The sequence below is a fragment of the Pipistrellus hanaki genome (genome assembly GCF_964339955.1).
Source record: "Pipistrellus hanaki genome assembly, chromosome: 14".
Taxonomy (NCBI): domain Eukaryota; kingdom Metazoa; phylum Chordata; class Mammalia; order Chiroptera; family Vespertilionidae; genus Pipistrellus; species Pipistrellus hanaki.
In genome coordinates this window covers 22,283,417-22,417,233 of record NC_140516.1, presented here as the reverse complement: position 1 = coordinate 22,417,233, position 133,817 = coordinate 22,283,417, and the positions used below count along the sequence as shown (strand labels likewise).

The 133,817-nt window shown below is 36.0% G+C and overlaps 1 protein-coding gene across 1 annotated transcript; it reads right to left on the bottom strand.

Moving 5' to 3' along the window:
- Positions 1-16,908: 16,908 nt before the first annotated feature.
- On the bottom strand, positions 16,909-86,190 carry RTKN2 (rhotekin 2). Its single transcript, XM_084903962.1, has 14 exons — positions 85,864-86,190; positions 79,206-79,402; positions 69,088-69,146; positions 63,632-63,685; positions 62,172-62,289; positions 59,598-59,792; positions 51,666-51,725; positions 49,455-49,549; positions 39,805-39,911; positions 38,760-38,891; positions 29,515-29,677; positions 24,617-24,724; positions 19,627-23,444; positions 16,909-19,425 (listed from the first exon to the last, which is right to left on the bottom strand). The coding sequence occupies exons 1-13, from the start codon at positions 85,921-85,923 to the stop codon at positions 22,909-22,911; spliced, it is 1,884 nt and encodes a 627-aa protein (XP_084760088.1). The 5' UTR covers positions 85,924-86,190; the 3' UTR covers positions 16,909-19,425; positions 19,627-22,908.
- Positions 86,191-133,817: the final 47,627 nt, after the last annotated feature.

Here is a 133,817-nt window from a genome sequence, read left to right as displayed (position 1 = left end):
AATAACAAGTGCTAGTGAGGATGTAGAGAAAGGGAACCCTTGTGCATTGTTGGTGGTATTGTAAATCAGTGCAGCCTCTATGGAAAACCATATGGAGAATCCTAAAAAAATTAAAAATAGAGCTGCCATACAACACAGCAATTCCACTTTGGGGTATTTATCTGAAGAAAAATACACTAATTTGAAAAGATATATGCATTCCCATGTTCATTGCAGCAATATTTACAAAAGCTAACATATAGAAGCAACCTACATGTCCATCAATAGATGAACGGGTAAAAAACTGTGTCATATAAAAATATATATATATATATATATATCGATATATATATATATACATATATATATATATATATATATATATATATATATATAATGAATATTACTCAGCAATAAAAAAGAATAACATCTTTCTATTTGAGATAACATGAATGGACCTACAGGGTATTATGCTAAGTGAAATAAGTCAGACAAAGACAAATACCATATGATTTCACTTATACGTGGAATCTGAAAAAACAAGCAAAACAGAAACAGACCCTAGATACAGAGAGCAAGCAGATGGTTGCCAAAGGAACGTGGCTGGGGGCATGGGTGGAAATAAAATAAATGTTAAATTTTAAATAGTCCTGTGTTTTATGAAATGCATTCTAAGCGACACAGTGTGTGTATATGTGTGTGTGTTTTCTCATTCATTCATTCACTCATTTTTCTGAGAAGAATTCCTTTTAGTATGCTTTTTAAGCAGGCTAGTCACTATTCTCAGTTTAGATTTTAGAACTGGCCGAAGAATCAATCTTGACTCGTTGCTAGGAAACTCTGTCTTTGGAGCAGAAGTTAAGAATCAATTTCCCTGTGCTTTAAAGAACATATATTTAAGTAAATGACTTCCTCAGAAATATTGATTCATTTCAAAAGCATGTCAGTAATATGGAAAGCAAGATGGTTTTTATGTGGAAGCTGCATCTTGACAGCGAAGCAGACATGCACATGAGAAACACTTATTTACGCATGAAATCCACATCTTGTTCACAGAGAAAATAGACCTTAATGTAGCAGTAGAACTATTTATGTAATGAACTCTCATGGGCTATTGCATAAATAATGATTCCTGAACCGTAGGAATGTTTTTATGCGCAAAGTGCCTTTGTGAACTTTCGTAAGAATTTGGTTTGGTGATTACATCAAAAGCTGCGTTTATATTAGCAAATGAAACTTTGTGAAGACATGAAGACATTTTTTAATGGGAGCATCATAATTAGAAGCACATTTTCTCGCAAGATGTGTTTTGAAAAGGCTCGGGCCTGCTCAGGGCCCCAGTGTCTTCTTGCCAAGGATTCTCTTGGTCAGCAACTGGTTTCACAAGCGTTCTCGGACCTCAGCGAACCCTGCTCCAGGGAGGGGTGCCAGCCAGGCGGGGAGATGTTTCTGCAAGAACTTTTGGCTGCCGCAACCGCCTAAAGCAAATGTTTGTTTGCTGCAGTATGCGAATCAAATGCTTTTGTGTGAAAACACTTGCTCGAGAAACAAATGTTTGTTTTGGTAATCGACATTTGGACTGTTGGAACATTACCACTTACGATATTGGTTTGAAAAATATACATTTAATTTGGAAAGCACCCGTTAAGATCAAGTATGTGACACAGATCTAGGCTGTAAGGAAATGAGGTTGAAATTGGACCCAAATTTTTCACTTCCCCTTGTCAGATCTGAGTAGAAAAATGGTGCCTTGTTTTACATGTTGTTGTATGTTACTGAGCAACCGCATGAAAGAAAAAAGTGATTTACTTCCTTCTAGAGGCGTATGACATAAATTATCAAAGATAGCAACAAGAGTGTGTTTATCTAGTATTAATATTTAAATGCCATTTTCTGATTGAAGGTACCACATGCTCTGTATTAATCTTTTAGACTTTGTACAAATTGATGTCTCCTAAATGGAAGATTTCTCCTCCTAGGTCACTTTTGATTATCCGTGCTAACTGGCGGGAGGAGAGGTACGACACTCCCAAACAGCAGGTGATGCAGAAATAAGCTTGGCTTCAGAGAGCATTAAATTTTTTAGCAGTAGAAAGAAACTAATTACATTTTAAGGGAGAGAGATGTTCAGAAACAAGCTTGAGAGATAGGAGGGTTATTTTCTGTGTGTTGGTTTTTTTTTGTTGTTATTGTTTTTAAGAGAGTTGTTTTTATTTTAAATATATTATATGACACATGATCATCAATAGTCCACAAATAGAAAATCAAACTATAGTCTACTGAGGTTGAGGCTGAAATTTTTTAAATGAAATATTTTATTTCTTTCCTGTACATTTTAAAGCATAGTTTTAGTTCTGATGAAAGCCAGGCATATATGTAAATGCATTTGATTTTCCCCCCCACCACTATGAGTTTTTCTCTTGTGGAAGTAAACTGTAATATTCAGGATCATCTGAAAATTTATGAGCTGAAACCTATAATCAACTCACTATGTACTTAATAATAAAACAAAGTTATAACCCAACTTTTTTTTTTTGTTTCTGGCCTTAGTCCTATTTGATCATTAGCTGAAAAAAAAAAAATTTTGAAGTAAAAAAGGAAGCCAGTCTCAGTTCAGAATAGCCAAATGGAAGGATTATTCATTAGATTGTTGAGAAACAGTACTCTGTGTCTTGAATCCACCCATGGCTGTTTCCAGTTGTAAATTTCATTCCACTGTTGAGAAAGATAAGTGATATAATTCATGTATTTTTGAAGTACTTTGAGCTCCCCAGGACTTAATAATTCAAAGTATTACAGTAAATTCCCATTTATTCTGAATCCAAACTACCAGAAAGCTGAAATAATGAGAATTTTTTTGTGCAATTTATAAAATGGTAATGTCCCTGGAGCATTAAAATATTCTAAATTTTTTGAATAGTCACAGAAAGATTAAGTTTTATTCAGCTTAATTTTGTGGTAAGAATGTTTGATAGAGTTCTAATTCTCTGAAGATAGTAATTAATCCATGTGTAGCCTATGGTAATTTCTCTTTTTAACTTCAATATAGAAATAGTATCTTTGCACTTCCAGGAAATTTTGGCTTTGTATTTCTAGCCTAAACATACCGTAAAATGTACGGCACATTAGAAACTTTACAGTTTAATAACAGATCATGTGTCCTACTTTATTAGAGATAAATGACTCATGTGCTTTCAAATTGGAAACACCCACCCTAGCTAGGTAAGGAGGAAGATATTATCTATTACTATGATACTGGGCTCTTTCATAGGACCCAAGCCTGTGCTTAGGCATAAACTGGATCCAAGAATTGGAGGTGTGTGGGAAACCCTGGGAATTTGCTTTCTCTCTCTCTCGCCTCTACTTCACTTTGTATATCTGCTTCTTCCTCTTCTCAGTCTGAAAACCAGGTGGAAAGTGGGCCCGATAGGGTAACTGACAGCATGTATATGGGATCAGGCATTGGAGAAATACAAACCCTCTTCTGGTCTCACTTGAATTGTAACAGGAGAATTGGAGAGGCCTGCTGAAGTCAGGTATCCACTCCGTCTCCCTGCCTCCCAGCCCTCCCATCAGTGTATCTAATGCCCTGATGGGGAGGAGGGGACAGATACAGCCTAGGCACATATTCAAAGCCAGAGCTAGAGGAAGGAGCACTTACTAGAAAGGTGGGTTCAGTGTGAGTGAGAAGACCTACACCCACATTTCCAAAACGTTTTGGCCTCAGATTCACATTGTAGTCTTAAAATTTTTTTTTGAGAACCTCAAAGAGTGTTTATGTGCATTGTAGCTATTAATATTTACCATGTTAGAAATTAAAACTGAGAAATTTAAAAATATTTAATGTTTCATTCATTTAAAAAAAATGCAAACCCATTATATGTTAACATTGATAACATTTTTATTAAAAATAACTATATTTTCCAAAATAAAAAGACATTAGTGAGAAAAGTAGCACTGTTTTACATTTTTGGAAACTTCTATAATGTCTCTCTGGCTCCATAATAAACAGCATAACAAACAGCCTAGTTTTCATTTCTGCTTTTGCATTTAAACTGTTAAGTTATTTTAGGTGAAGTATATATAAAAGCTGGCCTCACGCAAAAATGAATTTAGGAAATGGAGGAATATTTTAGTTACCTTTTCATATACTCATAGATATTTTTTGATAATATACCAAAACCTGACAAGAGATAGTTGCAGTCCAGAATCTGAAGTCAGAGCAATGAACATTTTGTTCTCTGTTACAAAAGTATTCATCAGTTTATCACGCACTTTTACCCAGGTGCCATGGTCATTTGGAAAATGTTGGTTGACTGAGTTATGCACATTTTCTAAACATCGATGCATTTCATTATTCAATATACATAAAATCACATTTTCTCATATCACTGCCAACCTCATCAGGAAAGTTTTTTAAGTATTGGGAAGCTTGTCACATTTATGATGTTTTCCAAAATCTAATTTTTACTTGAAAGCTTAAATTTTAGCTTTGGCAACAAATACTGTCAACTACATGACTTGTAATGACAGGCTGATTTCATTCATTCTTGAGAAAATGTCTGCCAAATAACCAAGTCTAAATAACCATCATTTGTCTAAGTAACCAGTTGTTCTTTTAAGTAAAAATGTTTAAACAAAAACAACCACAAAAAACAAACCCAGAGGCTAGTTGAGCTCACAACTCAAGCAACCACAAGTACTTTTTCTGGAGACAACCATCATGGTTTGATTTTCAGTGCTTTTTTTTTTTTTTTTTTTTTAACTATTGTATTTATTTATTATTTATTACTTATTGGGGTGACATTAGTCAATGTGATATAGGTTTCAGGTGTGGGTTTCTATGTTATAAGATGTGTATATTGCACTGTGTGCCCACCACTCAAAGTGCTTTATACATACTTTTTATTTCATCAGACAGAATATTAGAAACACATGTAATCAAGGGTCAATATTTAGTGAAATTAATTATTTTTAACTGATCCACGAGGACATGAAACAAAACTTGTTTTCCTTCTACATGACAGTTAAGAATACTATAGTGACTATAAGTATAGCCTCATGTTTCTGCTAAGATGACAGCAGTTATATTCATTATTCCTTATATACCATTAGTGAAAATGTCACCATAGTGAAGGCAAATTATCTTTTTAGAGTTATTGTGAAAACAGTTTTACTGTATCATATTGCTGAAAAGGCCCAGAGATATCATAGCCCCCCTCCACCATCACTGCCAGGGATTTATGGACCACACTTAAATACCCACTGTTATACACCCACCTGCTAAGCATGCATTCACAATAGCTGAAATCACTGAGCAAGCAAATTTTATTCTTTTGGTGTAATTATCTCTTGGTAACAACAACAGGGAGGCTGGGGGAAAGTCAGTGGGTAAAAAAAGGAGACATATATACTACTATTTGTAATACTTTAAACAATAATATAAAGTTTAAAAGGAAGGAGTAAAAAAAATATATCCATATTCCATAGCAAAATATCACATTTTAAAAATTATAAAATTATAACTTTTCAGTAAACAGCCCTAGGGAGAATTTTAAAACTCAGTCTGGCAAAGTTGATAAAGAATATTCAAAAAAATGAGTGCTGTGGTTTCTGTTTGATGGCTCAGTTTGCAGGAACTGAGAGGGCCACGTGCAGTCATGTGGTATGCAATTTTCCATGTCACATAACATTAAAAATGCAAGGAAAGTCTTTTATTTTTATTTTATTTTTAAATTTCTTTATTGATTATGTTATCACACAATTGTCCTCATCCCCCCATTCCCATTCCAAACCCCCACCCATGTATACCCATTCCCTGCTGTCTTATATGGTTGGGCTTAGGTATATGCATTCAAATAACTCCTTTGGTTGATCTCTCCCCTTTGCCCCCACCTTCCCCTATCTTCCCTCTGAGGTTTGACAGTCTGATTGCTGCTTTTCAGTCTCCAGATCTGTTTCTGTTCATCAATTTATATTGTTCATTAGTCCCACTAAATGTGTTAGATCATGTGATACCAGGAATTCCCTTATAAGGACCAAAATTGAGACAAGCCATAATGGTTATGCTGAGAGGCAAATGAATCAGTCTGTAGTGGGTTCCTTTCAGGGCCAACAGTTCTTTTGAGTCCCCATTTCAATGTCAAACAGTTCCTTATGTGTACATGTCAGCCATGGTATTTAAGATCTGGTTGGTGGACAAATGGTGTTGATGCAGGTCCAACTGTCTCTGGTTTGGTCCTGGGCATCCTTCAGCGACACACAGCTGCTGACAGCTAGTATGGCAAGGCGTTGTCAGCATCTTCCATCTCTGGACTGTTTCTCTTCTGTCTTCATGGCTGGGGCACTCCTGTCAATTCCTCTCTGTTGCAGGAATCCACATGGTCTCAGAGTTGTTTTCTGAAAATATACAAACATATTCTCGACCAAAAGTTAATAAAGGGATATTTTCTATAAATTTGACTTGGGAGCCCTTTTCATCTTTTTTTTTTTTTTTTTCACAAATGATTTTCTTCTGGCTTGTTTTGGCACCATGTATGTTTTTCATGGGTATCTAGCATTTCAAATGAAAGTTAAATTTCTAAAGTACAAATTTTCTAGATGTAATTTACTTGCAGGATATTTTTCACTACATGATATTTTTCCACTATCACCCCCTTTTTTAATTTAAATATTAGGAGGCTTTTGGAAATTTTTTAATGTAGTCTTGATAGCTTTTACATTTTAATTATTTGCTCTAAAATATGACTGCTTTAGGTTCATTACATGTTATGCAATTGTACCATGAGATAAACTGACAATAAGAATTTTGTTAACACTTTAGGAACAGCTTTTTGTACAGTACAATCAATTTTTCTAGAATATTTGCTTATTTCAATTAGCCAATTTAATTATCTCTGAGAAATTGACTACTATTCAACTGTCAAAATCGACATTCTATCAACAATCTTATTTTACCCTATGTGTACTAGTGGAAAGGATTATTTGCTTTCTTGAGTTGGCACTGAGCATTCCTGGTACCAGGCTGGGTTTGGCTATCAAAAACCCACTTCCCCACACCATGGGTACAAGACATCTCAAACAAGTCTTATTGCATTAAGAGGGCAGCTGCTGTCATCTAAGTCTCTGTCTGTTACCTGGGTGCATGGGAAGCAAATCAGCCATGGGGGCAGGAGACATCCCTCATAAGGGGTGAAGTTTCAGGCCCCTGCCAAGTTGCGAGGGCAGTAAGGGTCTGTGCCCCACCTCTGTTGACACCCAAGTCCTCTCCTGCTGGCCCCTCTGTGACCGTGCCTGTCTTAGGTTGTTCCTTCCCTGAGGAATCTTACCCATCTCTGGCTAACCACCCATCCTCTGGGGCCAAGCAGAGTGATGTGAGGTTCAGTTCTGTCTCCTTGGTAACCTATGCCCCCGTGGCCTCCACCCCCAGTGCCTGCTTTGGGATCCCCTCACCTACTGGCGAAACCTGGGCACTGATCTTGTATTTTGGGAAACCCAGGTTTCTTCTCCAGAGAGGGCCCAGCTCACCCCACTAGGTGAGATACAGATCCATGGTACCAGCCACCATAGTGCTTCAACCTCAGCATGAACTGAAAGCTCAGGCAACAGCTGTGGGCAACTGGACCACAAGAAGAGGGTCACACTTGGCCCAAAGGGCAGGAGGGGCCAATATAGAATGCTCAGGTGCCTTCCCAGGGGGCCTTCTACACAGTGGAAGGGATTAAATCCTTTCATGTCATTTTTAAATTACTACCAGACATTCAAAAAACTGGTAAGTTTGTTTGAGATAATTGTACATTATGCTGTTGTAATTCTAAAATATCTAGAGATGTGCTACCTTTGTCTCCAAGCACCAAAAAGATGATTTTTTATTGATACCCAAGGATGCGAGGTACTATTATAAGTAATGGAGATAATCCAAATCTGGGAGAAATTATAATGATATTATATAATAATATTATGTAAGGATATTCTTTGCTCTAGGTCATGGCAATTCCATTTCAAACTGGCTGTCAATTTCTTTTTTGTGTAGACAAGGTCTCTATTGCATTTTCTGTACCTCTCCCAGGAGGAAGTAGTGATGGTCCTTTCCTCTGGTGACAATGCAAGCCAGAAACCTCTCTAACTTTACACACAAAGGAGCAGTGTTTTGATTTTGTGTTATATAGAAGGGAAGCTGGGTGGTGACCCCTGTGTAATTATACTTCCTTGCCCCACCCATGGTCCTCCTGGATGACCAAGGTGTTTGGTATCATCAGTGACTACATTAGGCAGAGGGATCAGCCCACGTAAGGGCTCTCACCCCTGAAGAATCAGGAACATAAGTCCAGAAATACTTCCCCAATAGCCCCAGGTTATATTACTGTACAGCTGATGACTGCTAGCATGGCAGGAAAGACATTCTTAGGTGTTCTTTGGATTCCGGTTACCTCTTTCTTCTTTCTTTCTTTCTTTCTTTCTTTCTTTCTTTCTTTCTTTCTTTCTTTCTTTCTTTCTTTCTTTCTTTCTTTCTTTCTTTCTTTCTTTCTTTCTTTCTTTCTTTCTTTCTTTCTTTCTTTCTTTCTTTCTTTCTTTCCTTCCTTCCTTCCTTCCTTCCTTCCTTCCTTCCTTCCTTCCTTCCTTCCTTCCTTCCTTCTTTCTTTCTTTCTTTCTTTCTTTCTTTCTTTCTTTCTTTCTTTCTTTTCTTCATTCTTAGGTGTTCTTTGGATTCCGGTTACCTCTTTCTTCTTTCTTTCTTTCTTTCTTTCTTTCTTTCTTTCTTTCTTTCTTTCTTTCTTTCTTTCTTTCTTCCTTCCTTCCTTCCTTCCTTCCTTCCTTCCTTCCTTCCTTCCTTCCTTCCTTCCTTCCTTCCTTCCCTTCTTCTTCTTCTTCTTCTTCTTCTTCTTCTTCTTCTTCTTCTTCTTCTTCTCCTTCTCCTTCTCCTTCTCCTTCTCCTTCTCCTTCTCCTTCTCCTTCTCCTTCTCCTTCTCCTTCTCCTTCTCCTTCTCCTTCTCCTTCTCCTTCTCCTTCTCCTTCTCCTTCTCCTTCTCCTTCTCCTTCTCCTTCTCCTTCTCCTTCTCCTCCTTCTCCTTCTCCTTCTCCTTCTCCTTCTCCTTCTCCTTCTCCTTCTCCTTCTCCTTCTCCTTCTCCTTCTTCTTCTTTTACATATGTGTTCTTATCCCCCCCATTACTCCTTACCCCTATTACCCCTCACCCCCCTGTTATCTGTGTCCATTGATTAGGCTCATATGTATGCACACAAGTCCCTTGGTTGATTTCTCCTTCTTATTCCCCCATAGCCCCTCTTTCCCTGAAGTTCAAGGTTCTGATTGACGTTACTCAGTCTCTGGGTCTGTTCTTGTTCATCAGTCTATGCCATTCATTATATTCCACAAATGAGTGAGATCATGTGATGTTTATATTTCTCTGCCTGGCTTATTTCACTTAGCATAATGCTCTCTATCTCCATCCATGTTGTTGCAAATGGTAGGAACTCCTTTTTTACCGCAGCATAGTATTCCATGGTGTAGATGTACCATAGTTTTTTAATCCATTCATCTGCTGATGGGCTTTTAGGCTGTTTCCAAATCTTAGCTATGGTGAATTGTGATGTTATGAACTTAGGGGTTCACATATCCTTTCTGATTCATGTTTCTAGTTTCTTAGGATATATTCCTAGAAGTGGGAATTTTGCGGTCAAATGGGAATTCCATTTTTAGTTTTTAAGGAAACTCCATACTGTTCTCCACAGTGGCTGCACCAGTCTGCATTCCCACCAGCAGTGTAAAATGTCCTTTTTCTCTGCATCCTTGCCAACACTTGTCATTTGCTGATTTGTTGATTATAGCCATTCTGACAGTTGCAAGATGGCACCACATTGTTGTTTTGATTTGCATCTCTCTGATGATTAGTGACTTTGAGCAGGTTTTTATATGTCTCTTGGCCATCCTTCTGTCTTCTTTTGAAAAGTGTCTATTTAGATCAGTTGCCCATCTTTTGATTAGGTTGTTTATCTTCTTTTTGTTAAGTTGTACGAGTTTTCTGTAAATGTTGACGATTAAACCCTTATCATTGATATCGTTGGCAAATACATTCTCCCATGCAATGGGCTTTCTTGTTGTTTTATTGATGGTTTCCTTTGCTGTGAAAAAGCTTTTGATTTTGATGTAGTCCCTTTTGTTTATTTTCTCTTTAGCTTCCATTGCCCTAGGAGCAGTATCAGTGAAGAGGTTCTTTCGGCCTATGTCAGATATTTCCTATCTGTGATTTTATTTGGGTCCTCTTTCTTTGCTTCTTGGTAAACTTGGCTAGAGGTTCATCAATCTTGTTTATCCTTTCAAGGAACCAGCTCTTGGTTTTGTTGATCTTTTGTATTGCTTTTTGGTCTCTATGTCATTCATTTCTGCTCTGATCATACCCTCACTCACTTCCTCTTTCCTGCTAGTCGCCATCTTTTCCTCTCTCCAAGGAAAGTCTTAATGCTTAAGCTACCACAAAAGGTTGGTGAGTTAAAATAATAACAATAAAAACTATAACACAAAAATAAATTTCAAAGGAGGCAGTTACCACGTGCAGTATTGATTTGAGATCACCACTGTGAATATACTAAGACTCAGAGATTCAGGACTAAAGGAAAAGTGATTTAACCCAGGCTCAACAATTTTCTGACTGTGTAACCTTAAGCAGATGTCGCTGAACCTCTTGGGCCTGTTTTCACATGTGTAAAATGGAAGCAATAGCCCATACCCTAGTGTTTTTGTTGTAGTACCTGAGCTAATGTATTTAAAGTGCTGAACAGTACCTGGCACATGGCAGATATTAAAAAATGTTATTTGTATAAAATTTTTAAGAGGTAGGCAGCAGTGAGATAATAGAGAAACCCCATTGCTTATCTAACAAGATAGTATTTCTTATACACTCTAAAAGAACCATTAAAGCGACAAGAGTTATTGCTAATAGGCTAACAAAGGTAATAAAATGCAATAATAATAATTCTCAGTTAATCTAAAAGAAGGCAAAAAATAAGGATGAGGGGACAATAAACTGATGATGGAATAAATAGAAAACAAATAGCAAGATAATAGTCTTAAACGTTATCATATCGATAATCACATTAAATGTATATAATCTGAATAAACAGCCCAATGAAAAAACAGAGATTGTCAGGTTGGGATAAAAAAACAAGACTTTAATTATATAATGCTTACAAGAAACTTGCTTTAAATATAAGGACTAAATAGGGTTAATGTAAAATGATATAAAAGGCTGAAAAGCTATGTACCCAGCTAACATTAATAAAAGAAAGCTACAGTGGCTATATTAATATCAGATGAAGCTGATTTCAGAGGAAAGATAGAATCAGTAAGAAGGTCATTTCACAAAGATAAAGGGATCGGTTCATCAGAAAGACATGGAAATTCTACTTTTATGAAACTAATAACAGATTTTCAAAACACATAAGTAAACACTGATAAAACTGCAAGGAGAAATAAATAAATCCACAATCACATTAGGGATTTCAATATCTCCCTCTCAAAGACTGATTAAACATGTAGATTAAAAATTGGTACAGATACCAAAGACTTGAACAGCACAACCAATCAACAGACCTTAATTGACATTTATAGAACAATCTACTCAATGACAGCAGAATAGACATTCTTTCCAAGTGAACACACATGGAACGCTTATCAAGAGAGATGTTCTGAGCCATAAAACAAATCTCAACACATTTAAAAGAACTCGAGCCATAAAGTATGTGCTCTGACACAGTGACATTGAATTAGAAATCAATACCAGAAAGATCTGTAGAAAAACCTCCAAATATTTAGAGATTAAGTAACACTCTTCTTAATAACTATGATCCAAGAAGGAATAAAAAGGGAAATTTAAAAGTAGTTTGTGCTGAATGAAATGGAAACAGCTGCTGCTGACACCACACTCAGAGGGGAAAGCATGCACTACGTGCCTGTAGCAGGAAAGAAGAGCAGTCTCAAAATAATGACGTAAGTTTCCACCATAAGAAACTAGAATGTAGAGCAAATAAACCCAAAATAAGCAGAAGGAAAATAATAGTGAATTTAGTGGAAGTCAGTGATCTTGAAGACAAAGAAGCAATAAAGAAAATCACTAAAATAAAAGCTAATTTTTTTGAGATCAATAAAATTAATAAGTTTTGAGCCAGACTGATCAGGAAAAACTAAGGAAGAAACAAATGATCACTATCAGGAATGAGAGAGGTGACACCACCACAGAGTCTACAGACATTAAAAAAGATAATAAAGGAACATTACAAATAATATGTCAAAAATTTTAAAAATACATGAAATTAATAAATTCTTTGTAAGATACAAACCAGGAAAGCTCTCTCAAGAAGAAATAGAGCACCTGAATAGACCTATATCTATTAAAGGAAATAAATGTTGGGAAGAAATTCACCAAAAAACTTACATGCATATATGCATAACCATGGAGACAGATAGTAGTCTGGGTTGGGGCAAGTGTGGGGTAGAGGGGATTAAAGGTGGGAAAAGGGGGGAGGGGATAAAGATTTAAAAAAAACCCCACAATAAACAAACGAATAAATATTTCAGAGAAATTGTTAAAAAAGAAAAATCCAGGCCCAGATGGCTTTTTTTGGTCAATTTACAAAACAATTAAGGAAGATATAATACAAATTTTATACAAGTTCTTCCAGAAAGTTGTAGGGGATGAAATACTTCCAACTCACTCTTTGAAGCCACAAATTAATCTATAGATAAAATGTAATTCCACTCAAACTACCAAAGGGAATTTTATAGAAATTGACAAGTCTATTCTAAACTCCGTATAGAAATGCAAAGGCTCTCAAATAGCCAAAACAACTTTGAAAAGGAATAAAGTTGTAGGACTAATATGTCTTCAAGACTTAGTATAAAGCTGGAATAATCATGACAGTGTAGCATTGGTGTAAAGACAGAAAAACAGATCAATGGGACAAAATATAGAATGTCTAAGTTAAAAACTGACTTACTGATTATCTACAATGTACAAAGGCAATTCAGTGAAGAGTGAGTAGCATTTCAATCAATGCTGTTGAAATAATTGGGTATTCACATAGAAAAAATAAATTTTTATTGATGTATCACACCATATATTGTACAAACATAAACTATAAAATGGATCACAGACCAAATGTAAAACCTAAAAACTAAAACTTTTAGAACAAAAGGCTTAGATATGGCACCAAAAATATCCATGAAGTAAAAAAAATTGATAAATTCAACTGCTTTAACATTAAGATCACTGTTCAGAGGATGAATAGACAAGCCACAGCTATCCATATCTATCTATATATCTATCTATTGATATATACAGTATCTCTCATATATGTATATATGAGAGATACTGTATATAGATAGATAGATATAGATATAATCTTTTTTTATATCATAATAGAGGCCCAGTGCAGGAAATTCATGTACAGGGAAGGGGGGGTGTCCCTCAGCCCGGCCTATACCCTCTCCAATCCAGGATCCCTCTTGCAATCCAGAACCACTGTCTCCTAACCACTCACCTGCCTGCCTGCCTGAACTACTTATCTGCTCTCCCCTCCTGGCCTGATCCTCCTAACTTCCTATCTGCTCTCCCTTCCTCTCCATACCCTTCAGACCTCCAGCACAGGCGTACTGAGAGCTCTCTGCCACAGCCCCACCCCCATCCTGATTGGTCAATATGTGATGGTGTCCCTGACCTGACAATTTGCATATTTCTTATTATTAGTATAGATATAAAAAAATATATATGGGAATTCTTCTTTATTCTTTATTCAATCATTTTTTATGGCTTCATGAATAGTCATACTTTGTGTTATAATCCAACACTACTTCATTTTGTTGATCAAGTTGTTCCAGCGTTGGCTATTTGAAAGTACTTCTTTACTTTTCTGTTGCAACAAGATGTTCCAGACTCATCTTGTGCTGTCTCTATCCCAGAAATAGAATCAGCCATTTCTACAAAGAGTTTTGGTTCCTTATAGTGGAGAATAGTACTGAGAATCAAGATCTGAGCACTGGGTACACTTGTTGCTACTGGCATGTCATTATGTCCATGTCATTATATATTCTCAGTGGACAGAGCTAGGATATAAAGGATGTGGTAATAGTCCTGTATTACTTTCATTACTAAAAATATTACATAAAATGTGTGTGGTTAGGTAAATGAATCAAATCACCACAAATAAGTCTTATGAGGAAACGCCACATGGGACCAGGGTATTGACAATATTCTTTCAAGCTCTGACACTGATTTCTACAACTGGAAATTAACGCTCATTCTTACCCTCACTTCCTCCCGAGGCTTCTGTGAAATTTGGAGTGTGTAAACAGCCTCTCTAATTCACTTGCCTCATCTTGAAAACAGTACCAAGAGCTCTCAATGCTTACCTACCTCACAGGAAACTTGAGGTTGGATGAGATAAGGTGTTCAAATACTTTGAGCTACCACAAAGACAGGTGCTTATGTAGGCAGGATATTATGAGTCCTGGAATATCAAAAGATAGTAAAAAGCTGTCTCTGCCTTTTGATCACATAGGAATTTTGATACTCTTGAACTATTACTCTTCCCTGGTCTGCTGTAGAATGAGAGTTTCTCCCCTAGCAATATTCATTTGAGCATTTTTTTTTCATGCCTTCTGTCAAACAAGGTTTCCCTAGCCTTTGATTTTTATCAAGATTTACTTGACTTTATTCTTCAAAGCATTTAATTCAAAGTTCACTCTATCAGTGGGTGGATTAGTTAAGTAACTGAAATAACAGTGTTAAATGCCATAACAGTTTGTTATAATATTTCTCTTCACAAGAGATATGCTTACCAAAGTCATGTACTAACGAACAATGAAGTGACTGTCTAAGTAGCAGACATCTTTAAAAGAAAATTCTTGGTAAATCTGAGTGGAAATAATACGCGACAGCACTCCGAAACGTTCATTCAATGCCTCTGAAGTACTCTTGTAAGGCCATGATTATGTGCTGGGTACAGGATTAGGTGCTAGGAATTTGGAAGAGAAAACACATGTCTTTTCCCTCATGAAGCTTATATTCTGCCAGACAAATGCCACATTGTATTTTAAATTCTGTACAACTGTTCTTATGAAGAGGAGTTTGGAGGTTACTGACAGTATCCACTGTGGGAGATTGGGTAGTTGATTGCTGTTATTTTGAAAAAAATTCACCTTTTGTTCCCCCAAGGTTGGGGAGAAAACTACAAAGTCACCACCAATCAGAGTCACAAAGGGCAGTCAGTGGAAAAAGTTGCAGGTTTCAGGAAAGATGAGCTGCCTCAGTATGTAAGAAGACCTTTCTGAGAACTTGAAGTTATAAGAAATCAGACTGAAAGTTCTAAAAACAAACAACCTAAAAATAGAAAAAAACACCCAAGCAAAAATTATATCAAACAGAGGCTGGCCATTCATGGCTCTCATGACTTGGGGAAGTGGCTTTGGCCTCTGGAAGAAGGTGGGAATAGAATGCCTTTGAGGTTCCTTCCTCCCCGAAGGACCATAAAGTAAATACAGCAATTTCGAAGTAAGATGTTCTTTAAAGAAAGATTTCTCAGCAACCAAATACACCCACGATGCTAATATTCTATTTATATTTTAAAATGACTTAACAATGATCTCAAGCCAGAGATGAGTAGAGAAAACAAACAGGCCTTGTTCACTACTGAAGAGAGAATAAAAATATAGCTCTTATCAGATATTTGTCTCGACTGAAACTCATTAGAAAACTTCCCTGGTCATATGTCTGTCAAATTTAATAGGTAAACTGCTAATTGGTCAATGATCAGTCCGGCCCGCACCCCCCCCCCCCCCAACTCCACCCATCACCATTCCCAACTCCCTGGAAATCTTGTTAAAAATTTCCCTTTGCTTTTGCCTTCCTGCTCTAATTAATTTGCCACCCACATTTCTGATTTCAGAGCCAACTTCAGACAACTCTTGTTTCATCTCATGATAACTTGCCACTCCTCTCATCTATAATTTATCATAAATAAGACCTCTTTGATTGGCAGCCTCTGAGTTGACTGGCACATAGGCACTGAGTCCCAAGGTAATGAGTATGTAATTGCATCAGTTCCTCCGGAGGTGAATAAAAAAATGCCTCTGACAAAGACATTGTCTGTATTTGTGGTGAGACATCAAAGGAGGAGTTCTTAACTTGGTCCCTTAAGAAGAGTCCAAGTAAATCTATGGCAGAATCCATGATACAGTTACACGTGACCACCAGCTCATCTTGCAGCCACCTAAGTTGGGTTGTCTCTTAACAATGTTTCTTGTGCTTAAAACCATCTCAGGGGTTGGTGACAGTAAGGGCTTTCCTTAGTTGCTAACACTTTTGGACAAACTGTTTTCTTGGAGCTTTAATGATAGCTTTATATCTAGTCTCTTATTAAATCCTTGCAATGACCCTCTTAAGAAGGTCCTATTATTACCATTTTACAGGGTCTGGGACTTAGCAGAGTTAGTGAGGGTGACACCGCTGGGACTGGAACCCACAGAGGTGTGGCTGCAGGGATGGATAAAGACAGAAAGATGTGACTGGAGGGGACTCGGCCATCACAGGTTTGCCTTTCTCTACTCCAAGCACTACACTGCCTTAGGGGATCACTTTCACCTATTCTTAACATATAAGCATTTATTTTCTACTTTTACATTAGGAAAATGTTTTATAATTCAGCTAAAGTTTCTACTTAATGCATTCGGATACTGTGAAGTTCCAAAAAAAGTTCCTCTATATCTGTCAGGTTTTGCTAAAGAAGGACCAGCAAGTGAGCAATTTACTTGAAACAGGATGATGAGGGAGACACCTCTCGATTTGAAGGGGACAAACATGGAGAATTTGCAACGATGGGGCAGAGAGAGCACACTGTCTTTTCATGCTTTCTGCTGAACTGGAATGGGTGTTGGCATACTTGGAGATGTGGCGATTAGCCTGTGAGAGGAGATGTGTGGTGTAAGGAGACATGTTCTTTGCTTGAGTCATAGTCCCAGGGATCAGTGGAGAGCTAATTAGTGGGGAATTAAGCCTTTGGGAGACTCCAGACTTGGGTGCCTTATATAATTAAAAAATAATACCAATCTATAGAATGTAAATCCTACACATACTGGAATTAATGTGTTTTCTTTTTTCTCATTGAAAAATAAGGTCTCTCTCTCTCTCTCTCTTTCTAGTGCATGTGTGTGTATATGTTTGTTGTTAGACTAAGCTTTGTTTAGTTTTATCAACCAAGTAATCCAGTACTGAGCAGTCAAAAGGTAAGGTTGTAGAATACCAATTAATTGCAAAAAAGTAAAAAGAGTTAGCTAGCCCTGGCCAGTGTGGCTAAGTTGGTTGGAGCATCATCCCATACACTGAAAGGTTGAGGGTTCAATTCCCAGTCAGGACACATACCCAGGTTGTGGGTTTGATCCATGGTCGAGGTGCTAATGGGAGGCAACCAATCATTTTTCTCTCCCACATCAATGTTTCTTTCTCTCCCTTACTCTCTCCCTCTAAAAGAAAAAAAAAAAAAAAAAAAAAAAAAAAAAGACATCTCAAACTGAATGTCTAACAGTACTTCACTAGGATTGAAACAATGTCTTAGACCAGTGCCTTGCAAACTGTTCTGGGAAACCCCTAACATCCTAGGAGAGAAGGTTCTGGGACTATTAGGAAGTGGGATGACAAGGAAGCAGGAAGGGGAGGGAGGCCCAGTGTTCCTCACTCCTGCCCCACTACAGAGTATTTCCACTTTGATCTGTTTTATGTATTCAAAGACCTACGTAAGATTTTGTTTGGAAATGGGGTTCTGCTGCTGAAACAAAATGAAAGCTTCGTATTGTATAATGATCATTTCAATGCAGGTTACTGATCAGAAACTGACGCTGGAAATAAACCCCATGAATCAATGCAACAAATCTCTAATCTTTGTGAGAACAGAGGTTAGCCTTCACCCTATCTTTACGTGCCCAGGCAGTTGGCAGAGTCCTTCCTCCTATAGGAAGTAAGTAATGTGTTGGCTAAATGCATGTTTTCCCCTACAAACTGCGAGTTATCGACTGCTTCCCAGGAAGCTCACGGCAGAAAATTAAACAACAGATTATTTTCACTGGTGTTGATAAGACTTCTGGTACATTTAGTTCAACACCCGGTTCTCTACTCCAAGCATTTTATTTTAGTAATTGATTTGGATTGAAATCAATCTACAGTGGAATCATATCTACAGATTTTTCTTGAATTTAATTTCTTGGAATGCGTTGCTGCGTGATATAGCAAAAGTGTTGAAGTATTCCAGGCATGCTATTCTAATCTCCCAGAGAAACTCTGAGTGACTGATTTGGGGATTATGGCAATTTGCTCTCATAATTGACTGTTTTAAGAAACACTTTGGGTATCACAAATTACAAAAGAAAAAAAAATTTCATTGCTTCCTTTCCAGTCTTCAGTATTTCAAAAATATATATAAAATCCACGATATAATACTTTATAATTCAGAAGCTTGACCCACATTTAATTAAAAAAATAAGAAATACAGTGTAACTTATACAAGTATGTCACAGAAAATAACACACCTTACCATAATAAAAAAAAAAAAATCTTGTCCTTTAAAAACTCAAACATCTTTTCTAATAACTAAGACTATGTACAATCCAATATAAACCATTTTCATACAACTATATTATTAACAATGAAGCAGTTACACATAAACATGTAAACATTTAAAAACTGAACTGTCTTTGAAATGTAAGTCAGCTCCATCTGCATTATAGTTTAAGATGAATAGAACACTGAAGAAAACTACTGGGATATAAATGATGATCAGTTTAATGACTGTTCAATAATTCACTCTTTAAAAAGCAATGAGTTTTGATAAATTCTGACCCTCAGGAACAGACATTTTTCCTGACAACGCCCTTCTCCTTTTTTCATGGTATAGCACTCTATATGGTAAGGTTGTTCCTCATTCATGGCAACATAGGTGGTTATAGTCAAATGGCATTTGACATAAATTGTTCCAAACTACCTTATAGTTTCATTTTGTATTGAATTAACTTCTTGATAGGCGGCTGAGGTGCTGAAATAAGCCTAAAGAAATATCTCAGTATTTAACCTATCATACATGAAATAAGGAGCCTTTCATTCTTAATAAATAGTACCAGGTAATCCCTGGCCAGTTTGGCTCAGTGGACAGAGTGTTGGCCCTTGGAATGAAGGGTCCACTTTCCATTCTGGTCACATTACCTAGGTTGCAGGCTGGTCAGGGCGCCTGCGGGAGGCAACCACTCAATGGCTCTCTTTCACAATGATGTTTCTCTGTCCCTCCCCTTCCTTCTACTCTTAAAAAAAAAAAAAAATAGTACCAGGTAAAATACATTTTGTAGGACCTAAAGGGTAAAGATAAAGCATCTATATATGTATAATAGAGAAATATGCTAATTACCTGGGACACTATGCACATGTGTCAAACACAAGGCCCGCGGGCCAAATCCAGCCCGCCAGGCCTTGCAATGTGGCCCGCACCGCGCTGTCATCACTGCACTCCGCTGTCAGTTTATGACATTGTCAGTTTATGACTGTTCAGTAAACCATTCGGCCCGCGATTTAGGCTGGATTTTAGATTTTGGCCCCTTCTCTGATTGAGTTCGACACCCCTACGTAATGGGTCGACCAGACAGGAGATTGCACCTGCATCGGGGTGGAGTGGTAGGGGCCTCCGAGCCTGTGCTGGGGGAGGGCCTGGCCAGCAGTGGCCGTGGCTGCTGTGGGGCCCGGGGAGTGAGACAGGGCCGGACCCGCGACTTGAGGGTGGGCAGCACTGCGCGATTTCGAATCCCACACTGGGCTAGTTTATAATAAATGGATTATTTTTTTATGTATATGTACACACCCATTTAAAAGAAGTCAGGGGGCACTGGAGACAGCTGAGGAAGATTTAATAAAACCCACTAAGAGTTGGCATGCCTGACATTTTGAAAAACTGTTTACCTAAGGAGGTGTGTGTTTGTAATAAAATGTTTTCTTTGTCCTTTGCATAAAAGTTCTCACTTTGCATCAATTAAAAATACTATCTTAATGGTGGTGTAATTTATATCCCAGAGCTTGAGATGTAAATGTAATTTTCTATTATCTTTAGATCATCAGAATTATATCGTAAAGTACCTATTTTGTTGCTCCAATTATTTTTATCAAGTATGACAGCTAACCTTTGTTTCAAGTTTGTAGCCTTCATATGCCAAGAAACAGATTAAAAAGACAAGTGAAAAGCCATCTCATAAAAAGCCGAAATGTCTTTTATTATATGGCTTATTTTTCTCTGTCATAAGCTTTCAGTTTAGAAAATGGAGAAACAAATACTTCTTTTTTTAAATCCTTACCCGAGGATATGTTTCCATTGATTTTTAAAAGAGTAGAAGAGAGAGAGACAGAAATATTGAAACACATCAATTGGTTGCAACCTGACCAGGGCCCAGGCTGGGAGGAGCCTGCAAGGAAAGCATGTGTCCTTGACCAGAATCAAACCCAGGACCCTTTGGTCAGCAAGGCGAAGCTCTCTCCACTGAGCCACATCAGTGAGGGCACAAATACTTCTTTTGATGAACTACTTAGCAAAGTGTTTAACTCAGTATTTTTAGAGCTGTTTTTTTGTTTTGTTTTGTTTTTGCTGTGAGAGGAAGGGAGGGAGGAGAGAAGAGACCCAACTTTGTATTACACCTTTGGGAAGAACTGAACTAACATTTAATGAGAACAATGTCAAAGGAAGTGCAGCTGACGACTTCAGCCCAATTTCAACAGCTTTGTGACATACAGTGAAATGGGCCCCTAGAAGCAGCTGAGTGATTTTGGCGGGGGAGGTAGGCCTTGGTCAAGTTTCACTAAATGTTCTAGGAAGAAGGGCTTCAGCCTTGCTTCAAAGTGACCCACTGAGGGAACAATTGTTTCCTGTACAACTTAAACCCTTCCTGACATAATATGCATGAGGAGAAATGACAAGAATATAATCTGTAAGTTTAAACACTGGTTTGTTATAAAGAAGGCTTTTTAGATAGCAGTTTCAGGAACAATTTTGCCTTACAGCATCTTTTAGCTCAATAATTTAGTGGCAATAAGTCACAAATGCTATTAAAAACAGCAGTGAGGTTTAAAAAAAATAAAAATTAAAATAATGAAATCCTTTCGATTTTTAATATGCTAACGTTTCCCCGAAAATAAGACAGTGTCTTTATATTAATTTTTGCTCCCAAAGTTGCGCTAGGTCTTATTTTCAGGGGATGTCTTATCTTTCCATGCGCTAGGTCTTATTTTCGGAGGATGTCTTATTTTCGGGGAAACACGGTATTTACTAAACTGGCAATCATAACAGAAATTTACAAGAGCCTACTAATTAGAAAAAATAATCTTATCTTCTTCTTAAGTGTTTATAGGTGTGATTGTCTCTAAAGTCCAGACAAGCATATTGGGTTTCCTTCTCATCAAATACTAGGTCTATGCTGATGTCCACAGTCACAAGAGACCTTTTGTGTCATTGCTTCCTCGAGTTCCAATTCTTACTAGAATCCTGAGCAAACACAAAAGCAACCTGGCAGTTATATCATTCTATATAAATGAAAGGCTCCATTTAATGTTATTTTTGTCAAGTGTTCATTTTACTTTGTAATAATGTAGTGCTGATCCAAATAGAGTTCTTATGGGCTTTAACACGATCTCTAGGGATTATACGTAGGGCAGTAATTTTACAATGACATTTAGGGTTCACTGTGATGGGAGATTTTTAGTGCTGTTGCTGACACCTATGGAAACTGTTTTATTTGGAAATTCTGATTAGATTATTTCTGCTCTTGTTTACAAGAAGTATTAATATAAAAATGGATTTTTTTTTGTTCCTATAAGGTACTCTTGTTTATTCCTCACTTGATTTCATAATTCTGTTTGGGTCACTATGATTGGTTGCTATGGAGATTACCTCCTATGGAAATGATTCCAATGTCATTATTGTAAGAATACGACTTTTAATGAATAATATCAATAGCAGATATCAACCCTTACTAGAAGAAAATCTAACACTTTTAAAAGGGGGATTAATTCTGAAAGTTATTATCATGGTCCACATTTCTGATATTTTTTAATTGACCACCTGCTTTTAAAAGTATTAAATTTATTTTAAGATGTTAATCAGCTTCTCCCCTAAATTCCTATGTCACAATGAAAATTAGCACCATGCATAGAAAAATGGAAGTAAAAAATATTTCATCTACCTTTTCTCTAAACTAATAAATGTGCTTCACTATGAGAGTTAATGTCTCCAGGATTTCAGGGCTCATCAAGGAGCACATTACAAATTCCCTTTAAAGATGAAGAATTTAATATCCCAAAATTTATCCCAGGAATTTAAAAGGTCAGTGAGTTAACTAGTGAGTTAAACAATAGAGGAGAGCCAGTGAACCATTAGATGAGAATTCCAGAATGCTAAGAAGAAATTTTCTTGGGTGGATTCTATAATTTGTGGTTTGAATAAAACTTTTGAAAAATTCCATTAGTATTAAAATTCTCACAATGAGAATATGGTTCATATTTAACCATTTTAAATTACTAGACAATCTCTCCCCAAAGAAAATTTAATGCTTTCTTCTGCCTAGTTTTTGTTCACTGCCTGGTATTAATTTAGGAATAAATTAACCCTTCCAACAATTAGGATATTGTCTAGAGAGTGCCACTTGCATTCTGCTGGGGAAAATCACTTATATTCTCAATATCAGAATAAAAGAGAAGTGCATTTCTTCATTATAAAACATTTTATACCTAATAGCTTATTCATTATTGATTTAAACCACCATCTTAATTTCCTACATAATTTCATATTACTCCATCTACAGCGTTTCTAAATCAAACCTCACAGTTACACATTTTGTTAATGTTTTATACATTAAGGATTTTCTATACTTGAGCCTGCAACCAGGATCTAGGGTCCAAAATGTCTTTGATAGATTTCTGCCTTGGAGTTGGCACTGGCTTTGCTTCAAAACTGGTTTTAGTGTCTGTGTTTTCACCATCAGTTAAGCTATTTTTCCAGGCAGGAAGAAGTTTTCGAGGAGCAGCCTTTGGTTTCTGTAAGTGATGCATTAGGGTTGATAATTTGGTATCCAAAGAAGAGGTCTGAGGTGCACTGGTTTCCCCCTCGTTTTCCTTAACCAATTGATCTGTAGTGCTCTGTGTTTTTAGGCTGAAAGGAGCTTTATCAGGAGGAGGAGGGGGAGCCCGTCTCTTTTTCCTTTTTCCATCAGGTAACTGCTTGCTTTCAGGAGATAGAATCTTTTTCTGGATGACCACCTGATGGTTACCATCAAAGAGTGCGGCCCAAGGAGGCGGTGAGGGCTCTTCATGCTGACCAATAAGGAACTCTCCATTTGTCTCTTCAATTTTTTTTTGTATTATGTCGGTTAAACTTTCAAGTTCTATAGGTGAGTCAATGCCTGTAACAATTTTAAGGAAAAAAAATACATTGGAAAAATTCAAAACCGACATTTTAACTGAGTAACTTATTTTCCAAACCAATATGCTATCTATAATAGCCATCAAAAACAGATTAGGATAGAAAGTGGTTTTTAAAAAATCATTTACTTGTAAAAATAACTTATCAACAGAACCAAATGGGAGATCACGCACTATGCACTGCACACTCACGTACACACATATGTATGTATATGCATATATAAATACATACAAAGTAAATGAGTAATATCCAGCTTACAAAGGAATAGAGTTATATCAGAATTTTTTTTTCAATTGCTTTCCTGGATTTAAAATCTATTCTGACTTCTAGGTAATAGTGGATACCATTTTTATAAAAGCCTGATATGTAAACTGGGACAAATACAATGGAGTCTTTTCTTTAGACCAGCAGGTCTCTTAATAGAGTAAAAATCTAATAGAGTAAAAATCCAATCCGCAAAACCCAGAGAAACAGAATGAAGCCTTGAAACCATTTTGGTGATAAGAATGGTGGGTGGAATTTTCCCTGGATAAAAAAACAAAGAACAGAGATAAATGTGTAAACTTAATGTATCATTTTTAATCTAACATTTTCAAGTACATGTGAGTGCAGGGACATTGGGGACAAAAAAGACTAGAATTTAATCTTGTACTTGTTCACCAAGGCAATCCTACAAAGATAATACCCTTCAAAGTATGAGAAAATGAAATATTATTGAGTCTAAAAATTTTAAATTTTCCAAAGCATTAAACATCACCATTTTTTTTTGCCTGATACAAAATTAATATTCCCTTTATTAATTCTTATTTATCAACACTATTTTAACATTTAATACAAAAAATTACTGAACATTATATTTTACAATCTGCAACTTCACATTTTCAGAATTTTTATAAGCTACTCAGCTAACATTTATTTTAGTGCACCTTCATCCCATTTTGAAACCTTAACATTTCTGTTTAAGCATTCAAACTACAAAAAATGTGTATTCATTTATTAAACATGAGTTCCTTAGTCTATAATGAGTCTTTTTCATTCATTTTCATTGTGCCTGAAAATTTTAGCATTTTAATGTCAATAGAATAAGCTGCTTGAATATGGACAATGTTGTTTTTGTTAGCCTGCAGCTTAGAAAAGACAGTCCCCACTTACTCATATCATGGTAGACTGAGGTCGCGTCTTTTGTCAAGAACAAAGGTGGTTTCCGTGGTGACATAATCTCAATTTTCATAAGTTCTTCACAACAATGCTTCCACTGGCCTAAGAAAGACAGAAAAGGCAGGCTAATTTAAAGTATAAATGTGAAGTAGTATAGTTCATTTTTAATAGCAACACATTTTTTGCTTTGAAAATAAAGCATTACCTTAAGAAAGCCACAAAAATATATTATTACCCATAATTTTAAAGTCCAAGTCTAGGCATAAAAGTTACCTATTTTATAAATAAACTTCTATGCACAGATGTTAAGCTAAGATCTCTAGGCTATTAAGTACTGTACTACTTCATGAAATGGTTAATAACTAAAATTTCTATTTCTGGCAAAAGTTTGTACAAATTATTTTCTTTTAAATATTAAACAGAAATGTCCTAAATTAAGGCAGTTGAAAGATAAAAAATCAAATGAAATACAGTTCTAGGAGGAAGTAGGAAAAAAGTAAGTAATAGTGGTTAACAAAAATGATTTCAACTCTGAGAATTCTAATTAAATAAAAATTGGTGGTTTTACAATTACCTCTTCAAGGCGATTGTGTTTTTTAAAAAATCATGCAACTCTAGAAAAATAATGAATTTTAAGTAAAAGGTATATAAAAGCTATTACTATAAAAAACAGAACACTCAAAATTCTAACAGGAAGGACACTTTAAATAAAGCCATTAGGCATTCAGAATAAAAAATAAAACCTACACACCTCTTGAATAAGTTATTTCAAATTAAGTTAAACTTTAAAAGTCGAGACAACATTAATATTTCTTTTATTGTGTTTTACTATTTTCATCTTAAAATTCTCAGATTTATTTCTTCTAAGTGGATATAAAAAACCTTAAGCTTTATATATTTATTGTGCACCTGCAAGTTGGATAACAACTGTGTAAGAAACTGACTATATATTCGTATTATATAAGTTTATAAAGTTATTGAGGTTCACCATTCTTAAATTCTTACATCAATAGAAAAGTAAATGTAATACACATGTGCCTTTTTAGACTGATTTATGATCTGTATTTCTTTTCATTTTAATATATTCTCAATCTCCATATTCAATACCCATCTGAGTTATTTTCCATGGCTTAAAAATTAAAGACATTTCATGTTTAGTCAAATTAGCTATTCATTTCTGTTGTTTTAAGTGTGTCATAGCAATATGGTAATATATGCATAAATTTTAAATCCATCACCTTAAATAGTTAAGCAACATGAAAACCTTTCAGTATGTTTTATTATAATGCTAAATACAGACTATCATAAAAATTTCAAAATAACTCACATAGCAACTCATAAAGGGAATACAATCTTGAGTTTGAGGCTTCAAAGGTAGCCCTGCAGAATTTAAATCTAGTAGGATCTGAGATCTGATAACTTATTCCTCCCCTCCACTTCCTTTTTTAGATAAATATATAAAAGGCAGCTTTTCCTTCTTGAGGGCAGGAAAAAGGCCATATCTAATGGAAAAATAATGAAACACTTTAAACTAGCAAACATTTCTCTGTCAAATCTTACAAAAATTATAAAGTGCAGTATTTTCTCTATATTGGTAGATGAAAGCTTTTGATGGTTAAACTGGTAGCAGAATACTAATCATGCTGAAAATTGGAATATAAAGCCACATTATCCCACATGTTGCTGAAATCTGAGGTACAAAAAGATGGTATGTTCACTGGTCAAGACTTTACAACTGAAACATTTTACAAGTGAATAAATTAGTATGCAGTTATACATGCTGCCAATATGCTAACACAAAAATAAAGACCCAGTATAAAATGATGTTTCCCACACTATTTATTGTTATAATATTCCCACTCAATATAATCTGTTATGTTAAGCTGCTTATGTAACTCAATATTCATATTAAATATTTTAAAATTTATTTTTGACCTACCATTACCAGCTCTACCCTTTTTGATCATCCAAGACAAGTAGCATTCCTCTTTTACATGTTTGTTAGCTTTCAAATATTAATAGCTATGAATAGTACCAGGTGGGTGCTGGAAATATCTTTGTAAAGTATATATGATTGTCTGACTACTGTTCTGTATGCCTGAAACTAATACAAAATAATGTAAACTATAATTTAAAAAATGATTAAAATAATTATATGGGAAAAAATTTAAAATTAACTATTCCATCCCCTTTGCCTCCCAACCTCCACTCAACAGTGTTTTGCAGGCTAAGCACAACTAGTTCCATTAAATATGTTTTCTTATGATTTCTAATATATTACTCTTCTAATTTTCTACTCTTAAATGGAGTCAAATTATTGAAAATGGCTCTAAATGTTAAATTACTCTTTATTTTGCCCTGAATTTCTATTCTCTACTTTGTTCTACACACATTTTTTCTCCTATAATCACAAGAGGCTATACTTATCACTTGGGAGGTAAAAATTTTAAAGTTCAAGTCAATCTTTAGGATAGCATAAACACTTCCATCTTTGCTTCCTATCTCTATACACAATGAATTCTAAAGTACAAATGTAATATAGTTTATACTTTAAAAATCAGATAGATTGGTAGATTTTACCCCTTCCCCCAAACATTAAGTACTAAATAAATAGCCAGACCTGAGAACCTTGCTTGTCATCACTTTCTTGTTACTTTCAGAGTACAGAAACGCCAGGAGATTCTTATCCCTCTAATTTTTAGCATGATAAATTATTTTATACTATCTGGAGAATGAAAACATGAGATCTAGTAGAAGTTGATATCCAAACTATATAATATCCTGGAATTTTTACTTTCTTTTATATTTTCTCCCTGTTTTTATGTATATAAAAATCATAAAATACCAAAATTTTCTAAAAATAATAGTGTTTTATAAGACAGATTCTCTAAATTATAGCATTTAGGGAAGCAGTTAAAATTTTAGCTGTGATTAGCAAACAAAAGGAAGTTGTTGTTCTTTAGGCAACACACCTATGATAGCTGAAGTTTTAAAAGAAAGAAGTGTAGTGCACACTGATAAGCATGGAACAAATATTTAAACATCTACTGAATGCTGAGGGATAGTACTTAAAGAAAAAAAGTCCCAAAGAATCCAAGAAGGCCATGGAGAAGTCTTTTCTCTGATTCCCTGTGGCAAACTAGAAACCTCTTCAGACTCAATTTTCTCATCTTGAGAGCAGAGGGAAATAATTTCTACATCACTGCGATGTTAAGAGGAATAAATGAAGCCATATGCTATGTGGAAGGTAATCAAATTTAGGTCCCCCTTTGCCTCCTTCCTCATCATTACTGTAGTACTTGACCAGGCCATGGATCAGAGTAGGCTTATGAAACTTAATCTAAGGACTGCAGATATTAACTCTTTTATAGAGTTCCCCCAAAGAGCCAGGTAAGAAATCCTAAAACCTCTCTAAGTATGATTTCTAGGAAGTAACTACTATTGTTTGCAAATGGCTCTACTTTATAATTTTATAGGAGAGCATTCTAAAGATGTAAAATACTGGTTGAATCTAACTGTAGGCTTAATTTGATTAGAAATAGCCATTATCAGTAGTCTACATTTTCAATATCCAATTTCAGTATTTTCCCGCTGATAAAATTCCTCTTGAAATTGCGACAATTAGAGCCTCACATATTTTATATAGTGGAACTCTATTACATTACTATCACATTGTTTTATAATCCATGCCATTGAACTGTATTATTGAAACTGAAAAACAATATCTATGATTTAAAAAAATCTCTTTTGGATGATGTCCAAGATGATATAAGAAATCTGGAGTTAACAGGAGGTTACAGGAAAATGAGACTCCTAAACATTTCAATATTTTAGGATCATCACTATCTTAGAGAAGCTTTTTATTCCTCAGATGGCTTCTTATCAACATGAATGGATCTTGAGAATATCATGATAAGTGAAGTCAGTCAGAAAAAGGTAAGAACCATATTGATTTCACTCATATGTAGGATTGAAATTGAAAGCAAAAAATGCACCCTGGATCGGGGGGGAGAGGGAGGCTCAGATGGTTGAGTTTATCTCATACATCAAATTATAGAGGGTTCAATTCCAGTCAGGGCACTCATATATCCAGGTTGTGCATTGTCTCTGATCAGGGTGTGTAGAGGAGGCAACCCATCGATGTTTCTCTCTCTCTCTCTCTCTCTCTCTCTCTCTCTCTCCTAGAATAAATAAAAAAAAAGCATATTTAAAATATTTTTAAAAAATGAACAAACAAGAAAGACAACTCAGACACAGATATCAATATGTTGGTTAACAGTGGAAAAAGAAGTGGGTAGAAAAGGGTAAATGGAGTCAAATATATGGTGATGGAAGAAGATTTGACTTCGGGTTGGGCACACAAAGCAATATACAGATGATGTATCAGAATTGTACACTTGAAAACTATACAACTGTATTCATCAATAAAAACAAAATGTATTTGTATTGAAGTATTTCTTCAATGAAAATCATCTAGTTCCCACTTTCTAAAATACGAAATTGTCTTAACGTGGAAAAAGAAAGTCAGAATGTCTTCAATGCATACTGTGACTTCATTCTTGTAAGAAACTATTTAAAATCATCATTTGTATTTATCAAGTTGAGTTTTGAATAATAATTAAAATATTATAGATTTCCTTAAAAAAAGTAAAAGGTAGTGATTCTAGATTCAAAAATACACTGTTTCTATACTATAGTCAGTCAGGCACTGGGGAAAGGTTAAGAGAAAAAAGCATCATTGTTGGAGATATACTATCATATTATTCAAGAACAAAAAATTTCTTGATGCAAACTATAAGGTTATAATATGTATAATTCCAATATTTATATTGCTGTCTGTATCCTTTCAGGATACATGAATATACTACCAGAAAATCCAAACATCTACTTACTGAGATCAAAGAAATGCTGCCAGAAGGCTTCCATCCACTTCTGAAGATCTTCTTTATTGTCAGCTGCAAAAATATGAGCTACAGCCTGTCCAGCAACAGGGTTGATGACAGAGAAATTATAAATTCTTTTATTGGTATTCTCCATTCCCCGAATTCTGGTCTCCTAAACATTAAGAAAAAAATTGATGTTTTACAAGAGTATTGTTGTGATCATCAAATGTTTTATTGCTTAACTACTGTATTCACATCAAATGCAATTATGTTATTGCCAATCATTTAAAATATGTAAATTTGAGAATTTCCAATATTAAAATTCAAATAGAGAATTTATAAAAATACTTTATATGAGAAATGCTGAGTTATGTTTCAAAGTATGCTACATATAGCACTTATATTAAATTACATGAGATTAAAACAAAACCTATTTTGCCCTTTCAGTTTAAGTAGGAGTTTGATATCTTTCATATATATCTTAAAATCTGAAATAAGTACAGTATGTCATAATGGTAAGGTGAATTATATTAACTATATTTTCAACAGCAATAAAATAGAATCAGTAAAGTATGTTTCCTATTCGAATATTCATGCGTAATATGGAGTGTTATCAGTCAAAGCAATAAAACCATAACTTAGTGTTTACTGTAGCCAAACAGTTAGGTTTTCCCCATTAACATTTATTTCATATGTAACATTCATTTACGAACCTCATAGCCAAAGATCCATAAAGTAATATCATTCTCATCATGTAAAAATTATTTTCAAATGTTAAATGCAAGACTCTAGTACAAAGGTAATAGTTTCATTCATTTGATAGTCTAAACTGTTTTTCTGAGTATTACTATGTATGACATTGTGGTGATGTTTATTGTGTTTACATATAGAAGTTTATTCCCAAGTCATACATGGCACTGCCATGCCACGTGACAAGCTTGCAACTACCTGCAGTTTCCAAGGAACCTTAGTGGGAAACATCTGAAACAGAACTATTATACAGAGATAGGGATTTGGCTGCCTGAGCATATCCATTAGAAATATATGTGAGACACATAAGCAAGATTTTCTTCTAATCATCCTACCTAATAATAGAGTAATATGCAAATTAATCATCACTCTGCTACATCCACCAGCCATGCCCACCAGCCAATCGGAACGAGTATGCAACAAAGATGGCAGTTAATTTGCATATGCGGAGGGAGGGAGGAGTGAAGACTGAAGACAGCATAGAAGGAAGAGGGAGGGAAAGTGGAAAATCAATAAAATATATTTCAAGTTACTTCATTTTTAAACCTCACTAACCCCCCTGCCGGCCTGGATGCTCGACACAGCCTGTTCGGTAATCCATTCGGTTGTTTCAGATGCAATGGTCGCTTAGCCTTTCATATATATAGATATGTACATTTTTAAATAATACCAAAGTATCTTTTCAAATGAAAATAGCTAAGTAGCAAACCTGATTAAATCACATATATCCTTCTTAGAGAATATAACAATAATATATAAATACTATATACACTTCATTAACCCTGATAACAATAAATACTATTTTTTTAAACACGAGAGGATTTTAAAAGATGCTAATGAACACAAATTAGATAATCTGAATTAAGTTCTATATTTTATCACCCAAATTAATTTAACTAATGGGAAATGTTTAAATAAAAAAGCTGCATGGCAAAGAAAAAGTGATTTTAAAAAGTTTCTGATGTCAGAAAGTTCATGCAAGCTATTTTTCAGTGTGGGCAAAGTATAATATTATTCAGGACTTCACTTCTCAAACAAAGAATAGATTAGAAAGCAGAAAGTGACTTTTAGAACTGTTATCATTACATGCTCACACAATGTAGAGGTAATGGAAGTAGCTCCTGTTAGCAGGTATAAAAGGAAAGGAGTTAGGTACTTTTGCCTCCACTATTTCTGCTAAATGACTGAAAGATATTTAATGAATAGGAGAATGAGAAAGAAAAAGAACAATTCAGATAAAAGTTTTACATCGATAGACTCAGATCCCAGAGATGGTGTCTAATTCAATTCCTTAACTTATAGATGAGGAAACTTATGCTCTGCCCAAGGTCAGAATTTCTTGTCCTGCTTTTGATAATCCCAAACTTTCTAGTTGATTTAGGAGTCTTTATTTGTATTGATTTGAGGATAGACTTGAGATTATTCTCTGTGAAATTTTAATCCTCGATGGCTCGTCTTTTGTTAACCAGCACATATTGAACTACAACTTTCCAAGGCCAACCCAAGTCAATAAAAATATAGTTTGAGAAACCAATTTTGTAACAAAATATAATTAACTCTGAAGTCAAAGGAAATTTTCTTCTAGGTTGTTCAAAATTTTGAATTATAAATATGCTGCATGCTTCATATCTATGGTGATGGAAAAGTATTAGATCAGGACAGATTTATGAATTTTGACTACATGACTTTAAAAAAAAAAATCTACTATGTACCCAGATTGTGGTCTATAAATACCTTTTCCTTCTAAAAAGAATCACAGCTCTTTAGAGAAATGGCCGATTCCCCAGCCTGGGTCAGGGAATGTACAGAATGACCCTGGAATATCTTGTCCTACCAGAAATCAAAGATTACTAGGGTTTTATCAAATGGACCAACTTGATGAGGCTCACAGTAGCCAAAGATGGGACACCTTGTATAGCAATAACAATAACAATAACAATGTTGCTAAAATAAAGATTTAGTCCTTATATATATTCTAATAACAAAGCATATGTTCACAACATATGACAAGGGATGTTTGAAATATGTAAAGTATAACCATAAATTAAATCAAGCATTATGTATAATTAGTACTAGTGTGATATAATTACTTTCAATTTATGTCAATGAAATCAGACATAAACTCCTACTAAAAGAAAAGGTGATTGGAAAAATCATTTTTTGCTATATTTATAAAGGTCAGTATTAATAGTTGATAGGGTTCAGACATTAAGAGGACTAAAATACTTCAAAAAAAAATCCCATGTGCTTTATAATAATTTTGCTTGCTAGGATCTATGATAAAAATAATGGTTAAAAGCAAACTCAAGACAATTTAACAAAGTTCTATTGCCCCAAGTAGTGTTATTGACTTGTTTAGTAGAGATTTTATTTATTAAAATGAAGTGATGCATAATATTTCAAATCAAGAAAAGACTATTGATCTCAAAGGCCCATACTTCTTTTCCATTTCACTCCCCACCCTATTGGCAATGGGTAAAACTTTGGTTAATAAAATGCTTTCTACAATGCATAGGAGATTCAGTGGCTCCAGTTAAGTACCCCTTATTGAGAATGTCTTACTTAACAACATTCAAAGGAAGTTTTTTGAAGTTGAAGCAATCACTTTGAAGTAAATCATCCTTTCAAATTTGGATTGAAAAGAAGAGGGGAATAGCTTTTAGGCTTTTCTTTCCTTAATGTGACTATTTCCACAGATGGCTCCCTATGAAAATTAATGAACTGACTTAGCCTTACAGGAAATGCCATTTAAAAGGACAAGAATTATAGTTAAAGAACAAATCCTGTGATCAAAATAACAGGACTATTATTAATATACCTTAGCAACTGCAAAATGTATGTTTTTCACGTAATTTTAAAGTAGCATTAGGCAAAATTATTATTTTCTAAATCATGAGAGAAGACAATCAAAAGAAAGGAACTCTGATTTGCATTTAATATTTAACATTATTAAGCACAAAAAGATCTTAGAGACTCAGCATTGGAAATATACTAAAAACTAAAAAAAAACAAAACATTATCCTTAAAAGTTTTATTTGGTGTTTACCTGACCTACATATCAGAAAAATGTCATGCTGACATTTATCAAAGTTTCTGTTTTAATAGCATGTATCCCTTAAACATTTCCAAAGTAAACAAAAACAAAACATGGACCTTATGTTTGAAAATCAAGTAATTTAAAACACCACGTAGATAAAAAGCTGTAAGTTTATTGTAATCTTGGGGACATTCCTTTGTTATTTCTGGAGGGATAACATCACTCCAACACATATTGAAAATATAATACCAATATGCAATACCCATTATTTACTCTGAAAACTGGCAATTTAAACATTAAACATTTATCCTGTCTTTTCAGGAGGGATTGTAATTCATTCCTACTTGATGAGAAAAAGTCCTCAAAAAGAATACAAAGAATGCCAGTTATTAATGTATAAGAAGCACAGTATAAGAAAAGCATATGCAATCTGCAAGGTCACGATTCATTCAGGCAAGGGCAATCACAAAGTATCACTTTTACACTACTAACTGTAAAGAGGAAAGCTTACCTATATTCTGGGGGGCTAGTGGTCACCACCTTAACCCAGCATTGTCAATAAGCAGACCACCTGAAATCATGTATCTCTGAAAAGGATGCTCTATAAAGTATCTCTCATATCCAGGAAATATTCTTGTAAAAAAAAAAATTTAAAGAATCTAATCAAGCCTCTGGACCTAATTTACGACTGAGGGACAGCCAAGCAACCGAGCAAGCAGGTGGGGCAGTTAGGGGTGACCAGGCTGGCAGGGGAAGGGAGGAGTAAGGGGCAACCAGGTCAGCAGGTGGGACAGTTAAGGGTGATCAGGTCGTCGCACAGAGGAGTGAGGGATGATCAGGCTGGTGGGCAGTTAGGGGTGACCAGGCTGGCAGGGGAAGGGAGGAGTAAGGGGCAACCAGGCCAGCAGGTGGGGCAGTTAGGGGTGATCAGGTCGTCACACAGAGGAGTGAGGGATGATCAGGCTGGTGGGCAGTTAGGGGTGACCAGGCAGGCAGGCAGGAAGGTGAGCGATTAGGAGCCTTTCTAATGGGAAAATTTTATTTTATGTGTATGTCCCCAGGATCGGGCCTAACTGGCAGTAGGACATCCCCTGAGGTGTCCTGGATTAGAGAGGGTGCAGGCTGGGCTGAGGGGACACACCCCCATGCACGAATTTCATACACTGGGCCTCTAGTATTTAAATAATCCTAGATTGAAAGTAAAAGCTAAACAAATACTTTGGGGACAATGGGAAAAATTGATCATAAACTGGATATTAGATGATAAAAGAAAATTATTGTTAATTTGCCTAGCTGTGATAATGGTATTATATATTTCAAATAGGTCAGAAAAAAATAGTTAAGAGGCTTTATAAATTTTCAGCCAGAAGATGAATAAGGTCTAAGGATCTATAAAACATGGTGACTATTGTTAACACTATTGTATTGCTGATAACACTACTGAATAATCAAAATTTACTGAATAGAACTGTGCACCAAAAAAATATTAACAAAAACTGTAATGCAATGGTTGTAGCAATGATTACACTACAACTGTATATTTGCCAAAATTATCAAAAGGTACTTTTTTGAGTCGAGTAAGACACATATAGTTTATTTCTGTATTTTTCACAATCACTTTCTTTCAATATTCTTTTTTAAATTTATTGTTTAAGGCATTAAAATAGTATTTTTTTAAATTGGTGAATTTTATTTTATATGTATTCTATCACCATAAAGCTGATTAAAAATTAGATAAATGTAAAGCAGTTAGCCCCCTTAAAAAAAAAAAAAAAAGGATAAAGCAAATATGACAAAATGTTAACTACTGAATCTAGGTGATATACACATGTCCACAAAGGTATTTTCAACTTTTCTGTAAATTTGAATAATTCTATAAGTTAAGAAAAAAAAAATCTAAATTATTTTAAATAGGAGATATAATTATATAACAGTTGTGTTTTCATAAGTTAACAAATAAATGTCTTGACCCAGTTAATATTTGACACATGTAAACAAGGAGACCAGTGGGACTTACTGTTAAGAGTGGAGTTTTCAGGTGTATAGAAGAGTTCAAAGAAAACCTGAGGTAGAAGTAGGAAGTGAAGAAAGAAAGTTTCTATAGAGAAAAGGCAGGAATTCACGCTGGGAAAAAATTAGGATGACAATGTTGCAAAGCTAGAGAATGGAAGGCTTTCCCATCTGTATAATCTTTGAGATTAGCAAGTACTAGTAAATGATATTAACCTTCCCAACCTTAATCTTACATCAGAGTTTAATATTCCATTCTCTTTTGTACTTTAGACAAAAGTCACAAACAATAAGAGATATCTGTCATCAGTTCTCAGGGTCAAAGATAACCTGTGCTGTTCCCAAGTCTAAAACGAGTTTATACAAATTACTAAATTCATCATTTTCCTGTGAATTTGTAATGGTCAATTGCAGAGCCACCACTGGGATTTCTAAGTATGCTGATTTCAGTCATCTTAATAATAGAAATAGAAATCCTATTAGTTGCTAGGTTATCAGACCTATTATTATATTATCACAATTGAAAAAGGTAAATTCAAGTCAAGCCATGTAAACATTGTTAAGCACTTTTCAGGAATTAGACTGTTGCCATCAGACAAGAAAATAAAGATATACTATCTACAACAATAGAGGAATTCCCGATAACTGTCCTAAATCAGTTCATCTAGAAGTAGATTGAAGTTTCAGGATCAGAACCTCATTGCAGAGCTACTTTTTACTATAAAAACTGACTCAGAGTGAGTATGGAGATAAGAATAAGTCAAGTTTTGGCTTCCAAATCTAGTCCAGAAATCTATGAGGAAAAGGAAACACAGCCCACAAATATTTGTGTTTTAGTTGTTGTTAATCCTCACCTGAGAATATTTCCTCCACTGATTTCAGAGCGAGTGGATGGGAGGGGGAGAGAGCAAGAGAAAGATCAATGTGAGAAGACAGACCAATTGGTTGCCTTCTGATTGCTTCCCAAACATGCCCCTACTAGGGCTGGGGATTGAGCCTGATTATTTTTTCTACACATTACAAAGAGAGTGAGCTATATAATCTTTCTTATTGGCCTGACAAGTTCTATCTCCTCTGAGTATATTTCTTCACTTGAAAATAGAAACAATATACCGATACAACAGGGCTGACTTCAGCCTTCTCTGACTATCTTAAAGAACTGTGATAAAGTAAAAGGAATTCAATGAAGACTATTTTCAAATGAAACAGATGACTTTAAATGTATTTGTTTAAATTACATTTTAATTTGGTTTATTATTATCCATATTCTACTGTACAACTGATAAGAAAAAATTCATAGATTTCGATTTTTACTACCTAGCTGGCTAAACAGGTTAGACAAAAATATCTAAAATATATAAGCTAGCCTTGGCCAGTATGGATCAGTAGGTTGAGCACTGTCCCATGAACTCAGAATTCCAGTCAGGACACACACTCAAATTGTGGTCTCAATCCCTAGTAGTAGGTGTGTAGAAGGCAGTCAATGAATGTTTCTATCATCAGTGTTTCATTCTCTCTCTTCCTCTCCCTTCTCTCTCTAAAATCAATAAAAACATATTTTAAATAATGTAACTTAAACCTAGGGAAATAATTAGTCAAATAATTAGTCAAATGCAAATTTGGGGACTGGCCTGGATTTTTCAAAAATGTCAATGTAATGGAAGACAAAAAGAAAAAAGAAAAAGGCAGCAAGGGCACAATTTAGATGAAAAGGAAACAAACAAAAGACATGGTGACCACATGCAATTTGTGATCCTTGATGGGGTCTGGGATAAAACAATAAATAAAAATTAGAACATTTTGAAGATGATTGGGGCAATTTTCTCTATATATTAGATAATAGTATTTTATCAACAATAATTGTCTTGAGTGTGCTAATAATATTATTGTTATTAAGGAAATGTCCTTGTTTTTAGGAGAAACATGCTGAAATATCATAGGGGAAAAAATGTTATGCTTTTTGCTACTTACATTGAAATGGTTCAGAAAAAAATTTAAACTATTTAGAGAGAGAGCAAATGTGGCAAAATGTTAACAATAGATAAAGAATCTAAGTGCAGGGTACACAGGTGTTCATTATTCTTTCAACTTTTCTGAATATTTGGAATTTTCAGAAGACTAATAAGGTGAAGAAAAGTAAATGCTGCTTAAAGAAAACAAAATAAAAGGTTGGCAAGTAATTAAAAAATTATATCAATTTTCTAATAATAAAATTGTACTTTCATAAACTTAATTTTCTAAACCAAAATAAACTCACTATGTTGTTATATTGAGGTATATTATTTAATAGCATCACCAAAATTTCCAATACACAAAACAGATATATTAGGTGGACTTAATTATATAATAAAAGATCTCACTGAAGGATTTTCTTTAAGTAAAAAGCAGTGTAAGTTCTAAAAGTAGGATAGAAATAAGACCTTATGTTATTATTGGAAAAGATCATAGAAATTAATTCAAGTCCTTATAAATTAACAAACTAGTATTTTTATGTTTTTCAGGACATATCACTTAAATTTTCCTCCAAAAGAAAATTTAAAAACAAGTGAAATATGTAGAGTTAACAGCTGGGAAGGCTCATATTTTATCATATATTTCAATTCAACCACTCCAAAGGCAAATTAAAACAACTCGGAAGAATTAAGTTGTCTTTAGAAAGAAAAGCTGACATTCTGCTCTAGAAATGCCATTATAATATTTTCTAGTAGGAATGCTAAAAAGGGGGGCAAGGAGGGACCTCCAATAAACACTAAACTAAGATGATAAGAGGAAGATAAATTTAAGATCCTGGGATAAAGCAAGTAAGTTTGGCTTACTGTGGAAAGTTTTCCTATAGATGTATGGATAAAAATTTCGTTAGTAAATTTTAATCATCTTTGTATCAAACCCGTGTGTGAGTGTGTGACTGTGAGTGTGTGTGTGTGTGTGTGTGTGTGTTTGTATTTGATAGCTTCTCTAGGTGGTGAGTATTATTTCTTTAATGCAGTGTAAGCACTCATGTATTCTAAATGAACTGTCAGGCTTTCATGTTCTGAGAGAAGGCTGGACAATTGCCCGTCAATCCCACTCCAAAATGTCTTTTTATGGATTCATTTAAATATTAACTAGAGAGAGTATCACTGTAACAGGAGCTAACAATTTATGTTTATATAATCTCTTAAGTAAATTCATGGAAAATTTTAAAATCCTGTTAATGTGGAATTATATTCTCTGCTTTAAAACCTATTTACTGGTATATATTTCCAATAACTAAGTTTTCTTAGGAAATATACAGCAATTCCTTTACCAAATTAGCCCTATAATGGAAAGAAAACTAAGATTAATTCCCTTTATAAACTAACCTATTTTTAGCAGTACTTCCCTTTTCTTTATAAGATGGCAACAATATAAACTGTATGGAAATGGACAAACTTCATTAAATGTTATATTTTTATTTTCAAAATAGCATTTTATTTACCTTATTTATGGGCACTACCAAAGCTGGTTCCATTTTAGCTTCAATTTCTTCTGGAGTGTAAAAACAATAGAGTTTACCTCCTCTCAAAACACAATACAACCTTCTCCAACTAATCAGTCCTTCTAACGTTTGCTGGGGGGAAAAATCAAGAAAGAATCAACATTAAAACATAATTCATCATCTTAACCCTCAATTCAACAAAATACTTAAATTATCAAAGTTAAATTAGTTTTTAAAAAATTTTAATGTGATAGTTACCCATTAATTTACTATATAATGAGTTAATGAGAATTAAAGAGTAACTTAACATAAGAGAATAAAGGTCTGGAATTCTCAAAAGCATTCAATAAGCAAAATGGAGGTAATAATTACCACATAACATTTACACACATAAAAATCATAAATCAATGAAGTTTTTAAAAAGCTTGTCTATTAAAAATGAGTACTAAGAATTCCACAGCAATTCACTGACTCAGAAAAGTTATAAAAATAACTTGGTATTCAAAATATAATTTTCCCTTACTGTTCTTAAGAGCACTGGAAAATGTTGACGACCCTGTAAGAATGCAAATTTTCTTTCCTCTTAATGGAATCTTTTAGAAAACGCTATTGATTCATTGGAGCCCATAATTAATTATTTACTGAATATAAATAACTATGGTTATAAATAAATCAGGAGTAGATGGCACAGAGGCCGCTTTGGAAGCTCAGAGGCCTACACTGTGCCAAAAGCTGCCTGCCAGCAAGGCCTTACGAGAAAGGTGCTGAGCAGTCCTCATCAGCTTCCACAAGGAGGCCTCTGTTGCTGATTATTCCGTTACTGCAATTCACGAAGCAGAGGAACCTGGAGAGGTAGCTCCTAAGCCATCCAAATGGCATTAGACCCTCCCTTCTCATCCCCAGGTCCCCCCCTCCCACCAATTCCCCAGACTATGTCTAATGAGAAAACTGTTTTTAAAAGACTCTAAAAAAATACTTCTCAATATTAGGATTAAGATCTAAACTGGAGCTATAATTACTGTAGAATAGTTAAAGATCCGCTAACCTGCTGATTAAGAAATCCTGCAAATGCATCCTCAGCCATACAAGCTGGCTGGGCAACTAATCGGCAGCACATGTTGCCAAATAAGGGCAGCCAAAATGAAGATTCCTCTATTTAAAAAAGGAGAAAAAGTCAAGTTACAATTTTCTTTCTACAATTTTTTTGGCTTTACATTAAGAACATACGTAAAGGTTCATCCTTCTCAAATACAAGAACCATCTTTAATGACAAAATCAAATAGGAGATGATATTGAGCTAATAGTTTATAGCATGCTATCATCTGGAATAGACTTGGAACTGTTAGTCTCTTGATCTCTTGTTTGATCTTAAAGTAATCAGCAGAGATAGTTCAGGGCATATAAGTAAACTCATTTAATATAAAAAAAATCTAATAAAGTAATTCTTGTATGTCAAATTCTGTTTTTTCTGACTTTCATTATAGTAATTACCAAATCGACCCTCTGAATAAAACATTTCAGAGCACAACTTTAATATAATCCTATATAATAAAAGGGCAATATGCAAATTGACACAATTGTGGAACAACAGGTTGCTATGAAGCACACTGACCAGTAGGGGGCAGATACTCAACACAGGAGCTGCCCCCTGATGTTCAGTGCGCTCCCATAGGGGGAGTATTGCTCAGCCACAGCTGGGCTGATGGCTGGCAAGCACAGCTGCGGTGACAGGAGCCTCTCCCCCCTCCTTGGCAGTGCTAAGGATGTACACTGACAGCTTAAGCCCGCTCCCTTCAAGGAACTTCTGAACTGCTAAAGGGAGCAGGCTGGACTGAGGGATTGCTAAAGGGCACAGGCTGGGCTGAGGGACACTCCCCCCCCCCCAGTGCACAAATGTCATGCACCAGACCTCTAGTAATTTAATAAACCGTTTTGCCTTTTCTCTCCTTCCTCTTACAGTTCAGCTTGGAGCCATTAGATGGAGTTCGCCAAGTGGGGCATCTGTGCTGGGGTGGGGGGTGAAGCTGTGGTGTGCCACAGCTGGGTGCCAGAGGACAGGGAGGCTGAGTGAGAGAGCTGTCTGGCACAGGTCTGAATGGACTGAGGACAGATCATATGGAACAAAGCCTAGCGGTCAAAGGAGATCTCTGCTCAGGGGATGCCCTGGTGTAGGGAGTCAGGCTTGAGTAGAGTGAGCAGGGTATCAGAATCTGAGTAGAGTAAGACAAGTGTGTACATTAGAGGGATGGCCCAGCTATGGGAGTCAGAGTCTGAAGAAGCAATCCACACATTCAGTGACCAGAAAAGCATGTCAGAACCCAGTAAGAAGGGCATCCGAGCAGAGGGATAGCTGGCCCTGGGTGTCAGAGTACAGGTGCTGAAAAGGGTGTCCACATGGGATGAGGGCAAGAGCAACCAGGCATGGGGAGTTAAAGCCTGAACGGGAAAGAGTGTTCCTGGGCAAAGGGCTGCCCACAAGGAGAAAAAGAAGTAAAAAAGATGAGAAAATGGTTGCTTTCAGGGAGACTGATGAAAGAAGAAAAAACTTTAAAGATAATAGAAAACAGGTTTCTCACCGTGAGAGAAAGGACTTAAAATATGTGGAATAAACTCTGTAATGTTGGATTAGAATTGGATATACTGATGTGAAATGGTTTTCAACACAGAGATTAAGAAATACATGTCAAAATATGTGCATGTATGTAGCTCTGTCCAATGAGGAAAGCTAGGAAAAGCAACACTCTAATTGTGGTGAATATACCGAGAACCCAGATCATGTCTTCTAACTATTATATCCATTAAAAAGAATCAGCATTCCTTGGAGAAATGGCTGATTCCAGGTCTGGGGCTTGGAAAGTACAGGATACGTCTGAAATATCTTATGCCACAAAGCAAGGGAGTTTTTTTTATGAAGACCTGTCAAAAAACACAGAAGCCATCTTTAATGTGCTCCTGTTGGCCAAACTGGAGACAATTTGAACCTGAAAATAAACAATAATATTGACAGATTATGATGCATTGAACAAAACAGAGAAACCTGAGTCTATCTTGCTATAAACACATCAATGAATAAATTGAAAGTCCAATAATAAAATACAATGTTACAATGTACCCCCCTTCTCACACACAAAATATGTATTTATTACAAAAGGGGGAACAAAAAAAAGTAACTTTACAATAGAAAAGCTTGGTAGACACCACCTTAATTAAGCAATTAAAGTGAACATCATCAGTAATTGGATGAATAAAAATTATATGCCACCTAATGGATGCATTGAACACATTATCAGTTCAGTGATATTTCTTTGTTATTTTAAAAATATATTTTATTGATTTTTTACAGAGAGGAAGAGAGAGGGATAAAGAGTTAGAAACATCAATGAGAGAGAATCATCGATCAACTGCCTCTTTCACACCCCCTACTGGGGATGTGCCTGCAACCAAGGTACATGCCCTTGACCGGAATCGAACCTGGGACCTTTCAGTCTGCAGGCTGACGCTCTATCCACTGAGCCAAACAGGTTTCGGCCTGATATTTCTGTATATCCAGAATCTTATCCCAAGAAAACATCTGACAAATACTAACTGAAGGACCATCGACAAATCACTATGATGTGTAAAAGTGTTAAGGTTATAAAAGCCAAGGAAAGACTAAAGAACTGGTCCGGACTGAAAGAAACAAAGGAAGCATGATAATTAAAGGCAGTTTGTGATTCTGTACTGGATCCTCCTTTTGTCACAAGGAACATTACTGGAACAATCAGCAACACCTGGAGTCTGAGAATTAAATGGTAGTAATGTATTATTAATTTCCTGATTTGGGCGGAGCAGTGATATAGCCGGATGTCCTCTTAGTGGGAAATACATATTAAATATATTTGGGGGTGATGGAGCATCATGTAAGCATCCTGTTCTCATATACTCGGGGAGCGGGAGAGGGGGCGCGTAAAAAGATCTTGACATTCAATTTGTAAATTTCCTATAAGTTTTGCAAATGATTAAAAAAAGTTCTTTCAAAAAACATTAAGATATTCCTTTAGTGTGTGTACAGGTAGGTATAAAACCTTCAAATCTTTATGGAAGGAGAGCATTGCATGATTTATTCTGTTTATCAGGGTATAAATAAAAATCCAGTACATGGTGCTTTCACCACACAAAAATGATTTTAAAAGTTTTCACTGACCCCTATTGGTAGTATCTATAAAATAGCTAGCCATTGGCTTTTACTATTATGGCCCCAAAAGTCTTACTAACTCTGGAAAAAAATATTTTAAAAAATATATATATTTTATTGATTTTTTTACAGAGAGGAAGGGAGAGAGATAGAGAACTAGAAACACCTCTTGCACACGCCCTACTGGGGATGCGCCCGCAACCAACGTACATGCCCCTGACTGGAATGGAACCTGGGACCTGGGACCTTTCAGTCCGCAGACCAACGCTCTACCACTGAGCCAAATCGGTTTCGGCTGGAAAAAAATATTTTTATAAAAATACAATTAATATATAGATGCAATGTAGCCAAAGTTTCATACATCAGTTAAATGAAAAAGACAAGCCTAAAATGATGAGTACAAAGTAAAACAAAAGTTTTTTTATTTTTATTAATTTACCTACTCACCATTCTATTATAGAATAGCACACAACAAATTATCTGAGACTATTCAAATCTTTTTTATTAATACCTCATTAAAGATGCTATCTTTCAGAAATAAAGGGTTTGACCTGGGAGGAATAAATGCATAAATACAATACAGGAAATGGTCCCCAAATACAGACATAACTAAGTAAATGAGAATCTTCTTTCCTAAAATAAGCAGGAAATGAAATAAAAATTCTATAAAAGTATGTATCTGAGTAACACATCTGAAATTAACTTTGTGATTTATGAGTTTAAAGTTTAAAAGGAAATTTGTTTATATAAATATTCCAAGATTCATTAATAATTAAAGTTCTAAATATCTGTAAGCTATTTGTTTTTAAATTAGAATCCACTTCCTAAAAAAGTAGAATCATAAATGATGATTAGGTTTTCAGACTAGTTCATAAAGTTTGTTCAATCATTAATGTACTGGACCCTAAATACCACATGTAACAATGTGTTTTTCTGATAGAATAAATTCAGATTTCATCGGCCACCAAGAAAAATAATTTCTTCCTGACAGCAGTCCTTAAATAGATGTGGAATCGTTGCAACATACCCTGCAATCAGTTTTCTTTTTGGCTCAGGAGCACTGTGGAATAAAATGTAGTCACAGCTTCTTTCTACATCAGACAAGAAATATGGCATCTCAATAGTCATTTAATCTATCTCAGTATCAATTTCTCATTAAAGAAATACTACCAATCTTAAGTAGGAAGGTGGTGAAAATCAAATAAGATAATGTGTAAATGACATCTACCACTGTGTCTCGCACATAACAGATGCTTCTCATAATTTCATATCTAGGGTATTCTCACTCCCAAAACCATATCCTTTCCATTTCTCAATGCTGTCTCTCAGTCCTTAAGCAACCATTTAATCAAAATACTTAATTCTTGTTTTCTAGCCAAGGGAGGCATTAGGACACAATATAATGAAACAGGAAGTAAGAGCAGTTTGACTTTTCATTACTAAAAGATTTTATCTAATTCATCTGTACTTTCAAATGGGGAACAAAATGGAGTTTAAAAAGGACAGCAACAACAAAAACAATACACAGGCAAGAGAAAGAATCCAGATAACATCTTGGTTCTATGTGAGTCAATCACAATGTGGTTTCACTGTTTCACAAAAAGTATAAAAATTTCTTGATGACAAATATAAACCTCAAGGTATCATTTTGGCTTTTCCCTTCAGTAGCAAGAATAAAGTTGAGTTATAAATTTCAAAAATCTTGTATTTCCTTTGATTTTATAGTTTTGGTAGATGTTAACATAACCTTAGGAAAACCCCACTACATTAACATATTTATATTCATTTTAAAAAGGTGGCTTTTCCCCCCATTTAATTATAAGATATAATTTCAACGTCTTAATTTAAACACAGGTCTAGAAATATACCTATTACCGGTATATAAACTGCTAGGCATAGAGGTTTTTGCTTTTCAAATTATTTTCCAACAGAACTCACAAGTTCCAAAGTCAGTGTTTTGGGGTGTTAGTGCTTTAAGCATAGGTCTTCTCCCAGTCTTTAATATGCTAATCTGTATTGTGTTTCTCTAAGAGCTATAACCACACAGTCCCCATGCTTATTTGCACAGGAGCATTTTATATAGAATCTAGTAGTAGTACCTCTTAGAACACTGAAGACAACTGGGGAATTATTGCTAAAAGTGGTGCCTCATTTATGGATTTTATTTCTTTCCACAACTTTTCAGGTAATTTGGTTGAAAGAATGGGGCCTTTCAACATCAAGTCCATTATTCACATATCAATACTATTTTGAGTCTTTAGTTGCTTAGCAGGAATCATGCCAGATCAGAAAGCATGGCAGAAAGAGCACAGCTTGTCCAGGATTATTTAAAGTCTAGTTCAACCACTTGCTAGCTGTATGATCTAGTATGTTACGGTCTCTAAACTGTACTTTACTAATTTGTAAACTGTAAACGATAACAAAATGAGGAACTTGTGAGGGTCACAGAACTAGCCAGTGGTAGAAATAGAATATGAATTTAAGGCTGACAGCCACACTATTAACCACTTTATTGCAATGTTTCCTTATAACAACAGCTCACAGTGACTAAGAATAAAAGTTGCTTCAAAAGTGCTTGTTTGCATATTTATTTGTTTACTGTGGTAAGAACATACAACAGAAGATCTACCCTCTTAGATTTTTAAGTGTACAATGCAGTCCTGTTCACAGTAGGCACTTGTATAGCAGGTTTCTAGAACATATTCATCTTGTGGAACTGAAACTTCATATCCCTTGACTAGCAAAGCCCCATCCCTCCTCCCCCAGCCTCTAGTAATGCCATACTATCACCGCTGCTTCTGAGTTTGACTGACTGAGATACCACATTCAGTGCAGTCACATGGTATTTGTCATTCTATTTCAGTTAGTACTAGAGGCCCGGTGCACGAAATTCATGCACGGGTAGGATCCCTAAGCCTGGCCAGTGATCAGGGCTGATCCAGCTGGGGGCTGGGGCCTCCCTTCCCTGGCCGCCAGCCAGGGCCTTCCTCTGTTCTGGCTGCCCCCTGGTGGTAAGCACACATCATAGCAAGCAATCAAACTCAGTCTCCTGTTAGAACTCCAGAGGGTACGCTTTGCATATTAGGCATATATATATATATATATATATATATATATATATATTTATATATATTTATATATGTATGTCCTCAAGGTTCACTCATGTTGTCACATACTGTAGAATCCCCTTCTTTTTGAAGGCTGAATAGTATACTATAGAGCAGTGTCTGGTACAACAAATTTCATTTGTCAAATTTTCTAATTAAACTGATAATTCTAATACTATTGCAGACTTCAGGTTTTGAGTGACAAAAGGCTAGACCAGTGGTTGGCAAATTCATTAGTCAGCAGAGCCAAATATCAACAGTACAATGATTGAAATTTCGTTTAAGAACCAAATTTTTTAAACTTAAACTATATAGGTAGGTACATTGTTATTAACTTAATTAGGGTACTCCTAAGCTGGCTTTTGCTAAAAATTCAAGGGCCAAAGAGCCCTATGTGGCTTTCAAGCCGCAGTTTGCCGACCACTGGGCTAGATGGTTCAGACCAATCCTCCTATAGGAAACTATTAAAAATGCTGAATTACCTATAGTTTAAAAATGTTTTCCCATAAGAAATTACTAGAACAAATTGAATAAATAAGAACCAGTGAGGTAAGTGAGCACAGAAGCTGTTCGTCCTAATAGCATTTGAAAATCCCAGCAAATCTGAATTTATGATTTAATGATTGTGCATGATAAGGAAAGCAAAACAGAAATCTGTTTCCTGATTTCTGAACAACTGAAGCAGTTTAATGCGAGATTTTTCTCATACTAAGTTAATATCCCAAAGGAATCACCAACAGAATACTAGTGAGCCAGAAGCAAACCAACTTTACTGCCCAAAATCCCCATTGCCTGGAGGTGGGGATGGGAGAGCACAGAGAAACTCAGACATGGTCTTTCCAAAAGCAGCATATATAAGATTCTATACTATGTCACAGTGAAACTTAGAAAAACCAAAGACTAAGAGAAAATTACCTTCAGAGAAGTGACACACTGACAAATGATTTTCAATAGCTAATAAAAGAAACCATAAAATAGTGGAATTATGTCTGTAACAGCAAAAACAAACAAAACAAAAAAAACCCTTCATGTAAAAACAAAGAAATATGACACAAGCAGACATACTAAAAGAAATTCAAATTGTCCTTCAAGCAAAAGGAAAATTATCCCAGATGTAAGGTTTATAAGTAGTCCACAGAAACATGTAGTAGGTAAACCTAAATAAACATTAATGCATAAAACATCTTGTGAAATTTAAAAATCAAACAGAATTAAAATATATAAAACAATAGCACACAAGTAAGAGAAATAGAGTTTAACTGTTCTAAAGTCCTTGCATTGTCCAAGCAAAAAGTAAAACTATCTTTTAATTTTATACTTCATAAGTATTATTAATCGTATTTCTAGAAGTAATTTCTAAAAGATGAGAAAAAGAATTATACCTTTAAATAGACAAGAAAAAACTGAAATAATGAAACTATTGGTCCTTTAAAGGGCAAGACAGAACAGAAAAAACAGAGGCTATGATGGCAGATTTAAACCCAAATATTTAATACTAGAGGCCTGACGCTCAGATTTGTGCACTGAGGAGGGGGAGGTCCTCACCCCAGCCTACACCCTCTGCAGTCAGGGACCCCTGGGGGACAAGGAGTGGGCCTAAGCCAGTAGTCAGATATCCCACGTGCAGTCTGGGGCTCCTGCAATCCAGGACCCCTCGCTCCTTACTGCCCATCTGCAACAGAGGCAAGAGAGGCTCCCGCCACCACTGCCGTGCTCACCAGCTGTGAGCCCGGCTTTTGGCTGAGTGGCACTCCCCTTGTGGGAGCACACTGAACACCAGGGGCAGCTCCTGCATTAAGTGCCTACTCCCTTGTGGTCAATGCATGTCATAGCAGCCATTCCACTATTCTGTCTATTAGCAATTAGCCTTTTATTATATAGAACTAGTGGTCCGGTGCACGAAATTCATGCACAGGGGGTGGGGGTGGGGGGATGTCCCTCAGCCCGGCCTGCACTCTCTCCAATCTGGGATCCTTCTTGCAATCTGGGACTGCTGGCTCCAAACCACTCACCTGATTGCCTGCCTGATGGCCCCTAACCACTCTGCCTGCTGGCCTGCTCACCCCAACTGTTCCCCCCACCGGCCTGAATGCCCCTAACTGCCCCCCTTGCCCACCTGCTTGCCCCCATCTGGTCTCCCCTGCCAGCCTGTTCACCCCTAATTACTCCCCACACCAACCTGATCACCCCCAACTGCCTTCCCCTCCTAGCCTGATTGCCCCTAACCGCCTCAGCCCCACCACCATGGCTTTGTTCAGAAGGTCTCCCGGTTTAATTAGCATATTACCATTTTACTATTATAGATAATGTGGATTATAGACTATTTAGTATTAAAAACAAAATGAATAAATGCTCCAGTAAAAAAATACCCATAAATATTGTCAAATTGAAGAAAAATTAAAATCTAATGTATAATCCTGCTAGAAGAAGCATTCTAAAACATAAATAGGTATAGTTTGAGGTAAGAGTGAAAGAAAATACACAATTAAAAATGTGTGAATCAAATATCAAACGCTCAAATTATATAAAGCAAAAATAGACATAACTAAGAGATCTAGAAAAATCCACAATCATAGATTTTATTATACCTCTCACAATCCTATCTAATAAAAGGATAATATGCAAATTAACCACCACTCCATCACAAAGATGGTGGTGTCCATAGCCACAAGATGGCAGCATGCCATCCTCTCAGCCCCGCTGGAGTCCCCCAGTCCTGGGATGGGGGAGGGGCAGTCACTGAGAGCAGGCAGCATTATCAGCTGAGCGAAATGCTTGCTTTATGAGGCAAGTGTTCCGTGCCCCGCTGTGGATGGGCCTCTGGGCTGCGGAGAGCCTCTGGGCAGTGTGCGTGGAGCGGCCAGGCCCCGCAGAGAGCTACTGGCACACAGATTCATGCGTAGGGCAACTAGTAGTATATGATATGTAAACTATAATAATTATTTCTATGTATTGCTACATATTTCTTTTGAAAAAACTATAACTACCAATATCATCCAGAGAGAAAAGGGTTAAGATTAATTTAGCCCCATCTTTCCTTATATCCACTGCTATCAACAGAAGGGTTGGCTTCCTCAATTTTAAATTTAAAAATAAGATAGGTCTCTTATTGCCAACTAGAAGGTGATGAAGTCATCAATTTCAAGTCAAAGACAAGGATTCAGAATATACAAAATCATTCTGTTCTGACTCACAAACAAAATCTCTCGCAAATAGCATGGAGAGAGGAAAATAAACTGTTCACTTATGAGGAAAAGGGATGGACATATTTGGAAAAACCACAGAATCCCTCAGGCCTACATTATTTAAACCAATATGCACTCCAGGAGACCATCTTAAAATTAGAAGTTATTACTGTCACCACATATATATCAACATAACATATGTAATAAGTAAAATATAGACTGTACTTACCATTTCCATTAATAGACAGATTATGGGTCTTGAAATTGTTATCAGCACTTTCCAAGGTCAGTGTAGTATGAGCTAGCAAATTATACTTTGCACCACTAAAAGTGAGGAAGAAGACATGTTTTAAGTACTCTAGTATAATTTCTACTGCATAAAATATTTCGATATTCAACAACAACAACAAATAAACCTTACTAAAAAATGGGCTAAGGATTTGAATAGATATCTTTCTAAAAAGAGATATACAAATGGCCAATAAAGACATGAAAAGATGCTCAAGATCACTAGTGATTAGGAAAATGCAAACCAAAACTGCAATAACACTTTAAAGCCATTGGGATAGCTATTGTTAAAAAAAAAAAATAACAACAAAGAAAAACAGAAAATAACAAATGTTGGCCAAGAATGTAGACAGTGGTGATGGTAATATAAAATGGTATAACCACTATGGAAGACAGTATCATGGTTCCTCAAGAGATTAGACATAGAATTACCAAATAATCCAACAATTCTACTTGTGGTATATACCCCAAAGAACTGAAAGTAGGGACTCAAACAGATATATGTAAACCCTCAAAAAAGCAACCAAATTGTGAAAGAAGCCCAAGTGTCCTTTTAAGGGTGAAAGGATAAACAAATGTATATACATGCAATAGAAAATTATTCAGCCTTAAAAAGGAAGACAATTCTAACACAGACTAGAACATAGATGAACTGCAAAGACATTACGTTAAGTGAAATAAATCAGTCACAAAGGACAAATACTGTATGATTCCACTTATATGAGGTAGCTAGAAAAGTCAAATTCAGAGGCAGAAAGTAGATTTCCAGAGGCTGAATGGAAGGGAAAGCAGGTTACATTGTTTAATGGTATAGTTTTAGCTTAGGAAAATAAAGAAGTTCTGGAGATGAATGGTGGTGATGGTTGCACAATATTGTGTATATACTTAATGCTATTGATTTATATACTAAAAAATAGTTAAAATTGTAAATTTTATGTCATGTATTTTTACCAAAGTAAAAAAAATTAGATGTTATGAATTACAGTTTAAAGCTAACATAAATCCTCTTTATCTCTTTATGCTATTTTATCATAAGAAAACCAGAAAATTACTTAGTTTAGTTTACAAATGTTTTTTTTAGAAGGACCTCCATTCATTCAATAATATTAACTGAACACCGAATGTTTGCTAAGTGTTATGTAAGGTGACGGGCATTAATGATGAGACTCAATATTATATTCTAATGCAGAAGAGAGGGGGGGGGGAAGTAGAGGGATAAATCAAATGTTGGCATTTGAAAGCTATACTGCAACTCTTTTTTGTTTTTTTAAAGAAACAAAGGCTATAAGAATACTGAGGACCTATGCTAGATAGGAGAATTGAGATAAGATTCTCTGAAGAGCTAATAGTTATGAATAAAAGGAGGGAGACAAGCAAAGAATGCAGAAAAGCGTTCTAAGCAGAGAGAACAGCGTGTGCAAAGAGAGGCTGAAACAACACAACAGTGGCTGAAGCATAGCGAGCAGGTGGCAAACATGGTACAACACAGGGTTGGAACTACAGGCAGGGATTAGCTCACCTAAAGCTGTAATGGGAAGTCATTGGAGAAGGTAAATAAGAAGGGTAGTGACGGAATCTGATTCATATTTATTTCATGGGGAAGGAATAAATCTCCTTCTTCTGGTTTATCAACTTTAAAGATTTGGAATTTTTATCTATAGTATTAGAAAATGGGGGATTTCATTACTAATCCCATTTTTTCCCCATTATGCTACCTTTGTTAAAGTAGTGCTATTGCCAAAAGCACCTAAAATTTTTTATGATAAATTTCATATCCTGACTCTGTGATGATAAAAAATTTGTTTCAAATAATTGTATTTTCTGTGCTAGCAATTTAAATTTAAGACTTTTCATGACTTTTTAATTTTCCAAAATAAAACACTGAAAACATTAAGGAGCATGTTGTAAGAAAGAAAAAGAGGATAGGCAGATGAACAGACAGAAATACAGATGAACTTTGGAGAAAAAGAGAGAAGTCTGAAGAAAATTTTTAGTAATTGTGCCAGGTGATATGTTTCATAAACCTTATTTGTCTCTTACTAAATCTTTAATAAAATCTCTATTGCAAAGAAAAATTTGTATATATGTAGTAAGAATGCAACGCATGCACTTTGTTAGTAAATAATGCTATACCCCACAGAATGTTACTCACTTTGAGAACACCTCGTTTTTTGTTTTTCCAGTTATATTGAGAAATAACTGACATACATCGCTGTATAAAGAATACGGCATGATAAGTTAGTTTATCTTGATCTTAATATGCAAACATCATAGACCAGAGATATCTGTTTCCTGTCTCCAAATTTTTTTACAAAACAATGCATGAGTAAAGTTCAAGTTACATTCTGAATATAACTGGTAGAATGTCAGACTCATATGCATAATTTTGGAAAAGTTCATTAAGTATCAACAAATCTCCACTGATGCTAGAGCTAAGAGACACCAGACTTATACTCAGTGTGGCCATTCTCTCCTGATTTTACCCTGAGCAAATATCTACAGTGCCTTTCATAATTAGCTCTTATTTTTTCCTAGTGTTAGACAACGAGTCCCCCAATCCCCCTAGTCTCATTCTAAAAAAAAAAGGTTAAGGAAATATTAAAACTGTGGATAAAACAATCAAAGCAATGAGAATGGCAATTACAATGAAAAAGCAAATATTACTACACACAAACTGCCTATTAACAATCATATTAGCTGTTTGGTGATCAGGGTGTATGTAATATTTTAATATTTCAGAATGATAATGCCATTGACATATAAATATTATGAAACTACATTATCATCTTTCCCACTTAAAACAATGGGAAATAGACTCCACATTAGCTCTTGAGTACAGAATATACTATTTTCAGGAAGGAGGTTATTGACAATAAGTGGACAACTGCTGCAAGAGAGAGATGCCAAGTGTGTGTAAGAGGCTAGTGTGCCGAGTATAGCGAGGAAGAGGGGGAAGGAGACGTCCAAAGGTGAGTGGGAGGCAGACACTGTACACAAGTGCCTTGTAGGGCATGATGAGAACACTGGATTTTATTCTGAGTGAAATGGGAAGCAAATGGTAGGTTTTGAGCTATGATCTGACTCGTTTATTTGATCCCTCTGGCTGCTGTATGGAGAAAGGCCAAGAGAGTGAAAATAGAGATGTCAACTAGAAAGCTCCTGCAATTGACCAGTCGAGAGCTGATTGCAGGCCTGGAGTACGGTGATAGCAGTAGGATGGTGAGAAATGGTAAGATTCTTGATATATTCTTAAAGTTCATGCAATGTGGACATCTAGTAAATGCAAAGGAAAGTAAATAGTCAAGGACAACTCCAAGGCTTTTAACCTGAATAACAAGAAAAATGGAAATGAGGCTAAGAGAATAGACATGGGAAGTACAAATTTAGTTTTGCACAAGTTAAGTTTGAGATTTTTTTTTTTTTTTTTTTTTTTTTTTTTTTTTTTTTTTTTTTTTTTTAAGATACCTAGATGATATAAAGGGTAGGCAGCTGGATATATGACTCTGAAGTTAGGAAAAGGAAGCATATTGAAGAATTAAATTGCGAAGTTACCAGTATATAGATAAAATTTAATGAAAATAAGTTAAATATTTAAGTCCAAGGGTATTTTTTTAAGTTAGTCCATCATTTTTTCAAGTAAATAATTATTCTCAATTTTACCAGTTTTCACAAAATGATTGGTTAAAATGATATATATTTATTTGCACATTGAAAAAGAATGTACTAAATATATCTGAAGGAGCATAAAGTAAGTTAATTCAGCTATTAGAGGCACTGGGAAAATCTAGCTCAAGGAATTTCAATGAGCTAAATTCCACAAATAAAATGAATAAATGAAATCACATGAGGGAGCAAGCTAAAAATTACCAAAAATGTTCACTGTCTTCTTTTAGATCAAATAATACTTTCTGATGATATTTCAAGTTACTTCATATTTAAACCATGACTAATCACAATGGTAATGCTTCCAAAACCAACAATGATCTCACTTTTAAAACATTCTTGTCAGGATAACATTTTCTTACTAAAACATTATACTCATTCATTTTAGCCAATCCTAATATTGAGTTCCCAAAAGTTTAATCAGCTATATTTTTAAATCAAATAGGCCAATTGTTATAAGATTGAAAGGGTATCCAAAAATGTTATTAAAAAACCACTACTTTAAATGGTAGTCTGAAAAAAAAATGCACTTTTTTCAGGAAGAACAACTATATTTGATCACATGCCATATTTCCAGAGAAGATACATATTGCTCAAACTTGATCTTTTGTGCTCATTTTGGCTGAAAATTAAAAGCTATATTAGGAACGTTTGCAGTGGTCTTGAACTAGACCACTGTTGGTATGGCTCATTGATTAGAGTGTTAGCCCACGCACCAAAGGGTCTTAGATTTGATTCCTGATCAAGGGCACATACCTGTGTTGCAGGTGTGCACCCTGCCCCCTGGTCGATGTGTCCCTCTTTCCCCCTCCCTCCATCCCTTTGACACTCTCTCTGAAAAGCAATGGAAAAAAATATCCTCTGATGAGGATTAACAAAAAAATAAAAATAAAATGAAATTGATCTCCTATGCATTCTAATTACTAATGAGATTCTCAACTTCTTATGGTGCTGAAGTGGTCAGTTGAGGAAATATCAGTGGGTGTAGTCCTGGGCCATGAGTTTAACCTCCTGTACTCTGGACTCACATCAGAAGTGAAATAGGATGCTGGAATAAGGAGAATATGATTTGGTAAAATGTTGTAAAAGATTTTATTCTATCTTTTGACCAACTTTAATGGTGTAAGTAAACAAATGATTTGCAAGTTTCATGGGAAATGTTTCATAAAGACAATTATTGTTTGAATTCAGGTATAAACCAAGTAGAATGACAAATCTAAGTAGAAGGAACACTTCTAAACAAATGACAACCCCGACTAAAAAGCACTTAATACCAAATAATTTTATTCTCAAAAATTCCTCTACGCTTAGAAGAGGAATATAGCTTAAATACAAGTTCTAACATTACTGAGATTATCTTCTATGAAATTATAAACAATGATTTTAAAATGTCTATATTTTTTATTTCTATGTCAAGTTTCTAACTGAAATGCTTTAGGATGAGTTTGAAAAAATAGTTCAGAAAAAAAACACTGTTCTTAGAACAGTAAAAAATAGTAACAATAATGGGAAGAGCTACGTTTATTAAATGCTTACTAAGTACCAAGTTCATGAATTATCTTTTGGGATCTCATAATGATCCTATGGAATTAGATATAATTACATTACTATCTTTATTCCCATTTACTGAGGGATTACAGATGGTTAAATTAAAGCACCTTTCAGCAAATACCTGACACAATCTTAACCTAGGAAGCATTTCAAATGGCCTTAATTCTAAAGAAAGAAAATTTAAGGGCAACTTCCTTCCTTTTTAATAATATTTTTAATAGGAAAGACTTACATCTTCTAGGACTATTTTTGTGTAGATGGGACCTAGTTATGGATCACGAAATAAATTTAATAATTCATAAACAGCATTTAAAAAAAAAACTAAAACTAACTAGAATTAAAAAGTCTGATCATTATAATATAAATAGCAAGGACTAAGTATTGCTTCATGAAATCTGCTTATGTAGCTGTGTGCTGTCATAAGGTAAAAGGTATTTCTTACCATGGGTCTCAAACAAAATTGATTGAAAGCCACAATGCTATATAGAGTCCCAAGGCATTTTTCATAGGAAATATAGCTGACATGAAAAGTTATTTAATTATATTTTTATGATTGATATTTACAGGATCTATACTTAAAATATTTGGGTTGTTTTGTAATTATAGTAAAATTATTGTCATGCTGAAGAGCCAACTCTACTGAAACATGCAAAGAAATTCTAGGAATGTAGCCCGGTCAACGGTTTTCCCAAGAAACATAAACATAAAGTGATTTGTGAAGCAACAAACACAATGTTTAAAGAAAGTATCTGAAAGAAACCAGGGCTCCTTGAAGAAATGGTAATTCCAGGTCTGGGCAGAAAAATACAACATGAACATGGAACATCTTGTGTCATAAAGCAAAGAAGCTATTAGAGATTAGGTTGTGTCAAAACGACATAGGAATCAGCTTAAAAGCTTCCCATAAATCACATATGGGACAATTTGGCTTAAAAGAGAGTGATACTGACACACAAATATATGAAAATTCAAAAGTTCAAAGTGATCATCTCCATATCAACTTATTATTCTAAAATTAGTTAAATAAAAGAAACAAGTATTTTTCCTGCCTTCGTCACTTATATCAAGAAGTTCACGAAGGTAAGTTCTTCAAGGTTAAAAAAAAAAAGTAGGACAAATGTAGAAAGTCACCAAATTATAATTCCCTAGTGAAATAATGAGTGATCAGTAATGGCTGCTAAAACCATTAGATAAAAGATTGATAAGGAACTTTATAATACATAAATCAGGCTGGCAACATCTGAACCCACTGATCAATTTTAACATGACTAAAAGTGGGACAGGCTTCCTAATGGGAGATAGGAGGAAGTACATATAATCAATATGAAGTAGTATTGCCCTAAAAGAGAATCTGAACCTAATCAGTTCTCTATATCTACTACCTACAAGTTGTAGGAAACGCAGGGGGATAGAAAAAATGTTTTGTTTTGTTTTTAAATCCACAAATGTGTAATTAACTAAATTTAAAATATGGGAAATTCTATAAGATCTGGTTTCTTCAATAAATAATAGCAAGAAAAAATAGGTGGGAAATCGTTAAAGATTAAAAGAAACTTAAAAGACACAGCATTATAGACTTCGTTAGGATTCTGATTTGCACAAACAAATCATAAAAGGACTTTTACAAAATTATGGTAATTTGAATACAGACTAGATATCAGATAACATTGAGGACTTATTTTTTATTTTGTTAAGTGTGATAATGGTAATGAGGCTTTGTGATAAGGATAATGTTTTGTAAAATCTTAAGAATAAAGAATAACATAAAAATATAATTGGCAGACTGATATGTAACAAATGCTTTGATATTTAGCCCCTTTTCAAGAAAAACATTTCAGCCCTGGCTGCTGGTGTGGCTCAGTTGGTTGGGGCACCAAAAGGTTGCTGGCTCCATACCTGATAGGGGCCATGCAGGGGCAGCCCATGATGTTTCTCTCTCATCTTCCTTTATTTTCTTCTAAAAATCAACTAAATATGCATATATTCTATCTAATAATCCTAACTAATAAAAGAGTAATATGCAAATTGACCATCACTTCAACACACAAGATGGCTGCCCCCGTGTGGACACAAGATGGCTGCCTCAAGATGGCCGGCAGGAGAAGGCAGTTGGGAGGGACCAGGCCAGCAAAGGAGCGCAGTTGGGGGCAATCAGACCTGCAGAGGAGGGCAGTTAGGGGCAACCAGGCATGCAGGGGAGGACAGTTTGGAGGTACCCAGGCCTGCAGGGGAAGTCAGTTAGGGGGAACTAGGCTTGCAGGGGAGAGAAGTTGGGGGTGACCAGGCCAGCAGAGGAGGGCAGTTAGGGGCAATCAGGCTCGCTGGGAGCAGTTAGTCATCGATCAGGCTGGCAGGTAAACAATTGGGAGTCAGAAGTCCTGGATTGTGAGAAGGATATCCCATATTAGAGAGGGTACAGGCTGGGTTGAGGGACACACACACAAACCCCCGTGCATGAATTTCGTGCACCAGACCTCTAGTGTAATATATAAAACTCTACTATGCAAATAGACTGAACGGTGGAATAAACAAACAACTGGTTACTACAACGTTCGATGATCACCAGGGGGTGCGTGCAAACATGGCAGGCAGCTGACAGCAGAGCACGGAACATGGTGGGTACCAGCCACGGCAAGATGGTGGAGCAAGTGGGGGCACCCAATCACTGTCATTGGGGTGAGTCTCTGGGAGTTACTAAAAATTCTTTGCTACCACATGCCGTGGTCCCGCCAGGTGCTTGCACCTGTTGGCACCAGCCCTGTTCACATTCACTGCTGGCACCCAGCACCAGCCATGATCACTTGGCGCTGGCAGCGAGTGAAGGCAGCAGCTACTGGACCAAATTACCCCTCAGGGGTTCTCCATTTACCCCTGCTCCTAAGGAGCGATTAGGGCCAGCAGTTACTGCTCGCACCCACTGCTGGTGCCTGGCACTGGTCCCAATCACTCAGCACCATCAGCAGGTGCGAGTGGATGCTGCCGGCCCTGATAACTCCTGAGGGCTTCTTTAACTTCCCCTGCTCCTGAGGGACAATCAGGGCAGCAGCTACTGCTCAGACCTGCTAACAGTGCCGGCCCAGCTTTGTACCTGCTGCTGGCACTGGTTCCAATCACTCCACACTGTCAGCTGGTACAAGTGGGGTCGGCGCTGTCAGCACATGGGAGTGATGGTAGGGGGAGCAGGGCTGCAAGCAGACAGGTGATCAGGGACATGGCGGAAGGCTCTGCAGCAGGAGGGGCCAGATGGGGGTGCAGAGGATGGGCCAAAACCCTCCTCTGTGCCCACCACAGCCTTGCGGCCCACAGTTCCTTTTAAGGTGCATGAATTTGTGCACTGGGCCCCTAGTGTGTGTGTGTGTGTGTGTGTGTGTGTGTGTCTGTGTGTGTATATATATATATATATATATAATGTTTGTTGTTAATCTTCACCTGAGGATATTTTTCCATTGATTTTTAGAGAGAGTGGAAGGGGAGAGACACAGGGAGAGAAATGTTGATGTGAGAGAGACACACCGATTGGTTGTCTCCCACATGCCTGACCAGGACCTGGGATGGAGCCTGCAACTGAGGTACATATATCCTTGTCCAGAACTGAATCTGGGGCCCTTCAGTCTGTGAGCTGATGCTCTATCCACTGAGCAAAACTGGCTAGGACAATAAAAATATATATATTTTTAAAGAAAACATTTTATCTTTCTGGTAGATATGAAAATTCCAAATCACTAAAAATACACTGTCACCCAAATTCCTACTTTCAAAGTAAGATATTAAGGCTATCTCAGCTAGGTTTATGTCAGACAGCTAAATTTTGTTCTGCTTCAGGATGTTTTTCCCATTTAAAATGGGAACATACACTCCACATACTTTAAAATGTCACTAAATATAAATACTAGAGGCTCGGTGCATGAAATTCATGCATAGGACCAGGGGTGTGTATCCCTCAGCCCAGCCTGCCTCCTCTCCAATCTGGGACCCCTCTCACAATCCAGAACTACTGGGTCCCAACTGCTCGCCTGCATGCCTTTCTGATTGCTCCCTAACTGCTTCTGCCTGCCAGCCTGATCACCAACTAACCACTCACATGCCAGCCTGATTGATGTCTAACTGCTCTCCTGCCAGCCCGTTTGCCCCCAACTTTCCTCCTCTGCCTGCCTGGTCATCCTTAACTGCCCTCCCCTGCAGGGTTGATCGCCTCCAACTGCCCTTCCTTGCAGGCATGGTCACTCTCAACTACCCTCCCTTGTAGGCCTGGTCCCTCACAACTGCCCTCCCTTCTGGCATCTTGTGTCCATATAGGGGCAGGATCTTTGACCACATGGGGACAGCTATTGTGTGTTGGAGTGATGGTCAATCTGCTTATTACTCTTTTATTATATAGGATAGAGGCCTGGTGTATGGATGGGGCCAGCTGGTTTGCCCTGAAGGGTGTCCCTGATCAGGGTGGGGGTTCCCTTGAGGCATGGGGAGGCCTGAGCGAGAGGCCTTTGGTGGTTTGCAGGCCTGCCACAGCCCCCAGCAACCCAAGTGGATGCCCTGGTATCTGGAATTTATTTACCTTCTACAATTGAAACTTTGTAGCCTGGAGTGTAGCCAAGCCTCTGCTCACTCTGAAGCTGGCAGCCATTTCTGTTTGGATTTGTTTACCTTCTATAATTGAAACTTTGTAGCCTTGAATGGAGTCTTAAATTGGCAAGGGCAGGGGGAAAGCTTGGCTTTCTCCGTTGCCTGGGAAACCCAAGCCTCCCTCCTGCTCTCTGTGGCTGTAGCCATCTTGGTTGAGTTTATTTGCATACTTACGCTGATTGGCTGGTGGGTGTGGCTGGTGGGCGTGGCTTGTGGGTGTAGTATAAATATTGTATTAGAAACTTACGAAATAGCAGAACCAAAGGACAAACATGTTTCATGATCTTCTTGAAGCACTGAATGGATTTTCTTCCCTGTAGCTTTACTTATAGATGTCTTCAGTTTCTTAGCCAGTTTTTTGGGTGTGTTAGCTATGGAAGATTCTTCTGTACAGCAACTATATAATTCCACCTTTATCTGAAAGTCTGGCCTTGCTTCATTACTAAAAACAATAGTATTCATGTTAGGAATTTAACTCAGAAAATAAAATTATAATACCCTTTGATATTTTCATACATTTAAAATCAGCATATAGGTTTATGTTCATATATGTTAATGATTCAGAATCTCCCAGTGTATATTTAGTATCTAAATGACCTGAAAGAGTCACTGAAACTTCTAGAGCTACCAGCTTCTAAAGTAGGTCAACCTTAATTCAATTTAACTGGTATGTCCAGGCATATTACTTAAAGAAAAAGAATAAAATGTTCCGGTCATTTTGTTGCTAATGCTACTTTTTCTTATCATTCCTATAATACAGCTATATTTAAGGTATTTACATTATACATGTGATTTCTGAAATGACTATTCCCCCAGAAGAAAAAATGTTTGAAAACAAAAAAGGAGAAACAAAGGTTTCTTCTGCTAAAACCTTTAACTTTCACTTCTTTTTTCATAGTTCAGTCCATTCACCACATGTCGCTACCTCCCCGCTGAAACCCATTCTGCTTTGTGCCTAATAACTCTAAAATAACATTTCAATATTTTATTATATAGGGGGAAAACAAACAAAAAATGATGTAAAGAGATATACTCAAGGCATTAATTCCTTGAGGACAAGTGCTGTCTTAATTTCTGTATTTTTAATCTAACATAAAAGGTACTCAAATATTTATTATACCAATATGCAGAAATTTTGCAATTTTAGCAAACACTAAGATTGGCTTTGCCCTTTGTCAAACACAATCAACTACCTTTCTCATAAAAGACTGAGGTGGTACTAACAATAAAATATGCTTAAAACTGCAAAAGAGGTCCATCAAATATATGTTGCCTGTAGATGATACATCAATCTCAGAGATTTTAAAAATGCAACCTTTTTAAGATTTAAATGTCCAATTCAAAGTTTGCATATATCCTAGGAATAATTTCCAGATATCTTCAAAGTTTATTATTTGGCAACTGTTAAACATACAGTATTCCTGGTAATGACTAACAAATGTCAATATTTAGAGGAAAACCAGAGATTCATAAATATTGAACACTTATTAAAAACAACCATAACAAAAAGCACATTTTTAAACAACATTTAGAACATTTGACTGCTATTATTTTTAGAACAATTTAAAATATTTATAGAATTTTTTAAAAAGAATAAATCATATGTTGTCTTTCCAAGTAACTCAGATTATTCTTTCCCAGAAAAAAAATGATTTTTGTCTTTGTGATAAAACAAACAATAGCAAAGTGATGTGAAGAAAACAGCCTGTAACAGGATGGCCTTGACAAAAAAATGCAATAGTTGATAATGGAAATAAATGTATTGAGGTAACTAAGAAAAATTATTTTTTTAGTCTCAATTATATAAGCATTTGGTGATATTTTAGAGATCCTAAATAAATTGTTTGGCTCAATAAAGCTTATAAAAAAGCCTGTGCTGCTGCTAACAACTCTGAACAATGCATTTTATTCTCTGTGCTACACAATTATGGGACACTGGACAGAAGCCACAAAACATGGTTTGCAATAGTTCTTTTTTTTTTTTTTTTTATGATATGTGAGTGGCAAAACTTGTACTCTCAAATCTCAACTGTATACCTCGATAGCTGAATGTGGCAAAAACTATGTATACTGATTTTATTTTAAGAGTTAAGAAGCTACTAATATTTACATATTAAGATAGTGTCTTTGAAACCCTGAATTACAAATCACATGCTGATTTAGGCCCACAGAACCTTAGGAAAGGGCCAGCAAAGACTTATGTTAGTTAAAAATGGTATCTATGGCTACCTAAGGAGTTCTTTCTGGTGCTGTATTATGATCACAATAAAATGAGCCTGTAAAAGAGCAGAAGCAATAAAAACAGCCCTGAGGATCACCCATTTTTTACTGTTTTGGAGTACATGAAAGAAGTCCACCATAAGAAAAAGAACATCTCAAATTTTACTAAAGTGCTTTTCCTCTGGCACATATTTCAGGAACATCTCATAAAGAAAGTTGTAATACTAGTTTAGTATTTTTGTAACTAAATCTCCTATATGAGACATAAGAACCTGTTTTATGCCCAAATTCACTTTATATAAAGAATTGTTATGAGATTCCCTTGTATTCATAGTTTAGTTGTTAATTAAACTACAAGTATTTATAAAAATTAATAATATCAATGTCAAAATATTTCTAATAATATTACATGATTTCCATTTTACTTTAAATTGGAAAATTCCAAATGGGCTTCTTTTGAATAAAGTAATTTTTAAAAGAAATGTAAATGCTTAGAGATCTAATGCTAAAAAATAACCCAAACACTCAATAATTATACCCTCCTTTTAAAAAAAGGAGAATTTTAGATTACTTTTATTTTCTAAAGATAAAAAATACTTACAATATGGTTACATTTTCAAAACAAATATCTGTGATAGTTTTGTCGACAATTATCATGTCAGTATCAAAAACTTCAGCTCCCAGTTTGAATAAACAAAAAATGGCATAGTGCTGTGATTCTAGACAGAAAAAACAAAACCATTTAAAGCCATGATATGTGACAAATCATGCCTACATTATGCTAAAATCTACTTGAAAACAAAAAGTATTAGCTTAAGTATTTGTTAATAGATTCTTATTTCTGTAAATTGTAATCCCTAACTTTTTTTATAGCGACTGTTCTGTCAATATATATTAATATTTTATTCAATTAACTAAACTATGGAATATAAAAAAAGTTAAAAAATAAGCCTCTTGACAGCCTAAAACAATCACCAAACTCATAAATTTTATCCCTAGAAAACTGTTTAAGCTTTAATTAATAGCAACTTTATTATTACATATATTATTATTACCTTTGTCATTTTGGTTTCCAAGTTTATTTAAGAAAAAATGTTTTCTATTATAAAAGGTTAAGAGCAGGCACGTTAATAACAGCAAAACATTTTCCACCAAACAGCAAGGGAGGAAACCACAAAAACAATAAAAAGTAGACATGTGGACACAAAAAACATTGCTGCTGGGCCTTTTAATTTGGTGATGTGTTTAAAAAGTATTAGGAGATTAAAGGGCTAAGTCCTCATTATTAAGAAAATATGGCTCTTCAGAAAAACTTATTTTCTGTAGTAATCAGAAAGATGTACTTAATCCCCACATGTATTCTTTTGGAAAGTAAATTACATCTCCTAATTGAATAACAAAATACTAACCTGATTTTGGATTCTTCATATAAAACTAATTATGCTCAATATGATTCAGTTTTTAAAATATGAGAAACAAAGAAAGCTATCACAATAGACAAGAAAGATAAAGGATTATCATATCTTTTTTGCTTTGCCTCTAACAGCTAGAAATCATTTGAGGTTAATTTCCATGACCTCAGCATCACATGAATTTGTGAAGACTATATAAAGCTGTAAAATGCTGAAGGGGAAAAAAAGAAAATCAGATCAAGCTAAAAATCTTTCTCTCTTACATCCTGTTAAATAATCTGAAGAAACAAAACAAGGCAGAAAATATGTCCTAGCTTCTGGTGAAATACAAGAAACGTTGCCTTTACCTTCACTCCTTAAACATTTTCTTTTGTTCCACATTTCCCTTCACTTACAGCTCATTACATACTGTCCTTGCACAGGCTCCTATCAACAACTAAAATCACATTAGATATGCATTATTTTAATTAGTATCAAGTAATTACAGCATATTTATACTAAAAATAAAAAAAACACAGTTCAGCAACATTTTGCTTATTCTGTCAAATATCATCAATTTATTTCAGTGTGGAAGCAGTCTTTTCTCTCAATAACAAATTTTTCTATACACTGAAAATAATTTTTAATTACAAATTTAAGTTATACATACGTTCTTTATTGCTGAAGTGATCAGAGTCTTTCCACATTAGTGGTATTCGAATATCTATAAAGAGGGGGGAAATGACAGATAATGATTTTAGTAAATTTCTTTGAGTAAAATGAACCTGTGAATTCCATAATGGATTGTGACCATTGAAGCCATTAAAATTTGTAATTTAAATATTCTAACACAGGTAATATTTTCTTTAAGAAACAGCTTAAATTAGATATAGAAAATGTTATATTTATGTAATTTACTAAAAACTGTAGCTCAAATATATTAATTAAGTGAAGTCTTTAATAAGCTTATGCTGTAACATCTTCATTTTGAGATTTATGGTTTTTTTTTTTTTAAGTAAGCAAATTATAGTTTACTAATTGTAAATTCACCCTAGTGTTGAATTACTACTGGGGGTAGCAGCGAAAGTAGTGAGATACACCTCAAAATGTATAGCGTAGTAGAGGTAGAAAAGACTTCAGAACTTCTACCCACTATGCAAATTTTAAAGGAAAATTAAGTGACTTGTCTAAGGTCATTGGTTTTTGGGGGTAGGCCCAGCTCTTGACAAACAAATCCAAACTCTCCATTAAGATTTAACTTGTCTAACAAAAGAATTTGCAGATCTTTGTATATTCATGTTACAAACTGCAGCATTTCTCTCAAAAAATAAAACTAAAGAGAGGAATGCATTACTTCTTTCAGTCCAAGAAAAAAAGTCTTGTGTTCTAAAAGTGATACATTCTCTCATTTACACATTCTTCAAACTCTAAAGTAATTGTGATACTGGTCTTTATTCCAGAAGTTAATCTAAAACTGTAATGTAGTCAAATTTTTTCCTTCCTACTTCCCTCCATTCTTCCCTGTATTTTCAATACTAGATTAATAGTACCGGTAGTAGTATTTTTTTCTGACATTCCTATGCTCTTACATATTTTCAAAATTAGAGGATTAGGTTCTACCAAATAGATTAAGATGTGTGAACTACAGTGTTCCATAGCACAGTTGAGATCTCAATGGTAAAGTATAGCTAGTTTTAATTACTCAGAGTACAAAAATTATATAAATACCTCAAGTCTTTGTGGAAAACTTGTTTAAGATACTTTCTAATACATTTAAGACGTTTATGTGCATATTTTAATAATTAATTATGCCACTTTCAAATAATTAAAATCTTTATGAAATAAGCTGTTTGACTTTATGAAATAAGCTGTGCTTCACTTTTAGATTCCATTATCTTTTGCTTAGATTTTTATTTGCTTAGAATTTAGTTTTTAAGGTTCTTAATGCCTATTTCTAATTTTCTTTCTATAAAAGTTTTATATAACTCCTTCATCTGTAATCTACCTAACCAGGCAGGTATATATGAGTGCCCTTCCCACTGCTGCCCTAGCAGTTTTTATAAAAATACTAGAGGCCCAGTGCACGAATTCATGCACTGGTGGGGTTCCTCAGCCTAGCCTGCAGGATTGGGCCAAAACCGGCTCTTCAACATCCCGAGGGTCCTGGATTGTGAGAGGGTGCAAGCCAGGTCAAGGGACCCCATCAGTGCATGATTGGGGCCAGAGTGAGATGCAGGAGATTGGCCAGCTGGGGAGGACTGCAGGAGGGCTCCAGGGTTTATCCGGCCAGTCTTGCCCAGTCCCCATTGGCCAGACCCCAGGAGCGATCTAACCTACTGGTCAGAGCGTCTGCCCCCTGGTGGTCAGTACACATCATAGCGAGTGGTTGAGTGGCCTTAGCATATCATTAGCATATTACGCCTTGATTGATTGAATGGCTGACCAGACAACCAGACATTTAGCATATTAGGCTTTTATTATATAGGATTACTAATTGAGCTCTCTTTAACCACTTTACATGCAGCTCATCGAATAGTAATTTTTTATATGTTTACCAATTTAATAGTCAAGTGACAGGATTTAATTGCTTAGATTTATATTTTCTTGATTAACAAGAAAATGTTAATAAATTTTATTGGCCAGCTCAGTGAATCTGTTTGTAACTGAGCTGGCCAATTTATAGTATTTTAAACTTTTTTAACATTACTTATAATATGTACTTTTAAAAGTTAATTAATAAATCTATGTGAGAATTTAAGTATGTGAGGTAAAAATATAAAAATAATTATTCTTATAAAAATAATTGTTGCACCTCCATTTATATCTAATAGTATTATTTTCTTTACTGATTTAATGCTGCTATCTTTATCATATATGTCATTCTAAGTGTCTGTTCCTTGACTACATACTTTATGGATCTACTTGAATAATTTATTAGTGACAAATCTTCTATCAGTACCATACTATTATAATCACTGAACCTTTATAATCTACTTTGCTGTTACAAACACATCTTCCAGCAACATCTTACTCTTACTTGCTAATTCCTTTGTATAAATTTTAGAATATTTTGTCAAATTTCCTTTTCCAAAATGTTTTACTATAATTCTATTGTCCAAATTAATTTGGGAACTAATAACATTATAATATTCTCTCTTTACAGAGTAGCACTATACAGTTACCCTCACATTTTTATTAAGGATATTCTTGAGGGTAGTCGATTTTTTAATATTTTTATTGTAAAGGAGATTTTGTTGTGTGTTTTTTTTTTGGCCATTATATATCCTTACAATGTATTGCTGGTTTTGAGAGCAGCTATACCACTTTTTGTATATTTATCTTGAATCAGCTATTTTTACTGAATTCTTTATTAATTCAAATAATATTTCAATAAATTTCTTAGATTTTCTATGTCTGCTATTAACTTCATATAATATTGAATATATCTATCTCTTTTCAGTAGTTTCATATTTCATTCTTAACATTTTAACTAGAATTTCTAAAACTGTCAAATTATACGGATACAATAGACATTGTTTTTTTGTTCTTGATTTTAAAGGGATTGCCTTTATTGCTTTGTAATTTTGACTTGGCTAATGTCCTGTCAAAGAGTCTGTTTCTTTTGACCACAATTGCTGACTCATTTCATTTCACAACTGTTCTTATTCACAGCTGTTCTTATTCTAACTATTTACACTATCCTGGGAGGAACATGGACCCTAACTTCCTTTGCTATATACCCACAGCCTGTGGGTCAGTCTTGCCCTTTCCCATGCTTCACTATGTTAGATCCTTAAGAGGAGAAGATGGACACTTATATATTTCCCAGGTGGTCAAGTCAGATGACAAAAAAATACATAAGCCACCACCTAGCTTTCTTAATTCAGATTCAAATATTACAATAGAAATTCCTTTTTGATTCTTGCAAATAGTTGACTCAATCTTAATTTACATTGCTCTTAACCTATGTCTTTTTTTTTTTAATGACTTCATTGACCTTTTAATAGTAAAATGAGTCATAATAGGATGGCTAACGTAATGTTACCAGGCCCTAGAAGTCTACCCATACTTTTCAAAAGTAAAAAATGAAGCACTTTGTATACTGATTTGGCTTTAGTCACTGAATTAGTAGCCAGCAAGTGAGCTCAGACTTTACTACAATGTAATTATTTCATGTTTAGAAGAAATAATCAGAATAAACCTCAATTATTCTTTTTAACTTTTATAAAGATCTACCCAGTGAGTGGTCAATCTGGAAATGAAAAACCCAGGTATCTACAGGCAATCAATCTCAGAAAAAATTATTTAAAAAAAAAAAGGTGAATTAGTTTTTAATTTCCTTTGTTTTTACAAATATACAGATGAGATATAATTAAGTTAAGCAAGGAAGAAAAGTAATTACACATGCATCCCATTTTTGGATACTTTCGGTTCCTTCATTTAATTTAAAATTATCTTTTGGAAAAAAGGAACACATGAAGAAATAAGTTTAATTTCTACACTTGAGTATCTGTGGTCAGAACACTAGTTTTTCTCTTTATATGCTTTTGCTTAGGCATTCTTCTAAATGTACAGTTAAGGCTAATTTCATGAATTGCTGTGGTCGATAAACCATTATCAAATGACAACATATATTAACTCTGTCATGTCACCTGAGTATTCAAAAGCAATTTAATATATCTCATTTGTGTACTGAGTAGCACTGTATCAGGAGCAAGAAATGAAGGGTTATGTTTAAGTATTTTTAGAAAATCCCCTTTTGAGATCTACAATATTTTTTATCTATCACATTAAAATATTTTAAATTTAGTGAACAACTACTATGTAAAAGTACTATGTTTGGTATTAAAAGGATATAAGTGGTATAAAACATGTTTTATTCTAGTCTTATAATTAGAAAGATGAAAACACAAATATATATAACTGTAAAACAAGCAACTAATTTTTATATAGTTCAGTGTTTTATTTCTGACAAATTTTTTTGCTGAAGGCAATTTCTCTGGTTTAGGACAATTACATCCTCTGTAAAATTCAGGTCTATCCTTCCTATATGAGAATTTTTTATTATCCATAGAACATTTCTAAAAAAAAAAAAAAAAAAAATCCCTTGGGTGAGAAGGCCTGAAATGCAGCAGAAAGGTTCCTGGAGCTAAGAAAAGAAGGCTTTTGGCCAGTTATTACTTAAGGACAAATGGGGGTCTGTTGTTTCCAGTATTTGTACACAGTGCAGTATCTAACTAGTGTACACACTAGTCAGCCATGAATTCACTTCAATCCGTGGCATAGCCAAGCCATTGTCTTTAGCTTCCTTAACAGTTTGGAGAAACTGAGACAACACAGCATAAGTGCCATCTAGTGGTAAAGGGTCTCCTAACTGCATTAGGAATTCAGACAAGAGGAAACATTTCTAGCTGTAATAACAGAGAAGACTTTATAGATGAGCAAACAGATCCTGAAGACAGTATCGTTATTTTGAGAGCTGAGTGTCAGAAGCATGAGGAGAGATATGTCTTGCTAAAGCAGACAGCTTATGGATATGAATAGTAGAAAATATGGCTAGAAAAATAGTTGAGTCAGAATAAAAAACTCAGGGGGAAAAGTTTGGTCTTTATTCTTTGGGCAATGAAGACCAATCATCCATCCAATCAATAGTCACCGAACAATTACTATGTGCAAAAACTGTGTTAGCTTCGGGGTATACAGAGATGAACAAAGCAACCATAGTGCCAACCCTCATGGAACTTCTAGTCCAGACAAACATTAAAAACATTGAAACTTCTGAGCAGAAAAGGAATGGAGAGTCAAAAGACTTGAGACTGCAGCCCAAGTCAACCACTAACAGGAAATCATTTAACCTTTGAGTCTAAAGAAAAAGAGAACTACCTACGTATTTCACAAAGCTGCACTAAGAAGAAAACTATACAATATATGTAATATATATGAAACAGTTTGTAAAGTTCTATAATGTGAAGCATAATGGTGAAAATGTTTTAGAACAAATATTCTGATAGAGGTATGTAAAATAAAATGAAGAGAATGGACACAGGAAATTAAAAATCCCACCAACTCTAGAAAAAGTTACTTTATAAAACTTATTCAGCAATATAAAAATCATCTAAAGCTTACCTGATATGGCAAGCTTTCCTTTACATGCTGTTCGTTCTTTACTTTCAAAATTCACATCACTGTCAAAAGAAAAAAACCTAATGAAAGATTGTTTGTGAAATCTTTGCGAAAGATTGTTCAAACAATTGCTTATTAGAAGGTCTTTTCTAATATCTAAATATGAAAAGCAAATATGCATCCATGGGTAATAATGACTTCCAGTTAATATGAACTACCTGACTCAAATTTACGATGCTTAGTCAACAGCAAGCTGGCTTTAAGGTAAATACTATACAGAACTATTTCCTTTGACTTTCACATAAGCTTTTCCTTCCCTGATGACTATATACTGGCTTATGCTACCATGAAAGCCTTTTGTGATTACTAACATTTATAAACAATATGTACAATATTTGTCCAGGTCCCAGAAAGTAAAATACCTTGGGTCACCATTACATGAATTATATTTCTAGTTTACCAGATAACAGTTGCTGGACAAAGTTAACAACCTCTCAACCATGAACTTGCTGCCAAGGAGTACCTTATCCTTATAAAATATAACAATTTTTAAATTTACTCTGTTGTGTATTTATATTCAGCAAGATACTATTTCATTTCTTTGACATTCCAAACTAAGCATATACTAAAATAATAAATTATCTAAGGTGGAAAAAGGAAGGGATGGCTCTGTAGAGAGAATAAAATGTAGAAAATATCATGACAATAGAAAAAAGTCTCAAGGAAATTCTTAGGGTAACAAAACACTTCCAGGTCTGACTTTACAATATACTGTTACCATTAAAAAACAATATTTTAAAATAGTTATTTTCTATTAGACCAAATCAGTTCCATCCTTAAATATTTCTCTAATATTCCTATTTCCTAATATCCTACATTTAGAGATTGGCATTCCATTTTTAGAGCAGTATTTCCTAGAGTATTCTTCTTTGCACTTTTTCTTGGTCTGTATTTTTTTAAATTGGTTAGCTAATTAACTGCTGGCTAACTTAATCAGGTACTTCAAATATTTATAAGATAGAAATTTTTCAGTTGAATACTGTTTAATTTTCTTTTTTGTTTTTGTAATTTATTGGTTTTAGAGTGATAAGAGGGAAGGAGAGAGGTAGGGAGGGAAGGGGAGGAGATAGAAACAAAAATTTGTTTTCCCACTTATTTATGTATTCACTGGTTTATTCTTGTATGTGCCAAGCCTGCAACATTGGTGTAGCAGGTTGACAATCTAACCTACTGAGCTACCTGGCCAAGGCCTGTTTAATTTTCTAAGAGGGCTTTTATAGAAACAGTGGGTGGGAGCTTAAAATATATCTACGGTAACTAATTTTCAGAAGAGAATGACTACATCTCATTGCATTTCATTCAGGACGCTTGTTTTAAAAGATTGCATATATTCATTGTCATGTGCCCAAATTTAAAAATAAAATATAACAGCCTACTTTTTTTTTTTTTTAATTATAGGTAAGATAAACTTCATATAAGCTAAAATGATCTACTACTGTACTTAAGTTGATAAGCTTATATGGGACACTTACGTGGTGTTTATAGACTCACAAATTAGTATAACTAGAGTAACGTAGTATACTTAAAGACATACATTCTCAGAATCCTATCTTTTATGATCACACCAGTATTTATGGTAAAACTAGAGGCCCGATGCACAAAATTCATGCACAGGAGGGGGGTTATCCCTCAGCCCGGCCTGCGCCGTTTCGCAATCCGGGACCCCTTGCCCCTAATCACCTGCCTGATCACTTGTCCCACCTGCTCACTCCTTTTTTTTTTTTTTTTACATTTCCTTATTAAATTATTATCTATGTACATATTTTAACATTGCCCCCCCTCCATATATACCCTCCCTCTCCAGAGGTTTGTGTCCGTTGGTTGTACTTATACGCATGTATACAAGTCCTTTGATTTTTGCCCGCCTGCTCACTCCATACCACTTGCCTGCTCACTCCTTAACGCTTGGCTTACTAGTCTGCTCCTTAACATTGCTGGAGAGGCAGGAGGGCTCCCGCCACCACCACTGTGCTCGCCTGTCTTGAGCCTGGCTTCTGCACTGACCACCAGGGGGCAGCTCCTGTATTGATTGTCTGCCCCTGGTGATCAGTGCATGTCATAGCGATGGTTGTTCTGGTCACTGCGGTCGTTCCACCATAACGGTTGCTGGGCTTTTATATATAGAAATAAAAAATTCACTTAGTGGAAAATAGAAGTACTCACTGATTATTTCATATAATGTTTCATTAAATCACAAATTTAAGAGTCAAGTTCTACATTTTACACTTGAGTTTAGTTTGTCATGTTGAAGAACATTAACTTGCTTATTACTTCATCATAGAGTGAAAAATTCAATTGAATAGTCTACTATTATATATTTTGATGAAAATAATATACAGACAAGTCCAAAAACAAATCTCACTTTCCTCAATTGGAAAAAGAAATACAATATGCATATAGTGGTTGGCATTTGTAAGTAATATTTCTGAAAACACCTATATAAGCAATGAATAATATAAATTCTTAAAATATTTATTTCAATGAAAAACATAAGGAAGCTTTAATATGGTAAGTAACTTGAGTGTTATGGAATAAGCCATAGATTATGCTCAAGTTGAGATCCATTAGCTATTATTAAATTGGATTAAACTTGAGGCTTTGGCAGGCAAGTAATATTCTGAAATACTAGAATCACCAAAAGCAAACTTGAATATTTATCCCCCAAAAAATTTCCCTTCCCAACCATTCAGCCACCTGGCAAAGTATAGCTTTCTTCCCTATAATTATAAATTGCTTACATAGGTATTACCAGGACTAGTCAACAAACTTATTATGTACAAATATCAAACTATAATATAAATCCAATTAACTATGTAATCTTACAAAATAATTAAGTCTGTCATAATAAAAGAATTAGAAAGGAAGTAAAGTAATTTAGCCTCATTTTTCTAAAGCTTGATTTTCAATTCAATAACTCCTCAAATTGTTATTTAGAATGCTAAAATGTAATATTTTCTAATTAATCCAAATTGACAATGAAATTGTTAAACATTATCTGTTAATAATGTGCTACTGTAGCTAATAGTTTGCTACAGTTAAATAAATACTTGTTTGGAAAATCTGCAATGTTAATGCCAATTCTTAAATGCTATAATTAGAGAGCCAGCCTGAGGAAAAAGCAAATAACCACAAAATTATTCAAACAAAAGTACAGCTAAATAATAGTGAGTCTTATTCTTAGAAACCCAGCTTAAGAGTATTATTTTGCTGAGACTTGTGCTAATTTAAAAGATAGGTAAAAATATAAAAGACAAACTTCTAAACTTTATATTGCTGCCTGTAGGTAAATAAAATGACCAACAGAGGGTGCCAATCAGCCACTTTGTTGCTCAAAAATCTGTATTAAAATTGACTGACTACAGATTACCCTATATTGTAAAATGTAAAATAGCATTTCTTTGCCAAAATTAACAAGCTATGATGAGAAATAGCACAATGGTTAAAGTATTCTATATTGTCTTAATGAAGTAGTAAAAGAATTCTAAATGGGATTCTATTATTTGAAAGCAGGTTATAATATCCTTCACCTCCAATGCAAATCAGTGAAAACTGAAATGCTTAACATGGGTTTTTAGACCATTCTAAAACTATGTGGTAAAATCAATACCTTCAAAGTATCTTAAATTGAGATGAGTTTTCTCTTTCAAACCTTGACATAAATGCTTTTCAACAGACACTAAATGATATCAAGTTTAAAAAATAAAATCAGTAATGTCTTTAATATAAAGGCCGTCCTCGGGTTACGTACATTATTTCCTGGTTACATTGCCATCTCCCATTTATTTAAAAAAAAAAAATTTCTGTCATTTTGACGTATGTATATATGTGTTTTATGTTTTTTATTATTTATTTACCACAACTAAACGTCAGGAATTGCTATCTTTTTAAATTTTTTTTTTTTTACTGTTTCACTTCATTACTGCTGTGTATGTGTCCAGTTGAGTGACGTAGGTGCTTATGTAGGTGGGTTCCGACGTAGGGCGAAAATACTCTACATTACGCTGAACGTGCAGAACTACCAGCAGTATACAGTTTCCACTTGCAACCTACACATTTTCTTATTTTTAAGTTATAGTATATAAGCGACTATAAGAAATTATTGTGGCATTATTAAAATCACAATAATGTTAAATGGTATATATAATTAGATCCTATAAGTGACTTTGACTAGTATTATTTTTGCAAAGCCAAATAAAGTATTTCAGTAGTTTAAACAAAGATAGGTTGCAGATTGGGGCTGTGCTAAAATGTAAGCTCTGTAAGCATAAGGCTTTTTGTCTATTTTGTTCACTGCTGAATCACTAGTGCCTAGTATATATAGTACATTCTAAGGCACTCAATAAATGTAAATATTGAATGAAATTAAATAGGATATGGTCATTTTGATGGAGCAGGTAGTAGATTTAGTAGATTAAGACTATAAAGTCTCAGGGTTGAATCTTAACCACCAATAACTTGTTACATTAATGAGTTGTTATTAACCTCTTACTTTTAGCATCTTCGTCTGTAAATTGGGGGGAAATATCTACCTATCTTGTTGCTGCTAAATGAAATAATATTTTATATGTATTCCATGTCACACTTTTAAAAAATCCTTACCCGAGGATATGTTTATTAAGTTAAAGATAATAACTTAATACAGCATGGCTGTATTCTAAATCATTCTTTAAAATGTTACATAAATACAAGGTTTACTTTGTAAATATTTCTATTTTTAGTCTCAGTATTTAACTTGGAGTTTATGTGAAAGGAACTAAAACATCAGAATTTTTGAGAACAAAACTTTAATGTATAATTAGAACATTATGGTAATAGGATGTTTGACCAGCTACTGATATTCTCAGATATGTTCTAAAAAAACAAAACAAAATAAAACCACACAAAATGGCTATATAACTGACGTTTCATCTAAACAAAAGAAAAATGTCTCAATTTTCCCAAGAATGGTACAAAACTAGCAACTATTCTATGTACACAAAAGTTATTATATACAGGCCATGACTTGGGGCACTAAGGCTTAATTCTTTCCTAGAACCCTGACTTAAGAAGGCTTTAAGCCCGGGCTGATTTGGCTCAGTGGATAGTGTCAAGCCGGGAACTGAAGGGTCCCAGGTTTGATTTTGGTCAAGGGCACATGCCTGGGTTATGGGCTCAATCCCCAGTAGAGGACGTGCAGGAGGCAGCCAATCAATGATTCTCTCTCATCATTGATGTTCCTATCTCTCTCTCCTTCTCCCTTCCTCTCTGAAATCAGTAAAAATATATTATTTTTAAAAGGCTGTAAAATGAAGTGAAATATTTTCTTACTTTAGTAAATTGAGAGAACTGAGTGAAGATTATTAGAAAAGCACAAATCTCATGTACTACTTTTGATCTCCTGAATTCTGTCATCAAATACTATTTCATCACTCCTATGTGTGCCTATTCTTAAATGTTTTTCCTAAAAATTGGTTATTTCAAGTATTTTTGTCTAACCATCCTTTTCAATACTCTACTGCAAGATAACCTCCCCAAACATTCATTTTATGAAATCTCTGCAGAAAACAGAATAAACAAACAATGAAATGACGTAAAGCCTGTAATAACACACCAGGGCAGCTTAGGGTTGTACAGAACACATGGGCTTCTTTTGGCAGCTGAGAGGTACTCGGGCTTCATCTGGGTTCACATCCTGGCCACAGAGTCACAGTGTGCCCTGTGAACCAGTTAACTAATATTTCTGTCCCAATGTCTATTTAATAAAGAGGTTTATATCATTCTGTTTGTAAAGTGGTATGTGTGAACATCTCAGTATAATATCTGGCACCTAGAAAGGCTGTCAATACCAATGAACTTGCCAGCATTCCAAATTTTCTTAAATCTTGCTATTCTCTCATCCTTTCCTTTTCAACTTTGGCTTGATCTTTAGCCTCAACAAACATATCTCTTCACTATTCTAAATAATTCACGCTCATCTTCCACCCTCAGTTTTTTATTATTTTCCTTTCTTGGAATGCTGATTTCTCCTACTCACCTAATTAAACTCTATCCAATCTCCATATGAACTAGAACATTTAGATCCAATTTTTCTATTAAACTTTTTCAATTATACCATTTCATACTGATTTGATTCTTCTATGAAAAAAATCTAGATGTATTCTGTATTAAATTTTTTACATTTTATCATAAATTTTAGAAAAGTAGACTAGTATTAGAAGACTCATGAAAATGCTATTTTAACTCTGATAGCAATGTAAAAACAGAACATTTTTCTACCTTAAAGACTATTAAAACCAACTTCAGGAATAGACTGCTAAGTCTTTAAAGAAAAAATATCTGACCTTGGAATATTCATATAGTCTCATATTTTGACAAATCCTGTTTTGTTTTGTTTTTAATTTGGATATACTAGCACAGTACTTAGTAAATGTTCTATAAGTAGTAGCTATTTGGTAAATATTTGACTAATCACATGGCATAATTTACATAATTTTCTTCAAGGAACAAAAAAGCCTATTATTATACTCTTATTAATCTTTAGATCATTTTTATGTAGTAAGAAGGCAAGAACTATACTTTCCAATTATATTCAATCAGTGAACTCGGGTTATATCTGTACATAAAATTAAGTTATACACAAAAGAATAGAGAAAACTCAGTTTTTTTAAAATAGAAATAATTAGATTAAGGGGGACTTTTTATATGATTGACTATAAATGTGTATAGCATCAAAGCTATTTTCATCTATCAAAGATAATCAGAAAAAAATTTTAAATCATATACATCCTTCAGTAGAGAGTCCAAGATATTTTTCCTATCTTTCATATATATATCCAACAGGGATTCAACTTATTTAACATTTTTATTAGTCAGCAACATTAGAAAAGTCATACGGCCATATTAAGAAAACTCACAATTTATTTTATAGTAGTTTCCCCTTATCCAAGGTTTCCCTTTCCACAGTGTCAACTGCAGTCCAAAAATATTAAATGAAAAAATCCAGAATAAAAATTCATAGGTTTTAAACTACATGCATTTCTCAGCAGTGTGATAAAATCTGGCACCATTCCGTTCTGTCCCACCTGGTAAACCAATCATCCCTTATCCAGCATACCCACAATGTATACTCTACCTGTCTGTTAGTCATGTAGGGGCCATCAGGGTTATCAGACTAACTGTGCTTATGTTCAAGTAACCTTTACTTTACTTAATGGTCCCAAAGCACAAGAGTAGTGTTCTGGCAATTTGGATATGTAAAGAAAAGCCACAAAATACTTCTTTTAGTGAAAAAGTGCTCAATTTTATAAGCAAGAAAAAAATCATATGCTGAGGTTACCAAGATCTGCAATAAAAACAAATCTAGCCATGAAATTATGAAAGAAAAAGAAATTTGTGCTACTTTTGCTGTCACAAAGCTACTGCCACAGTATAAGTGCTTAGTTACGATGTACAAGGCATTAAATTTGTGGGTAGAAGAAATGAACAGAAAATGTGTTCCAATTGATGGCAACATTTTATGCCAGAGAGCGCGGAGCCTATAGGATTTAAGCAAGGGGTTCCCTGAAACAAGGGACACAAAGCCATTAACTGTAAATAGGGATGGTTATATAGATTCAAGAACAGTTTTGAATTGAAAATGTATAAAAATTACTAAAGAGGCTGTGTCTACTGATGAAGATGATGCTATAACATTTCCAGCAGAGTTGAAGAAGTTGAATAGGATTTGGTACTATCTGCAGTTTGTGAGGATTTTGGAATATATCCCCCATGGCCTACAGTAAATATTTAAATAATATAAATATGGAGGACAGGTATGATTCCTAGAGGGATATTCCATATAACTTTGAGAGATGATATACTTTTAGTCCTGCACTGTACTTCTTAAACTTTTCCACTGAACTAGCCCCCTTGATAAAATGCCCTTATAAAGGCTGGGAGAAGGAACATATATTCCCCTGATAGAATAAACCCAAACTATGCCACAATTCTAAATTTCTCATGCTTTTCTTAAAAATTCATAGTATAAGAAGGCATGCCATATTTATTCTATGGCTTTGCATATCTCCTGACACATAATCCTGTGACCCAGTTTGAGAAGCATTGACTTAAACCAATGCATGTCTATTTGAAAATTTTCCTATATTATGATATTGGGGTAATTTCATTTTATAAGGCCAGGAATAAATAATAAAAATTATTTGACATTTGTTGAGTATTTAATTATGTAAAAGGTATTACAATAGGCTTTTTATGTATAATCTTAATTTTCCAATGTAAACAGTACTATGCCCACTGTAATAAAAAAAAAATGAGACACAAAGAGATTAAATAACTATCCCAAGGAAATACACAAGGCTATATTGTATCAATCCCATCAACGTTTTTTTTTTTTTTTTACCAAAACCTTTCTCTGACCTTGTTTTTACCTTAGTTTTCAAGAATATAATAGCACTATGAATAGCCCAAAGGCAATTAATGTCTAAAATAAATTTTTTACCAGTGCTGGAGCTTTAAGAATGATTAAAAATGGGTGATGTAAGACTATTTATAATAATAAAAGCATAATATGCTAATTAGACCAGACAGCCAAACAACCGTCTGGACACCATTTCAGACGTCCTTCCAGATGAAGCCACCTTGATGGGGGCAGAGGCAGAGGCGGTTAGGGGCGATCAGGCAGGCAGGCAAGCAGTTAGGGGCGATCAGGCAGGCAGGCAGAGTGGTTAGTAGCAATCAGGCAGGCAGGCAGAGGTGGTGAGGGGTGATCAGGCAGGCAGGCAGAGGCAGTTAGGGGTGATCAGGCAGGCAGGCAGAGTGGTTAGTAGCAATCAGGCAGGCAGGCAGAGGTGGTGAGGGGTGATCAGGCAGGCAGGCAGAGGCAGTTAGGGGCTATCAGGCAGGCAGGCAGAATGGTTAGGGGCGATCAGGCAGGTAGGCAAGCAGGCAAGCGATTAGGAGCCAGTGGTCCTGGATTGCAAAAGGGTGCAGGCTGTGCTGAGGGACACCCCACCCCCATACACAAATTTCATGTACCAGGCCTCTAGTTTATATTAAAAAATCAACATATATGGTTGCGGGCACATCCCCGGTAGGGGGTGTGCAGGAGGCAGCTGGTCGGTGTTTCTCTCATCGACGTTTCTGTCTCTCTGTCTCTCTCCCTTCCTCTCTGTAAAAAAATCAATAAAAATATAATTTTAAAAAAAAATCAACATATAGCCACCAAATTGAGTCAAATCTTAGGTCCAAATAAGACCTAACATTGCAAATAGGATATGATGTAAATTTCATTCACAAATCCTAGACCGGATCCAGAAGGGCAGCAGTGAGTGACAGAGAGAACAAGAAACAGAAGTTACTGAGGAAATCCTAAATACCGTCTCATTAGCTTCTGTCACTAGCCAGTTACATGTCCTTGAGTAAGTTACCTGCCTCTCTAAGACTTATGTTAACCTAATGAAGATGATGTGCTAGCAGATTTTAGTTCCCTTCCATTTAAGGTTTTATATCTTTTAATTTCTGCTGTCTACTCATTTCATTTTATACACCTAAGTTTCCATTACTCTTAGCTGGTACCTTTTTATTAGTCTTGGTTCTTCTTAAAATACTGTCAGTTCTTGCTTACTTCATTTTATAATCTGAAAGTACTAAACACAATAAAACTGATGCCTTAGCAGTAAGTTTAGTCTTAGCTCTACTGTCAAAATATTTATGAATTCAGGAGCTACTTAAGTGTATTTTTTTTTAATCCTCATTTGAGGATATGTTTTTTAAATTGATTTTTAAAAGTGAGAACAGAGTGAGAGAGAAATATCTAAGAACATCTATCAGTTGTCTCCTGTACACACCCCAACCAGGGATTGAACCCACAACCCAAGTAATGTGTCTTGACCAGGAATCGAACCCATAACCTTTTGGTGTTCAGGAAGGTGCTCCAATCAACTGAGCCACCTGGCCAGGGCCAGTATACTTATTTTTTAAAGGCTTTGATGATTTAACACTCGGCCTTAAGACTAAATCATATCATATTTTGAATTTGAATTCAAATTAGGAGTACAGTAGGAGCCATAAAATGTGCTACTAACCATCTTCCACTTCGATTTGCAATCTTTTCTTCTAATTTCTGTAGTTCCGATGTGTAAGCCATTATTCGAGCATTGCACACCATGAGATTTTTTACTGCAAGTAAAATCTGGTCTTTCTGAGTGCTCAGAGAAAGAAGTTTCCATATTCCTTGTCGCATTCGAATTTCTAAATCTATTTTTTCTTGAATACTGCAGTCCTTAAAAAGAAGAGAGAGAGAGAGAGAGAAAGGCCTTTTAAAAGACAGCAAAAATCCAAGTTATAACATTTCTTTTGCCTCTAAAATCTGAAAAATGTACAAGATATCATTATAATTTTATATCTATTAGAAAAGTAACATTTTAATGTATAGATATTTAATTGATTTGAGAAAGAAATGTTGCTTTGTTGCACCACTTATTTATGCATTCACTGGGTGATTCCTGTATATGCCCTGACTGGGGATTGAACCTGCAACCTTAGAATATTGGATCAATGCTCTAACCAACTGAACTACCCAGCCAGGGCAAAAATATAGCTATTTTTAAAAGCTCCTTGCAAAACATTAATTTATTGCTATATTAGGAAGTCTTTACAATCTACTGGATAAAGAGAACAGAAAAAAAGGTGAAAACCTTTAAATATTCTTACCATGACTGTACGAGGTTGAATAATGTCTCCCAAATATTCCTGTCCTCCTGGAACCTCAGAATGTGACCCTATTTGGCTACAGAGTTCTACATATGTAATTTCTTAAGATGAAGTCATAATGAATTAGTGTGGGCCCTAAATTCAATGACTGGCACCCTTACAGGAATGCCATGTGAAGACACAGAAAGACACACAAAGAGAATTCCATGTGAAGATGGAGACAGAGATTGAAGTAATGAGACTCAACCAAGGATCACCGAAGATGGCTAGTGACTACCAGAAGCTGGAAAAAACAAGGAAGGATTCTCTCTCAGGGCTTTCAGGGGAAGCACGGCCCTGTGGATACCCTGATTTCAGAACTTTGGCCTCCAGAGCTATGAGATAATAAATTTCTGTTGTGTTAAGCCACAAATTTATGGTAGTTTTAGGGAATAAACACAATAATATAACCACTAATGTGAACAATATAGCACATGATATATGTTATATTATGGGATGGCAAGATGTGGTTGATGACACTGAATTAACCAAGGATAAACATTTTCTAAAATAGCAGATGCTGAATAAAGAAACTAAGGGTTAGCATCAAGGAGATAAAAGGCTACTTGTTATAATAAGCAATGTAAGTAAAATCTCAAAAGCAAAAGAGCAAAAGCACTGTACTTAGAAAATGTCAGAAGTTTTAGCTACCTTGTAGCTAAGAAAAAAAAAAAAAAAAAAAGGAACAGAGATTTAGAGTACAGTTTTGGATATATTTTAGTTTTAAGAGTCACCATAAAACTACTTAATCATTTTAGATGCGAAAAGCCTTTTATTCCATTTAATTTGCAGTGGCTTTTTAAAAATTATAAATCATCAGATACTTTATTATACTACAAACATGTAATAATGCTCCAATATGTCTAGTTTTAAATGAAATTGACCATCCTGGCTTATGTGGTAAAAAATTAATACTATAATTTATCTTTTAACTGGATCAAAATCTAAATTTTAATTCAACGCACGTTTCGCAAAGTAGAGTCGAGTAGCTGGTAGCCAATGTCCAGAATGGTTCGGAGTGCAAAGGGTTAAATGAATATAATCTAGTAACAATAAAGTTCAGTCTTTTCAAAAAGAAAAGCTGAAGTTAGGAGAGCAATAGTCTATGAAGATTACACAAAGAGAAACTGAAGTAAATGACTACTCAATCAGTCAAATATATTAGTCACATGCAGAAAACAGGTCTGTTTAATTACCTCCTGTAATCTCATCATGTAATGACCACATACATATCCTCTTTTGTAGTATAACTCAAAAGTGGTATACTATACAAGTGCAGTCATTCGCTGGTGCTCCTTCTTTACACATAACTGACTTTACTTTTTTTTTCCTCCACTATTTCCAAAGCCTCTATACTTTTGTAGCCTTTATCAATAAGTGATGAGGATAAAATAGTCTTCATTTACAAGATGGAAACACTGGATAGCACTAGGCATCAACTCCATTTCATATTTTTAGGACTTTTCAGCCACAAAGTAAATTCTTCTTTACTGTAATCAGTAATTATTTATAAGGACTATCTATGTCCATAGAAATAAACTCTGGCAGGCTGGTTAGTACTGGAAAGTACACATAGGTAGCAACTTGAAGCTGGGATGAATAGCTTCAGCCAGAACTCAAATATAAGAAAGTACCATCTGGTGTCATTAAATTCAATTTTGCTTTTTAAATGCTAGAGTGAGGCAGCCAGTTGAACTAGCACAAGAAGTTCAGAGAAGTGGCTGCACATTAGAATTACCTCAGTCAGAGAGGAAAGCCTTATGAAAAGTGCCTAAACTCATGACCTACCCCAAAACAATTGGTGTTTCTGAAGGGGAAGCCTGAGCATCGCCCACCCCTCCCGCACCAAGTTCCCCTGGTGACTCAGTGTACAGCCAGAATGAGAATGAGAATGAGAATGAGAATGAGAATGAGAATGAGAATGAGAATGAGAATGAGAATGAGAATGAGAATGACTGCAGGATTACTTGAAATTCCACAACCATCTATTGCAACAACCTTAAGGAACCAGTAGATGGCCACAGCCACATTAAAAAATCAGTTCAGGCTTCCAGGGTTTCCATTTTGTAAATGAAGACTATTTTATCTTCATCACTTATTGATAAAGGCTACAAAAGTATAGAGGTTTTGTAGTGGAGGGGGAAAAAAAAGTAAAGTCAGTTGTGTGTTTCTTAAAGTTTTTATTTGTAAGATTAAATATTCATTAAGGAAATGAAATATATTTAGTAAATATTAATATTAGAACTCTAACCTTTAGGTGTTAGCAAAATATGGCTGGGTTGCTGCCTGTTTTAGTAAAGTTGTATTGTAGCTCGGTCACACCCACCCATTTGTATGGCTTTCAAGCTGTAATGGCAGAGTTGAGTAATTTCAACAGCCTGCCCCACAAAGCTGAAAATATTTTCTAGCCATCCTTTTACAGAAATAACTTGCTGATCCTGAACTGAGTCAAATTAACATACTTAGTAAACTGTGGCTCTACCTCCCCTTCTCTAGGATGCTTGAATATGAATCTGGGAGGGCTATTAGCCAAGTTTTATTATCAATGCAACTTCTTTCAGTTCACATCTATGCTGCTGCGTCAAACTATACTACTCCAGCTGAGAGAGGCTTCATGGAGCTGAAGGACCTGCCTTTAGCTAATAAGGGTTGCAAAGTATTCCTGGAGTTAGAGTTGATGCCTAGTGCTATCCACACTGAAAACAATGATAAAGTAATGAGGGCTCCCATTGAGCATTCAATGGTGATGCTTAATTACCTCAAAGAGGAAGAACAAGGAGCTAAAAACAATACCGCTGCTTCCTTGACCACAAAGGCAGAATCAAGGCTGATCAGGACCCATGACAGAAGCCTGTTTCCCTATTTCCATCCCTCTTTGAAGTATCTACATGCAAGTCTCCAGGAAGAAAAGAGAATGGGGTGGGGGACATGGAAAGTCTTTAATTCTCTGAGTAAGGGCTTGCTTGGAATCAAGTCAAACAGAAGCCTATGAAAGTGTCCTGCTCTTATAAATATTTAATCAGGCTGATAAAGATGAAAAAGACAATGCTGAAAATGAAATAGGGAGATGACTTAACAATGAAAATCTAGATTACATAGAAAACAAACATACTAAGATTTAAGAGCTAGAACAGCACAAAGGAAGTGCGAAGAAAATGGTCTTAGTGTTGGAATTAAGTACTGACTTAATTAAGTACTGATTAACTTGGGCTGTTGTACTAATCCAGATAGTAACTATCAGTAACCTAATGGATATAGGTAAAACATATTAGTTAAGAAATCAAGATGACAACGATTGCAGAGGAAATTATGTGTATTTTAAGAAATTTTTATATATGGAATGTAATCTGGAAATTGTAAATAGTGATCATTCTGGGGAATGGAACTGGAGAAAGAACTCTTAAATTCATGTTTCTATATACATTCACTTTTCTGCAATGACTGCATTACTTCTCAAATTTTATTAAGACTTAAAAAGCTTAAACATTTGTAAGAAAAGGTAGGTGACTGTCTCAATTGCTCAAATAGAACAAAAGTTAATGAAGAGTCACCTCTCAAACACATCCCGACTACCAGGTACTATGGTAAGTACTTTAAAGAGGTTCTCAAATTCCAACAGCTTTCTGGGAATGGCAAATTACCCATTCTACAACTGTGGAAACTGCGCTTTAGAAAAGACAGGTAACTTATTCAAGGGTGCACAACAAGCAGACTTTGTTTTTACCGTAATCTGATTCAATAAATCAATATTCTTTGCCAGTGATTTTCAACCGATGTGCTGCAAGAATTTTTAAATGGACTTTATTTATTTATTTTTAAATAGATTTTTATTGATTTCAGAGAAGGAAGGAGGGAGAGAGAGAGAAACATCGATGATGAGAGAGAATAATTGATTGGCTGCCTCCTGTACACCCCACACTGGGGATTGAGCCTGTAACAAGGGCATGTGCCCTGACCTCCTGGTTCATAGGTTGATGCTCAACCACTAAGCCATATGGGCCAGGAAAGAATTTTAAAATATGCAATACCTAACTAGTGAGAGGCACTGACTTTTGTGCCTTGGATTGTAAAAACAAAACAAAAAAAACAAAACAAAACAAAGACAATAGCCAACACAATAGTCATGTGGTATGAATGAATCAAAATGATAACTATTTTTTTTTTGTCAGATGGGCAAAAATTATACTTTTGGGTATGCTGCAGAATTTTAGCAATTAGTTTACGTGTATCATGAGATAAAAACGTTAAAAATCACTGTTCTATGCTGTAAGTAGTCATGGATAACTCCAAGGTTTGAATAGAGGTATTTCACTATTGGACCAAAAATTTTGGTCCTATTCTTCCTATTATGTGGCCAGTTTATTAATATCAAGGGAAGTACACCAAATAAAAATTCAGTGTTAGTCAAGTATACATTTTCCTTATATTCCTGCCAGGTTGAATCCTATTACTATTTTGCAATTTTTATCCAAAATCTTGACAGAAGGAATTCCAAAACTCAATCTCTTGTTGCCTAAGACATCATTAAATATTACACCTTCTTCCCACATGTAAATAATCCATGTAGCTAAACTTCTTTCATAACCTTATCCTCTTGTCTATTTTGTATTATTCCTAAATATTACTGCTGCACAAAGCTAAATAACACTTAAATGGCTACACAACACCTGCATAAATCTCCAATTTACTAGAAATCAAGATTTTTTTTGTTAACAATTAGGATAAATTACATAATAGGATAGAACTGAAATACTTTACATCAAAATATTTGAAATACTTGAAAATGCTGGTCCAAATTATTGACAAAGGCACTGGATTTTTTTTTTTTTTTTTTTTTTTTGCATAAGGATTCTTCATGTTTTTGCTTTCTTTCTCCCAGTACTATTGAAGCCTCCCCACCAATTTTGAATCGGCTGAGGTTTTTAAGATTCTAGAAAAGATAACAGGTTTCTAAGCAAAGATAACATGTTGGACCATACAAAATTGCTACCCTCCTACCAACTTTTGATCTGCAAAACTGGCAATTTTATATGGTTCTGCCTACTTCAGAAATAGGTACAAGGCGGCGGGGATGAAAAATGGAAGTCAAGAGCCTCCTTTATCAAAGACCCTACCTAAAGTTATGGTTTACGAGTGTTGAAAGGATATCATTTTAAATAACTGAGTTTGCCAAGAAATAAATGTTGGTCTATTGCAGTGTTTCCCAAACTTCTCTCATGATGAGAATCACCTGGTGGAGTTGTTAAAATACAGATTCCCTGAATCCCAACTAAGAAGTGCTAAACTAGAATTTTGGGGAACATATAGAGCACTAGTTAAGTATACAATTTTACCTATATGTTCCCCAAAGTTCTCTAGTTTAACAACTCCACCAGGTGATTCTCATCATGAGAGAAGTTTGGGAAACACTGGTCTAAAAGTAAGTCAAAAAGGTTTCTAACACGTTTGCCTGGCTCACTAGCCAACAGATTTCTATCCGATTCAAAAACGAATCCACTCTCAAACCAAGAACTTGCAGAGGCTGCAGGGGATCCCTCGGCCCCGCCCCCTAGTTCACGTCGGGGACAGACAGACAGACAGACCTTGCTCCCGTCCAGGTGTTGCCTATCAAACCCAGTGAAGCCAACAACCTGGGCTTGGCCGGGCTTCTCGGAAACCCAGGGGCTCCCATTCCCCTGCATCACCTACACCTGCCAACAAGAGTCGAGTTGTCTACAACCTGGGGGCGCGGGGGCCGCGGACAGGGGCGCCCGGAGACCGCCCCCCCGGCACCGGGTCCCCATCCCGAGCCAGCGTCCTCCCCCAGAAGCCGGGGGCGGGAGGGTGTACCCCTTCCCAAGCCCCATCAGACCCTCCAACGTGCAGTCTCCCGAGCCCTCCCCTTTGTGTCTGGCCCCGGCTGGACGGGGAGACGCGGGTGCGGGCTTCCCCGACGCCCCGGCGGAACCGCGGCCCGAGGATGCGAAGCCGGGCCCGCTCCTCCGCACTCACCTGCGGCGCGGACAGCCCCGCCGGGCCGAGCTCGGGGCCCCTCGGGGTCAGCCCCTCCATCTCCGGCGCCGCCGCCGCCACTCCGCCGGAGAGAAGATTTGAAAAACCCGCCGCCGCTGCCGCCGCGGGCTGCAGCCGCCTGCCTGCGGGGGACGCCAACCGCCCGGCCGTACCAAGTCCCCGCCGCGGGGAGGGGGCGCAGGGGCTGCCGGTGCCGGGGCCGGCGCGCACGCGCAGTGGACGCGCCCGCGCCCCTCACCTTCCGCGCCGGAAGTTTGCCGAGACCCGAATTCACAGCGCGGGGAGGCGGCCGCCCTGTTAAGGCACAGATTGGGGTGTGGGCGGGGCCGGGAAAGGGGTGGGCGGGGCCGGCGGAGGGAAAGGGTCTGCCTTGAGCACACCTGCCCTAGCTCAAGGTATGGGCTGATAGCTGTTTTGGTTGTTGTTTGTTTTGTTTTGTTTTTAAATAGTATATTGTATTGATTTTTTTACAGAGAGCAATGGAGAGGGATAGAGAGAAATATCGATGAGAGAGAAACATCAATCAGCTGCCTCCTGCACACCCCCCCGCAGGGGATGTGCCCGCAACCAAGGTACATGCCCTTGACTGGAATCGAACCTGGGACCTTTCAGTCCGCAGACCAACGCTCTATCCACTGAGCCAAACTGGTTTCGGCTTGTTTTTTGTTTTGTTTATTTTGTTTATTTTGTTTTTTTGTTTTGTTTTGTTTTGTTTTTTAATATATTTTATTAATTTTTTTACAGAGAGGAAGGGAGAGGGATAAAGAGCCAGAAACATCGATGGGAGAGAAAGGTCGATAAGCTATCCCCTGCACACCTCCCACTGGGGATGTGCCGGCAACTAAAGTAACATGCCCTTGACCAGAATCGAACCTGGGACCTATCAGTCCGCAGAACGATGTTCTGTCCACCAAGCCAAACCAGTTTCAGCTGGGCTGATAGTTTTTGAGGCACTAGCTTTGCACAGGGAGGCCTTCTGCCTGCATCCCACTCATAGCCTTCCAAAGCAAGGGGGCCACAGACTCAAGCCTGCAGCCGCCGAGCTCCCACACACAGCTCAGGGACACGTGGTGTCAGTAGGAACCCATGGTCTTTCTCCAAAAGAACCAAGTGACCAGCTCTTGCACTCACTCACACAGGGGCACTCACATCATAGCCTTATGGGTCAGGGCAGGCTGATGAGACACCATGTGGGCATTTTACAGGGACTGTTCTTTTGCCCCAATGTTTCTTTACAGTTCCAGATCCCGCTCACCAGAGGAGTCTGTTCTTTCTGGCCGAAGACCTCTTTCCTCACTCTTTCCCCACCAACATCCAAGGTGACAGCAACATGGGGGATTTTCCCAGAGCCCCATTTCTTGCTGTTTCTAAAGACCAACACAAAGACTCTTTTCAATTAAAGCACTGCTGTCCCTAAAGGCCCACACAAAGACTCGCTGTAATTAAAGAGTTCTATTATTAGTCATCATGGGAAAGTATGGAATCTTTTAAAAAGCACACAACAAAATTGTAGTGCCAAAGATTTAAGGCCCTCATTGTCTCAGGCCTATTCTGACTTCTCCTCCAAAAGGCTTGTCCTTTTTTATCCTGAGTGAAGAATCTCCCAAATCAGCCCCGCCCCATCTGCCCACCCCCCAACCCCCCTACACTCATAGGTCTTGGGCATTTTTCCTTCCATAAATAGGAAGACCCTATTTTTTTTTATTAGCCTGAAATAGACCCTGTTTGTATATGTTGTTTCAATGCCCCAACAATCTCAATGTCCTACCAATTTAATATCCACTTGTCCCAAAGTGGATATTAAATTATATGGTCACAATATCCACAAGGCCCTTTAAAAAGCAGTTGGTTTGAAGATGTACTTCTAAAAATATGACTTTCCTCTCAAATGGGTAATTTGCCTCCTTGAACTGACTAGGTGATATTAGAAGCTGCCCAACTAGGAATGACCCTCTCTTTACATTAGAAGTGTTTGGGTCATCAGAAATGGCCCATATCCTTAAGCTCAGCTGTAGAATATTCAGAACTCAAAATCACCAACACAGGGTTCATCTCCTTCTCTCCAAACAATGATCTGAATTCCAGAGTCATCAGGTGCTCTCCCCCCAGTGCACACCTCTTAGGCTTTCCACTTTGTGGTATAATTATCCCCTACTCAAAGTGAGCTGCATGAGACTAGTATAGTTCCTGACTCATAAAAGTACACACAGGAAGACATATATTATTCCTCAGATAAGACACACAGCTCTCAGGTTCAGTTCCAAATACTTAATGAAACCATCATTTCATGGAAGCAGGAGCAAACCAAGCAATTTTAAATTGGATGTGGATGTAGGAATATTTGATGAGTAAATACTAGATACATAACTGGAGATCATTTATTTATAATACTCAAAGAAAGAGATCCAGGGAAGGTCATACTTAGTAATTATCTGTAGAATAGATGGTTGTTATTAAAGATCTTTCTCTATGGAGAAGATATGATGTGGCCCTATCTCCTTATTATCCATCAAAGGATGTACCCAGGAAGTGCTTAAGATATAATTATTATATGGTGATAAAAATACCTCAGATTAGGAATGTTGTTTCCTTAATTATCCCCAGGTCCTTTCTTGCTACTGCCAGTTTAATTAAACATGGTTTTCTCTGGTGTATGAAATGTACATAAAAATAGAATGATCCAAAGAAACTACCAAAAGGATACAGATTTCACATGCAGTAGGTTGGATAAGTTTGACATTGAATGAATGAATGAATGATGAATAAATGAATGAATGAATGAATGAATGAAACAACTCCCAGAAAGAAGTACAGTACAGTACTATCTTTGACCAGCTCAAATTTTTGAAAGATAACATTTGGGCATCTCTCATTTGAGAGACAACATCCCAAACTCCTTGTGCTCCCACAGTCGATGGATGGCCATCCAACTGCTCAGGTGTAGGAGCTTCAGGTGGAGAGTGAGTGATTAAATTACTGTCCTACCAATATTATTTCCCATTATAAGTTCAACACTTTAATGTTTCTTTATAACATAAATATTAGTTATATTTAAGATAACAAATAGGTAATATTTAATAATCCATTAAATAGAAAATCAATATTTGACATAGGTAGGTCAGCCAATTTAGATAATACTAATAAATGTTAAAGTATGTTTTTCTTTTCTTTATTTCCTATATTCTTCTTTTTAACTTTCTAAATGGCCAAAGAGCTGGTTTGGCTCAGTGGATAGAGCGTCGGCCTGCGGACTGAAGGGTCCCAGGTTCGATTCTGGTCAAGGGCATGTACATTGTTTGCGGGTACATCCCAATAGGGGGTGTGCAGGAGGCAGCTGATTGATGTTTCTCTCTTATCAATGTTTCTAACTCTCTATCCTCTCTCTTCCTCTCTGTAAAAAATCAATAAAATATATATTTTTTAAAAACGGCCAAAAGAAAATAAAATGCTGAACTTGAAATCAGCTCTCTTACATAATAGATCTATATTTTTTAAAGTGTAATTTGCCTCAGAACAGGCAACTTATGATTTAAAATATCCTCCTAGAGTCTCTTAAATAAAAAAAATATATAGTTTACTAAAAGTTATCGTGGTACTTCCTTTATTCATCTGTTATATTGTAAGTAATGAATTTTAAATGAATGTCATAGACTAGAACTGTATTTTGAATTATATACCCAAAATAAAAGAAGGAACTGCAGTAAAGATGCTTTGCAGAGATACAGCATTTGCTTAAATGAATAGGCCATAATCCAGAAAGAGCTGAAGCATCATATAATCATAAGAAGGATATGGAATAGAGTACATGTGAGGACTTATTAGCCCTATGACCTTGGGCAAGCCATTCATTGTCCTTATCTATGAAACAGTATAATAATACCCAGCTTGTTTTTTAAAAGTTGATATGAGACTCAAATGAGATAACATTTGTGAGAGTGCTTTGTAAATTGCTTATCCCACACAAACACGAGGCATTACTAATGAAGGCAGAAAATACCAGTACTTATGGGCAACTGCACAGGACCCACAGATCACTGAGAACTGAATGAGACAAGCTTGTGTTTAAAAGGATATATTCAAGATATATTACCAGCCACTGAAAAATAATTAACACCTAGATTATCTATAAAGAACCCCCACAAGTTAAAAAAAAATCTTACTGGAAAATGGTCAAAGGTAATGATAAGCATATTGTAGGACTGACCACAAATAGCAGATAAAATGTGAAATTTGCAATATACAGATTAACACCCCAAGGATATAATATTTTATAATCACTAAATTGGTAAATATTAGGAAGTTTGATAAGGGTTGGTGAGATACAAGTCAAAAAGATATTATATACTGGTAGATGGGATGTCAATTTGTTCAATAAGCTTTAAAAATTTAAAAATAAGATCAGAACTACCTTGAAAAGTTGAAAATGTGTATACCCAGCAATTTTACTCTTTGGAATATATATCCTAGGGAAATTCTTGCAAGTGTGTATCAGCAACATTGTTTATAATAGTAAAAGTATTAAAACAATTGAAATGTGCATTTCAGGAGAATGCATAAAAATTATGGTGAATGACCCAATGGAATATTCTATATCAGTAATAACAAGTAATAACAAATAAACCATAGAGATATGCAACATTGTGGCCGAACCTTAAATCTTAATTTTTTTTAATCCTCATCTGAGGATATTTTTCCTGTTGCTTTCCTTTACAGAGTGGAAGGGAGGGAGTAGGGGGGAGAGAGAGAGAGACACATTGATTGGTTGCCTCCAACTCAAGCCCCAACTGGGCTAGGGATCAAACCTGCAACTGAGATACATGCCCTTGACCAGGAATTGAACCCAAGATCCTTTGTTCCAAGGGCCGATGCTCTAATCACTGAGCAAAACCAGCCAGGGCAAATCTTAGAAATATTGAATGAAGAAAAAATCAAGTTGCAGAGGAGTACATAGAATATATGATTTTTACAAGCTGAATAATAACAAAGAAATTAAACATGTTGTTTAGAAATACCTACATGTGATAAAAGTGTATATTAAAGAAAGGAAGATAGTTTTGAATACAAACCCAGGATAGTGATTATCTCTGGAAGGCGGGGAATGGGATAGAGACAGATCATGAAGATAAAAAGCTACTGGCAATGTTTTAGTTCTTAAGTTGGGTAATAGATTCACGAGTACTCATTTTAATGTTTACCTAGTGACTTTTATACACTGAGTTACCAGATTATTATGATCTCTGAATGTGATGCTCAGATTATTATGATCTCTCTCTCTCTCTCTCTCTCTCTCTCTCTCTCTCTCTCTATATATATATATATATATATATATATATATATATATATATGTATTACAGGCCTGATGCATGAAGTCGGGACATGGGCCGTTGGCCGGTCTGCCTGCTAGTTGAACTCCTTACCAAGGGGACAATTTGCATATTAGCATTTTATTATATAGGATATAGACTGAGTGGCCAGATTATTATATATTCAGAGATCATAATAATCTGGCCACTCAGTGTATATATACTAGAGGCCTAGTGCATGGATTCGTGCACTGGTGGGGTCTCTTGGCCTGGCCTGCTCCCTCTCACCATCTGGGACCCCTCAGGGGGATGTCAGACTGCCAGTTTCAGCCTGATCCCCACAGGCCAGGCTGAGGGTCTTTAGTATGCATATAAGATCTTTGGTTAATCTCTTCCCACACTCCCCTCTCCTCCCTTCCCTCTGTTTCCATGCCTGTGTATTAAGCATCTGCCCCCCTGGAGATCAGTATGCTTCATAGCCACCAGTCGAAAGCTCGCTTAGGCTTTTATAGATATATATAGATATAACATATATTCATTTGTGTGCCTCAAACATTTCATAATAAGTAATTCTAAAATGTTTAAAATATTCTTGTACAAGTTGAAGAAAGGTGATAATGTATGATATTTTAAAAGATCCTCACTTGGCAACATAATAATATATTTTTTGACTTACAAAATTTGACTTACATTCGATTGGTTTCCAATAAAGTTTACTATGTGAAAGTGTGGAAAGCACAGCTTTAATTCAACAACACCTATCCCAGGGAGAAGGACATTGGGCCATGTAGATTTATCTGTGAACACTTCAGAGCCACTGCTTAGGAGCTTGGGTTGGGAATGGGGTGGGTGGAATTTGCAAAGGATGGGAGGTTTTGTCAGCAGGTGGGGATGAAATTAAGTGCAATTTGAGTTATTACTGTTAATGTAACCTGCATATTACTCACAGGGCATATGGTATTCGAATGACATTAAGATTAGAGAGCACCTTACTGAGGAAATAGTTACATGACTTGAGTAAATGATCCTCAAACTGTGGCACACAAAGACTTTCCAAGATTTATATAGGCTTGGGCAGTTTCAAAGGAATCATTGTCAAGATCTTCAACTTATGGTCCCTATCCTAAAATTGATCTACCTAACAACTTGCCTGCTGTCTAGGCCTCACATTAGTCTCTCTTTAACAATTTCCTTTTCATACTGGACAAAGAAAGGCATCATTTACCCATTCAGACTGGTTGCCCCAGAGTATAAAACCATCTGGGGCCCCAAGGGACAATAAAATTTATTGGTGTTGATGTTGCTGTAAGTGATGAACCAGGGGCTCAGTGCTTACATTTAAAATGAAAACCAGATGTGGACTGGATGTTGAAACCTGTGTCATTTTAGCATTATTTTATACTCACCCATGTACACATAAAATAATTGGAGGGGGAAAAAGAATTCATTCATCTCATTATGTGATTTATTTCCAGGAAAAATTTGCATTTGATGTATAATATTGGTCCATTATACTTCGTTATATACTTATTTTGTTCTTATCAGTTGTTTTCACAGTTCAAAAAAACCAACCCAACAACTCTAGAATTAAATCTTATTGCTAAATGAAATATAAAAATGTATAAAATTCCAATTTGCATACATATGTTTGTTGCAGAGAAACATGATAAAATCACAAAAGTAATTCATATGAGCATAATATTCTGTGGAGGAATTAGAATAATACTACAAGTTCAAATAGTAAAAGGAATAATGCAAAGTTTCCAACTTACAGATAAAGTTGTTCAGACATATTTTGAAACGAATGATGGTGTCTAGGTACCAAATCATTAACATTTTGGATTCCACTGGATATACATAATAAATATAATGCTTTAAATTTTAAATTGTAATTATTTTCAATACTTTAGCAATTATATCCTGTGAAACTATTTGAACATATGCTAAACATAACAGATGCTACCTCAAATATAAATCAGGAATAAGAAATTATTTAAAATTCATATAGGTGCTTTGCAAAAAAAAATGTTGTTTGAAAATTGCTGACTTAAGTCTCTAATAGCATCACCCTACAATGCCAGGATGCATCCATGTCTAACAGAAGGGCACACTTGCTACAAACCAGCCCTTCCATGCCTCCCATTTTCCTTTCTAAGTGGGAATTGTTATTGAGGTTGCCCAAATATGTTCCACCAGTGTCGTGTATATTGGATGCTTGGGGATCAGATGATTTGCTTACTTAACTCATAGGTTTTTGGTTCAAGAGGAGCCAAACATGAAACACATTTCTCCCTGATGTGGGGACTACAGTATAACACTCACAACTCCTCCTTGTTGCACTTGTTGTCCGCACTACATGACACTTGTTTTTCCTCCTTCAGGGAGGGGTGAGTACATACTATAGGAAGATGAGTAGATTGAATATTTAGTGCGTAGAGGGACTATTGTAATCGGTGACATTCACCAACTATTTCTGGTTTGGTTCACTGCCTCAGAGGTTTGCCCATTTGCAGTTAGCCATATCCATGAAATAGGCTTTGGCTGATGAACCATGAGCAGAAGTGTCTGTGGATCAGCTTTAAGAGCAGTGGGATTTTCTGTAATTTTCTTTTCCTTCATGCCAGTGACAGGCAACTTCAGATAGTGGGTGGTACAGTATCTGGGGTTTCAGACAGAGAACTAAAGAGAGCCCCAGACATCTTGTGTTGGACATGTCTTCTAAGCCAGCAATGCATTCTTATTGTTTTGAGCCATTGGATCTGGGGATTGTTTGTTGCTACAGCATTACCTAGCCCATCCTGATTGATACAAGTACCAAACTGAGAGATAGGATTTAAACTGTAATAGCATTGTCACCTAATATCCGTGTTCTAAGTGACTTGACATCTCTAAACCTAACCTTCTTTATCTAGGAATGTAGAACTAATAATGCTTGCCCTCTCTGCTTCACAGGTTTGTTTTTGGTATCCAGTGTTTGGCAAACATGTTTGAAAAATGTAAAGCATGTGCAAAAATATGCTAGTAGTAACCTTAACAAGATTGGATTGGTTTATTTCCATCTATATAATGCCAATGCCAGGAAGAAAACATTAGGGAAGTTATGAAAACTCAAGATGCAAATCAGATAACAGTGGAATGAATGACTTGATAATTTCAGCACAAATAGTGCTAGTTTCATCTAACATTTCTAAGAAACTATGCATACCTTATTCTATGACCATAAACTCCTTTAAAGCGTCTTTAGTGCTTTGGAGGTTTGTTGTAAGTTAAAGTGTTGTAACTAAGAGAATTTTAGAAGAAAAATATTTATTTTTGCCTTATAAAATATTATACTTTTACTTTATGTGATGTCAAGTTGAATGTTGCTTACCATAAATTCCAGCCAGGCTTATTTAAACCACCTTATTTTCAAGCTCCATCTGCTTATTTTTCACCCCAAAATTCTGAGTTCCCAGCTGACCTTTGTCTTCCTTTGAGATCACCATATCAGAAAGAATAAATCATAAAGCCTTGTAGAAATGCAATTGCTATTATTTTCTGAAAACCCTAAGGCAGGAGAACATCCTATGACTTATCCAGAGTGTGTGATCCTGTTGAGAAGTTCTGGTCTTAGGGAATTGTTGTTTCTGGCTTGCCATTTGCTGTGTTATGAATGTCCAGGCAGGTTGGGCAGGGCTCTATAAAGTGCTATGTTGACTGTTGCTATCACAGTAATGATGATGATGTGTGATGAATAATTATACATGAAACACTTAGCTCCTTCTCTGACGTATAAAGTACCTGAAATGGATTACTTACCTGTGTATTTTCTGGTTTTGCATTTGGAAAAATAAAATTTTGGAATTCATTTTCCTGATTAGTTGTGTATTAACTACCTAAACTTAGCTAATGCTAAGCAAAAGCTTACTTTTTGCTGATCATTGTTCTAATTTCTTTCTACCTATTAACTCTGTCATGAATATAATTTCATTTCTTCAAGCTCTTTCTGTTACTTACAGAAAGAAAAATCATTCATTTACAAAGCATGTACTAAATTCTTTAGTTGAAATAAGTAAATACATCATTTAATAGTATATAGTGTCAACAAGAAACTTTTTTTATCACTTGTAACTCAAATAAGATCACTCTGACTCCTTGAAAGTACATTTGTGCATGTTAGCGAATGTAATGGTCAGATATACATTTTTATTTTTTATGTCCTGACAATTTCTTCTTCTTTTGGAATTTAAAAAATATATATTTTATTGATTTTTTACAGAGAGGAAGGGAGAGAGATAGAGAGCCAGAAACGTCAATGAGAGAAACATCGACCAGTTGCCTCCTGCACACCCCCCACCGGGGATGTGCCGGCAACCAAGGCACATGCCCTTGACCAGAATCAAACCTGGGACCCTTCAGTCCACAGATCAACGCTCTACCACTGAGCCAAACTGGTTTTGGCTTCTTTTGGAATTTTATTTCCTTGCTTCGCGGATGTTGTTAAAACAATGACACTCTTTCTCCCTAGCACAGTATAAATAAAATCTGATATTTTACCTGTAGGTTTACTATATCTTCCTTAATGTGTAGCACTGAATATATTGGAGAATGATGTAGTATATATTTTCTTCATAGTAGAAAAGTATCTAAGCAAAAATATTCTTTAAAAATATTGCTATGCTCAGAAAAAGGAACTAATAATATTAAATAGAAAAGACCAGGTAATCTCCTTGCTGAAAGAATTTCCTGCCCAATGCCTAGATCTTAGTTTCCTGCATATTTTTTACTTAATTGAATTCTACTTTGCTTCTTTGCTTAATAGGTTTTATGTTCAAGCTATTGTAATTATAGACATTACATACGAAATATTATGTATTTTATTATTTAAGATGAAATCAGTTTCTACTTTTAGACATTATTTACTGAAACTAAATCTGCTTCTATTAACTATGTTTAAAATTTATAAATTAATAAAATAAAAAGAATGGCTAAAGGAATTAGATTACCACAAATTATTTTTTAACATAATGTAGTTTTAACAAAAATGCATTTTATAAGCTTTGAAAATGTCTGTAGAAAAACTTTTTAGAATTCTTAAAAATCATTTGTGTATCTTATTGATTTTTTTTAAATCTTAAGTCGTTAATAGAGGGAAATAACTAATTATTCATTATGTATGTTAATTACCTTGGGTTATTAAAAAAATCTTTCCCTGGAAAAACTTAGGCTGAACCAGACAAATTCATTTTAATAGAATAACTTGTTAAATTTGTTAAACAAATAAATTTTGCCACATGTATTTTGAATATGAAAATAGTTTGGTGATTGTCACCAATTGTACAAGGTAGATGTTATACAATGTGTTTCTAAGATACAGAATAAAATCTATTGTGTAACAAGTTAGCTATAAAAGACCTAGGCTGATGTCAATTCTTTATGGCTTAATAAGGTCAGAATTTTTATGACTATTGGCAAACTGTATTACAGCACTTTAAGAAGAAAGAAGATTCAACCATAGAATTGTAGAAATTAGAACAAGCCTTAAAAAGTATCTATCTAATTCTAGTCCATAATTTTATAGAAGAGAGAAGAAATAATGTAATCATTATACAATATCATAAAAATAACAAGATAATTTATTACTTATTAAGTGCTTTTTAATACACTATTGGGGTACATTAGCAATCTGTTCCTAAAGAACTTTAGTAATATGATAAATTGCTAACTTTCATTTATTATGTATTCATATAAACATTGATATATACTATATGTCATTCTGGAGTACATAATGGTTTTCTGATGCAGCCTTTTGGATAACATTTACTAAATGTGAATTGGTTGTTCATTGTGGGTTACACAATATTTTCCATCATTTAAAAATGAATGCCTCCCTGGCCAGTGTGGCTCAGTGGGTTGGAGCATTGTCCTGTGCACTGAAGGGTCATGGGTTCCATTCCTGGTCAGGTCACATACTCTGATTGCTGTTTGATCCCCTATTGGGGCGCATACAGGAGGCAACCGATTGATGTTTCTCACATCAATGTTCCTCTCAGAATCAACAAAAGCATATCCTCCAGTGAGGAAGAAAGAAAGAAAAAAAGAGAGGAAGGAAGAAAGAAAGAACCATATATTGTACTTATTTTCAATTTTGTATTATTTTTTTAAAAATGACTGTTTACAGTATTGGTAAAGTTTTCACCCAGGTAGCAATACATGATTTTTCCAAGAGCTATCTTCTTGTGTTTATTTCTCAAGTATAACAGCAATATATGAAAAGCTATTGCCATGATTTGTCTCTCCAGCTATAAATGCTGGACCTGTGGATAGTTAAATGGAAAAAAAAGAGAGAGTGAGAAAAGAAAAGGTGCCCATTACTGAACATCCTTCTGTGCTACTTGTTTTCCTGCCTGCCACATCCAATTGTCATAGTTGGTGTAAGATTCATTGACCATCCAGGAGCTCAATGATGGTGACAGCTGCAATACCTTTTATTGTGAATAAAATGCTTCCTAGACCGCACTATGGTACAGCTGCATCCGCGACAGAACAAATATATTGATCCGCCCACTGAGAAAGGCATTTGTTCTTCGTGATAGTAGCAGCAATTTTTCCTTTCCAAAATAAAGCAAAATCTAACTTTTAAGATAGAATTCTTGAACAATAACCATAGCTCTCTCTCTCTAAAGCCACTATAACTTATTTTCAGGTTTTATTAGAGGAAGGTTATCAGAAGTGTAACCACACATAGCATTTTATGTGCTAAATTTTTAATTTTTCAGATGAAAGGTATAACAAGCCCTAGCAGATATGGCTCAGAGTATAGAGCTTCGGCCCACAGACTGAAGGGTCATAGATTTGATTCGGGTCAAGAGTACATACCTTGGTTGCAGGCTTAATCTCCAGCCCTGTTCTGGGCAAGTGCAGGAGCCAGCTAATTGATGTGTCTCTCTCAAATTGATGTTTCTCTTCTCTTTCTCACCCCTTCCCTTCTACTCTCTCTAAAAATTAATAGAAAAATATCCTCAGGTGAGGATTAACAACAGCAACAAAGTAAATAAAAGTATAACAAAGACTTAATGCCTCTACCCCACGCTCAATACTCCCATTTACTTTGCAAAATTCTGTGTCTAATCAATTTCTCAGGATCATTATTATTTATTTCTGTGACTACATTTCAAACCTCAAATTAACAAGATTAATATCAAAAGGTTATACAACACAAGGTAAAATGTCAATCTGATTTCATAGTGATCAACTTAAAAAATGAAACCACAAATTATTAAGATTATCATAATATGACTATATGAATAAAGTTATTTATACCAAAATGTGAACAAGATATCTTTCATGTATCATTAAAATAACTTATGTCAAGTAGTTGGCTAAATTATTGAAGTACTTTCAATATTAATTATTTCATACAAATATATGGCAAGAATAGCCAGTCAAATTTAATTAATGATCAATTGGGATAGATTATTTCTCTTGGCTCTCATTTGCTTTTTAAATAATCAGCTTGCTTTCTTCTAAAATATAAATGAGATCAATATAAAATGAGTCCTAGTCATTTACACTTCCATTTTTTAATAAACCAAACTGTTTAAAGAAATGAGTGATTCTCATGTTAAGTTATTAATTCTTAGAGATATTATAAATGATGTTTTCATCCTTTAAATCTGATATGCTCATTTTCTCTTTAATTATTGTGCACTAATATGATGATACCACAGTAATTTTACTAGTTCTACTTCTAATACATTTTGTAAAAATTGATTTGTTCTAAAATTAATCATATTTGACTTCATAGCTCAAACACTCCTCTCATTACACTATTGACCAGGGGAAACATTTTCAAGATGCTTAGCTAAAAGTATAAGAGAGACATCAATGTCTTTAATTTTTAAATTATTTTGTTCTCTGATTTGAATTTTTGTGACTCAATGTTTGGTACACAAATGTCTCATGAATTTAGGTTAGAATCCAAGAGATTAAGAACCAGCTTTATTTTTGTAGCAAATCATATTATCTAGTAAGCCTTAGTAAAGAATACAGATCTGAAATGGTCAGGTGAGGATTAAATCTTTGAATCTTAGGCATTTTGAAGAAATGCTGGGATTTTGACAAAGGGTTAAGCTCTTCCATTGTTACTATTACTATTAGAGAAAGGTCATTTCCTTTATGTATTTGTAGAATTTACCATTTAATTTAGCAATTTTTCTAAGTTATGCATGAAGGAGGAAAAATGTGAAAATAACTGCAGAATAAAGATAAGCAGAATAATTATTTCAAAAACACATTTTTAAAAATTCTACCAGCCAATTATTCTAAATGTCAAGTTTATCATTTAACTTAATTAGGGTCAATTCCTTTCTCACCTACATTACTGAAAAGTCGTATAGGTTTTCCCAATGGCTCTGGTTTTATAGCTTAGGTACCTACTCAAATTATTTCTATGCTAAATAAACGGTATGCTTAGAAAAGCAGGCCACTTTCCTAGATGTTTTCCACACCTTCTAAACATTCTCCCCACATGAAAATGGAATTGGAGCCTGTTTGCTTAGATAACATCGTAATCTTTTCAGTATCCCTGTGATATAATATATAAATTAGAGGCTTTGCACATGATGCTTAATGCTTTATATGTTCTATCTTATTTAATCCTCACAACCAGAGGCAGGTAAACACAGAAAAGGAAAGGAAGAAGACTCAAAGTTAAACAACTTGCTCAATTCACATAGCTAAAAGTGGGCATCTGGCTGGTACTTAAACCAGATCTGTTTGATTCCAGAGCTTACTTATTATACTACCTTTCCAATTGCAATGAAAATGAAATAGAATAGATTAGAATGGAATCAACACAGCACAACACAACACAATACAATAGGGTACACTGTATTTGATACGGTTTACAACCAAATGCTATTGCAATTAAGAAGAAATGTCAAAACTCTGATTTCTACCAAATAAACCTGAATTGACTGATCACCACAAAATGAAATCTTAAAAGGTACTGGACATATGTAGGCCCATTCACATACATGGAATCTTTAAGTAGAAGCTAAAATGAGGATTGTTTTTCCTTTCTACTGGTCACCCAAGTATTCCCACCCTAGATTGAATGATTTACTTGATTTTGTTCTTTAATTATTCAACTAAAGGCTCAGGTAGGGTCCTTAGCAGCTGCTGGCAGCCAGGCAAGGCCTCCCTTCCTTCCCTAGGCACCCACCCCTACCCTCGCCCCCTGGCTGAACTCCCAGATGAACTCCCAGTAGAACTCTCAGTCGGGTGGAGGGGACAATTTGCATACCATGCTTTTATTGTATAGAATTGGTGATATTTTCAGCCTGAGGATTTTAACTATTATTTTGCCAATTTTATGGGGGAAGGAGGTTTCTTATTACTCTGTTTGCCCACCCCCATTATCCAGTCACTGTCTTTGTTCTGTGCTGTGGAGGCGGAGCCTTGTGACCTGCATCTCCCAGGCTCCTTTCCTGCTGGCTTCTGGCTGGTTCAACCAGTGGGAGTGACTGGCAGCCTTTGGAGGATGGGGGCCAGAGGGGCCAGTGTTTCTTCCTCATTCCCTCCTGCTTTGAGCAGTGATGATACTCCCTCCTAGGTTCAGCTTCTACTCCAAGGCTCCAACCGTCATTGGACAGCAATGATATAATTTCCTCTTAGTTCCTTCAGTCATAAGGGCTCCAACAATTCCCTTGTCTCTAGACTGTGGGTGCCTCCTCATGCCCTGTTGTTTCCCTCACTCTGCTCACAGCTCAAGGAAGAGACCCAGAATCTTCTGAGTAGGATTCTCTTTCCTGCAGGAATCCTGACTGATATAGCTATTTATTATTATTATTATTATTATTATTATTATTATTATTATTATTATTATTATTTAATTTGAGTGTAGAGTGTCTTGGTGGGAGTTAATTGATTCAGATAAAGTTACCATAAGCCACTCCTTGGTAATGGTCTGGGCATACAGTTGTGAATAAATGAGACATGATTCCTGACCTGATAGGACTTCTAACTAGATTGAAATTTCTAACATGCAAGGCCATATTTCTCAAATTGTGTTTCTGCTGCAGATGCACCTCATATGTTTGTTCAAAGCTGATGCCCAGGCCTCAGCAGGTCTCCTGATTTTCTTTCCACATGGACATTGATACGCAAACATTTTGCTGTAGCACAACCATTTTTTCAAATGCATAAAATAAATAATTCAGCATTTGATTAGTATAAAATTATTTAAGTACTTAAAAAAACATTTCCATAGTGTTACATTAATTAACACTAACAATAAACAAAAAATTAATATTTGGATATTATGATTACAAGTTGCAGTCATAAAGTCCTTTAACATTCACATTTGGGGGCATTACAAAGTGTAGAGTAACTTTAGATTCATACAAAATATGATTTGAAATATACCATAGCTTAAAAATATTTAAATGATTTTAGAAAGTTAAAAACTGCAGTTAAGATTAGTATTCAGCTTGGTTCCCTGAACAGATTATATTTTTATTCATTAAAATATCATTATAAGTCAGGAAAGTTTGATATCTCAAATAATTGTGCTTGGATACAAGGCTCATTTCTCTATACTACTCATTCCAAATTAGTCCAGCTGCCCTGCTGATATCTATTTTCTGAACCTATTATGAAAGCTGGGAAAATTCAGTGTTTATAAAATTGTCTTCAAATTTGGAGGAAATTCATGCAAAAGGCGGTAACAAGCTTGCTTCTCATATGTACAGCTATAATTAAATTGGAAAATATAAGAGCCATCTGTCCTGGCTTTTGAAAAAATAAAGCAACATCATTTAGGAACAATTGGAAAGAATATTTAGTTTACAAATGGTTCAGTCTTTAAAAGTGACTGAATATGTACTAAAAAATACATTTTTTTTTTTACTGAAGAAGCTTTACTTTTTTCTGAAAAGAATATTGAGTCCCAATTCTGCCAGTTAACTGAGTGCAGCCTTTAAACAGTGAGCAATGGAATGACATGCATTTGTGGAATGTGCAGTGAATAAAAGCATATTAATCTTAAATTCTAAAAATATTTTTATCTCAAAGATTTAAAACAAAATAAAGATAAAAAAACCTTATAAAATGAGATATCTTATTATACATGATTGTTAGCAAAAGACAGTAACAGACTCAAAGTAGCTTAAATTAATGAGCTATTTTTTCTCACATACCTGGAAAATCAGTGTGGTAGAGCCCAATAGTGGTTTACTTCCTCATACAACCTTTTCTTTTTCCTTGCTGGAAGAACCTAGCTCTCGTTGTGGAGGTTAAAAATGACAGATCTGCACTTTCCCAGTCTCCCTAACAGCGGGGGGTATGACCATATGACCAATCAGGTCAATGAGACATAAGGAGAAGTCAACTTGGATCCTTGGAAAAGACTATCATTCTGGATAAAAAGAGAGAGGAGAATCCACTTTTTCTTTCTTTGGTTATGGTTGTGTGAGGATGTGTTCCTGCAGTGGTTGAACAAGAGGTGTGGGCCAAGAGCTCTGATTTGGTTTTACTGAATCAGTGCTAGAACAGCCAGTCTACCCCTAAATTCTTCATTCTATGAGGAACTTAAAGGCACACTTTTAAAGGAATGTTTTGCTATCTGTAGCCAACGGCACTCTAGTCGATAGTGCTGATTCCAGGCTTGGCTGCGTTCAGAAACTTAAGGGATGTTATGAAATCATCATCTTTTTTTCTCACAGCTCTGTTTTTCTCAATATTGGCTTCATGTTCAGGCCTCAGGTAGTGGCCTCAGGCAGGTTCAAACTAACATCAAATTTATTGATATCAGTTTAGCTTAAGGAGAATTTCTTCCAAAAGAGTATGGAGACAGTCTTGGGATTTAGTCAGACTCTTCTGATTTTATTTCTGAGCCCTTCCCTGGCAAAATCTCTCCAGCCAAGGACTTGATGTCTAGCAAGCAAGTTTCCAAAGCTAAGGGTGGGGTTTATCTTACCCAAACTACTCAGAGATAGGAGCAATTTCCAGTGTTGTTAACTGAAAAAATGAAAGTTATGCTACACAGACAAACAAAACAAATAAGCAACAACAACAAAAAGCCAGATGTTCAGTGAAATAATAAAAATAAATAAATCTTTATGTTGCCTACCTACATAGAATGTACAGTGAAAAAATGTTGTCTTGGAAATAGGGAGACTTCAATTTTAATGACTGGATATTTCCAAGATACAGATCATTAAGCTCCTAATAGATGCTGGGTATTATGTAGATGCTGAAGATATAGAAATTTGGACTTACAGTAACTGTTCTCCCAGTCCAACAAGGGAGATAGAGGAGAATCAGTAATCACAACAAAACAGATAAATGCTACGTGCACTGTGTGTCGTGATTTTGCAAAGGAAAGGCAGAGGAGGGGCATCTAACTCAGTCTAGGGTTGAGGTGAAACTTTCCCCGAAATTTTCAGGAGTGGGTAAGATGACAATGAAATGGTGAGTGAGTACATGAGCAAAATCAAGAGGCAGGTGAGCTCTTGGAGCATTTGGCTAATTCTAGGCTACTGCCAACTTCGATGGGGCCTTAGACAAGTTTTCTAGTTTCTGTTTTTTCTTCAGTAAGCAAACAATGGGATAGGAGGGAGGGAAAGGATGGACAGAGCAGGAACCTTTCCAAGATTCTTTAGGGATTTAAAAATCAGATTATTTCTGTGTAACTTCTTATTACAATATCTCTAATTGCTATGACAGAGCTTAAAAACAAGGAGTTTTTAATTTTGGAGAGTATGAAGTTGACAACCTACCCAGTTTTCTAATTGTTGCCGGGGATAAAAAAGACTTTAGTTTAACACTGAATAACAGATCATCAAAGTCATCATGTTTGGGAAATGTTCCCCTAAAATTAACAGCCTTATAATCAACCACCCATTTTCTAAAGATACATTTTACTATTTTTGTCTCTGTGAATTCACCAGAAGCTATGTTGTTAAAGTTAAAAGTTCATTTGGTGTCTTCCTGTGCTGTTTTGTTTTGATAATGCAACTTTTTAAAGCTAACATTTTCTTGGTCTTCCTTTAGTCTTCAAACATCCACCCACACTCATTTATCCATATTCTAGAACATGTATAATGTTAACTATTGTGAAAATGTGAATTACTAAGCCCCTTTGCACCACCCCCCCCCCCCACTGGATAATACAGAAATGTTCAAAAATTGTACAAAAACTTCAGAAAGTGAAGAGGAGAAAGTAAGAGAACAGAAATGATCTAGGGGGATTAAAGCTGATGAAATATTTCTTCTGGGAGGGGTCTATGATGAGAGGGTAAGAACACCTGAGTCATATTACTAATCATCCTGAACTTGGCACCTATTTGTTCTAAAACAAAAACAGACAAAACAGCCCAACCTGGGTGGCTAGTGTTGAGCATCAATCTATGAACCAGGAAATCATAGTTTGATTCCCACTCAGGGCACATGCCTGGGTTGCAGGCTTGATTTACAGTAGTCGGGGGCATGCAGAAAAACAGCAGATCAATGTTTTTGTCTCATCATTGGTGTTTCTATCTCTCTCTCCATCTCCCTTCCTCTCTGAAATAAATAAAAATATTTTTTAAAAAACAAGCAAAACACATCACTTTCTCTCTTAATATTGTTTGTCTAATAAATACAGATTTATTTTTCTTTACTTTGGCCATGCTATCGAAGTAATTTTGCAAAAAATAATTCCCCTTTTAAATTTATGTTATTCTAAAACATGTCCAAATATTCACATTAACTTGGAGTAGACCAATATTTACAGGCATCTTGAGTTTCATCTTAGAAAACATCTTCCTCTGTAGAAATACATAATTTTCTCACTTCTTTCCCACACTCCTTTCTCTACTTTAACAATCAACACCGATGGAAAATTATCATGTCTATTAAAGTCAACATCTGAACATGAGAGAGAAGTTATTATTTGTTGGACAGATAGTGAAAGATTTCAGTTTTGAGGCTTAGCTTTTTACCACCCATATTTCTTATTAGATTCAAGAAATTATATTCTAGAAAGGAGGCATTTATTATGCTTCTGTTACTCCTTCAGAAATTAGAATGATATGAATAGAAATGAGCTTTGAAAATATTTGAAACTGTCTAGATCTATTCTGCTACAGCGAGCCTATTTATTTCAAAGTTTGACAGCAGACGTATAAGAAGACAACAATGTCATACATATTAACTGCGTGATACATTAATTTGAAAATATTCATTATGACAAGTAATGAGAGGAGCAGAAGGCTCTATTTGTTTAAGTGATCAGAAAACTCATTGGGAGGAATAATGGGAATCTGACACAGGAAACTAGGAGAGGACACACACAGCTTATTTAATGTGTGTGCTTGTATTTTATTTTATTGGCAAGTTTTTTGTAGATGAATCAGGTAATTACTTTGGAAGACAGACTGTTCTTATGTTGTACCAAGCTAACTGCATGTTCACCTTGCTGCAGTCAGTGAAGTAGAACACCCAGGACAGGAAAAAGAGAATTACTGCCACAGGGGGACAAAAGAGCTCACATTAATGTATTGCTCTAAACAAAAAGGATCTCCCCTCCTCTGAATCCCACCTTCTTAAGGAAGTTCTGTTAAGATTTGTCACACCATACACCCAAGACAGTACTGCTCCAGTCCCTCTTCCCATCTCAACTGTGCTACTTGCTGTTCATGTGCTTGGGCTGCACCTGGAGGGCAAGGTCTTTAGGGTGACCACTTGAAAGCACAATCCTCCTCCTCCTCCCCTCCCCCTACAACCATTCCCACAGGCATCCCTGGCACCACAATGCCCTGAGGCTCCCGGGGGCTTTTCCATGACCACTGTACAAGCCATCCTTGGCAGCACCTCTTGGACTCAGTATATGTGAAGAAGCTTTAATGCCTAAAACCGGTTTGGCTCAGTGGATAGAGCGAGGCCTGTGGACTGAAGAGTCCCAGGTTCGATTCCGATCAAGAACATGTACCTTGGTTGTAGGCACATCCCCAGTAGGGGGTGTGCAGGAGGGGGCTGATTGGTGTTTCTCATTGATGTTACTAACTCTTTATTCCTCTCCCTATCTCGCTGTAAAAAAAAAAAAAAAAAAAAAAAAATCAATAAAATATTTTTTTTTTAAAGAAGCTTTTAAACTCAAAAATAAGAAAATAAACTCACCAAATCAAAAAAGGAGCAAAAGGCTGGAATAGACACTTTGCCGTCAAGTATAGATACAAAGAAAATATATGCATAAACATATGTTCAACATGATTAATTACTAGGGATTAAAACTACAGTGAGATACCACTTCAAACTATTAGAAAAGCTTCAAAAACAAACAAACAAACAAACAAACAAACAAACACCACAGTGAGTACTTCTCGCCACTGGAACACTCAAGCTTTGCTGATGGAAATGCAAAATGGTACAAGCACTCCAGAAAACAGTTTGGCCGTTTCTCATAAAGTTTAACATACACTAATGATCAGTTAATCCCACCCCGAGGTATTTACCTAACTGAAATGAAAACCTGTGTTCACACAGAACTGATACACACACGTTTATGGTAGCTTTCTTCATAATTGCTAAAAACTGGAAACAATCCAGTTGTCCTCCACAGGGTGAATATGTGAACTAATCTGGGTACATCCACACAATGGAATGCTTTCTACTCAGTAATAAAAAAAGAACACACTGCTGATATTCTTCCTGGAGTGAAGGGCTCCCTGACCTTGCCTGGCTGGCTATTCTTGTCATTTAGATCGCATCTTAAATGACACCTCTCTAGAGATGACTTCCTGACACCCAATCTAAAGTAGCTCAAATCAACCCTTTTTAATTCTCTAATACAGCACATAGCATTCATTCCTAGTATTTTTTTTGGTTATTTGTTGTATGATGGTTATTTATTGTCACATCCCACCAGACTGCTAGCTTCCTGAAAGCAGGCACATTGTTGCTCTTGAGCCTTATCATCTCCACCTACAGGGGGCTGATTGGTGAGAAACACCAATCAGCCCCCTCCTGCACACCCCCTACTGGCGATGTGCCTACAACCAAGGTACAGTGCCCCGGTCATAATAGGGGCTTCATCCTATGAGTTTAATGAATATATGCCCACCACATTTGTCCGTAAGTAGGTATGTGTACCCAGAGAACAGAGTAGGGGGAGGGAGTAGAGAAGAGAGGACAGTTACCTTTATTTATTATCTTGAGACCAAAGAAGTACAAAACACTGCTAGATTTATTTTGAAATCCAATTTGAAATGGTGATAAGAGATAATTTAATCTTATACAAAATTTCAAAAGTGAAGTCCCACTTGCCAGGAGAAAATGGTTTGTTTTTACAGAGCATACCATTTCTTTTGAACATTAACTACTCAATTATACCTCGGAAGTTGATTTATCATGCGGTGGTGAGTCTGGTTTTCCATTTAATATAAAGGAACAGATGTTCCGGGCACACCAGGAACAGGGGAATCTGTCCTCCTTTCCCTAACTCCCACCCACAATCCCACTGACTGTTCTCTGAACTGTGGGCACATCCACTCCCCAAATTGTGCAACACAGAATCACACAGAATGCTGCTAATTTCCTGACATTTGGTCATCACTTTGCTAAACAATTTTAGGCTAATAATAGAGACGAACTCCTCATTCATTTGTAACAACCCAGGGAGAAGTGGAATCTGAGGGAAGAAGTTTTGAGGCAGAAAACAATTTGCGAGAGTTAAAAGACCAATTTAGAACATGTCATTTATAATCTACTAATTACATTTCCAATGGCGATGACAGACCAAGGACTAAGATCTTGATTTAAATCAGTCGTAGAGCGAGAATTTATCTTTTGAGTTCTGCTTACTTAGTAAATACTTTGGAAATTATTTCATGATGAAACGCTTTATGCACGTGCCCTCTAAGATATTTTGTTTCTGTTTATACTAATAGAGTCATTAGGATTTATTGATAGCTTGCTTCTTAGAAATTTACATTTAAGATATGTAGAAGACTGTTTCATAAGTTCAGGTCCCTATTTGCACAATAGAGGGATTTGAAATATGGAGAAGGAGCTGCCTATCAAGTAGCGCTGGGAAGTGGCAGATGTCAAGAGTCAACACAGAGAAGGTCAATAAGGAGAAGGCTGACAGCTTAGAAGTGATGGTGCATCTGGAAGGCCTGTCCAACTCAGAAGGGGAGAGGACCAAGGCCATTAGCCCCGTTGAAGGGGTAGGGCAAAGATGAAAAGGTAGGAACATAAAAATGTTGATGTCCAAAGAGGTTTCTAAATACTACAATTTGAGGTTTTATTTTTTTAAATTGGGTAGAGCCAACAGAGAGTTTTCAATTTTTCAGTTTCCCAAGTAAGAACATTGTGGCAAACACTGCCTTTTACCTACTCAGCAGCCTTTTCCACTCCACGAGGAGTCAGACGTGTTCAGTCAGAGAAGGCAGATCCCTTGATCTTAGGAAAGATAGGCTTCTACTTCAGGCCTCAGGGTGAAACATGAGACCTACACCAGTATGGTCATTCATTCATTCATTCAGTGTTAATCTAGCACCTGCCATGAGCCAGGCACAGTTCTAAGCAGGAGATAGCAGTGAACAGAACAGACAAAGCTCCTGCCCTCAAGGAGGTTGTATTCTAGTGGGAGGAGACAAGCAATAACTAAATACAAAAGCAAAGAGAGTATTGCAGATGTTGGGCTAGGAAGAAAAATTAAGCAAGATGAGAATAGGGAGAGATGGTTTGAGGTTGGGGTTTGTTGTTACCCCACTTTACATTGATGGTTAGAGATGGCCTCAATGAGAAGGGTGAGTCATACTGGTATCTGGAGGCAGAGGACACTGGGAGCACAGAGGCCTTGAGGAGGAGGCATGCTGGGGATGCTCAGACCACAGCAAAGAGGCTGGGTGTGTGGAATGAGTGAAGAGAAGAATAGGGGAGGATCATGGGGAATGCAGCAGGGAGGTCAGATGGGGTGGGGTTTTGGAGTACACTTTGGTTTTTACTCTGACACTGGGGAGACCATTGGAGGTGCGAGCAGAGGCATGACATGATCTGAAATTTTTTTTTGTTTTTTTTTTAAAGTTCTGTTACTGTCCTTGATCAGGTCAGTGATTGTTCTATAGGCTGTTATGCACACCATTCATTCTATTGAAATATAAAAGGACAACTACTGGGAAAGACAACTACTGTTCCGGCCCAGTTTTTAAAAAGCTTAGCATTATGAATAGAAGGCCTTTCCCTTCCCCCTTTCTGCCTGGAACTTGAATGTGAGGCCTGGAATTTCAGCAGCTGTCTTGCTGTCATATATTGAAGAGTAATCATGCTAAGAACAGTGGAGTTAAAATAAAGAAGGGGCTTGAGTTTTTAACGATATCACTGAACATTTATAACTGCCCTTGACTACCTACTTCCAAACTTTTGGTTAGACCCATTGAAGTGGGTTATTGTTCCTTGCAATTGAATTTGAAATGGCAACTGACATTAAGAAAAAAAAACAACACAAAAAAAAGTGGTCATTACACACTTGATATGACATCTAGTTACCAAAGCAGAATGTAAAGGGCATAACCTCAGAATATGAAACAATTTTTTGAATTGGATCAATGTAGCTTTATAAAAATCATATAATTGAGTATTAATTCTTCTTATTTCCCTGGGGACCTGTAGAAGCTTCATCTTAGACTAAGTTCTAAAGCCTAAGGTTGGAGCAGCTGGAGAGTTCACCAAACTAGGTACTCAACAGGGGTCATGATTTTGAGGCACTCTACTGTAGGTAAGATTTCAAGACTGGGTGACCGTACATGGTTTGCTGAAGACATGCCTGGTTTATGCTTACTGTCCCTACAAATTATTATTATTATTATTATTATTATTATTATTATTACTACTACTACTATCATCATCATTATTATTTATTCTAAGCTCAGGATATGGCTTTTTTAAAATTGATTTTAGAGAGAGAGGGAGAGAGAAACATTGATCTGGGAGAGAAACATTGATAGGTTGCCTCCTGCACACGCCCCAACTTGGGATTGAACCTACAACTCAGGCATGTGCCCTGACCAGGAATCGAACCATGACCCTTTGGTGCACAAGAGGATGCTGTGCACCAAACTGAACCACACAGGCCAGGGCCCTAAATAATTTTTAATAGTACCTTCTTTCACCTTCAATGTTGTTGTTTTTTTTTTTTTGGATGAATTACATCACACACAGGAGTAAATGATAAAACTTTCCTGAAAAGATTTGTAAGGAAATGAAACAAGGTTTTCTTTGGAAATGGGACCATGTTTGGGGGAGAGTTATAATTTGTTTGAACTTTGTACCAAATGTATGTTTGACTTTCAAAATTTAAAAAAAGCTTTAAACAATTAAAGGAAGCACCTACCAAGTAATAAGAATTCTAAACTTTATCTTTCCTATGTAATATGTTAATCATAGATGAAAATGTCAGATTCCATTGCAAACAAACCTAAATGAGAAAAAAGCTAATGTTTGAGAATAAACGTCAATTGCTTAGCTCTGAGAAGTGTGGTCAACACACAAGGGTAAGATCCTGGTTCCAGAGCCATTGACTCAGTGTCACCTGCTGTGGACTCAGCATGCTTTCTTCTACTACAAAGATTTGAGACAGAAGGAAACATTTTCTGAAACACTCAGTAAGCATTTAACACATGATTTTTGAATGCCTGCTATGCATGAAGCACTGTGCTGGACTCTGGGTAATTAAACTGACCTGTTCCTTGCCCAGGTGGGACTGAACAGTGTTGTAGGTAAGACAGCCAACAAATAAACAAATAAACACATATATAGGAAATTACAGATTGTTGCAAGTATTGTGAAACAAATGAGAAAGGCACAGTGCTAGAAAATAAATGAATGAACAAACATACTAAGACACACAGTTATTTTGCCGGAATAACAACAAAAAGTGAAGACTTTTATTTCCTCCTTCTGTGATGGGAGAGAGGGTCCAGGAGTGGGAAGGAGACAGGATTTGGTCAGAAAAGTCCAGTTCTGGTTCCACCACACAATAATACTATGGCCATAAAAATGACAAATATGCTAAGCCTTATTTTTGTAGCCAACCTTCCTGAGTCATAAGGCTGTTGTGAAAAACAAATAAAAATTAATCAACATAAGTGAAATGCTATAAAGCACAATTTATTATCTGTTCTCTCAACAAACATGTACTGGGTACTGTCTCTGAGTTGGGCGTCTGTGCTAATATTGTCAGATTGGTAATATAAAGCTTCAAGATTCTGGCTGCAATCACAAAGAGTTCACCTCTGATTTAGGGAGGTAGATAAAATATATAGAACTAGTATGAATGTGACATACTACTGCATGATGTCAATGCCAAATAAATGAGCTTTCTCTATTAATAAAGAACAACACTTCAGGCTTTAAATTATGGACCATGCAAAGTAAAGGATTTGTGGATGAGTTTAAGATGATTTTTGCCCCAACTGGAGTCTTTTGAAGAAGCGCATGAGCTGGAGATATTATTGATACAGTTGGCCTTTCTCAAATGTCCAAGCAGAGCTTTTACATAGTCAAATTTCAATTAAAACAAAGTTTAATATCTATTTTTCACCTTTAAAAAGGAATATTACATGATATTAACTCAGTCATTAAAAGTTAGTTAGTTAAAAAATTTATAATTGGTTTTTTTCTGAACAGATGGATTTTTTTTTTTTTTGGCTGAAATGATGAGATATGTTGATTTTTTATCTCCATACCTGTAGACACTCAGAAATCACTCATGTCAACATACCTTCTCAAGTAGCCTATTTCTTTTTCAAAACTATCTCACATTCCTACCTGTGTTTAATTTGATCTTTATAAAGCATGTTATATAAATGCTACCTGAAATGTGTGGTACTTAAAAAAAAAATCCTTGGAATAATTAAGGAGATTCTCTGAAACAAAAGCAAATAAACAACATGAAGAAGTGGGTAAAACTTCTTGAAAATTCATTTGTGCAATTTTATAACAATTTTAAAAGACTATATTGCCTTGTGCTCTTATGCACATGGCTGTGCTCTGCTTAAATGATACCTAATTATTCCTGTTTCTGGATTATTGTAGTTCCCTGCTTCCTTACTTTCCCCCTGTTACAATTTAGCATTTGTCCTCAGCAAGAGACTGGATGCCATGTTCTTTTCATGTTTTCTCCATTAATAGTTCTTGTTATGAATAAGATGGAGACCAAAGCACAGCCATTTGTAGAATGGAAACCCATGAATTACTGGTTGATAACTATTTCTTGCTGAATGGTAACCCTGATGAGGGTAATGCCCAGGCCCATCATGTTCAACACCACATCGCCAGGACCTGGATGGGAACTGGGAGCTGACAGGTGCTCAGCAATAGTGACTGCTTAAGTTAAGTCATCTCCATCTTGAGTCTTGCTGGTAGTACATGACACAGGCTAATTGTATAAACATGGTAAAATCACTGCAACAGAAACCATGGCATTTGATTGGCCAATAAGTAGGTTTAACGCCTGACAGGATGCTTTGTCTCTCAAGCCATGGCTTTTTAATTTTAAAAATGAAGACTTTGGATAAGATCACTACTTTGAAAACTTTTTTGTTAGTTCTGTTTTGGTAATGAAATATTTTTCCCAAAAGATATTTTAAGTGAAATATCAACACACTTTAAACAGTTATGGAAAGCAGACCAAGGCCACAGCCTGCTTTGCTTGGCAGTCCTACCCTCAGTGCTTGTTCTCCCAGGAAGAGCCTCCCATCGCCTTTTATGAAACCCAGTGTATGAGAGAACACAATTCATAAGCCAATGAATTTTGATATTCTAGTTTGAAAATTTTATGACCAACACGAAAAGATATCCTCATGAAGAAAGAACACCTAGTTTTTAATAACAGCTGGAGTCAAGCTCTAGCTCTACATTACTGTGTGATGTTGTTTCTTGTCCATCAAATAGTACTATGCTGCTCATGTTGTCATTGATCAGTAGGGTGCTGATCAATGACAACATAACTAAGGAGGTAATTGTTCTGATTACCTATTGCTTTCATAGCAACTCCCCCCAAAATTGGTGGTTAAAATAGCATTTCATGATTTTGTGGGTCAGGATCATGAGGAGTTTGCTTGGGGAATTGTTCTGCTTACTTAACGGCATTCAGTTAGAAAATGGGCTGATCAAGAGGATCCAGGTCAGTTTCATTCACATATCTGTCTCGTTGGCAGGAGTTGGAGGCTGGAAGCCTGGACTCAGCTGGGACTGTCAACTGGGGTGCCTATCCCAGGCCTTTCCAGCATAGCAGACTTCAGGCAGTCGGATGCTTGAATAGTGGCTCAAGGCTTTAAGAAGTATGTCCCAGCGAGGAAGGCAAAAGCTGTGTGGTCTTCTCTAACCCAGCCTTGGAAATCACAGAGCATCCCTTCTGCCATACTCTACTAGGGAAAGCTATCACCAGCTTGTCAAGATTCAAGGGGGATGGGAGAGGTGGGGGCTGGCACCCACCTCTCAAAGGGAGGCGTGTCAAAGAATTGGCAGCCATGTTTTTTTTTTATATTATATAAAATATTGTTCAATTACAGTTGACATTCAATAGTACCAGTATATTCATTTCAGGTGTACAGCGTAGTGGTTAGACAATTGTATAACTTATGAGTGATCCCCTCAGTAAGTAGAGTACCCACCTTGCACCCATGTTTTAAAACGGCCACTTTAGGATCTGGTTCATTACTGCAGAAGTCAAGGAAAACTGTTAAGAGTTTGTAATACATTCCTGTCCACTGTCACAGGAGGAGACTATTGCAAACGATTTCACATTTTCTTAAAAAGTTTATGTTGGGATCAGATAAGAGAAATGAGCACTGGGTTTCTTGAGTTCTATGCTACAGGCAAGTCTCATATCTGTGCTACAGATTATTGTTGGCAGAATTCTTCGCCATCGGTATCACTCAGTATACACAAGGCTTCTCAGGTTAGGATATGCTAAGCCACTCAAGCATTGTGTGGTAATGGAGATAGGACTGCTCATTTAGAGGGCTGCTTTGGACTGGTGACTCTAAGAGTCCCTGGCACACAGGTTATGTTATGCAGCTAGAATCATTTGGGTATTCTTCCCTGCCTTCCAGTAATATTAGACTAGAAACTAATAAGTTGAAACTATAGAAGGTATGCAGTGTAGGGAAACATCTTGAATACAATTTTGGACACAGCTCTTTTTGAAAAATGTATTGCAACGTGGAAAGAGAATAGGAAAGCAGTTAGGAGGCTAAATTACTTATTGTCCTTGATAATGATAAATGGAGTTGGCTAGGCTTTTTCTACACAAATGAAAGGTAACACAGAGTTTGGTTCTACCACCAAAAATGATTTTTTTTTTTTTTTTTACCTATGTTAATGTCACAGGTTGCCTGAAGAATCTCTCTCCTGTGTGGAATATATAACTCAGAATTTTTAAAGACACATAAGGGAAAACAATTTCAGGAATTAAATTACTTTGGTGGAGAATTGCCACAGAATTTTTTGACAAAACTAAATAAATTTTTTGACAAAACTAAGACTTTTTTTTAGTGTCTTGCACAAGACCACTTTATACCAAATGGTTCTGCAGTTAATAAGGACAAAACCACCAAAATGTCTCTTTTAATCATCACAACAGTCTCTAAAACTACCTGAACAGGGTAAGCCCTTAGTTTAAATTAAAGCAATGGGTCAACTAGAGTTCCTGCCATCCCTCAGAGAGGTAATAATTAAAATTTTTCAGTAAGTATTGTAGATCTCAATATTATTTCCTAGGTATCATGCCATAGCTGAAGGGAAGGGAGAGAAGTGATCTGAGAGCTTATGGTACAAAGGGGATAGGAAAGGAGATATTTCCCTGAGTGCATTTTTACCTTAAAGAAAATCTGCTATTACAAAGAAAGACGGTCAGCATTCTCTTAACCAAATAGGATGGACATCTAAGACTGAATTTTGAGACCTGAGAAAAAGTAGTTATGAGTGAGCAATGTAAGTTACCTCCCATTTATCTGTTCCTTAGACTGGGTCTGAATAGACAAATAAACTGTGATCTGAGATAATTTTCTGTTTAGTTGGGGGGAGAAGGAATGTCTGAGGTAGTGGGAAGGGAGCTTTATCACCATCTCTGGGCCAAAATCAAGCAAGTAAGAAAAGTTGTGTGTGTGTGTGTGTGTGTGTGTGTGTGTGTGTGTGTGTGTAAGAGGTAATGCTAAGGGTAGGGGTTTTTGCCCAGGTTCACCTCTGGGTCTCTGACAAAGATAGCCTTGTAAGTTTCTCACTTACCAAGGAGGGGGGGGGGATTGTATAGTGGACACATCAGAGTGAACTTGGGAGTTCTCTTCATGGTAGATATAGGGAGGACTGAAGTTTAGCTTTCCAGAGCTCTTGTAATTCCTATGTGCCATGGATCGGACCAATGAATACCTGAAAGCCAAGGTGGGAAATAGAGTAGGGGAGGGGGTCCAACTCATAAAATTGCTCCATGGAAGTCAGTAGGCCTGGACACATTGATCTTATAGCGAAGGCCAGGGGATTAGACTCAGAGCAGAACCAGAAGGAGGATCCAGGAGAGACCCAGGCAGTCTTGAGCATCAGCAAGCACTAAGGGAAGACCAACTTAGCCTGGTTGCCCTACTTTGCCTGACCACATTAAGAAAGACCAGATAGTAAAAAGCACACCCGTCACTAACTTCAGCTGCAGATGCCCTCAGGGAAAGCACAACTAGGCAGAAAAGAGATATCACCAACCCGAATCCTAGTTCTCCTCACTCCACCACCAGGAGATGACTTAATCTACCCCAACCAGATACTGTTTAGTGAGAACTAAAGTACATCTGTCAGACTAATATTTTACTGTGAGTCACACAAAGGGTACTATTTAAATCACTCTTATAGGTGGTTAATGTTAATGCTTTTAGAAAAATATGCTTCATTTTTATAGTAATATATACATGTGGTTGACAAATTGAAATGATACAGCGATTTACAGGGAAATCGTATTTCCCATCAACCCCATTCTTGGTCCCACATTGGCACTCTTTCCAAAGGACACCATTTTAATATTGACTTTTTTTGTGTGTATCTTTCCAGAGTTTCTTTATGCTATTGCTAGAAAATGTGAGCATATATTCCTAATTTTATTTTTCCTTTTCTTAATTCAAAGGTAGCATGATTATTTTTGTCTCTTATTTTCCTATTGAAAATATATCACTGAGATTCTCTTTTTCTTTTCTTTTTTAAATCTATTTTTATTGATTTCAGAGAGGGAGAGAGAGAGAGATAGAAACATCAATGATGAAAGAGAATCATTTATCAGCTGCCTCCTGCATCCTGCATGCCCCCTTCTGGGTATGGAGCCAGCAACCCGGACATAATGCTCTGAAAACTGTGATATCCTGGTTCATAGGCCAATGCTCGACCACTGAGTCACATTGGCTGGGTAAGATTTTCATAGCAGTAGGTAGATAGTGTAATCATCCTTTTATTTATTTTTTTTGAGAGTATTTCATTGTAAGAATGCTGCATAACTTATTTAATTCTTTTCTTATTGATGTACTTAGATAAAATTTTGCTGTTACAAACTGCAAATAAATACTGCAATTAGTAGCCTTATTCAAATGTTATTTTGTCTTTAACAAAAATCCAAGGGGGCTGAACTTTAAATGAAGGTGTAAACTGGATAGAGAGATTTATGCCAAAGAAAACTGGAACATTACCAAATCTAATTGTCCCAGACACCCAGTAAAAGTATCTTTTAGGCGATCAGATCAATTAAGAAAGAAGCCATATAATCTTGGTACACATAAGAATATTGTAAGTTTGTAACTATGTTATGTCCATCATACGTAATTAAAAATATAAATTGGGCTCATAGTCTACATACATTTTTTATAGTTGCAAGATAGAGACCCACTAAAGGGAGTACTGAAAGTATTTACAAAGAACGACAAGGAAATTGTCTTGGGATCTCAGAATGGGGGCTGAGTTAAGGTGGGCCCCTGTGGAACATGCTGGAGAGGAGGTCTGGGTCCCAAGCAGATGCCAAGACCTGGACATCAAGAGCTGGATGCCTCACTGCAGAGCTTTGCGGTCATTGTGGCTGACTGCCCTCAATCTGTCTTTTTGCCCTGCTTCCAACAGCTTTTTCTATTCTCTCAAATTTTCAATTTACTACTGGTTACTAGCTCCTCTAGCTTCAACTCTATGATCTTTTAACCGAACACTTATTTTATTGTACTAGAGGCCCAATGCATGAAGATTCGTGCAAGAATGGACCTTCCTTCCCCTGGCTGCCTTTACTCTGTGCCTGTATATGCAAATTAACCCGCCACCTTTGGGTTTGTTAATTTGCATATTTGCTCCTGATTGGCTGGTGGGCATTGTGAAAGTATGGCCAATTTGCATATTTCTCTTTTATTAATGTAGATTATACTTTCTAGGTTTTTAGTACAGACTTAAACTTTGGCCTGCTCATTTCCATCAAATTCATGCAGATAATGGGTTACTGGCAAGTCTTCTGACTGGTGACTCTGGAAACTATTACTTACCACTGAACCAATCAGTTTGTGGAGAGAGGAGCCACGTGGTAAAACAAGGTTTAACCGATTCCCTGCCATAAAAGGGTGGCCTGAGGCTGTTTCCTTTACCACCAAAAGTGGTCAAGAAAAGCACATTAACTTCTCTAATAGACCAAATCATAACATTTTTCTATGTTTAATATCACCATTTAATTATAAATAACTGCATAGTTGTCTATCATATGGAAATTGTCATGTGTATTATGAATTCCTATTGTGAGACATTTAGATTTTATTAAATAACTTTCATAATGCTGTTAAAATAAAATAGAAACCAGACTTGAAAATCCCCCTAGCAGACAAAGCAATTTAAGCCATGTAAACAAAACTAAATCTAACTTATTTCAGGAATGTAAGTGACATTTAGATTATTTCTTGTCAATGCCTCTCATAATCATAAACAAAACTTAAGTCACCTTCCTAAAATAGTATAAGATAATCATTTTTACCAGTTTCATGTCACCTGGAAACCCCCATTGTAATAACCACTCATTACAAATTAGGCTAAACAACCTCATTTTACTTTGAAGGCCCTCCTTCAATATCATGCCTTGAACATCATACAAGTTTTGGGATTAAAGACTCCCTGTTCTCAAACAGCTTGTTTCTCACTCTAAAAATATTCATATCATGCAAAGCTATCTCAACTTTCTTTTGACAACATAAACATTCCAGTAAAGATCAAGGAAAGAGATTCTTTAAAGGTTAGGAACAGAGCCAGCTTCATGAGTGTGACCTATGCGTCTGCCCTGGTCACTGTTTTCAGACGGGCCCATGTGCTTGATTTAATGTTCTGCTATATTACTTCTTGAAATGAGTAATACTTTTAGAACAAGGGGCCTTGCATATTTATTTCGTGCTGAGTCCCTCAAACTGTGTAGCTGATCCTGGTTAAAGAATATATGCGACAAGGAGAAAGTGATGGAACAGTGATGGCTGTTGAAGAAAGGTCAAGAAATTGATCAGAACTCGATTGATATTTCCCCCATATGCATGTGTAGAAAGATATGCTATTGATGTATTAACTCGTGTGCTCTCCCCCTTTCCTCCTTTGTCTCCTGAGACACTCCTCAACTCCACCGAGGCAGCTTCAGGGAAGAGATGACACAAGAGAAAGGAAGAACAAGTAAGGCAATTCTTTGAATTTTAAAATAGGCCTTTGGAATCACAGGAGAAACAATTATCTTGCTCTGATTTGCAAGAGCCTGGATTCTGAAGGCTTCAGAACAGAATAATGGCTTTGAAAGAACATGTTCTCAGTTCAAGACACACAAACATTCCTACCACCCGAAGGCAATACTGACATTTACATGAATAAGATCATCTTTCTTCTATACCCATCTGGCAATGAGCCAGGCTTTTCTAAGGAGCCAAGGACAAAGAATTATTCAAGGACTTTTTGCTAGACATAAATTCTCTAACCACTGTCTCCACTACCATCTCAGTAAGAAAGAAGAACCGGAGGATACAACCACTGATGTTTTCTAGAGAGAGACCCTGTCCCTTGGTCCCCATTGCTGGGGCTGGTTCTGGAGAAAACGTTGAGATGGGGATCTGTGGCAGTGTGGAGCTAGGAGAAGCATCAAGCTTTATGGGCCAACTCTTGGCAGCGTGGTGGGGAAGCAGTAGAGTAGATGTGGTGGGGGGTTTTCGGGATAGGAAAGCATGGTACACCTCACATGGTCTTCCAAACCCAGGAGGGCTGGAGAGGCTGCAGAATGCTTTCCTGGGAGACCAAGCAGCGGGCAAAGGTCACTGATAGAGAGCTGGACCTAGGAGACTTCATGGTCAGGAGTAAAGAGGATCCTCATGTACCCCTGACCTGAGGCTAGGCAGGAAAGAGGATATTTCAGAGGATGCCATGAAGGACAGATGAGGACCAGGGACCAGAGTCCTTACCTAATGCCTTGGAGTTGCCCAAATCCTGGGATTAGACATAACCATGAACAGAGGCAGGGTAATATGATGTAAACATAGAAATAAAGTCAGTTGAAGAAAAATGAAATACATTTTAAAAACTTGCACTTGTGGCCTGAGATTCTTACCTCCTTCACATATTTCTCATGGGCGCAAATATTTGAGCTTAGGTCCCTTAGAGTTCATCAAACACCTGAGAGAAATGTGACTTAAGAATAAACACTCCTGTTCTTTTAAGTGTTCTGATGTTTCATTAATAGTTGAACTCATGTCTGGCTCCTCAGCTACTCTGATAAGCATCTCAGAAATGGACACACGATGTTCACATTTCCAGAGAAGTGGTTTTTCAGACTTGGCATACCTGAGCACTGGAGCCCCCACTTCATACAAAATATGAGGCGGAACAAAGGAGGCTTACAGTTGTTTGTATGAAAAAAGACACAGATTATGATGAACACAACAGCTTTATTAGCTCAAAAGAATGTCACAATGGCACAGTGCACCTAGGTACAATCTCGCAATTGCTCAAATTGCTGGCCTTCATTTATTTACACATTCTTGCAGCCTACTTGCTGTACTCAAGCACACCCTGGCACAGACTTCTTTAACCTACTTGTCCCTACCCCTCTATGAAGAACCTCAAAATACAAATAGCTAGGAGAGGAGTGTTCTGGTGGGAGATCAGTCTCCCCTCCCTCACTGTCCCCTTTGCCGCCAGAAGTGGCTCTGTCACTCTGACTCATGAGCAAGCTGGAAAATCACCACTAGTTCAGACTGCCCCAGTCCTCATGGCCCCATCAGTAAGAAGTGAAAAGGCGACACTGTTCTTACTCGCTGGCCTCAGTCAACACGTCTGTTACAGGAACAGGGTGTAATAGTCAATAGAATTTCCCAAGTGGCTCTAAGGGTATCTATGCCTGCTCCTCCTGCCTCCACTGAGATTAGTCTGGAATAGGGCCCAGAACATATATTTTTAATCACCCCTTTGCACTCCCCAACTGACTAAATTCTAAATGCAGCTTCTATAAGAACTGTAGAGGAAGAAGATCTTTGAGGACTACTATCAACAATAAAATTTCATGAGTAAGAATTTGGGGAGAAGAGCCATCACATTTTAACCAAATCTTTAAGTGACTGGCATAATTTGCTGGTTTACCTTGATTTGACAATCCATATGGAAAAAGTTTAGAAGGTATGAAAGTCCTTTGAGGACTCATAGTAAGTAGATATAATACATTTTCAGTTTCATCAGTGTTAAATCAGACAGTGAAGCAAAACAAATTCTATTCTCTTAAAAAAGCAAGAGTTTATGTCTAAAAAAAAGTCCTTGAATAATTATTTGTCCTTGGCTCCTTAGAAAAGCCTGGCTCATTGCCAGATGGATATAAAAGAAAGATGATCTTACTCGTGTGAATGTCAGTATTGCCTTCAGGTGGTAGAAATGTTAAAAACAGTGTTTTAATATTTTAGGGGTTAGCTACCGTATCATTAAATTAAACTTCAGCTACAGTCTTGCCTTCTCTGAGAAGAGTATTCTATTTTTGTTAAATATTTAAAAATTAACCTATAAGGAAATGAAAATAATCATCTTAATCTTACCTCATATTTGTTTAAAAATCTCAAATGATTAATTTTCTAATTAAGAAATGAAATTGATTTTGGAAAGTTATCTAGTAGTATTCATGGTTGGAGTGTTCAATATTTCATTATGACATTTAGCCCAATTTAATAAAAATTCTTCTGCAATTTTCTAAAAGAGTATTCCAAAATGTATCCTATTACCATTGCAAGAGGTTAATAGAGGTCATACACACAAAATAAAAACATTTCTATATTAGAAGAAGTTTGGGAAACACAGCAACCTATATGTAATTTTGGGTTTAAATTTCAATACCTTCATTAAAGCTATTAGAAATTTGCTTTATAATACATGGGTGTGTTTTTTTATTTTTAACCTCAAGACTATTTATAGACATAGAAAGAAGGTCAAAGACATTTTTTTAAAGCCCCATCTCTATTTACTCCAAGACCACAGCAAGGGAAACCCACTTATTCTGATTCTTGCTAGTCCAAATGCAGGTGTTGCGGAGTATATAGTCTTTCTAAGCAGATCAAGGACGGAGTAATGAGGTTCCTCTCAGAATTCTGAGGAGGAAGTAGGTGAAAAGACACAATTTTGGGGTGATTTATTGATTTTTATCCCTTCATCAGGGTGAAGTTCAATATGTAATATAGTAGATGCACTGTCTAATAGAGTAATCACTAACCATATGGGACTATTTAAATGAAATATGATCAATTAATATGAAATAAAATCTAAAAGTCAGCCTCACAGATGCCCAGGCCACATTTCAAGTGCTCAATGGCCACAGATGAACATTTCCATCCTTGCAGAAAGCTCTGTTGGAAACATAGGGCGAACATGCTGGTTAGAGCATTAAACCCTAACTCTGAAGAGTTTTCTGTACTCCCCATTGATCTGGGCCTTCCAATCCGTCTACATTGAGCTTCCCTGTCCTGATCATTGTTGTTTGTGTCACAGTTCACATGATTTTCTATGTAAGTACTATTTAGTTTCTATCTTAGTGCTCAATTCTCTATTTTATTTTCATGATTCTGAGAGTTAGCTGGGCTCGGCTGGTTCTTCCTCTTCACACAGTGTTGACTAGTATCCTTTGTGTGACTGCCATCAGCTGGGAGCTTCCTATGCCCTGGAACACCAAAGATGGTTTCACCTATGTTCTGGGCACCTCAGCTGGGTGATTGGAATGGCTAGGAGTTGGCTGGATATCTCTCTGTTTTACATCGCAGTATAGTTCAACTCTTGTTTTATCCTATAAACAACTGAAAGCAGAAGCTTCCATACCTCTCAAGGGATGGACTTATAACTTGCCCAATGTGACTTCCATCACATTCAGATGATAGCAAGTTGCACGACTGACTGCAGTGGAGAAACAGTCTCACTGCTCCATGGGAGGAACAACTATCTTTACAGACAATCTATTATACTATCTAACCCACTTTTTGGCTCTTAAAGATACCGTATTTTCCAGCGTATAAGACGACCCCCTAATTTTACAGTTAAAACATAGGTTTAGGCCTATATTCGCTGTATAAGACCACCCCCCACTTCCGAGGCAACACCAGTTCTTTTTTTTAATAGACCGCCTCTCTGACTCTGGCCAATCTGAGCAGGCTTTTTATTAGAACACAGTGTAGCTTCAGGTACAGAACATGGTACACCCTCACCTGGTCTTCTGTACCTGTAGCTTCAGGTACAGAACATGTACACTGTGTTCTAGTAAAAAGCCTACTCAGATTGGCCAGAGTCAGAGAGGCGGTCTATTAAAAAAAATAACTGGTGTTGCCTCGGAAGTGGGGGGTGGTCTTATACAGCGAATATAGGCCTAAACCTATGTTTTAACTGTAAAATTAGGGGGTCGTCTTATACGCCGGAAAATACGGTAAATATATTCCATAACGCATAACGAGTAACAAGTAAACTTTACAGTTCCTTTCATACTCATAAATTATATTTCCACAGCATTATAGGAACTAGAGGTGGAGTCATTATCAACTGAGATGCTTTGAAGAAATTCTTACACAGGCAATTCATAAGTAGAAGAATTATGGGATGCTAACACTCATTCATAATTTAAGGATGCAAGTGAAAATCAAGATATGTTTTATAAATGAGAACATTAGTACTTACAGGATGAAAATATGTGTGTGGAAAGGGGTGGGGTTAAGGATAATAAAACTTGTAGGAATGTACACTTAAACAACTTTTTAGATGGCATTCTGACAATATTTATGAAAATTTAAGGCATATCATGTAAGTCAGCATGACCACTTATAGGAATTTACCCTTATTCTGGTAAATCCTTAGTAAAATATTCCTTTTAATGCACTCAATATATTTAATGATTTTTTTAATTTATTTATTTTTTTTGCTTCTTGAGCAAAGAGAGAAATATCAGATTGTGAGATAACAATTGTTCAAAACTAAATCCTATCAGGATCAGCATGCTTTTTCTTAGAAAGAACAGCTTCACAAACTGAACATGTAATGATTGCAGGGTTTATGGAAGATCATTGTTAAAACAAACAAACAAACAAACAAACAAAAACTGATCTAGCATGCTGTTTAATATTACTTTAACAAGTTAGCATGAGGGACTTGGGACACTCCAATGATTTCTCCATTTAAGAAGGTAATTTAAAAAGCCAGAATCTACTTGCCCTTTGAAGATGTCACTCACCTATAGGCAAAACCCTCTGTGATCATCTTGATAAAACATGGTGAGTCCAGAGAGTTCAGATATTTTGAACAATTCTGTTCACTAACAGTGACTGAAGCCAATTTGGTAATATTTGCACACTTAATAATGTTGCATTGAGTAGAGTATAAAGATGCCATGCAATAACTCTTTTTAACTGGCTTCTGGGTCTCCTGAAATGTATGGCCCATTACTTATTATAACCAAAGTTAGGACTTGCTTACAGGGTACTCCTTGAATTTCAAGCACCCAATTCAATTTGACAGATAAACATAAGTATGCAAAGATTTCCATATAATACTGATCATTGCAGTACTGCTTGCAATAACAAAAAAAGATAACAACCCTAGGAGGGATTTGTTACCTGGATGATGTACATTCTTAGAATGGAATGTCAATATATGTACCTATTAATATGAAGATGTAGAACTATCTATGCTTGAGTAAAAAGATGTGCAAGATATATTAAGTGACAAAAGAAAGGTATAGAACATTATGCAAATTATGTATTTCTCTAAGTTAGGGGTGTCGAACTCAATCAGAGAAGGGGCCAAAATCTAAAATCCAGCCTAAATCACGGGCCGAATGGTTTACTGAATAGTCATAAACTGACAATGTCATAAACTGACAGCGGAGTGCAGTGATGACAGCGCGGTGCGGGCCACATTGCAAGGCCTGGCAGGCTGGATTTGGCCCGCGGGCCTTGTGTTTGACACATGTGCCTAAGTAAAAGAAATGTGTGTGTGCGTATTCAAATATAGACAGAAGTTTTCTGGAAAGGACTCTAAGAATTTGAACAGTGGTCATCTCTAGTATGGGATGAGGATAAGGGAAGTTTTAATTTTAACTATACTCATTATTTGATCTTTTTAAAAAAATAAGCATCACTTTTATAACTTAAAAAGTTAATTAATTGGCAAAGAAATATAACAATTAACAGAGGAGAAAAAATTGTATTGGTATTATGTTCTAGCACAATTCCATATGAATGTAGTTAAATGACCATTTTAATCTGAAGTGCAAAGCAGTTGATAGTTTTGTAATACACAAGAAAATATGGAGTTTGGAGCCATGGTTAAATCTCAGCTACCCAGCTCCTAGAGTAGAGCTTTGGGTAGGTCATTTAAGCTTTCAGAAACTCAGTTTCACATCTATCAAATGGATATAATCATGCCTTCCTTATAAGCTCATTGTAAAGACAATTATATTGGTAAAATTCATGACATACCATCTGTCCCATAGTACTTGCTCAATAGGGTTGACATGCCGAAACCAGTTGCTCAGTGGACAGAGCGTCAGCCTGTAGACTGAAGGGTCCCAGGTTCGATTCTGGTCAAGGACATGTACCTTGGTTGTGGGCACATCCCCAGTAGGGGGGGTGTGCAGGAGGCAGCTGATCAATGTTTCCCTCTCATTGATGTTTCTCTCTATCTCTCTTCCTTTCTCTCTGTAAAAATCAATAAAATATATTTTTAAAAAATAGGGTTGATGCTATCATCACATTGAAAAACAGGAAATATTAGCATCCAGTATATATGTATAAAGAGGTGAGCTCAGGCAATTGGCAAATGGTATTTTTAATTTCTTTGTACAAATTTCCTAAGACCTATACTTAAGGGTTTGTTTTAAGCTCATGAAATCGAGGGAAAGTATTGGTTTGCCTTAAATACATTCTATGAACAGTCTGCAAAAGACAGTGCTAGTTGAATGTCCTCCACTGGCACTCTCTTTTTACATCTTGTTGTTCACATCCTTGTTAGTTGAGTCCTATGCTGAAGACTGCTGGCTTACATTCCTAGGTACAAATGATAGTTTACATCCTAGAAAACTCATTTTGGTCAGAAATCTCAGATCATGTTTTATAAAAAAATAAATAAATCTTTTTTTCATACGAGTTGCATTATTCAGGGTTCTGCAAAGAAATAGAACCATTAGGATATATAGGGATATATAGAAGAAGTTTATAAAGGAATTGGCTCATGCAGTCATGGAGGCTGAGAAGTCCCATCATCTATTGTCTGCAAGCTAAAGAACCAGGAAATTGAGTGGATATAATCCAGTTGAAATTAGTAGAACTGAGAACCGGAGGAGTTGGTGGTATAACTCCCAGTCTGAGGCCAAAGGTCTAGAAACCAGAGGGCCACTGGTGTAAGTGCCAGAGTCTGAAGGCCTGAAAACCCAGAGCTCCAATATCTGACATCAGGAAATAGGATACCCAAGCTCAAGATGAGCAAGAGGGAATTCACCCTGCTCCTCTTTTTTTTTGTTTTGTTTTTTTTTGTTTTTGTTTTTGTTTTTGTTTTTTTGTTGTTGTTCAGTTCTGACCCACAGGGAATGGTTGATGCCAACCCAAATATATGAGCATGGATCTTCTTTACTGAGTCAAATACTAATCTCCTCCAGAAACACCTTCTCAGACATACTTAGAAATGTTTTACCAGATAGCTGTGTATCCCTTCACCCAGTCATTAACACAAAAAATTAACTATCACATGGGTTTTCTGATTTCACTCTTAAAATATTCTCATCCATCCACAACTGAATTATTTTCTCCAAAAATCTTTGTTGGCTAATGTATTTGTCTATGTTTGACTAAGGCCTTTGACAAAATCCCTGGCCAGCTTTTTAGGTGAAGCCAAGTAGCTTAATTTATTTCTTATGTATATATTTTTGAGGTATCTAATATAAAGAGAAGAGGTATCTAGTATAAAAATCTTAAAGAGAATAGATTTCTCAGTATTCTCGATTTACTCCATGAGCAAATTCTATAAAATGCTTTAAAATTTTACCCATAAACTCTTCTGTCTGTAGATATCACTGGTAGATATCAGCACAGCCCATGTTCAAATGTTTCTGGCATCTTAAATTATATTTCTGAATCAGAGTCCAAACAAGACCTACATATTATATTTGGATATATGTCTCTTAAATATATAAAACAAAATTTACAGACCTAAGAAGAGGAATATTCAAGTCTACAAAAATAGAGGGAGAATTTACATGCTTTTTTTTTTTTTTTTTCACTAAGCGATAAAGCAAGCAGTAAAAATCCATCCATGTACACTTTTGGCGGGAATGTAAATTGGGACAGCTATTATGGAAAAGAGTTCCTCAAAAAAATTAAAAAAAATAGAACTACCATATGAACCAGCAATCCCACTCCTGGGTATATATATTCCAAAGATACAAAATTAGATTCTAGAAAAGACATCGGTATTCCCATGTTCATTGCAACATTATTCACAATGACAAGATATGAAAGCAACCTCAGTGTCTGTCAATGGATAAATAAAATGGGGTGTGTATATACAATGGAATATTATTTGGCCAGTAAAGAAGGAAATCCTACTATTTGTGACAACATGGATTAAATCTGGAGTTATTATATTAAATAAAATAAGCCAAATAGAGAAAGACAAATACTGTATAATATCACTTATATATATGGAACCTCAAAAAAGTCAAACTCATAGATACAGAGAGTAGAATGGTGGTTGCCAGGAGCTGGAGTAGGGGAAATAGGGAAATGTTGGTTAAAGGAAACAAACTTTCAGTTATAAGATAAATAAGTTCTGAGGATCTAATGCATAGCATGGTGACGATAATTAACAATCCTATACTGTATGCTTGAAATTTGCTAAGCAAGTAAGGAAAAAAACTCTTTAATGGTAAAGAATATTGGAATAATAGAATTAACAGACTTGATCTAAATGACATATGCAGAACACTCCACCCAGCAGTGATAGAATTCCCATATTTTCACGTGTTCTTGGGACAAATCTTAATTGATCACATGTTAGGCCACAAAGCAATCTCTACAAATTTGACAGGATTAAAAACATACTGAATATACTCTTTAGTGGGATTAAATTAGAAATCAAACATAAAAAGAAAACTAGAAAATATTCCCAATTTTGGGGGAAGTTAAGTAAATGCATTTACATAACTTAGGATTCAAAGAAGAACTCATATGGGAAGCATCTGAAATATAATAAAATGAGGCAATACTTTAATAAACTTGGCAGGGAGATTTCCTGAACTGGAGACAAAAAAACACTAATTACAATGGAAGCGTTGAAAAAGTGGACTACATAAAATTAGAAGTAAAAAGAGTAGTTTCTTTTGGGAGGATGGCAGAATTAGTGACTTGAAAGGAATACAAAGGAAACTTTTAGTGGAGGGCTGGTCATGTCCTATTTCTTGATTTGGTTACTAGCATGAGTTTATTCACTTTCTGTTAATTCAGCAAGCCATACATTTATGTTTTGTACTATTTTCTGGATGCATATATAATTTTATAAAAAAAGAGAAGGTGTTGAAAATATGGTATCTGTACATAAATATAACTAAAATAAAATAAAATAAAATAAAATAAAGATATAAAGAAGACCTGGAGACCTGCACTCTGTTAATAGATTGGTAGGCTCATCTAAAATTTTATATGGAGAAGCAATGACCTAAAATTAGCCCAGACACTATTTTTGTCATTTATGTTTTATTGTGGAAAAATACAGGTCACGTAAAACTTACCATTTAACCATTTTAAAGTGTACAGTTCAGTGGCATTGAGTTTATTCACAGTGCTCAGCAATAACCATCACCATCTATTCCAGAACATTTTTGTCACCCCAAAAAGAAATCCCAAACCTACTGAGCAATTAATCCTCAATTTCTTTTTTCCCCAGATCCTGGAAAGTAGGCATCTGCTTTTTGTTTCTATGAATTTGGAGATTCTGGATATGTCATATAAATGCAATCATACAGATGTTGCATTGTATGTCTGGGTTATTTCAGTTAGCATAACGTTGGTTTACTCATGTTGCAGCATATATCACAACTTTGTTTGTTAATCAGTTGCTAGGTTGCTTCCACTTTTGGCTATTGTCAATAGTGCTGCTATGCACATTTTGTACAAATTTTCATTTGAACACCTGTTTTCAATTCTTTTGGATATATACCTAGGAGTGGAGTCATATGGTAATTGCTGAGTCATATGGTAATTCTAAGTTTAACTTATTAAAAAAAAAACCACCAAACTATTTTCCACCATGGCTGTACCATTTTACACTTCCACTGGGAATGCATGAGAGCTCCAATGTCTTTACATCCTCACCAATACTTATTTTTTGTTTTGTTTTTAAATTATAGCAATCCTAGTAGGTATGAATTGCTGTCTCATTGTGGCTTCGATTTACATTTCCCTAATGACTAGTGATATCAAGCATCTTTTCATGTGCTTGCTAACAGTTTGTGTACTGTATATTGTCTGGGGAAATGTCTTTTTAAGTCGTTTGTTCATTTTTAATTGGGTTTTGACTTTTTATTGTTGAACTATAAGAGCTTTTTATGCATTCTAGATGATAGATCCTTATTGGAGATAGGATTTTCAAATATTTTCTTTTATTCTGTAAATGAGATTTTCATTCTTTAGAAAGTGTCCTTTGATGCACAAAAGGTTTTAATTTTGATAAAGCCTAATTTATTCTTTTTCCTTTGTTGCTGAGAAACATTGCCAGATCATAGATTATGAAGGACCTTAACTAGATTCCCAGGGATGCCACAACCAAGGGACCAAAACTGGACAACTTAAAACAATAGAAATGTTATTGTTTCAAGGTTCTGGAAGGGAGTCCCAAAGTGGCCACAGAGCCAAAATCTCTCTGTCCCCCCTGGGCGTGGGGGATGGGGGCGGGAATCCTTCCTTTTCTTTCACAGCTCCAGGTGTTTGCTGATAATCCTTGGCCTTCTTTGACTTCTCTCTGGGTGTCTTCACATTATTTTCCTTCTGCGCATGTCTCTTTGAGGCCATATTTTCTCCTTTTTTGAGGACAACACTCACATTGGATTAAGGCCTTTAACTTGGTTACCTCTCTAAAGATTCTATTATGTCCAAGGAAGGTCACATTCTGAGATACTGGGGGGTTAGGATTTCAACGTATTTGTTGAGGGGACAAGATTCAACCCATAATAACCTCTTGGAGTGAGTGTCAGTTGTTTATGCCAACCGATATCCTAGTCCCAGGTGGCAGAGAGTAATGCATCAGCCCGTACATGTTTTTGAAAAATCCCTCAATGTAGCAACTTCTTTACCCTGAGAGATTTCCTGGTTATGCAAAATAAAGGCAAACTCTTTTATTTATTATTATTATTTTTTAATATATATTTTATTGATTTTTTTACAGAGAGGAAGAGAGAGGAATAGAGAGCTAGAAACATTGATAAGCATCATTGACCAGCTGCCTCTTGCACACCTCCTACGGGGGATGCGCCCGCAACCCAGGTACATGCCCTTGACCAGAATCGAACCCGGGACCTTTCAGTCCGCAGGCCAACGCTCTATCCACTGAGCCAAACCTGTTTCGGCTAAAGGCAAACTCTTTACATTAGTCCTGGAGTAACCAGACAGGTCAAAACAGACAATGACAATTCTTTGAGAACAAGGTTAGCTCTGCTCCCCACAAAGGCTGCTGTCTTTCAAACACCACTGAGCTGGAGAGGGAGGAATGGGGCAAGGGTGGGTTAAAATGCCACAAAGAATTCCTGCCAGGTTTCAGTTGCTTTTCTTGATTGTTTGCATAATTGCTGTAAACCATTGACTATTTTCCAGAATTCTGATAAAGTCGATGCTGACAGTTTTTGTCAGTTTTTCACTGTTCCTGTCCAGGGACAGGCCCTTGGAGTCCTTACTGTGACATGTTTCCTGACATTCCTCAAATACTTTTGAAGAAACAGAATAACATAGGGGCTTGCCATAACAGTGACTAGAAGTTGTTATAAAGCCCTGGTAGTGATATGGTGTGGTTTTGTTTTAGGGTCATTAAAATTGATCAATAGAAAAGAAGAGAAAGCAGGAATCAATGTTAGTTAGTGTTTCCTGTTTTAGTTTAATTTATGGTTACCAATTTTTACATATATTCTTGAATATATTAAAAATTACATAATCAAATACATTTACATTCTAATTACTTGTGTTACCATTTTAATTATCTAATTATTTATATTAATAATAGAAAAGGGAAGGCCAGACATTATAAGCATGGCCATCTGGATAGCTTCAACAGAATGGTACAATTTCACACTCCTCAGGGAACACCAGTCTATTCCTTGCAGATCACTGGGGGAAGGGACTGGACAAAGGGGAAGATGGCTGATGTGCAGTGAGTAGGGAAAATACTTGCCTGTCCATCTAACCTGGAAACCAAAATCATTGGCTAGAAGGGTTGAGCCAATGCAAGCTTGAGAAAAATTTGAAATACATAATCTGCAGACAAAGCAACTCTCTCTGTACCTCTGGCTTTGCTCCTGCTTCCTTGCACTCACCCCTGTTCCCTGCATAACCATGTGGACCCACATGCAATGGACTATAGCTGGAAACACAAGCTAAGCAGGACTAATGCTGGATTGGACTATGCAAACGTGGAACAGAGATTCTAGGCAGTAGCTTCAATCCTAGCTCTGCTGAAGACAAAATGGAACCTTTTCTTTGGGAGGACAGAAAGAGAGATGGGACCTTGGAAACTACTCAGGAGTTTAATTCCATAAACGTGTAAATAAATATCACTCATTCTCCCGTACAAGTCTAAAAAATTTCTTGTCCTGGGACCTCGCAAGAAGTCCACTTCCACCCAGCAGCAGGTAGGGACATGGAGGACTTCCCACCAATACTGTTTGAACACGGAGAAATACACTTCTAGGAAACTACTGGGGATTAAGGATGAATTCAAAACAAATTATGAACTCTCTAGAATGTAACCCAAGGAGATCACTTTGCATCAAACCCGAACTTGCTGCAAAAGCTATACCAAGGAGTGAAAGTGTTAGCCTTGAATGCTTTTATTATTAAAGTAATATAACCCCCAAAAGGAGTAGATTCATAATACACATCTTAAAAATACTGAAAAAGACCAACAATCCAAATCAAAAGATGGAATTTTAAGATAGGGGGAGAAATTAATGAAAATAAAGCTTAAAAAACCTAAAGATAAATAATGCTATCAAAATGGAAAATACCAATAAAATTAAACTCCTCTTGATTATTAAGAAAAAATAGAATAGATAACACAGATTTTGCTCAATTCTAAGAAAGAAGCAAACAGGATTCTATCATGAAAAAAAAAATGCAGGTGACCTAATAAAGATAGCAGATGGGGGGAAGTTTTCTTAATCTAAGGATGAGGAGGACCCAGGTTTAGGATATTTAGGGGTGGTGATGGAAAGTTTTGTGATGAAAAAAGGAGCCATATCCTAAACCTGACAAGCTCAGGGGAGGCCTGCATGATGGCTGTACAAACTCAAGAAACCTAAAGTGACCACATAGGATGGTCTGAAATTAAAACTTTTAATCTAAAAGCAGATCATGGCAGGTAGTTATGTCCTAGAGCAGTATTTTTTTTTTCCTAATGAAGGTCAGTCTTCACCTTAACTGAGCCTGTCAGTTACCTTTTTACATCTAAAATAACATACCTTATAGCATGCCTTTGGAATAGCAAAGTAATTTCTTTTTTTCCCCCAGACCCCTTCAAAGCACAACCACCACACCAGAGCTGAGACCACAAATCCCCTCATTCTTGTTATCATGTTAATTGTTGATTGTTAACTATCCTGTACCCACCTATGGGTCTATCATTTTATCATTTCACTTTTTATCCAATCACAGAGGTTCCCTTCAACTTTGCTTTCTCCTGCCTACCTAACCTACCACCAATGGATTTCATGTAATCCACCTATGCCTCCTTTTTGTAAGGGATAAAATAAGGTGCAAACTTGCCTTTTTCTGGAACATATTCTCAATCTGTTGAGGTTTGTGCTTCCTGGCAATTGTCTTGTTTGGCTCATAAACTCATAAAAATTCTTACAGGGTTAGATATTACTTACATGGACAATTTACAGGATATTCTTGAGTATACTGTGTTAAAAAAAATTCATTTCCATGTCCAGGACTCAGTATATAAGGGTCATATGAGGTAGAATGATGCCTGAGTGAATAAATGATGGCACAGCATCTGTCTGTCTTTGTAAATAGCCACAAGTTGACAACAAGCAAAAAAATAAATATATCTTATTAAGATCTAAACTTTTGAAACATATTGTATGCAGATGAAAACTGGATAATCAAGCCCTGGATAACATCAGAACTTAATCCCAAAGGGAGAATTTTCTTACATAAATTTTCAACAGCGAATTCTACTTGCTTTGTTTATTTCATCATGCAACTTAACACATGCATTAGTCACTTCCTGTGTGGCCAATCTACTATGTGGATAAATTGGATCCCCAGAAACCAGGAAGTGTGTAAATAATCTCTGTGAAGATATTACTCATCACCCATTAGTGATTTGAATACTAATTAGTATTTGTAAAGTAGGAGGAGAATCAAGACTGAAATGAAGTTTGATGTTTATTACCTGATAGTAATGAACATATCATAATATTATCATAAAGAAAAACATCCTATTGTCCTTTTGTCTTGTAACAAAAAAATGAGTCTTTATCTCACTCATCAAAAAATTTGAAACAGAGGACAATTAATAAAATATTTAATCCAGTATAGTAAAATCTCCCCCAAAGGAAATTCTAGGCTCACATTATTTCACTGGTAAGTTCTTACAAAAATATGAGGGGAAAAAACAACCCATGAATCTTGCGCAAACTCTTCCAGAACACAGACAAGAAAACTCTTTTCCTAATACAACTTTTATGAGACCAGCATACCCACAATTCCAATATTTGACAAGGACATTACAGGATAGAAAATTACAGACCAATCTCTTATAAAAATAGATGTTAACATCTTTAACAAAATAGTGATAAATCTAGTGACAAAGAAATTGAGCTTAGTCTAGGAATGCAAGATTGGCTTAACATTTAAAAATTAACCCAACCAT

Coding starts and splice junctions, on each gene's coding strand:
- RTKN2 (XM_084903962.1), bottom strand. CDS start 85,923: ATGGAGGGGCTGACCCCGAGGGGCCCCGAGCTCGGCCCGGCGGGGCTG. Junction 79,403..85,863: donor CGGGGCTGTCCGCGCCGCAG/GTGAGTGCGGAG, acceptor CTTCTTTTTAAG/GACTGCAGTATTCAAGAAAA. Junction 63,686..69,087: donor AGGAAAGCTTGCCATATCAG/GTAAGCTTTAGA, acceptor CCCTCTTTATAG/ATATTCGAATACCACTAATG.